Below are 144,179 nucleotides of genomic sequence, written 5' to 3' on the forward strand. Positions count from 1 at the left end.
ATTTTCAATGAAGGTGGAGAGGATGAAAAATTTCTACGGACGTACCCTAGCATGCGGTTAGCCTTTGAAATAATGAACCTGATATGAGCATTCCAAGAAAGCTATAACAAACATTAACGCCAAGGTACTTGTAAGACGGGACTGGATTCAGCTGAGTGTCGTTAATAAAATTATCTGGGCTTGTTTGCTGGTTACGGGTTACGCGCATGCATTTGCATTTAGCTATGCTTAATTCCATTTTCCACGATTGGCACCATTCATAAGTTTTATTTAAATCTGTCTGTAGCTGAAAATTATCATCAGTGTTATTAATTACTCTGTAAATTAAGCAGTCGCCAGAAAATAGCACATGTTAGATGAAATCTTTAAACGTAAGTCATTTATGTATATTAGAAATAATAACGGGCCAAGGACCGACCCATGGGGCACACCTGAATGTACTGGCGCTGGTGATGAGTCGTGGTTATTGGCGAAGACGAACTGGGTACGGTTACTAACAAAGGCACGAATCCAATTCAGTAGATTAGGGTCAATGTTAAGTTGGCTCAGCTTTAAAAGTAAAAGAGAATGACTGATTTTATCGAATGCTTTTGAAAAACCTAACAATAAGCATGAGCGAAGCCAACAGCCACAGAAACCAAGGGACACGAGGGATTTTTTTTAAATTAATTTATTTATTTTGCGCTGTTGTTCGATTTAGAATATTACTGAATATGTTATCGCTTAAAGGTAATTGATTAGAAAAGCAGATGAAGAAACAACCACATGCCGCCGGTGGGATCCGAACCCACGACGTCCGAATTACGCGTCCGGTGCTCTACCGCTGAGCTACGGCGACGGTTGTCAATTCTTCTGCTTTCGGGGGTATTTATGTTTACAAATCACCTAACCTTTTTAGAGTGTTCAAAAGCGCAAAATAAATAATTTAATTAAAAAAAAATCCCTCGTGTCCCTTGGTTTCTGTGGCTGTTGGCTTCTCTCATATTTATAACGAGCCCCTCATACCCCCTCTCTTGTTTGCCTAGGAATAAGCAATCAGTAATGAGTCCAGAGTCTAAAGAAACATGCAAATGATTAGTGAAAATCATTAACTGCGTTTCACACGGGAAGAATTTGCGAAAAACATGCTGTTTTGAGAGTAAAGAAGTGGTTTGATTCTATGAAAGTAGCAAGATGACTAAACATGATGTGCTCTAGAACTTTACATGGGACAAAAGTAAGTGAGAGGGGACGGTAATTACGTGTATTTTGCGTTTCCCCTGATTTGTGCACTGGGAGTACTTTCAAATTGAGCCAGTCATTAGGATGGGTGTGATAGTTTAAAGACTGCGAAAAGATGCACTGTAGCATAAAGGAATAATATTCTACGGTATTTTTCAAGAATTCAGTACTGAGGCCATCGATACCACAAGAGGATGACATTTTAAGATGTTTAATAATGCCACGAATTCCTTCTGTGGAGATGACGATGGGATCCATTGGTAAAAAGTGATATTCTGAAGCGAAGGTAGGACGGAAGTGTCGGTGGGGCTAGAGAAGGCTTTGATAAAAGTGCTATTGAGAAGCGATGTGCACAGTTGGTCAGGAACTCTACCCCATTCCAGGGTAAATAGTTGTATGGTAATATTTCGTTTGCCTTTCACTGTGTTCCAGAACTGTTTCGTGTCTTTGCTTAGCATAGCTGGAATATTCTGAGTAAAGAAGGTGATTTTGGTTGATTTTAATGCATTTGAATAAGCGACTGCAGCGGCTTTATACGCGGACCATCTGACAGCAGAGTGGGTGAAGCGAGCTGTCCTGAAAAGACTTTTTTTTTCTTCTCATTGGAAAACCTATTAAGATACCTGTTGTACCAAGGGGCAGCACTGTTGCTATATACCTTTTTCATGGGTATGTATTCATTTACGAGGTCAGAAACTCTAGATTTGAAGGTCTCCGATTTACGATGGACACTACGGTCGAGATAAGCACTCAAAAATTCATCTAAAAACAAATACAGATTGTTATTAATAGCCTGGAAGTAAGCCTTGCTCTAATCTCTGATGTATTTGAGCTGCTTACGTGAGCGTGTTAGGGGTAGAGAGAGGTTGAAGTTGATTATCATGTGATCGCTTAACCCAGGCAAATGAATGATAGAAGACACGATTTCTGGAGATGATGTGAGGATGTGATGAGATCAAGAAGGGATAAGGCAGTGGGAGTGACAGGTGTGGGGAGCTCAATAAGTTGCGATAATCCGAAATAGGAACATATGTAAAGGAAGTGGTTAGAATTGGAATACGCAGGAAAGACTGTACTATCACTATCATGATTCCACTCAATGTCTGGGAAGTTAAAATCCCCTAAAATAGAACTGCTGAGACCCAGAAAGCGAACAGAAATTGTATTGAGGCAGTCGTGCAAATCTTCACAGAAACTTATTGGGCTTGACGGTGGTTGACTGCACACACCAATAACAATGTTCTTAAAACGGAGAGTTATACAGCACCACACAATTTCTAAACTAGTTACTACGGCAACATGAAAGCATTCAATTCGGTCGTTGAAAGCAAGTAAAACACCGCCACCTTGCCTTTCATATCTGTCACATCGATATATGTTGTAATTTTTTTCACAAAGAAATAGTTCACTGTTCGACACGTTATCAGACAGCAATGTCCCTGTTAAGGCGATAATATAAGCACTAAAGTCATTTATCAATGCACTCATGTCATCTCTTTTGGGCAAAAGACTTCGTATGTTAGCAAAAACCACACTCAGACCAATGTTCTCAGTGGCAGTACCACCACCCCTGGCGGGCCCCTACGTTCCAGTACCGGATAGAGTACGACCAGATCGAAGGGAGCGCGGAGACTCAATGGGTTCGTTGTTTAGAGCAGGTCCAATTTCAAACACTAGGTAAGTTTTCGCATTATATCCATAGCATTTGCCATAGGCAAATAGTTTGTTCGGCCCTAAATTGACTTTCAAACCAAACTCTTTCGCATAGTCAATTAGCCGCTTTCTCGCCTTACGTGTCGCCGCAGAAAAATCTTATCCCATAGATACTTCCTTTTCCTTCAGCAGCGATCGCTTTGAGTGCACTTGCACCTTGGTTTTATGCGCGGCGAATTTCACTATCACGGGCCTGGTTTTGTTCTCGTCGAATATACCGATTCTGTGCACACGAGCAATGCAGTCACTGGTTAAAGAGAGTTCTAATGTTTCGGCGATAAGGCTAAGAACTTTTTCTTCACCTTGCTCGTTAGTCTCGGTAGAGCTATCATCAAATCCATAAAAGATAAGGTTGGCACACCGTGAGCGGTCCTCGCTATCATCTAAACGAGCACGCAAAGCATGTGTTTCCGTTTGCGCAAGTTCAAGTGCTTTACGTGTATCGCAAAGCTCCCGTTGCAAGTTTTCAGAACCAGTCGCTACGTTTTCTACAGCCTCGAGATGCTTTCTAATATCGGCAATATCGCGTGTTGCTGCCGGTTGGTCTCGCTTCAACTCGGATTTGTCATTGTCGGTGTCGGCGTTGTGACCGAAAAATCACGGGCATGGCTCTGGCAGGTGGTCCCCAGAGAGCAACCTAGGTGGAAGGTGGGCCACTTAGGACCCGTGACCATGCTGCGCCATCACAACCTGCTCAGTGGATAGTGAGCAAACTGCCCACCGTGGCAGGTAAATAAAGGATTGGTCGCTCAGGAAGAGTAACCTGGGTCCAACAAGGCCCACCGCTGGGAGCACCTGCCATCCATTGCAGGGGCCCATAGCTTAACCGCTGCAACACTGTGACAGGAGGGGTACGAGGACTCGCAAGGGTCTGTCAATGTAAAGTAGAGAATGGTCTTCTGCATATATGGGAATTGACGTATCATGATATCGCGTCGTACTCCTAAGGCGCAGTTTAAGTGCACCCCTCTATTTTTTTTTAACGCGACAGTATAAAGGTACCGTCCGGCCGGAAGCCCAGCGTCAGCGTCATATTGACTGGAAAATCCTGATTGGTCGAGAGGGTACTGGAGTAGGAAAGCAATTTTGCTGGTATGAAAAAGAAGGTGGTCAGTCGGGACCGAAACCACCACTCAGGAACGTGCGTTGAATGGGATATGCAGCGTCCTTGTATGAGTACCTCACACCGCACAGTAGGCGATTACATTACAGGACCACTTAATTAATTATGCTCAGTAATTAGCGTCACTAAATAATATGAACGATTATGCGTAATAAAACAATTTTGATTGCAACAAGTGTGTCGGTGTCTGCGAGACGGTGCGCCAGGGGTCCCCCTAGCAACCGTGGGGACCCTTTAACACTATCGTTAGATACTCTTAACATGGACTTAAGTTTGCCACAGTTTTTTTCTTGTCAAGTAAGAATCCTTATTCACGTCGAAATTGCCGTCCTGCATTAAAACTAACGAAGCAGTTACCACCAGTAACGGGAATTGCAGCGGCAAAATGGCTTTCCCGCAGAGCTGAGGACTCGCGTCTACCTCATTCTTCCCAGATATTGGGGTCACAAGCATTTTGGACCTCGGGATGTGAACGATCTTGTCGCGTAGCGCGTTTGATGTCACCTTTCCTAGCGCGTTGATCTCCTTTTCCAACGGCCGCATGTTCGCGGGTTGGCCTCCTCCTGATGTCAAGCGTCCCAAGCGCTTACCTGCCTCCTGGCTGCATCCACGGCTGTCTAATGGTGATGTTCGCATTTCCTTCTGACCTCAGCTGCCCCTCTATGCAGGTTTTCGCAGACTCTGCGCTTGCCTTCGCAATCTTATGGGCACCGCAAATCTTGTGTTGCGCAGGGCCTACAGTTCCGTGGCTTATGAAGCAATCACACAAGGCGTTTGCAGTCACTAGGTTAATTATTCGTAGCCCTTCACACCACCACATCGAACGATACACTAGGCTGTAGCGAAGAAAAATATCGGTGTCACACGTGCCTGCACCACCCAGTGCGTAGCGCCCTCCTGCTCTCCTCGCCTCCCTCTTTCCCTGCGCAACCCTTCTACATGCTTTCCCTCTCTCTTCTCCGCGTAAGCCCAGGAACAGTTGCTATATTGTTATAACACCAGATGGGGAGTTATAAGCTGCCACACTAAAACTAAGAGAAGCTCGGAAGAATAAAAAAAACAACGCCTACCAGATCTGTTCTTTCCCAGTGCTTTCCCGATACCAGTAAGAAAAAAACTAACGCCCGGATTCATCTCTGAGAAGGCTGGTCATCACTGCACGATGGGGACTGTGCGGCTGAACCGGGTTCCAGAAGCCGTCACAAAAACGGCTGTCACCACCAAAGGGAAGGTCTACTCGTTCGGCCTGCTCTCCAGCTACCACGATGACAGCGATGAAATCTTAGGCAGCCGCTTAGGCGTATACATTTTCCACCCCGTATCGTGAAGATGGGGTGTGCTGCTGACGGAGTTGCACTCCGAAATCTGGCTCATTAAATTTATCGACCAGCGTTGTCGCCTACGGCCCCTGCGTTTACATGTGGGGGAGCTCCTCGGACATAAGGTCACGGATTGGCGGCACATACCGGTTGTATACCCTCGCTATGACATGGAGCCGCCCGGAAATGTGCGGCCAAGTGGCGACACTGCGTATCTTTTTTTCTGCTTGCTTGCTGGGTCAAGGGATGTACATCTTTGATGGCTTCGACCGTGAATACTGGAACCGTGTATATTTTATCGACTTGGAGAGCCTAACGTGGCTTCGCGTTCCTACCAGTGGAGAGCCCCCCGCTATGCGCTACTACCTACCCGGTGTCAGCAGTCGGAACCCGCATGTATGTTTGGGGTAGCCAGGTGTTCGACGGAGAAGGCAACGAAGAGTACGATTCTTCCTTGCATTATTTCGAAACAATCACCTTGATGTGGGTGCGCCCAAGAATGGAAGGTGTGCACCTCACCTGCCGCAAACATCACTGTGCCTTCTTGTATGACGAAGAGCTATGCATCTTTGGTGGCTGCAACAGACAGCTGGGCGCCTGCTTTGCAGACATGCATAAGTATGATGTAGAAGTCGTGTTGGATCGAAGTAACACCACCTAGGCTACACCGATCTGCTAGGCGATCGGCCGGCTGCAGCGTGATGGGAGAAAGGGTGTTAAATTTCGGTGCCTTCGGCTCTGCACCACACCATCATACATACATCTTTATTAACTCTCACAAGGTTACATCAGTAACAGAGGAGAGAGGGCGCAAGGCAAAAAGCTGCGTTGGTGCAGCTTGAGGGCCACCCAGCGCCCTCGGCGGGCGGTATCGCCTGGCAGCTAATCACAACAGCAGTGGAAGAGCGCACTCACAAGCACAAAAGAAAATACAGCCACAAAATATATACATTGTAGTGTAGCAGCCGTGCTCGCTCACTGTGGTGAACTGTAGTAGTGAAAGAAGACGACGATATCGTCCAGATAGCACAGACACGTGTGCCACTTGAGTCCCCTGAGAACTGTGTCCATCATGCGCTCGAATGTGGCCGGCGCATTGCACAAGCCGAACGGCATGACATTGAATTCGTAGAGGCCGTCGGGCGTAACAAAGGCCGTCTTTGGCCGATCAGCAGCAGCCATGGGCACCTGCCAATAGCCGGAGCGGAGGTCCAATGAGGAAAAGAATTCTGCGCCTTGCAGGCAGTCGAGGGCATCGTCAATACGGGGAAGTGGATACACATCCTTGCGCGTAATCTTGTTGAGGCGACGGTAATCAACGCAAATGCGGATGGATCCGTCCTTCTTCCGCACGAGAACAACGGGAGAGGCCCAGGGGCTGTGAGAAGGCTGGATTACGCCGCGCTGAAGCATGTCGTCCACTTCCTTGGTAATGACGGTGCGTTCAGGGGCCGACACGCGATAAGGACGCTGGCGCAAAGGGGCATGCGTTCCGGTGTCAATGCTGTGTGTGACGACGGATGTGCGGCCAAGAGAGCTGTGCGGGAAGTCGAAGGACGTACGGAAACGTTGAAGTAATGCGACGAGCTGATCACGTTGGTGCGGCGAAAGGCTGGCATCGATAGATCGGGAAAAAACAGAAACGGTGTCTTGGTTTGGCGTAGCAGGAGGCGAACCAATGGCATCTATCTGGAGAGGGGCAGGTTCGCAAGAGACGGAGTATGGAAGAGCGTGATCAACTGATTCTACATGGCCCAGGCATTCGCCGCGGAGAAGCGTTGATGGACAAGAAAAAGGGTTCGTGACATAGATTGCGCTGTGGCCATCGCAGACAGTCAGAAGAGCGAACGGAAGGAGGAAACAGTGGCGACGGGCAGCGGCATCGGTCGGAGTAAAGAGAACAGTTGAATCAAGATCGCAGGCGCAAGTGAGGGGAACCAGGGCAGCAGAGAAGGCAGGGATGTCAGTATCTGCAGCGACCAGCATTTTACCGAGGCGGAGAGAGGTGTCGGACGGCAGAGTAGCGCAGAGCGGAGACAGTTCAATGCTGGCACGGGCACAGTCGATGACCGCATGATGAAGGGTTAGAAAGTCGCAGCCCAGAATGACGTCATGAGAACAGGAGGACAGCACGAAAAACTCGGCGATATACACAACATCCCGGATAACAAGGCGAGCTGTACATAATGCTAGAGGTTGAATGCGGTGCGAGCTTGCAGTGCGGAGGCAAAAGTTCGAAACAGGCGTCGTCACTTTACGGAGTCTACGGCAAAGGGCTGCGCTAATAACGGATACAGCAGCGCCCGTGTCTACAAGGGCGAGAACGGCGACGCCATCAACAAATACTTCGATAACATTCGCAGGTGAAGACGGAGGACTTGGGCATTCGATGGAATCGCAGTTCTTGCCTCCGGAACTGCGGCTGTTAGTTTTCCTCCGGACGAGAGGGTGATCGCCGGCGCATGGGAGAGATAGATCGGCGACGGGGAGAAGGCGACCGGCGTGAAGAATATGAAGAGCGGTCAAGGTGGAAGGAGTCCGCAGTGGTACCGGAGGGAACTGGTTGCGAGGGAGGCGCAGGGTCGTAGTGGAATGGGCTTGCCTCGTCCCGGAAACTCGGCGGGTGTTGGCGACAAAGCCGGGCGACGTGGCCCGGCAAGCCACAGGAGTAACATATGGGGCGGTTGTCGTAGGTACGCCATGGGTTCATGACGGCACGGCGAGGCGGCAGGCGACGACGGACAGGTGCTGGCGGAGGTGGTAGCGGTGCGACAGATGGGTGGTTAACGTAGACTTCGGGGCGTCGGGGTCTGGCGGCAACCTCAGCGTAGGTGAGGGGGCAGCCACAGGCGGAGGCCGAGGGCTAGAGGGCAAAGCGTCGGCGACCTGCTCTTGGATGGCGCGTCGAAGGGTGGGATCTATGGGTGACGCAGGGTCGCCAGACACAGGCAGTAGGGACAGTTGGCGGGCCACTTCTTCCCGTATGAAGGCCTTGATCTGGGGAAGCAGGGAGGCCGAGTCAGAGACCAGACTGCAGACCGCCGGCGCAGGAAGGGACTCGTCGAGGACTCCGGAACGGCGAGTAGAATTCCTCTGCTTCCTGAGGACGTCATAGCTCTGACAAAGCTGAATGACGTCCACCACCGTTTGCGGATTCCTGGCGAGCAACATTTGGAACGCGTCGTCGGAGATGCCCTTCAGGATGTTGCTAATTTTCTCGGCCTCCGGCATGGATGGATTAATGCGCTTGCACAGGTCTAGAACATCTTCTATGTAACTGGTGAAGGTTTCAGTGGCGTGCTGAGCGCGAGCGCGGAGGCGTTGTTCGGCGCGCAGTTTGCGCACAGCTGGGCGGCCGAATACCTCCGAGAAGCTGGTCTTAAGGGACGACCAGGTAGGCAAGTCGGCCTCGTGGTTGCGGAACCACAAGTTGGCAACGTCGCTGAGATAGAATAGTACGTTACCAAGCTTGGTGGCATCGTCCCACTTGTTGTGGGCGCTGACGCGCTCGTAAGTCGCCAACCAGTCGTCAACATCGTGGTCGTCGGCACCGCTGAAGACGCTGGGATCGCGCTGCCGGAGCCCGCCAGAACACAGGATGGTAGGCGACGGGATGGGGGCTGTCTGGCTGGTGACTTCAGGCATAACTGGCGGCGAAGGTAAGGTGCGGCTACGGAGCTCCAGGATGAGGACGAGAGGGGTAACTTACAGCAGCCTCCACCAAATGTAGGATGGGGTTGTGGCTGAGCAGAACCTAGGTCGCTTTGCAACGTTCAGCAAAGGTGCAGGCCAAGCGTTCGGGCTGCGAGCGAGCGTCACACCTCAGGATCGTCGTCTTCTTTCACTACTACAGTTCACCACAGTGAGCGAGCACGGCTGCGCCGCTACGTCGAAACGTCATCTTTGCCATCCGCGTCTGCGCCCGACGTTGCGTCTTTCATCCTGCATCATCTCGTTCTACGCCATGGTTCTCCTAAAGAGCTTCTGAGTGACCGCGGCCGTGTCTTCCTCTCAGACACCGTCGAAGCCCTACTTCGCCAATGCCGCATTGTTCACCGCTCTACTACGGCCTACCACCCTCAAACGAACGGCGTTACTGAACGTTTCAATCGCACATTGACCGACATGATCGCCAAGTATGTTGCCTCGGACCACTCAAACTGGGACCGCATTCTCCCATTTGTGACATATGCGTACAACACTGCCACACAGAGCACAACTGGCTTCTCTCCGTTCTTTCTTCTTTACGGCCGCGAGGCTTCCTGTACCATGGATACCGTGCTTCCGTATCGCCCTGATATCTCCGAGTCTCTTACCCTTTCTCAAGCAGCGACCTATGCTGAAGAATGCCGCCAGCTTGCCCGCTCTTTTACAACGCAAGATCAGAATCGCCAGAAGCACCTTCGCGCCCCTACCAGTCCGCTTCCGTCCTATAGCCCAGACTCGCTCGTGTGGCTTTGGGTTCCCTCCACCAGTCCCGGTCTCTCCACAAAACTCATTTCAAAGTACCACGGCCCGTACCGTGTCGTCTGCCAGACCTCTCCAGTCAACTACATCATTGAACCGCTTTCGCCGCCGCAAGATGCGCGCCGTCGTGGCCGTGAAACAGTGCACGTTGACCGTCTCAAGCCGTACTACGATCCGCCTACCATCTGTGCGCCCTAAGTCGGCAGGATGCCTCCTTTTTCGCCGGGGGGTAATTGTAGTGTAGCAGCCGTGCTCGCTCACTGTGGGGAACTGTAGTAGTGAAAGAAGACGACGATCCTGAGGTGTGACGCTCGCTCGCAGCCCGAACGCTTGGCCTGCACCTTTGCTGAACGTTGCAAAGCGACCTAGGTTCTGCTCAGCCACAACCCCATCCTACAACATTAACATTTGCATGACGTTATGCCTCTGTTATCACTCGACATTATTGGACAAAAGAAACTGCTCAAAATTTTTATGTACAGGAAACGCATTTATAATCAAACGAGATAAAAATCAAGTAGAAAGAAGATACACAAAGCTATATATATATATGTTCTAAGCATGATGTCAAAATGATGCACATTCAAACAAAGGAACACATTCAAACAAAGGAATAAGTGTTATTAATTTATGTCGTGAAGTCTTTTCAAGTATGATGTTGTTCTTGTGCAGAATATTGAGGTAGTGTGGTAAACTATATGTCACTGACTGCTTACCGGTATGTAGTGCGGCAGAAAGGTACGGACCATGACATTTTGTTCCGTGTGTTATAAGATGGAATCGAACGAATGAGGTTGAAACTTGATAAGAGGAGATCATTCTTAGTTGAAACAGCATTTTTATACATAGAGATTAACTTGAATGGGAATAACTCTGAGATTTTCATGATACTGAACCTTGCAAAGTAGGAACCCGTATGAGTACACCATGGCACATTAGCTATAAATCTAATTGCTTGTTTTTGCGCCATTAGAATTTTCATTTGGTTTTGCTTGGTTGTTGTCCCCCAGACCATGAGACAATAAGTTATATGTGGCAATATAAATGCATTGTAAATTAATAATTTAACTCTAGGCGGAAGTGTGTGCCTCTGGCGGCATAGGATGCCGTTAATCTTGTTTATTTTAGCGCAGATATACTCAGTATGTTTATCCCAATTAAGTGATTCGGTCCAAACAACACCAAGACATTTCACAGCTGGCATGACATCAATTTTTTTGTTTGCTAACCAAAGGTCAAAATTTTCACGCACCATTCTGTTTTTAGCTCGGAATATTATTGCTTTGGTCTTCGTGATGTTTACCCTTAGGTAGTTCTTAAAGGACCATTGACGCAGGAATTGTAAGAACTTATTGCCGTGTTCTAGCAGGTCTCTTTCTGTGTTACCTGAGGAAAGCATTGTGAGGTCGTCTGCATACGCTATTATGTTGACAGGAAGGGGAGCAGAAAATATATCATTAATGTAAATATTAAATAATAGGGGGCCCAGAATGCTGCCTTGTGGTACACCAGAGAGGATAGCTTGCGAGGTTGATATAGTGTTATTAAGGGAGACCATTTGTTTACCATATTTCAGATATGATTCAATTAAAGATAAGCTGTTACCTCTAATTCCATAGTTATTGAGTTTATGTACCAGTAAAGCATGATTAAGCAGGTCAAATGCTTTGGAAAAATCAACAAATATTCCTAGTACAAGGAGCTTTTCCTCAAACGCATTTATTATTATTTCTTTTTGCTTAATTAGTGCCGTTTCCGTGGACCTTCGTTTTCTGAAACCAAACTGACTCTCTGATAAAACTGAATGTTTGACTAGAAAAGTATTTATTCTCACATAAATAATCTTTTCCAGACCTTTGGATAATATCGGAAGAATGGAAATAGGGCTGTAGTTAGCCATATCTGAGGTAGCACCACCTTTGTGAATGACAGCCACTTTTCCTACCAGCATTTCTTTTGGAAACACGCCAGATTCTATGGCTAGATTATAGATATGCATTAGTATTGGAGCTAGTATGTCAACTGCAAATTTGAAGGGTTTGATCTGAAAGCCATCTTTATCTTCAGCTCTGCTATTTCTTAGATTCCTAAACACTGTCACTACTTCGCCTTCATCAGTGGGGTACATGAACAGGGATTCCGGAATGCATGGTGTATTATACGCGTAACCCACAGGTGTGTCGGAGGGACAGCATAACCTTTTGGTTATGTTAACAAAGTAATTATTAAATTCATTACACAGTTCCTTCCCACCTATTGGTATACCATCTTTCATTATTGTCGTAATAGTTGTTTTTGAGGTGCGATTTAGTAATTTGTTCAGTTGGTCCCACTGGTTGTGAACACTTCTATTGGAGCCCACCGAAAACGCATTACTAAAATAGCTTAGCTTAGCAGTTCGCAATTCTCTATTCAGTCGGTTTCGGTATTTCTTATATTTCTCAAGCTTGGAAGGCTCCCGTGATTTCATGAATTGCGCAAACATTTTTTCTTTGGTCCTTATTTTGCGCAGCAGTTCTTGCGTAACCCACGGCTTCTTTGGATTGCGTTTGCGCGGACGGACTAGTGGAAAACATTTATCATAGACAGTTTTAACTTTGAACAAAAATGCATCATATGCCTCATTCACGTCTTTTAAAGACAGCACATCGTCCCAGCTAGTTTCATATAACAACGAACGAAAACGGTCAAGTGTGGTGATATCAACGCGTCGAAAATGTGGAGAGGGTGCTGCGGGAACTTGATAAGGGCGTTCGGCTGGGACGAAGGCAAAAACAGGGAGTGGTCACTTAAGTCGGATAGTACTGTGCCAGCTTTTGTTTCGCATTTTTCGGTGTTCGTGATTACAATATCGATACAGGAAGATGTGGAGCACGTGATGCGTGTAGGTACTTCGATAAGATTTAAAAAGTCATATGCATCTAGTAGGCTTATGAATTCTTGTTGTGCTGCTGAATGACATCGCGTATCAACATTCAAATCACCCGATAAAAATATTACTTGCTGGTTTGTTTTTACGTAATCAAACAGGCTTAGCACAGAGGATAGCACAGAGGCAACGATTCTGAAGAGGAAAAGGTGCTGACTGACCTGCACGTGTTGCACTTAGCACCGACACTGCAGAACTTGTGTCTCCTCGCTATCATCGATGCAGGTCTTGATGTAGGCGGATTACGGATAGCTATTAGAAACCAGATCAACGCTATCTCCTCTGGCTCATCATAGACAGCGTACTCGTGCTGCACCTCTACAAATTTCGCGCCTTCAACAGAGCCACAGATGGCAGTGAGCCGACGACAGTAGTGACTTCAGTGCCCCTACTTAGGTAGGTAAGAATATCGCTGTTTTTTTTTTCCTTTTCTCTGAAACACCTTAAAAACAGAGCTTCCGCGGCGGGTAGGCATTCGCCCGCTATCGCCTAGGAGCGCGCTGCCCAGAGATTTGCTCTCCACCCTCGGCAGCCAGCAGAACCGGGACCAGCAGGATTTGTGCTAACCACGCGGAATCGTCGGTCGTCCGTCAGATGGCGCTCCCGGATCTCGCGGAATTTGTCAGGGCGAAGGCACTTCACGCGCTGCCGCGACGCGGCTGATTATCTACGGTCACGACAGTAAGCATGTAAGTGCCAAAAAAAACCTTGGAAGATTAGGGAAAAATTTGCTTTCTCGCTTTTTTTTTTTCATCGCTCAGAAGGAAAAACCCGCCAATATTTCCAATCGTAGTTACCTGCAGAGTCCCGCATCATTACGCACTGCAAAAATTCTTCTAAATGAGTTGTTTGGAAGTGTGCTCAGCAGCTGGAGTGGTCCACATGGTGGCAAGGTCTTCGCAATATATAAACGCCGACGTCGGTCATATGTCCGCAACTCCGAATTGACTTATCTTCTGTTTCGACAACAGATGCCGACGACGGCGCAGGTTTTTCTTAGACACGAGCTCCTTAAAGCTCTCCTTTAAGGAGATGAACTCAGTTTTTACGCTATCGTGTTAAATCTGAGTTCGTTCACAGCAACTACAATTGATGTTCTTTGCTACTCTGCTGCAGTGGAATAAATCTCCCACTGCTTTTTGAGACTTTCTTCATATGTTGGTTAAGCGGCACTTCCTTTCTTCCGTTCCGGATGACTGGCTAAATCCTCCTCCTATGGCGCTTCAGAGCGACTTTTTGGGCGCATTTTTTTGGCTCCAAGTGTCCGTGTGCTCTTGGGTTTCTACTGACTCGCCGGACGTATGGAAGTTGTCGAAGACGACGATATGCAGAGCACAGCGCGGAATATCGGGGTAAAAAGCTGCGACGATGGCCGAATGGCCTTTTTTCGGGTGCATGTTTTCTTCTTTCTAATGATGCATAGGTAATTATTATACATAGATGACCACACGGTATTTTCCTACGACGTCTAAATAATTTATAATCGAATTTCTTTCTCGTGCTGTTTCGGCTTCAACAGACCATCGATTGATTTGTGACGTCAAAAAGCGATTTTTGGTCGCGTGAGGCATGAAAAAAACTGCAATATAATCTCTGATTCTACTCTCATTTTCATTACGGCTCTTGAGGAAACCTGGTTTAAGCACTGTAAAGAATTAAATAACGAAGCAATGATTATATCGACGTTTATCTTTGCCTTGCATGACATAAAACCACTCTCCGACCTCGCAGCCATCATTCGGCTGTTGAAACCGAAACAGCAAGACAGAAAAATTTGGTTATAAATTATTCAGCGGTCGTAGGGGAATATACCACATGCGGATTCGTGCATAGTAGCGTCTTCCGTATGACTGTAGAGAAGAAAACATGCCACCAAAATTAGGTGTCTATACTCGTTTAACCAGTGGAAAATGAAGCTGATATGTTCGCACTGTGCGGATTCGAATCCCGCTGTAGACTCTAAGTAGAGACCGGATTTTAGGCAAATGCCTATTTTTTTCAACGCTTCGTAGGTGCACCATTTTTACATATGAGCACGAATTAGGTGTTGACAATATGTTTAATACTCTTTTTATAGTGCCTATACATGCCTATTTCGGGTGTCAGTGCCTGTAAATGCCTATTTCCTACGTCAGTGCCTAAAAATGCCCTTTTTTACAGAAAAGGGGCCTGAAATACGCTGTGGTTTTGCTTTCAGATTCTGTTTGCTTTCCAATCCATTTCGGCTTTGAGTAGAACGCACACGTGGCAACATTAGATGACCTCGTCAGTTATCTGTGGTGAACACTGCACCTACGCCGACTGTGTACACAATACCAACCACGTCCGCCGAAAATATCAAATCCACGTTTTTCCTATTTTGTGCCATTTTATCGTGGCAGCTTGTTGATGACTTTGGCTGTTAAAGTGGTAGTTGACCAGACAGCACCACATTTCGGAAAGTATACGGAGTAAGTTGTAGGTTCGTCTAAATAATTCCAGTTGGTTCCATTTGAAACCAACTGTCAAATGTTCCAGAAACCTGCTGAACAGTTTCACTGATTAAAATTTCCACCTGAGTAATCTGTCTTATTTTCGTTCCTTGTGCCCCAGATAGTGCTTCTCTGCTACTGCTTCCATAGCTTTAACAGTGATTTCTAGATGGATGATGTTTATTTTACCATGGATCCTCGTGGATGTGCCGCCGCGGTGGCTCAGTGGCTATGGTGCTCGGCTGCTGGCCCGAAAGACGCGGGTTCGATCCCGATCGCGGCGGCTGAATTTCTTTGGAGGAGAAATTCGAGGCCCGTGTACTGTGCGATGTCAGTGGACGTTAAAGAACCCCAGGTGGTCGAAATTTCCGGAGCCCTCCACTACGGCGTCTCTCATAGCCTTAGTCGCTTTGGGACGTTAAACCCCATAAACCAACCAACCTCGTGGATGTCCCGTGCAGGACTATGATTCTTTTCGGCATATTCCGCATCAAGCAGCACTGTGTGTAACATTTTCTAGCATCTCGTATTTATGGTTTCCAGACCCTTCTAATGGCAAGCACCGTTTGATAGTCGCGTGGCTCCAGACACGTGAAGCCACAAACTAGAAAACACTGTTTTTACAAATGACAACATATTTATTAATGTTGAAACATCATGTATGCCTTCAATAATAAGTTCAATTCCTGTGTGAGAGAAGACTGAACTCATTTGTCAGAGGCTTTGAATTGACAATGTTTCTATCAATTTCTAAATACATGGCCTCTTGTTAATGTGTTCATTGTTTCTACTTTTCTACACGACAAGCGAATTGTTTATTTCGAGGTATACCAAAGTGTTTTAAAAGGGTTGGTAACCGTCCCTTTTGCTCTGCTGAAGCATGTGTATTGTATGAAAAGTTGCGCGACAGCCTTAAAAAAAACGGCTTCTAATGTTCGCACCTTGCTTAAGGTCCCAAATCATTCCTACAGTGGTTTTGTTTTATTTTACGGCAGATATTGCGCGCTGAAGTTCGGAACTATCTGCACTTTTGATAAAGTTTACAGTGCCTATTTTTCTGCGTTAGGTGCCTAATACGCAATTTTAGCCGCCTATTTATGGCGCCTAAAACGTGCTTTTTAGTGCCTAAAACTCCCGCCTCTAACTCTAAGCATGGTGAGTTTTCCAATGCCACTACCAGCTTATGAGGCTTCACATGGACTACGGTGGACGGATTTTACGCAAATGGGCGTTATAATTCCAACGCAAGAAAACAATTTTTCTGACGCAAAAGCGCTTTGACGGATACGCGCTTCGATCCGGCACCGAAATTTTCAAGATATTTTCAAGAATCGAAACCCATAACCCATGAGGACGGGTAGTTTCGGAATGCTCGACAAGAATTTCGACGTCAATTTGGCGTCATGTTCGCCATCACGTTCGCCGTGGTTCCCAGGTGATGTTCACCTGAACCTGCACAGAATGAGATCTAAAACTCTGGCAGCGGCTTCGCTCAGCTAGGCCAGGATACACGTAGCGAAAGCAGTTTCGTCTACTGACATTTCGGTAGTGACACGTCGTCGTTGTCGTTCAGCCGCTTGGTGGCGTCTCTTCGCGAGACGTTCCTCACGTTCTTCGGGCGTCTGTGCCAGCCGCTTAGCCTTTCTCGCCTCGTTTTCACGCTGTCGGCCGGCCTTGTACCATGCGATGACTTCTGTATCGGAAGGCTCAATTTCACGCAGCCTGTACCGCTACCGTGGCGTGGAAAGAGAAGTTTAATTTTTTCGAAAGGAACAAAAATACGAAGCAAAACAGTTGAACTGAAGTCTTATCTTTCAAGCACATGCGCAGTGACGCAGCACTGAGCACGTGAGTAAGACAGTAAGAAAGCCGCCACTCGACCGCCGCGCAGGACGATAAAGTATGTCGACCATTTGCGCAAGAACTCAGCCTCGCTCATTGACAGTGCGTCCACGCATGCTTGCTCAAAGAGGCGCGTGCGGAGGCGCTGCAACATTGGAAACATTGCTCTTTGCGGACGCCCATTTACGGAAGCCGCTCCACGCTGCCGCCACAAAACGAACATGCCGACACACAAGAGCATATTTGTAAACAGTTCGCGTGAACTAGTGCGCGCTTCGAGGCGGGTTAAAAACATCCGTGACACTAGTACCCAAAAGGTGCGCGCAACTACACACTCAAACATTGCGTGCCGCAATGTTTCCACGAGATCGCTACCGCTACCGTGGCGTAGAAAGAGAAGTTTATTTTCAACTAATGTCAACAAAAATACAAAGCAAAACTGCTGAACTCAATGCTCTGATCAGTCAAGCACATGCGCAGTGACGCAGCACTGAGCACGTCAGTAAGGCAGTAAGAAAGCCGACACTCGACCGCCGCGCAGGACCGTGGCGAGCACGGCGCTCTCTTTCTTCCATGGCGCGCGTCTGAGGAGCCAGCGCATCGCTTCCGGCTTATATCCGAGCTGCGCGGCGCGACTCAGCGCATGCGCACTGCGGCGCAGCGGCAGCGGCGCCATCGTTGCCGTGGTGCTGGGTGCCTTGGTAACGCCGCATGGGCAGTAGTGGCTTTTGGCAAGCACCGCGAAATGCGCTCCAGCTAGACTAGTGTAGCTTTCGCTCCAAAAGTGTTTCGTGCCTAAAAGCAGCTTCGAATCACAAGACTTCATATAACTTTTTTTTCTCGAATGCGTGCATTTAATTCGAAGATTTGATGAGACGGAAAGTTTAGGAACAAATCAGAGTTCATTAGCAGCGCGCACTAAAGCAAATGGCGACGACCTCGGCTGGGCCATGAAAGATACAGTGCGCTGCGACCACAGGAAAATGAAGAGGGCGATGCTGGCCAGGCAGCTCCCGCTTCTTAATTTTTGTGTGCAGCAACGACGGTGGCTGAGGCAGGTAGTTACCTCTAGCACGAATACTTTCAGTAGCGGCCGGCTTCACATAGTACCACGACCCGTTTAAGAAAGCTACTTACGTGTGTGCGAATGGGCAAGCGTTCCCCGCAAGAAAAATTATCCTGTCCATTCATGTTATTGACTAAACGCTCAGCATGGTGCGCTCTCCATTTCTGCAGCGCAGCCTACCTACTGAGGTTTTATTCCATCAAAGAGTCCATACGAACAGTGCAGATATGGCACTAATTAAATTCCACATGCAGCTCCTATCCCGAACTCTTGTTAGCTTACTAAGATTTTTTATGTCTACCAAGAAAAGCTTAGTAAGTTCGGATTCGGACGCTAGATAGTTGACCTTCCGAAAAATATCATCTTTATTATGAGGCCATTCATGAATTTCAAGGTTTTACGCCAGCAATACTCTCCGAGGCTATTACGCGTTAGCGTTGAAATTCCCTTTCTGCAGAAAGTTCAGCCTCGGTGTTGAGCGATGAAGCAGGTATCCCACATGTAACCTAGGTCACGTGACCTGTAATAATAATGTTTATTTTGCCACCATGCAGTACATGATGGAAGGGTGCCCATGGTAAAACTTGTCTTCCGACAGCCTGACTACGCCACGGGCATTCGGACTTAACAGTTGAGGGCATACAGTGGTGGCTAACAACATGAGATAATACAATGCGTACGTACAATAGACAATTATACGCCGCTTAGGCACAGTTATACAACAACATATAAAACAAAACAAACGCCAAAAAAAAGCAATACTGGTTGTTACACAGTTCGCAGTGAAGATAAAACAAAAATAAAGCTAGAGCCAACGTCATGGGACATCATGACAACCTGCCCGCCGTGGCAGGTGGGAGCAAAATTATTGACTGGTTGCGCGAGGCTGCTCGGGGAGAGCAATCTGGACAGGAGTGGGAAACTTCCATACACACAATTGTCCAGCAAATGCAGACGCCAGCGCCACTTCCATCCACAGCGTCTGCAGGGACGCCAACTGTAGCGTCGTATCGTCGTCACGAAAGCGGTATCGAGCAGAGAAAGCTTCATCCCCGAGCGGGATTAAAACCACTTCCCGCGAAAAAGAGCAGCTTCGTATCACGGTTCCTCAGACAATTCGGCTACAGCCGCAGTCTTATAACGCAGAAATCATTCACTCTTAAAGCAAGGGCGCATCCCCGCAAGCTATGAATGTAAAGTAGAGAATTACCATGTTTGCTACGTGATACGCAGGGGACCCCAACCGGCTGAAGCCACCAATTAACGCTATAGCGTCATACTATTAAGGCGGTGCTCGTAAGTCTGCCCTCGTGTCTTACCCACCGTCTTATTTTCTCAACTTCAACACTGGCGCGGTCTGCTTCAACCTTCTCGGCCCTCTCCTTGAAGGCTGCAGTCCCAGTTGACCCTTCTTTTACCTCCAATAAATATATATCAGATTGATCGAGCCGGTGTTGAGCAGGTTATTGTACCTTGACGACCATGTCCATGAAAGAATAACTATCTCGTTAATTTCGGCTATCCCGATAAGCTTGCTCCTACTTCTGTCAGAACACTTTTAAGCTGGTCTTCTTTTTTTTGTGCGAGCTAGGAAAATTATTTCTCCCCTCGTAGCTTATAACATGAGATGTTTGGAGCTTCCAATTTTTGAAGCGAAAAGCTTGACTACGAGGGTCGGAGCCGACGTTCGCGTATGCCGTATGCCGCGACCGAGTGGAGTCTCGCGCAGCGTTCGACGCAACCGCGCACCACTGCGCATGTGCGCCGCCTTCTCACCGCCGCTACTACTGCGCGCGCTCCTCTCCTCCCTCCCGTTCGACGTTTCGTTGCAGCCGCGTGTTGCCCGCGTCGCAGCCGGCAACACTCCTCTCCGCATTCCTGCGGGCAGTTTTAACTGCGCCGATTTCCGTCTCCTCCTCCGCCTCCGTGCAGGCAGTGTGTGGACGGCCGTCAAACCAAGCACAACTGAAGCATCCCGCTTGTGTATGCAGGCTTAACCAGAGCTAAGCCACTGCCTATTTTTTTCCTCTTCCCATCTAAACCGTTAAAAAGTGACTTAGTCATGGCAATTCCGGAGCTAAGATAAGATCAATAATCACTTAATCACATTCGCAGCTTCTGAAAAACAGTTACTCTCCAGAAGCCCCTCGTTACAAAGTAAAAACACATTGGAATATTACCAAGAAGAAATGAATTCACATACACAGCAACTCAGGAAGAAAAGCGGTTAGAAATATGCTGCAGAAGCAAGCACAGGAACGACGATGTGCACAAAATTTTAAAGAAAAAAGCTTACTCGGAAATCGTGCCAACCTGCCAGCCTTGGCGCCGGGATTAAACGCGTTGCCGCTCGTATCACCACCACCGTTGAGCTAATGTCACATATGTACACATTCTTACATACTGCACACTCAAGAAGTGCTGTGTCATGTGTTGCCTCTTAACACTACGCGCTAACAGCGCGGCTGGTTTCCTTCTATAGGAGAGCACATGCAGAGCGTCTTGACACGGCGCGGCTACCGAGCGACGATAAAACAGAATATCAAGCCTGTCTTCTCGATGCATGCAAAGGCTCACTGTTGTTCCACCCCTGGAGGGCGCACTGCTACACACCGAAAGAAATGCCGTAGGGTAGTACGGGATAAGTTCAAGCCGCCTGTATGCCAGCACGATCTCGCGACGCTCTGTCCAAGGCGCTCTATCAAGCTGACGACAACTCGGACGCGGCGATTAAGATTATCCTGATTTGATGGTGTTGATCTCATTTATAATCAATTCTGGTAATTCGCTCATATCCAGACCTGCATCGATGACAGCAAGCATACACAAGTTCTGCAGCGTCGGTGCTAAGTGCAACACGTGCAGGTCCGTCAGCTCCTCTTCTTCCTCAGAAAACACTTCGAGATGATCTTCCTCCACAAGGCTGGGTGGAGGCCCGAAGCCGCCGAAGACCAACACCCTCTCTCCAAGCACACAGCATCCGGGCGAGTACCTCGCAGGCGGGCGTGATCCGCTGGGCGTCAATTTACTCCAGCACGACTTTTCAACGTTATACTTGTGCATATCTGTAAAGTAGGTGTTCAGCACTCCGTTGTAGCCGCCGAAGATATACAGCTGTCTCTCGTACACGAAGGCAGAGTGAAAGTCGCGCCCCTCCGGGGCCAAGCCTTGCACTTGTGAGCGCACCCACGTCGCAGTGGTCGTTTCCAGATAATATAAGCAATTGTCGTAACGATCGTGCGGTCGTGAGAATTCTAGGTTGCCACACCAAACGTACATGCGGGTTCCGATGGCTGTCGCCGTGTGGCCGTAGCGCCCGAGGGGGGCCTCTCCGCTGGTCGGGACACGATGCCACTCTAGGGTCTCCGGGTCAAGAAAACATACAAAATTCGATGAACCTCTGTGCAATCCACCAAAAATGTACATCCGGTGACCAAGCACGCACGCCGAGTGGTTAACATCAGCACTCGGTACTTCGCCTCTTACCGCCGGAGGGCTCCACATCATGGCATCGCTATCGAAGCGGTAGAGGCCGGTAACCTCTGGGCTGATGTGCTGTCCGCCCCATATGTAGACGCAGTGGCCGTAGGCTACAACGCTGCGGCCCATGATGTAAAAAATCGGCTCAACTTCGGGAAATGGTCGAGTGTGTATTCTATCCCACCGGTACGAGATAGGGTCGAAGGTGTACACGTCGACGATGTAGCCCGAGATTTCATCACTGTCCGGCCAGCAGATGTCGAAACCGCCGAACAAGTAAACCTTCCCTTCGATGGTGACCGATGTTTCGTTGAAGAGTTCTGGAATGCGGTTCAGCCGCGCCGTCCACATCGTTCGATGGCAACCAGTTCTTGCGAAAAGGATATCGGGCCGCTTTGTTCCTTTCCAGTCAACGGCCACGCAATGAAATCAAACCTGGTGGTCGGCGTTATTCGCTTTTCTTCGTCCTTTGTTTCACAGTGCGAGCTGCTGGTGCGCCGCCTGCCGGAATCACTGCGTGGTCGGTTATGTTCATAGCTGCACGCAAAGAAGAGAGGAAGAAGACGCGCTGCACAGTGGGCGGCGCATGCGCATGCGAGCGCGAGACTTTTCTTCTTTACCTTTACCTTTTTAAAGGAAGGTAAACAGCGCAAAACACAGGACGAAGGAAGAAAACGACACACAAGGCGCTGACTAGCAGCTCAAGTATAATCCGCCCGGAGCGAAATATTTTTGCTTGGAAAGTTGTATCAACCTGCCCGAGCTTCAGCCTGTACCTTTGTTGATGGCACCATTCGATGTGATGACGTCACGCATCAGAAGTAGTTGGCCGATTCACTAATAAGCATCTCGTCTGATTGCATCGCATGCCACATATATTGCAGGCCATGTACACGCTGAAGGCGTGTAGGAGGACGAAAATTTTAGACCTGAGGTGGAGAGTCCCCGAAGATCTAGCTCGACGCGCGTAACAGGCCAGAAGAAAATACGAACATCGGAGCTTGGCTTTGTGTGTATATCCTGAGTGTGTATTGAGTGTATATCCTGGTGATTTCGTATTTACTAATTGAATGATCGCTGCGCGGAGCCTATCCCATCTGTCCTCAAGAAGTCAGGCGAGCGCACAGTTCGAGCCTCGAATTCTACTTGCCCTCTGCTCTCGACGTTTGCAGAAACACAAGGAGCAGACGTGTCTGGGCAGATGACACGCCGTCTGCGAAAACACCGCCTTTAAAAAAAAGGCATCAACGATTGCTGTCCACGAGAAAAAAAGGAAACAGCCGGGAAACTGAGCGCTACTGTTTCAGTTTTCGGTCAAGAACAAGTAGAAGCATTAAGCAACCAGGCAGCGGAGAAACGCATGAGAAATCGGTGTCGATACCGATTGCAGCGGGGTGGAATCTGGAAAGGTGTAGCTGCGTTTGTCGCTAAACGTCGATGTTTTGTTTGTGTTTACTACACATGGAAAAATTATTTGTGAAAAGTAATTGATTTACACTACTAATTACTAGCCTGAAATCGCGCGAATGCAAGTAACTGCTGCTTCCAAAAAATAACGTAAATACAATAAATACTTCTTATAAATAATTAATTACTTCAAGATTACTTGTGAAGCTTAATGTAACGTAGAATGTCGGAAAGTTGGGCTAGTCGGATTGAACTATACATCATAGCGGTGAAGAATGAAGACAAGGGAGAAGAGGGCAACACAGGCACTATCTTTCAACTGAAGGTTTACTACCGCGAAAAAGGAAATATATACAAACAGGAATAAAGGAAAAAGAATCAAAGGTATTCTCACACAAGACTATCTAATATTGCAAAATCGCTCTCTTGTAGTGCGATATATGAAATGTGCGCTGCCTCATCCAGGCGAGCTGTAGTGGAGACGCAAAAATGGGTCTGCAAAAAGCTTTGCTAACTTGTAATTCTTCGAACGTATTTCAGGATTTAAACAATCAAATGTGCGTAGCTATGTGTAAATCACATGCTGCTACCAACTTTGTTGCGCACAATAGTAACATTTATTGACCGCATCTTCTGGGCTTATCAGCGTAGCGGTCCCAGTCGTAGGAACAAGGCGTAAAATAGCGATGACGGTGGCCGCGACCTTGCAGCTCCAAACGGTGCCGCCTGGCAAGGCACCTGGTGCGGTACCGTGCCGGAAGCCCGGCATCTATATCCGCGGGGCTCCCCACTTGGCTCCGGGGGCGGCCGGACTTCGGTGATTCTTGTAGGAGGGGAGGCCGTTCGCGGACAGCCACTGTGCGATGAAGATCAGCCGCGACACGACGATGTAGCACGTGGCGGCGATCACCGCCAGGATGGCGAAGATGAGGCACGCCCGCGGCATGCTTGCCGCGTCCCGCCGGACGGAAGGGAATACGCCGTCCGGGGTGGAAGGCCGCGGCGAACGGCGGGGCTCATCTCCACTGCGCTGCGGCTCTCGTCGCAGCTCCGTTTCGTCCGCGGACTCGTCCGGCACCCCGTGGTTCGCGGCGTCGGGGATGTTCCGGCCTTCCGCCGAACCACTCCTGTCATTCGCCGTCGGTGATGGCATTCGCACCGGGGTCCCCACTGATAGCATACGGGACATGTGCGTCTTTCCAGGACCACTGAGGGCTTGTTCTCTGGGCGGGGCTGGCGCGGATTGCTCGCGGCATGAGCTGGCGCCGTCCTAATTATGTTGTTGTTGTTGTAGCCTTGACAGATCATTCACTTCCTCCGTCTAATATGAAAGCCGCGTTCTTTCTGTCGCAAGACGTGCACATTGCCAGAACAGATGTTCCGGTGGGAATCCTGCGATGTTTGCACTATTTCTTACTAAGCCAGTGTAGCATAACGCATTATAAAAGGAAGAACACATTTCGCACAATAGTTGACCTTATATTCGGCGTCAGAGAAAACGACAAAGACGAGATGAGTACAGCGAGTATTTTCATATGGGGAAGAAGAAGAAGAAGAGTAGAAGTGAGAAAGAGAAAGTAATTTAATGAAAGTAGAGTAGAAGCGAGGAACACATCACAGCGCGTCTAGGGCATGAAAGAACAAAGGAGATTAAGATGCCTCTATGGGCTTTATTATACGGATTTAGAATTTTGCATCTGCCGCATAGAGAAAAATTTTTTATATTGCAGTAGACTATATCCCTGGAAATTAGGCTTTTTATTTCGAAAGTGCAGCGCTGACTACATTTGCGCGCTATCGGCGGGCAAGCGGAAGTTGGTGGCTGGGCAGGGGGAGGGGCAGCCAGTGGTCCCACGAGGCTCAGTGGATGGGTGGTTAGTTAGGGGGTGCTCACACATTCCCAGACCATGTCGCAGGGAGTCTGGGAGCCCGGGCATAAGCTACAATTTGAAGTTGTGTCGGCGGAGAGGCTGGCCGTCGGTTTTGTGGCGTCGGAAAATTGTCTGTCTGTAGCTGCCGATATAGGAAAGCTTCCTTTCCCGAGAGTGCACGCTGAGGGGAGCAGGGAGGTGAGATACACTGTAGTCGAACGCTTGTATTTCAAAACAATTTTTTTCGCCATCTCATGGTTGTTTTCAATAGCCTGACTCTACCGAAAGCCTTTTCGGTGCCGCGGGTCCCTTCACAATCTTTCTGTGCATGAAAACAATTGTTCAGCACCCCTCTCAGATCAAGCTGAAAATTTCTAAAGCGGGCCAAGCAAAAAGTTGTGTCTCCTGCTCTTGTCGATCCTCCATTTGAGGTGAACTCACCTTCACCTTCGTTGTCACCTCCGCTGCGTCGAAGAAGTCATCAGATACTACAACTCCGAGAGCTGCGTGATCGCTGTCCTCCCAACCTTTCGACCTACTCAGATTGACTAGCGATCAACGTCTACAGTAGCAATCAACGTCTACAGGACCATCGTAGTCGAAGCCGATGAACCGCCGTTTGTCTTCCCGCCAGGCGACCGTTTTTAGGCGTTCGTCGTTTGCTCGCCAGACTGAGAATGCATTTGACTTTTGATGTCGGAGATGTATTTCGGAACTGAAAGCACAGGCGTTCCCCTGGTGGCTAGCAAGGATTTTACTCATCATCATGTTTTATACCATTATGGATCAACTCTCAAATGCGACGGGGCACTGTTTGCGTTAACTTATCGCTCCTCCTCTGATAACACCAAGAAATTCATTAAATACATGAGTGGTGTTCTTCAATATATTTCTCCTTTCAAACCTGCCGTTGTATTGGCCAAAATTTTAATATTGACGTATTGGCGTATTGACAAAGGCAAAATGGTCCTATTTCAGGAAATATCTAATTACAAAGCAAACACAGATCGAAATCTTGCATTGCAGGAAGCAAAGCACAAATGTAGCGCATCTCTGAGGTAAGCAGTAAGCAAGTTTAAGCAGCAGCAAACACGGCGGCGGCGACGAGTGCAGAATTTTCGAGAAAAAAAAGATTACTGTGAACTCACATTAAACCTGCAAGATTTGCCTGCACGAATTAAATGGGTTAAAACTTGTATTCTCACCACTTCCGAGAGAATGCGACCCGAAGACTTCCGTTTCATCAGCGCATGAAGTTGGGCTAGTTGGTTTTACATGACTACAATATTACCGCAAAAATGCGTTGTCTCATCTTTTCTTCGCGTCAGCGTTGTGAAAACATTGCTTAACGAGGTATAACTAGCTCACCGAGTATGTGTTAAGCTTGGCCTTGAAAGTGACCTTAGAAAAACCTAGCATAGCTCAGCCCCTGCAGAAATAAAAAAAATATTACCGCGACCGGGTTTCGAATCCGCGGTGGCGCGAACAGATCAGCTTCTCTGGCCACTGCACGAGGGCACTATATGCCATCGTCGTAGGCGATCACGCCTCGTGTTAAATTGCAACACAATCTCGCGCTGTGCATTGCGCAATGTCATCTTGTATTTTCACCTGCGGCGCGAGCAGATACATGAGATTCACCTCGATAATCACTTAACCTAGGTTTATTGTAACAAGGTGTGCCGACCACCCAGCAAAACAAAAGCACGAGTCAACCAGGCTAAGCAAATGATTTCGCACGACTACTCGGTTGGGACAAGTTAGAACTCTACCACATTTTTTCCCTGCATTTTATAGTCATGGGTGTTCATAATGTATATAGAAGGCGCGTGCGCCGTGTCTTCTCACGGGGTGTCGCACACGAGGCACACTCTCCACCAATAGACTGGGGGTCGGGGGCTCGGCTGCCCCCCTCCATACATAGCACAAGCTGAGCGTCCTAATGCTGCGAGGCTACCTGGAGAAGCACAAACGGGACGTCAGGCGTGTCCGCTCGATACACAGAGCACAGAGTCCGCTCGATGCACAGATGCTCACAATTGTTCAATCGCGGGCGTGCACGCAGCCTCACAGCCACACAAGCGTCGTCAGTATTTCCGCCATGAGTTACCACGCGCTCTATAGGTCTCCAGCACCCAGCGACGCGGCTGCACAAAAGCGGTACAGCGAAGGAACAAGGGCGTCATTCCCAGAACCTAACCCTAATCGAGGCCCGCGTAGCTCGTAGAAAGTCCGTGGGGCAGCTGCTTTTCCACGGGTCACACTCGAAAGATGCGGGCTCCAACTCTAAATGCGTGCGCTGGCGATGAAACCGCGCTCTCAATGTGCGAAGCGAGGATCTGGCAGTTAAGAGTTTATCGCGAATCACCGCACGTTGGTCCCCAAGCTCGTACAGGGTGTCGTTATGAGACAGCTGGTGAGCGTGGTGGCGAGTTTGTCATACAGTTGGTTTTCCTCGGCGCCGCGCTGACCCGCCAACAACTGCACGCGAATGACACATCCGTGTTCTGCAAAGCTTTCGATGGTCTCACTGTATACGCACAAAAGCTGCGGACCACGGTTTCGGTTATACAGGCTGCCGAGGGCGGAGCGCTAATCGCACAGCGCGGCGCTCCTAGGTGATAGGGGGCCAATAACTGTCCGCCGCAGAAGCTCAGTTTCTAAGGTGTTTTTCAGAATAAAAAGGCATTATTACCTACCTAAGTAAAGACACTGATAACACTATTGTGGCCACCATCTGGTGGCCACAATAGTGAACACCATCTGGTGGTGGCCACTATTGTGGCCACCACCTCACCACCATCTGTGGCTCCGCTGAAGGCGCACCATTCGTTTGAAGTGCAGGACGAGTCCGCTATCTGTGATGAGCCATAAGAGGTAGCTTTGATCTCGTTTCTAATAGCTACCGGTAATCCGCCTACGTCAAAACCTGCTATCGATGACAGCAAGAAGACGCAAGTTCTGCAGTGTAGGTGCTGAGTGCAACACTTGCAGGTCAGTTATCGCCTTTTCCTCTTCAGAAACATCGATGGGCTCTCTTTTCTCATGGTCTGGGGCGTACCCCAAGCCACCAAAAACAAACACCCTTTTCTACCATCACGCTGCAACCGGCCGAGCGCTTAGCAGACGGGCGTAATCCATGTGTTGTCACTTCGATCCAACACGACTTCTCGATATCATACTTATGCGTGTCTGAAAATTAACCGCCCAGCTCTCTTGTGCGGCCACCGAAGATGTACAGCTGTTCGTTGTACACGAAGGTAGTGTGAAGTTTGCGGCCTTTGGGGAGCGCACCTTCCACTCTTCGGCGCACCCACATCAATGTGGTTGTTTCCAGATAATACAAGGAATTATCTTACCGGTCGTTGACCTCTATGTTCAACGCCTGGCCACCACAAGCATACAGGCGGGTTCCGACTGGGGACGCCGTGTGGAAGCAGCGGCTAGTCGGTTCGACTCCACTCTCATGGTCAAGATAATATATACGGTGTGAGGACTCCGGGTCCAAAAAACCAAAGTTGTACATCTGTTGACCCAGCACACAAGCAGAGATGCTCAGTATCGCAACTTGGCCGCACATTTCCGAGCGGCTCCATGTCATAGCGCGGGTACCGAACCAGTATAAGCCGCCCATCTGCGACCTTATGTCCGAAAAGCTACCCCCCATGTAGACGCAGTAGCCGTAGGCGTCAACGTAGTGGACTAAAAAGTTAAGGGGTTCGTCGTCGAGGTGCAACTCTGTCAGTGGCACACGCCCTGTCGCCTTAGTTTTTCTAAGGGACACGGGTTTAGTGGACATACTTCGATAATCATTGTGTGTGTGAGAGTGCGTGAGTGTTGAGTATGTTTGATGTCACCTTTTTTTTTCTCTTTCTCTCTCTTTCTCTCTCCATTTCACCCTCTAATTCATCCTCATCTGGAGTAGCATGCCGGGCCTATAACCAGGCAGACCTCTCCATTATCCATTAAAGTCTCTCTCCTCCTCTTCCCTGTCGATTCTGATGAATTTTTATGGCTCTTGTGCCATGGCGGCTAAAGAGCGCCATGGCACAAAGTTGCTTTGTCAATTCAAGTTGGTGTCACAGACACATTTTCCAAACATTTCACACCAGCCATTGTGGAAGGCTTGTCGATAATGTATAAGGCGTGCGCAGTGCACCAGAGCGCTCTCGCATCAGTGTAAATAAGCTGTCGGGAAGCTTCAAATACAGTCCAGCATGCTGTAGATTTCCTTTGATATGATCTTAACCTGATTCAGTCACTTATACAAGCTTTAACGAATTCTCTCGGCTCACGTTCACGACATAGATGCCGATCGGATGCTTCCAGATTGAAACTAGAATGTATATAGCGAAAACAGGACCATAACTAGCAGGCTATAAAATCAGTGAACATTTAAAGCAGCGTCAAAGTGAGGGCAGACATGCGGAAATAAGTGATAACTGTTTGGCTTTCTGAAGTCATCGCAAAAGACTCAAGTTGTTTCCGGATAAGAGGTGAAATCGACGCCTACCACCACATATCTCTATCTACCACCTGCTCTTAAATGTATCACCAGCAGGGGCTGGGCGGAAAACTAAAATTGGTCACAAAGCTTCATGCCGAAGTGACGTAAATGCGACTCGCTTGAACAAACCACCAGACTGGAGTTGAATCGATTTCAGTGAATAATTCTTCGATCAGAAAATTTGTTCCCTTTGTTATTTAAGAAAAAGTGGCGGCCCCGGGCGACATGAATATAAAAAAAATACTAGCGACTTTTTTGCTTGCGCCAAAATCGAGCACAGAAGGAAGGAGTTCTTTGCGTATAAAAGAAGAGTTTATTACTGCGTCCAGTAGTGGCGCCGAAGTTGCATCATCACCGCACCACAGGACTGGCTTCGCCGAAGGCACTCAGTTTGCTTGAGATGCAGCATCTACGAAGAAGTGATAGCGCAGACCATTTGTTTAATGAAGCTTGGCAAGGGGCGTAGATCCAGCCGTGCATCAATTACTGCAAGTAAGCACAGGTTCTGCAGTGTCGGTGCCAAGTGCACCACGTGGAGATCGGTCAGCCCCCTTCGCTCCTCAGCAACTTGCCCCTCATCCTGGTTGGGTGCCGGCCCAAAGCCGCCGAAGATAAACACTCTTTCACCCATCACTGAGCAGCCATGCCAGTGCCTGGGAGATGGTGGTGAGCCATAGGGCTTCACTTCGGTCCAACGCGACGTCACGGGGTCGTACTTGTGTATATCTGCCAAGTAGGTCTGCAGCGAATCGCTGTACCCTCCGCAAATGTACAGTTCTTCGTTATACACGAAGGTTGAATGACTTCACTGGCACACAGGTGGAACTCCTTGTACCTATGGGCATACCCATGAAGAGTTGGTCGTTTCAAAATAGTATAGGATGAGGGAAACGTCTGCTGGGCTGCCGCCGAAAACATACCTGCGGGTCCCGATGGCAGACGCAGTGTGGCAGGCAGGTAGAACCGGAGCCTCTCCGCTAGTGGGGACACGATGCCACTCTAGGGTATCCAAGTCAAGGACCCGCATATACGGCGAAACATCCCAGTCTCTTAAGATATACTTACGGTGCCTAACAACACAAGCTGTGCTGCCGTAAATCGATGACGGCACCTCACCGGCCACCTCAGGGCGGCTGCATGTCATGGTGCTTGTGTCGAAGCTGTAAAGGACAGTCGGCGATAGCCAGCTGGGCGGGCCGCCCCACAGATACGCGCAGTGGCTGTACGCTACAACTGTATGGCGGGAAATGTTAATCAGCCCGCCGTAGGGAAGCTGCGTCAGCACCATATCCCACCGGCGCGACGCGGGGTCGAAGATGAAGACACGGAGCAAGTTCCATGCCCCGTGGTAACTGTCGAACGAGTAGACCTTGCCGTTGATGTGTACAGCCCTGTGGGTGACATAGAAAGAGAAGTTTATCCCCGTTTAACGCCGTTTAGCCGCACCGTCCACATCCTGCAGAGACACCTGCTTCTGTAAGAAACAAGGGCCGGTCATTCCTGCAAGGGTGGCGGCGTCATACGGCTAATTTTTGAAAGAGCGATATGGTGATCTGTATTCGCGGCGTAGAAAGAGAAGTTTAATTTTTTCTAATGTCAAGAAAAATGCAATGCAAAACTGCTGAACTCAATGCTCTGATCAGTCAAGCACATGCGCAGTGACGCAGCACTGAGCACGTCAGTAAGGCAGTAAGCCGACACTCGACCGCCGCGCAGGACGATGAAATATGTCGACCATTTGCGCAAGAACTCATCCTCATTCATTGACAGTGCGTCCACGCATGCTTGCTCAAAGAGGCGCGTGCGGAGGCGCTGCAACTGTGGAAACATTGCTCTTTCCGGACGCCCATTTAAGGAAGCCGCTCCACTCTGCCGCCACAAAACGAACATGCCGACACACAAGAGCATAATGTAAACAGTTCGCGTGAACTAGTGCGCGCTTCGAGGCGGGTTAAAAACATCCGTGACACTAGTACCCAAAAGGTGCACGCCACTACACAGTCGAACATAGCGTGCCGCAACGTTTCTAAAAGACCGCATTGCGGGCATCGGACGGTGGGCGCCACGCCCCACGCCGCAAGGCGGTCTCTTGTGGGCAGGACCCGCCAGCCTCGCAGCCAGCCGAGGTCCCTGACATCTGCAGGAAGCGCAGCTGAGGTCAGTTGGCGCCAGCGTGCCCGTCTCGTTTTCTGGAATTGTTCGCGGGTCAGCTCAGCGACCGTTAGTGCTTCACACATCCTGGAGGGCGGGGTTTCATCAACATCTAGATCGGGCACGCTGGCAGTCAACGACGCCATAGTGCGTCGACGGTGACTATTTCCGTTAGATTTTGGAATACTTTTGTCATTTTATGACACTCACACGAATGAATGTTCGAAAACAAACATGTACTGTTGCTGTCACCAAGATTAAAAGCGCTAAGGGTCGTTATAAAGTGCGCGTAAGTGGTCAAGAGGCTGTTCTGCCATTACGGGCTTGTTTCAGAGCGAATTATCTTCTTGACGCCGCGAGATACGTGGTTAACGCTTTCCAATCGAGAATTTCGTTTAGTTGATCGGTCATGCCAGTCGCATTGATAGGGACTGAATATCTGGTGGCCCTAAAAAGAAACGTGAAATATATATTGCTTAAATCCTGCGGAGCTTTTTTTTCTTTCCTTTAGCACGTGTTTGGTTGCCGCCTTATCGTCTAGCAGGTGTATAGTATCGGTGTCATTCATTCATGTCGGGAGCAACAACCCTTCTGCTGAACCCGCGTCTTTCGGATCAGCAGCCCGGAAGGCGCGGCCGGGATCGAACCCGCGTCTTTCGGGCTGCTGACCCGAAAGACGCGGGTTCGATCCCGGCCCGCGGTGGCCGAATTTCGATGGAGGCGAAATTCTAGAGGCCCGTGTACTGTGCGATGTCAACGCACGTTAAAGACCTCAGGTGGTCGAAATTTCTCGACAGCTTCTCTACGGCGTCCCTCATAGTCTGAGTTGATTTGGGACGTTAAACCTCATAAACCAACCAACCAACCCAATAAACCAACAAACCACCAACGTGGCCGCGATGAGGAAAATGTGGCGTGGATGGTCGGGATTTCACCATTGCATTTCATCTTCTAGCAAGAATTGCCTAAAGTCGGTCAATTCTTACAGCGGTTGCTGATGAACTGGAAACATGCGATTTTAGTCACTGTGCCTTCCATATATAACTCTAAATAAGTGGTTTTGGAGGAAAGGAAATTTTGCACTGTTGCCTCACTTCAAGGTGGACTACTCAACTGCGCCGTGAGGGAAGGAAGGAAGGTGGGAGTGAAAGATTTGGATTGTGGGGGTTAGACGCTCCAAAGCGGCTCAGACTATGAGGGACGCCGTAGAGAAGGGCTCGGGAAATTTCGACCACCTGGGGTTCTTTAACGTGCACTGTGCACTTGTGTGTGTCCCAGGAGTGATCGCCGTTTTCCGAAGTTTTTTTCAACGCAAACATACAGCTCAATGGAATCGCTTTTTGAATGCAATCCAGCGTTTGCTCAAAAGTACTTTCTTATCGGACTCCTTCAGCAATGCGAAAGTTTTTCTCGAGTCATTCTTTTCGGTACACAAGCCCCACAAGTTTGAGTGGACGCGCACGACTCTGTACCTTCTGGAACTGTGAAGCGCTTTCCTACGCGGCTATCGAACGTAGCCCAAGAAGTGAGAAAAACACTGCGCTGTTCGGTGCAGTTCACTTCCGTGCTTTTTCTCCCGCTTTTTTTTTTCGTTTCTAAGCAACTTCCTAATGGGCCCAGTTCAGTATAAGCACCGCACTCGAGTTCACAACTTCACACAGCTCACCTGAAGTTACTGCGGTTGATGTTTCTGAGTCTTTCACGTTGTTCGTTACAAAAATGAAATTTCTTGTTCTGTGAACATACTGCACCGAAATTGGTGATAGAAGACGATAGACGGTGCCTTATTGGAAAGCGTTACCGCGAAATGTGGCTTTAAAGTAGTGTTTTAAAGTGTGAACAATTGTTGACGCAAAGAGCGGCAACGTGCAAATGGGAAGCCTCTGAAAGTTGATATTGGCGATTAGAGGACCATCGTCTCGCTATACGTGATGCGTACTAAGCTATCTTCGAGGGCGACTTTCTTGCTGATTTGCTGTCTCCTTTCCGTCATTGATACCAGCGCTCTGTCGGCTGGACTAAATTCAACAATGCTTAGCATTATGGAAGCCTCGAATTCATCCCCCGAGAGATCTGTCCTCCTCCACTCACCCCAGAAGTTACCAGAGTTAGAGGAACACTTTAACGACCTGCCGATAGCACTGAAATTCGTGAAGGACTCGCTCGAAGACGTATTGTGCGAATTTGTGCCTTATGCCGCTGAAGGAGGAAGCTGTTCTGTGCCGCGGAAAAATTCTCTCTCGTTCTCCGTACAGAAGCGGCTTGTATTTGCGCCCTGGTTCTGGAACCAAAGCCGCGAATTGCAGAACGTAACCGTAGTTTGCATTCAACAGCTGACGTATACGCGTTGGTTTATTCCTACAGATTCACACGAGGAGGTTCTCACGCAGTTTCGCAGCGGCCTCTGCCAGGTTACGAGTGTCACTACCGCTACCATCAATGCTCCCACAAGCCGATTCAGAAGATGCAATCAGCGAAAGATTGTCGAAGCTCCTGAAATTTTTTTATTGAAGATGGACCGGACAACTCCTTTCCAAAAGGGAAGCAGTTCCTGATATGAACGGATTTCATTGAAATCGCTCTGATGATGCCAGAAGCTGCAGCCCTTCTGGACGCATACAGAACACTGAATAACAGTGTGCACCTCATCAGAGCCAGGAATGACGTACAATTTTATTCAGAGGTAGAGTTTATAATATTAGCTTACACCGGCTCCTACTTTCAATTTCCACACATGTTTAAAGACACCCAATTTTCTCCAGCAGTGCTCTGTTTCTTTACTCAACGTGGTACTGTCATGCAAATAACGTTTATTTACTTATGGATTTCGTTCACCTGGTTGATAGTCACTTCAGCGGCTCTCGGCGCTTTCCTCTGCCTGGGCCTGTGGATGACCGTTAAGCTTATTCCGAGGCAACACTCCTTCTCCCTGTCTGACGTTTGCCTATTCCTAGTTGGTGGCCTGTTAAATCAGAGCTCACCATGTATGCTGGCGGAATGCAGGCTAATTCTTGCTTCATGGTCCTTCGGCATGTTTTTCTTAGGTAACTATATTCAAACAACGATCACTGCGATACAAAGCGTCCCAAGAATTTCAAAAGGAATCGGTACTATAGCAGAATTGAAGCTTCTGATCGAGAACGGTTTAGTACTGCCCTGCGCAACGAACCATTGGTTAGGAGTGAGGGACGTGGTCAGTTATGGAGGAGAAATGTCGCCCGATATAGAAGCGATCATGAAAATATTCCAGAACTGTTACCCACACTGCATTCAAGGAAATCGAGCGATTGACCATTGTTTCCGCTTGGACAGCGAAGGCGCTCACGCTGTTCTGTCCGTGTGTAGCGATGACATGGTCGCAGAAGCGTCGTGGTAGAATCTTGTCCCTGGAGAGCGCTTCTTAATGGAGCATCGGGGTATCGCCCTTCACGACACCAACCCGCATAGGTAAGCGTATGGTTTACACCTTCCTCGGGGCTGTATGTGCAAACATGTCGGATCGGACATGCAATCCCGCTAGTTTTATGCGGTGTCCGTTAGGCTGAGTCCGCGAAGGAAAGCAGTTAGTTAACTGCCAAACGTATCATGGCGCCATTTTATAACATTTTGTTTATCCACCTTCATCGGACTTCACGACTGGTGCGAATCACAGCGACTTTTATAAAGCCGCACTTAAATCTTGGAAATAAATCGACTAAAAACATTATCAACAGCTTTGACCACGTCCGGCAACTTTGCTTCTTTTTGCGGCCGCCGTATCCCCGCGAACTTCATAATCTCATCCGCCCACCTAACTTTCTGCCACCCCCTGCTACATTTGCCTTCTCTTGGAATCCACTCCGTTACTCTTAAGGACCAGCGGTTATCATTATATGCCCTGCCCAAGCCCATTTATTATTCTTGATTTCGACTAGGATGTGATTAACCCGCGTTTGTTCCATCCCCCGCTAAAATGACACTACCTGCAGTGCAAAGAGATCCCTAGCGCTAGGGCGTACGACATTCTTCCCTTGTGCGCTTTTTTGGTAAGCCATGGTGTTATTTAACGTCCACGATCTCTCTCGCAGGTACCTGCACCGCCGCACACTGCGGGCGGTTATTGAAGCCGCACTGGCCACTCGCCATCAGAAGCCGAAGGCTGTGGACCCCAGGGACCCCAGCGCTGCGCCGCAGCCTTTCCACGTGTACCTCTTCGTCTACGCGCTGGGCTGCGCGGCGTCGGCCGCGGCATTGCTGTGCGAGCTCCTGTGGTATCGGCTTCACTGTGAAGGTGGCGGATCTGAAAGGCTTTTTTGCAGCGGTGCTCGCCGCCCGAGAATACAGACTCACCCTTAGAAACGATGCCACGGATCTTGTCCAATAAGTGACGAAGAAACTGACGACTCATCCTGCAACCCCCCCCCCCAAAAAAAAGAAAAAAATAAATAAAAATAAAGGGTCGCATAGTTTACACCATCCAGCTTCTCACTTTCCTAACCTGGCACTGCAAGTCATCCCCGCCGTTACTGCAGCTCTATCTGGAAATCCTGGTATGACCAAGTTGATGTCTTCACGCATTGTCGAAAGGTACTTAAGACCCTGAAGAAAGCACCCGGTACTCTTTAATTTGCCTGCTCCATCAATGCTACTTTTCGCTATTGCTGGAAACTCGAACCCTATTACTGAGTCCAGGCCTACAGATATCTGCTCAACATGCCAGCTGGTGGTGTTGCACTGATACAGATTTTCGTTAATCCCCCAGAGTATCTGCTGGTGTATGTGGCCCATACAGGAGTTATTCCCATGGCGCTACTGGATGTATAATGATGCCATCCTGACATTTTCCGACGTCCCACGCACTTCCTGATCGTGAATTGAAACTGCTTGTAACGCCGCCTTTAGCTTCATGTAACGGCAGCGAATACCATTCGGCTTTAGAGAAAACAGATGAAGTTCAGCGCTGCCTAGTCCCGTACTGAGTCCTCATACGGTGGGTCGGTGGTAGTGCATGGGATTACACGAATTGAGGTGGGTCATAGTTATCTCGCAATTCAGGAAACTGTGATTCGTTAGTTAAGCTTACCAACAGGAGCCAGAGATTTGGTTGACAAACGCTCAGCTAGGAAAACTGGCAGGCACTCAAAACGTTAATTTTACATGCAGTGGGACCTAATACACTTTTTCATATTACCTAGGCACAAATCGTTGAATTAAAACACGCTTATCGAGTGCGCCAGACTATTTCTTATAGAACTATGTTGTGAGCATTTCTCTTTAAACTTACCTCATTTCTATGGCAATCAAAGTATTGTGTATTATGGTGTCCACGCATCTATCCAATCCGTTTCTTCCCATCCCATCGCCCCTTAAGTGAGACGGTCGGCACGTATTGTGGACTTGCCTTGGGATGCCCGCTGTGCGAGCCCGGGTTCGCGCATTGCACTCGCATTTGTATTGAGAGCCTAAGCATTGTTCTGACTAGGTTCTATGCTTTGCTGGAAAACAGTCTTAGCGCGTGTGCGGGAGACGTGTAATGTGCGTCGGCTATCAGTGCTTGGTAGTCGTTTCTCCTGCTGCTTGCAACAGGATTGCGCTGTTGGCGCAAAATGATTTGTAGAAGTTATAGCTGTTCAGGCTGATGCAATAGCTGTGATGAGTGTAAACTTGGCAGCGCCTGAAATGTCAAGATTTTATTAACTGATTTTGAAGTAGCATTTTGGTGACGTGAATTTGCAATTTTTTTTTATTTGATACCTCGCAGGCCCCTGATATGGGGCTTTACATGACACACAGGCATGGCAATTAAACGACAATGGTCTTGATAGCGTTTTTAAAATGGATGGCGTTGATGTGATGCACGGCGTTCTGTAGATCATTCCAGTCCCGGGATGACGTGACGAAAAAACATCGAGAATGAGCGGTAGTTCTTGCGGTGGGGGCGTAGACGGCCTTATGGTGTTTAATAGGGCTTGAGAGGCGATAAGCAGGTGATGTGACCGATTCTCCAAAAGATGAATGATAAAACATATGAAAGAGACACAATCGAGAAATTTTTCGTCGCGTTTCAAGGCTGGGTAAGTTAGTTCTAGATTTTAAAGCAGACACACTAGTGTAGCACGAATAATCACAATAAATGAAGCGGATAGCCCGATTTTGTATTTTTTCTAAGGTTAAAGAGAGGCTAGTCTGGTGAGGATCCCATATTGCTGAAGCATATTCTAGTTTAAGACGGACAAAAGTTATGTATGCTAATGATTTGATGGAAGGGGTGGCAAATCGTAGATTACGCCGTATGAAACCAAGGGTACGATTAGCCTCGTTAGCGATGTTCATGATATGGTATGACCATGTTAGGTTTTGCGTTACAGTAATACCCAAGTACAACTTACATAAAGAAACGGACGACACTTCTGAACCGAAAAGAGTGTATTTAGAAGGAGTATGCACCTGCCGACGGTGGAACGAAATCAAACATGTTTTGGAAATATTGAGAGACATTAACCAACGTTCGCACCAAGTTTGGATTCGGTTAAGATCTTGTTGAAGAATGCCAGCGTCAGTACTGTTAGTGATTGGGCGGTAAATTACACAATCGTCAGAAAATAAGCGGATGATAGAGGAAATTCTGGAAGGAAGATCGTTAATATATATGAGGAAAAGCAAAGGACCTAGGACTGTACCTTGGGAAACACCTGAAATGACCGGCTACGTGAAGAAGAATGATTGTTAGCATAGATAAATTGCTCTCTGTTAGTCAAAAAGTTACAAAGCCGTTCCAATAATAACGAATTAAGATTTAGACACGATATCTTCAGTAGCAGTCTTTTAGGCGGTACTTTATCGAAAGCTTTTTTGAAATCAAGGAAGAGAGTGTCAGTAGGAACGTTTAGGTCACGGTTGGAGCTTAGGTCATTAATAAAAAGAGAGCCAATTGGGAGTCACATGAACGGCCTTTCAAAAAGCCATGCTGGTTAGTATGGAAAAATTTTACGGAAAGAAGGAATTTGACTATGTGCGAATAAATAATATGTTCCAATAGTTTCGAACAGACGCTTGTGAGGGAAATGGGGCGGTAATTTTTGCATGAAACAGGTGAGCCCTTTTTGGAGACTGGAATGATCTTACCAACTTTCCAATCTTGTGGAAGGACACCTGTTGATATGGACTGCTGAAAGAGTTGCACAATATTACACTTACAGTGTTTTTAGTATTTTTTAGGATTTTAGAATTTATGCCGTCAACACCAGATGAAGATGTAAGTTTCAATAATTCAATGAGTTTCATGATTCCATTAGCATCAAATGTAATCTGTGGCATAGATGGGAGGGTCGACAGCTGAGAAATCTGGTAAGTCACCATCAGGTTCCTTTGTAAAAACTGACGAGAAAAAGTTATTAAGAGCGTGGCTACATTCGAGTTCCGGAATAAAGTTGTTGTCGTCGTCATGTATTTTTAGAGGCTGTGCTTTATAACTCTTTGAACACTTGAATGTAGGAACACACTAAGATCAAAGTTTCAGATGAACAAGGAGTGAATGTTTAACACTGCGGAAAGGACAGGAACGGAGACACAAACGGGACGCAAACAGCGCTGTGTCCCGACCATGCGCATTTGTCCATGCCGTTAGCGTTGTTTCATGAAAAAGCAACTAGCCTGCACTTTTACCCTTGAAAGTGGAAACTGTAACGTACTACTTGAACACAAAAACAGTTTACGCAGTTGGCACTATTTCCCGGTTTGCATTTAATAACAAAAACAGGATTATGAATTTTAACTCTTTGGAACATGCTAATAACTTCCCGCGGCCGTCAAAATTAGCGGGTAGAAGCGCAGCAGTCCTTTTATCAACCCGCGTTTGCAGTACGTACGAGGAGTCGCCAATCACAGGAAACTTGTTGGCGCGCCGTACCACCGCACTGTGCCGTCTTATGGCAAATAAAAGCTGAAATAGCAGAAGGAAATTATGCGGTTGTGGCTACTTCCGCCTAATACTTGCTGCTAATGCAGAAAAACCGCACTTACTTACGCTGCAAAGAGCAAGATAAAACTTTTTCATTCCCATCGAGTTTTGCAATAGATGGATTGATGTCAGTGAGGATCCTCTAGAAACCGTTCCTTATAATACTATACCAGAGATATTGTGTATGTCATGGGTCATGTTCAGATGCCTTTGAAGATATCTCGGCCTTGAGAAGCACACTTCTATCCGCGCACTTGGTAGGCACCCGTGTTAAGTGAGAGGATTTATTTCACCTCAAACCTAATATATAGTGTTGCAGCAAACAGCATCTTGAGTGTATTCTGCTCATTACATGCTGACTATTCGTGTTTTCTCACTGTGGCACATTTCTTGTTTATCGCGCGGTATGTCATTGATCGGTTGGGTGTTACATATACCCAACGTATCATAGAAAAAGAATCAATGCCCCACCTTCATATGTGTCAGAAGGTTTCCCTTGTCGCAGTACGAAGAACCTGAGCTGTTTCAAGCACTCTCGCACTCTTGATGCACAAAATGCGACAGCTTGTACTCTGCCCATGGACACGTCCATACGTTTCCTCTTGTCTGCTGCAGCAAGCCCGCATCGTTTAAATAATTACAGCGTGACTTGTTAACTTGGTGGTAAGCGCTTGAGTTGTGTGTGTTGCCTCGTTTGTCGTGCGTTCTTTCCTCGCTCTTTTTTTTTACTCTTAATCGTTACACATCGCATATCACTGTTTTTCTTCTACGCTTTCTGTTATGCGGTTTCCAAGTAATAAATGAACGTTTCATCAAGTTAATTATTTCTTCTTTTTATACGCGGAAAATCCTGTTACTACAGAGATTACAGGCAAAGGGCTCAGAATTTGCCACACTTACATATTAAATATCAGCTCAGCTCGACACGCGGGCGACAGAAGACACAAAGAGATCTGGCTACCTGAGAACCGTTTTGATAGCGCTCTCTGTTTGCTCTTCACTTCTCCTCGAGTTCAGTGTCACGTTGAACGTCGAAACTAGCCAGAATTTAGTAATACTTGCTGGGGAACTAGTCAGTGCATATTTTCTTAAAAGGATTTAGCGCCAAAACAGACAACACACAGTGTTGGGCTTGTCCCGTCTATCTTACTGTGTGCGGTCGGTTTTGGCGCCAAAATTCTTTTACGAAAATATCAACTATTTCTTTTTCCCCACCGAGAAAAAGCAAGCTATGAGCGCACCCTTTTTTTTTCTCTAATGATATCTCTCGCTGTTTCAGTAACAAATGTTCATGATCGGGGCATGAATTGTGAAAGAGTGGACTGGATTCCAAGAGAAGGCATGCAGGCGTAGCTGAGGATAGCAGAGAGTAAGGATTCGAATGACACTAGGAAGTTGGAGGGGTTAAGTTGGTTGCAGCGACTTAGGACAGGGTTTATTGGAGTTATATGAGAGAGGCTCTTTCCTGCAGTGGGCCTAGTCAAGACACTGCTGCTGCTGCTGTTGTTGATTATGATGATAATGATAATGATAAAGGGAAAGACCTACGAGGACTCAGCAGACGGGACGCCAGGTTGAGCGCTTGGGGAAAACTGTGCCACGGAGGTGCGAGTGAGTGACGTGGGACAACGGGAGTTGTCGCTTAGCGAGCGGTCTACCAAGGCCTGACACGTCGACCGTGGAAAATCCCCGGCCCCGCATAGCCACGTACGGGGCTCCGCATCCATAGCCATCGCAAAAATCCGTGCACTGCGATAAGAGCGAATAGAAATGTCCGCAAGCCAGTGTAGCAAGCGTTGTGGACTTGCTCGCTGTTAACGAAACCACTCAAGTTTCCGAAGGATGTAGCGAGGCCTATCTTGCTCTACTGCACCGAAGCTTGGCAGATTTGAGTACTTTATAGAGCTCTCGTTTAAGGTTATGAAGACATCTGGTGATCAGATATTGTTGCAGAGCAGAGGAGTGTGAAGCGGGAAGTGGCCCGGGACGGAGTACTCTCGCTAGACCTGCAACAATTAATTATATATAATCATGTAATCATGCCTCCCCCCCCCCCCCCCAATTACTACATCTTTGTGGGTGCGCTGTTGTTCATCCTCATCTGAGCCGGGCAGCATCGACGCTTTCAATGTCGTCCGAGGCTCCTGGATCCCGCCGCTAAGCACTGGCCCAGCCCGATCCGACCTGTCGCTCTAGCTCACCCCGTCCCGAGTACTGACGGAGTAACGACACGAAGACGCGGCCCCAATGTCTTCGATGGCCCTCGCGTTGAACAATCACTGCAGCTAGGACGTCAGGACGACACGAAACAAGACGGCATCCCCCGCCCATGCCGTCCGGCGCATTTTTAGCCTATGGCGTGTGGTTCTTGACAAGTGATGGTCATCAATCTGCCAGGACCATAATTCATCAGGCAAGTTCATTAATCGCCGTAGGAAGTCTGTACTCTGCTGCATGCCTTTCCTGCCGAAATCCGCCCTCACCTCGTACCTCAGTATTTCAGCCATTGTTCGGGACTTTCGCTCGATGGCGCCGGGTAATGTTATGAACCAGAAAACGACGGAAGGTTGCAGTCGCGCTAAACCCAGCACTCGCAAACTGAATCACATAAATTCAACCGGTGGTAGCACCTGCTATCCCATCCCAGGGAAGTGGTGAATGTTAATGAATTTTAAGTAGAGAAAGGCCGATTCTGCAAATATGGACATTACGGCGGCGACTGCCATCAGGAAGTTAGCGCGCATACCAGAAAGGGTGAGGCGGCTACGTATCATGCCGAGGTAGAATTACTAGCTGCGTAAAATCCGGTTGCATCACGCTGCAGTGCGCGGCGACTGCTTTCCCAACGTGAGCGGGCAAGAGGTAAGCAGTGTTAAGTGTCTCTGCAGACTACCACTGATTACCTATGACCGTCAGGACTAGTCCATGTGAACGCAGGAAGCATTTGATAAGTGAGATTCTGCAGCGCGAAGGAAGAGTGGGCCATGAGTTTGAACATCTTGGCGAATCAGCTGATACCAATATTTAGTCTCCTATCGAAGACAAATGAAAGTATTTCCAATGAGAAGCGCAGTGTCTGCTACTGGCGGCCGACAGATGGCACTATAGTCGGATGCAACTCAAGAACAAGGCAGTTTTTCCAGTCAAAGAACCGCTTTCTAGCCAATAGAGTCGGCCGATTGTCATGAGCCTTCTAGCTTGAATGCAAGGAGGGGACTATCCCCGACCATGGAAGCAGGGGGGGGGGGGGGACTATTCCCTTTTATCTGCCACTTCTTACCACTTATTATCAGTTAAGAGGTCCACTGCTCAATAAGCTTCCTTCCGAGACAGCGACAGAAGCACGTGTGCACTTCTGCTATCCGTGATTAGAGTGATCAAGGGTGGTCATGCGTTAGGAGAAGAAGGAAATGGGAGCAAGAAAGGCAAGGGATTAATAACAAGTTAAGACAGAAGTGATCATTCACAATGCATTGGGTTACGTATTGCTTGAAGCGAGCGCGCAACCGGATTCATTCGAGGTCGACTACAGCGAAAAACAGATGTGGCGAAATCGCCCTAAACAATCACCCTAGCGAGAGCGTGCCACGTCCGGGGGTGTAGCTCGGATGGTAGAGCGCTCGCTTAGCATGCGAAAGGTACGGGGATCGATACTCAGCACCTCCACGACCATTTTTTTTCGTTGTGCCAGCTTCGTTTCGGGGCGGTGTTAAGAAAGGTGTATATAAAGAGTGTGGGGTTCGAAGCCCCAAAGGTAGTGGGTGGGCTATCGAGAGGCCGCAGTGAAGGGCTCCCGATTAGTTTCTATAACTTAGGGTTCTTTAACATTCACTTACCTGACACAACACACAGGCGTTTTCTCATTTCACCTCCATCGAAACTCAGCTTGGACAATTTGGCTTTGGACTCATCGGTCAAATTCAACAGCCACTGAGCTACCACGGTGGCAGAAGAATGTCATGCTGAAGGGTAGATATTAAAGGTATCAAGGAATATCTAATCGGAATTTCAGATGTCGCCATTTCAACCGTTTTTACCAAACATAAGTCTTTTTACATCTTTTGAACGATGAACGCTCTCATCAGTTCCTGTATTTAAGACCATGTACAGCGCCCGTCAAAAGTATACAGCCCAAGGAGTTTGCTTCGAAGCTGTTTAGCGGGGCACCCTAGCGCATCTAGCAGTGCAAAGCTTGGGAGGATTGAGAACATGAAGCAATTCCTCTTTCGGGATAATGCGGTCGCTGAGGATGCATAACGAGACATGCTGCAGGTCTCACAAGCAAACCCGTTGGGCCGTATACTTTTGACGGGAGGAGGTACCAAGGACATAGCTGGTGGGTTAAGCTCTAAGGACAGTCAGGGGCCGCTACGGCCGACCGTTTCTGCTCCCTGTGTTTTCGTAGCATCGCAAACCCGAATAACGTCTACAGAAGCGCCACACAGCAAATACAGTAAACTGGTGCCTCGCCGACCCTCTTTATACACTTTTATAGCGCGTTTACTGTTGATCATGAGAGGCTGTACACGCGGACACAACCAGTGGTCAAATAAAACTGACCATCTACAGGCTCAGTCATGCGTCCTGTTTAAGTCTGTCTCTGCCACTTTAATGAACAACCAGCTGCAGTCGGCCGTGTGCAACCATAGGGGTGCGCAAGTTTTTATCCTATTCATGCGCCCGGCGGAGATACAATCATGAGCTAAATACCCCACAAGAGGCCTCTTCGGTTTTATATCGCTGCCAGAGCGACGCCAGTGAAACACTCCGCTCTCTGGTCTACCTCGTAATGGTTTGTAGGCCGGTGGACCACTCACACGACCGCTTGGAGTCAAAGGTGTTACAGATGGAGGCTAGATGTCAAATTCTGTCTGCTCCTGTCACTCAGGTGTGTAGCGGCATGTATGCCCGAGCCAGTGACGCATACAACACCCGTCCTTCGGAGTCGCACCGGCCGGCCAAGCCAGGTGGCTCGCGGCCAACTTTTCCGAAACGGTGTCGACGAAGAAAGGGCGTGGCCACTCTCTCCCGTTCGATCTCATTTTCCGGTTTAAATGTCGTTCGACTTCACTGTGGCTCCTGTCCGGGGGTGTAGCTCAGATGGTAGAGCGCTCGCTTAGCATGCGAGAGGTACTGGGATCGATACCCAGCACCTCCACTGTGACGACACCATTTTTTTTCTTTTTTGCATGGCTACTGTGCTCAGTCTTCAGAACGGACTTCGGAGTCGGCTGCTTTTATCCTTACTGCTGCTTCTGAAGGTCTGAAGGACGTCAAGAACAGCGTGAGAACAGGTGTTTCTTCGCAGTTAACATGGCGTCTCTATGCGTTTTATTCAAAGCGACTGTGAATGACTGTAAGTCTCTAGATTTTTAAAGCCAACAAACTTTCTTCACCATTTTTCTGTAATTTAACTACCTCGATAAACTGCAGAAGTACAAAGCAGGCGTCCTCAAATTGTAACCACGATATGCACTGAGAAGAAAATTTTGTGTCGGTTGGTTCATCTATCGCATTCTCCCCAATACTTTCTGCTGTATATAGATGATGACATTAGGCCTGACCATGGCACGCACACATCTCATACCGGTCTGTTGTACTTCTAAGGGGGTACACGTGAAATGGCTTTGTGTTCTTTACCATTACGCTTGTCAGTGTGCAGGCGAACAGCGTCTTGCTCTTGTCTTCGTAAATACAGTCTACAGACACCGTTATTCTCCTCGCCTGTTAGTGCCACCGCGATGGCTTAGTGGTTATGGCGCTTTGCTGCTGATCCGAAAGACGCGGGTTTCAACCCGTTCATGGCGGTCGAATTTTGATGGAGGCAAAATTCTAGAGGCTCGTGTACTGTGCGATGTCAATGCACGTTAAAGAACCCCAGATGGTCGAAATTTCCGGAGCCCTTCGCTACGGCGTCCCCCACAGCCTGAGTCACTTTGGGACGTTACACCCCCATAAACCAAACTAAACCAATCGCCTTGCTGTTCGAGTTCCTTTACTGCTTTAAATGTTGCCCGAGTTCGAACTTCGCAGTGTTCCTCGGTCGGTCGTCCGGGGGTGTAGCTCAGATGGAAGAGCGCTCGATTAGCATGTGAGAGGTACTGGGATCGATACCCAGCACCTCCACGATTGTTTCATTTTTTACAGTAGCATTCTTTCATTTTAAACATAAATCACCAGTTAAATAAAAACTTGTACAGGCTTTGCGACAGAACTGATTGGCGCTTCTGGCATTCCTCGTTTGCAGTGCAGCTACTGCTGGCGCCGTGGCATCCGCTGTGACAAGTGCAGGACGATTCTTTTAACGCATTCTTCCTTATACGAATTCCTGGCGTCACTTGAATGCGGCGCGTTAGCTCAGGGGCGTGCAGGGGTTAACCATCCCCTCTGCTCTCAGTGTTTTTGTTGTTGCGCAAGGCAAATAGGATCAAGAGGCAATCACAACACGCCGCTACAGGTTAAATGGCGTCCCGTTATCCCTGTGCCATAGTTATGTCGTGTTTCTTCTCGACATTGATAGTTTGTACAGACGTATACGATTCATGGCGAACTATACATGTTCAATCCTGCGTCGTCTTTCCGACTGTTCCGCTAACACATATGGAGAAGCAATTGCATCCAGTCAGGCCAGTGCACCATCTTTCTACTGCATGCGTCGGTTCGACCACGTGGGACTGCGACCTGTTTCAACTGGGAAAACAACAAACAACGCAGAAGAAGGGCTTCCACTGCAGTTCGTTGCCGCATAGATGCCTGTGGAACGCTACACTGTCCACCGCGCTTTTCAGTGGGGGTAACCATGATTAGCAAAGCAGATCACGTCAACTTCGCTCAACCTCTGCCTCTCATTAACCAGCCAATACTCTGGGCATAGAGGAGTCGGCCCCCATCCCTCAAGATAGGCTTTGCGGTGTTGCGCTGCCGGAAGTTTTGAGGAATTGTATCAACAGAGGAAGGTCCTCGCGACATTTCCCCCATGATCTCAATCACCGCTTTAAATTTAGCTTGTATTCACACCTTATCCTGTCCGGGGGTGTAGCTCAGGTGGTAGAGTGTTCGCTTAGAATGCGGAAGGTACTAGGGTCGATACCAAGCACCTCCATGAAGGCCACTTTTTTTTGCCTCTTTTAAAGCGCCGCAACGTCAAAAAGGAAACAATATTTGAGACTAGGTGATTTATAAAGCGCAAGAACAACGCAATGGGCAATGAGATATATCGCAGTGCAGAGGTCCTGTTTAGTCTTTGCCGCCTGGAGTTGTTTCAAATGAATCAGAATCTCAGTCCACTGAAGTTTTTGCCTTTCGTTTCCATCGCAGGCTGGCCTCCGCGACGGGAATCGATTCCACGACCTTGAATTGTGCAGCCAAACAATGCGAACACCTAGCCATCCCGGAGCTTTATCTCCAAACAAAGTATGCAAATTTAAAACAGGTTCTGTTTTTCCACTTCTGACACGTTCCCTGGTGATCTCTAAAATGCTATATGCTCTGTGTGCTTGTTCACCCCTTTCTGCATACACGAGGCGACGGTAAATAATGACGGAGTCGCAGAACTTTAAATCGACAGCGTTAATGCCCCTGTTCTTCAGAAAAATCTGGCGTTGTCGTCGTTTTGAGCGAAAAATCCCGGGATAAGCAACCTAGGTGGGCTACCTAAGTCACGTGACCTTGTGACGTCATCACAATCTGCCTACCGAATTGTGAGCAAACTGACCAGCGTGGCAGGTGGCAGATGAATTAATTATTGCTCGCGATAGGTTGCTCGGAATGAGCAACCTGGTGTTGCGTGGCAAGACACTGCTGGCCTGTGGACCCGCGAGCTCCGGAAACTGTTTGTGCAGCGAGCGTTCCGACCTATACTCGGCGTCACAGGGTGCCGGCCTCGTCGCGGACGCGGGGCTCATGTTCGGCGTTCGAAAACGCGACCGTCGATGCCCAAGGACGCTTCCTTCCGAGGACGCACGGCTTGGTGGCGTGGACACGGCGTTCGAGAGCGCGACCTTCAGCGCCCAGGGAAGCTTTTTTCAGAGAGCGCGCATCTTGGTTACGTGGGCACGGCGTTCAAGGGAGCGGAGGCAGTCAACGAAGGGCGTCTCCCTCCAGCAGCGGAAGAGAGCAGCTGCTCGGGGAGCCAGTCTGTAACTTCCAAGGGCCTGGGACCCTCTTTTCTTTTGGGTCAAAATCTCTGAATAAAGACCCATTTCCTAACCTTCACCGAGTCCACAGCCCGAACATCGCAACACTGCATGGGTCGATGCATCGTCATCTCTGGGAAACTTAAAAAAAATGTGAACTCCCACTAATGATCGATTCAGATATGATTGCGTGCCTTGAAATAGCGATATGCTTTCAATGTTTCTGTTATGTATTGCATGTACTTTTCATTTAAGCGTACGTATATACATTACGTAATTTGCTTACCGTTTGTTGCTACAGTGTTTTGTGTATTCGGAAAGTGGACTGACACTTAGCCAGGCATTCGTTGCCTATTTGTCAGCCTCCTCGACAGTTTTTTCGTATTTCTGCCAAATAAACGTTAATTCATACAAGACCCACCAGTGGCAGCATCGCTTAACCGCTGCACTACTGCGCCAGGAGAGGTACGAGGACTCCCATGGACCTATGACTCTAAAGTCGAGAATGACCACTCCGGCACCGCAGTCGTGGCCTAGTGGTCTGGGCGTCCGCCTCGGCTGGGGGAGGTGGTTGGTTCGAAACCCACCGCCGGACACCCACCGGTAAAAATGGGTACAAGCCACCCCCGGCCCGGCGCCCGGCTTCTTCAGGGGTGTGCGCTTGGAGGAAGCTCCGTAAACCCCGCTGCGCCCTTTCGGGGGCAACCTAGTTTCGAGCACTCAGCCTGCAAAGGTGGTTCGTGTTTCACTGCAAAGTGAGGAGTTCCGACTCAAAACTCGTACGCTCTAACCAGCGTGTCTCAAGACAAACACTGTAAGCGATCCTTCGTTCCGAAGAGAAAACTTCAGAGTATCACAGCTGACTAGACATGCCGGTTTTTCCGGCTGTCTGACTTGCGAGAAAAGAGTGCACCGAGGCACCGAAGCGTGGCCTGATTCGACTTCCGGCCACCGAGCGTGACGGACGTGTGTATCATGGGCTCCCAAGGAGCGGATTTAGCGGCCCAGCCGGGCCGCGGTATCAGGAGTACGATCAAACCGAACGAGGACTACCAGCTGATTTTGCCGCATTTGCCAACAGGTTCCAGCGTTTTGCATATTGTTTTTTTGCATGGCGACGTCCAAGCCAGGCCATACCGTGTTGAAAACTTTCGTGACGCTCTTGAGCGTCTGTCATTGCTGCCGGAAGTGGTTGCCCTCGGGGCATATCAGATGAATCATGTTTGGGCCGTGACATTCTGCAATGAAGAAGGAAAAAACAAAATGCTACAGGCGGAGGCGTTCAACGTCAAGGACCACCGCTGTGTGGTCATTGACCCATGCAACCAGGGCGTCAGGCTGAAGCTGTTCTGGCTGCTACACGGCGTGAAAGATGATGACGTGAAGGCAGCTCTGGCGGCTTTTGGAAAAGTAACCGACATAACTCAGGACAAGTGGAGAGTCAAAGGCTGCGTCGACAAGTCGTCTACTACGCGCTCAGTGACATTGAAGCTGAAGGTGGGCGTTACCATCGAGGACTTACCGCACCAGCTGCGTGTTGGAGAGGACGTCGCACTCGTCCACGTTCCTGGCAGAGCTCCGCTCTGCCTCCGGTGCCGCGGCACCGGACACATACGTCGGGAGTGCCGTGTGCCACGTTGCGGGCTCTGTCGTCGCTTCGGCCACGACGACGCCCAGTGCGTGCGAACATATGCTACCGTAGCTGGTCCTAGTCGTAGGGATACTACTGAGGAGCATATTATGGACGAAGTCGACGCAGTAGAGGCGACCCGTGAGAGTCGGGAAGACGCAGTACCGAAAAGCATAGCGTCAGAAAAAGCAACGCTTCCCACGGAACATGAGGCTGCCAACTCAGAAGAACCGCCTGTGCCTGACACCAGAACTGAGGCGGACGCGGGAAAAGCAGATGATGCTGCGGTAGGTGCAGCTGAGACGGTTTTGGAATCGACCGACGAGAAGGACGTTGACACGGAGATGCCCGCGGCGTCAACTTTGCCAGCGAAGAGGACGCACGACGAAGCTGATGACAAGGCGACGAGCTACGACGGGACGGACCATGAGGAACCTCTTCCCAAAGCGCCTCCTGTTCGACGTGCGGCCTACAAGCCCAAGCCGAACATCCCTCCTGATCGTAGGACTTCGTCGGGTGTCCCTCCGGCTTAGCGGAGGTGCCTTGCAGGGTCTTCGTGTTGGTAACCCGGTCTTCGATCGGGTTCAGTGCTGACACCGCCGTACTTTGCAAGCTGGAAGGATTTTTGATGAGGTGAGCTGCAAACCGATGTCACTTTGAGAGCGGCGAATCCCAACCATTTAGATGGCGCCTCAACTAACATCTAGCTTGCGTATTGCCACACTGAACGTGAGAGGTCTTTCTGCGCGAAGAAGGCAAAATCAGCTTAAACGTCTCTTGTTCGAAAACGAAATCGATCTGTTGGCTGTTCAAGAGACAAAAATTGAAAGCGAAGAGTTGACAGATGCGATGGCAGAAATTTACCGTGCACAGTTCAGTGTTTGCGTGTGCCATGCAAAAGGAAAGTCGGAAGGGTGTCTGATTTTAACTCGAAATGGCAAAGTCGCTGTGGAAACTGTATTTTCCTGTGAAAGTGGCCGGATTGTAGCATGCGATTTTTACTTTTCTGGTGTAGAGTGGAGAGCTGTGTGTGTATATGCACCTAATAGAATTCCCGAACGAGATGCCTTTTTTCGCCGTGTTCAACCTTTCCTGCTGACAGAAAAGCGTGTACTATTGCTTGGAGATTTCAACTGCGTGTGTAGACCTGAAGATAGAACAAGCAACAAAACCCTGCAGGACACGAGTGCCGAGCTACTGTCTGAGATGATTAATGAAGCAGAATTGGAAGATATTGGCATTATAATGCAAGGTTCAGAACAAGCACAGTACACGCATTTCCAAGGCGTTAGTCACGCAAGGCTGGACAGAATTTATGTTCCTTCTGAAGTTGTGCCCTTGTGTTCCCAGTACCAGACTGTGCACGTCAGCTTCAGTGATCATTCTTTAGTCGTGATCACACTTGGGGAGAGGAAAAGGACTGTCAAGTTTAGTTGGGAATTATGGAAATTTAATGACTCATTGTTGGAGGATGACGAGTTTAGCAAGAAACTAAAAGACTCAATCAAAAGCTTGTTAGAAAAAGAGACAGACTTTATAAAAAACATGGGAACAATTTAAATGCGACGTGAAAGTGGCCGCTATAGAAAGAGCATGTGTTTTAAAGAGTAAAGAAAAACAGCAAGAAAAGGAACTTCGTACCGAGCTTGATTACATGCTCAGCATGGAAGGCGTCATGCCGGGGTTGTACAGACAAGAAATAAAAGAGACAAAAACTAAGCTTGAACTAATAGATGAAACGAAATATCGAGGTGCTGTGATAAGGGCACGCAGCGAAAGATTTTGGCTTGGGGAGACGCCCACAAAAAGGGCGCTCAGCGACGAAAAACAGTATGCAGTTTCGAAAGAGATAAAGGAAATTTGTTATCGCAATGACGTAACTTCCGAATCTGAGGTGATTGAAAGGGCGTTTCTGGAATATTACCAAAACTTGTTCAGTCTTAAAACGCCTGATGTTGAACATTACAAAACTGCATTCCTGTCGCTAATGCCAAGAGTCGAGGAGGACCTGGCGCAGGTACTTGAGGAGCCCATAACGGCAGCAGAAATCGAAGCTGCAATACAGCAGCTGAGCTTGAACAAGTCGCCTGGGCCGGACGGCCTCGGTGCCGCACTTTACAAGGCTTTGAAAACAGAAATGGCAATAGCATTACAGCGCGTAATAAGCGAGTGTTACGAAAGAAAGTTAACTCCGCCGTCTTTTCGAACTTCCCACGTGGTGTTGATCCCAAAATCGGACGACCCGAGTAGGTTGCAGTCAGTAGAGTGTTACCGCCCAATAAGCTTAACTAACGTAGACTACAAAATTTATATGAAAGTGCTAGCCGGACGACTCCAAACAGTAATTAAAACCCTTGTTGGCCCACACCAGACCTGCGGCATAAAAGAAAGATCCATTTTTACTAACATACACGTAGCTAGAAGTGTCCTTGAATGCTGTGATGCAACGGAGGGTCGTGTCGCCATGATGCAACTGGACCTGCATAAGGCGTTTCATAAAGTTGTGCATGAAATTTTGTTCGTGCTTTTGGAACATGTGAATGTAGGATGTATCATCACTGATGGCGTGAAAATGGTTTATGATGGCTGTACATCAAGGTTCATAATTAATAACCGCCTGAGTAATAGTATTCCTGTTTTGTCGTCAGTGAGGCAGGGTTGCCCTCTTTCTCCACTGCTTTTTGCACTTTACCTGGAGCCCTTTTGTTTAAAGCTGTTAACTACGCAAAACATTCGAGGTTACGCCTTTTGTCATAATGAAGTGAAGGTATTGGCATATGCAGATGATATAGCAGTGTTCTGCAGAGACCAGGAAAGCGTGCAAGAAGTGGTGAGAGAAGCCGTAAATTTTTGTGATGCAAGTGGCTGCGCGATAAGCTGGCAGAAATGTTTTGGTTTTTGGCATGGAAAGTGGCAGGCCACGCCAGAAGTATTCTGTCGAATGAAGTGGGTAGACACGCCAGGAAAGTACCTCGGCGTGCCGCTAACCAACTACAGAGAAAGCAAAGAATATTGGGCCCATGAAACCGAACGAGTCAAAGCTCAGACAAGCAAATGGGGCGGTCACAACTTTTCCATGTTCGCAAGAGCTACGGTGTGCAACATGTTTTTAGTAGCGAGGATTTTTTACGTTCTGCAAGCGTTAACTTTGCCAAGGACTTCAGTGCAAAGGTTGCACAGTGTTTGCAACATTTATTTGGGCGTCAACATGGGAACGTACCAGCCGATGCAATCTGTTCCACAAGGTGCGGAACGGAGGGCTAGGGTTGTCAAATTTATTTCTGAGACAGATAGTCACTAGATTCTTTTTCTTGCGTCAAGATAATGATTTTCTGCGAACTGTTATACAAGTGCGATTGTCAGAATCACTGCCTGATTATGTTGTGTCATCTATGTCTGCAGGGCGGAGTGGGTTAAGTGCTTTCTTGCAAGAAGTTGTTGCAGCAGTCCGTATTCTTCGGTCAAAATTTTCCGATGAGTATCTAACCATTGTAACAAAGAAAAAGATGTACAAGGACCTGCTTGATGTGTTTCTGCCAGTGCCTGTTTATCGCAGTGCTTATCTTCTGGGTCCCGAAAGGGATGTGCTAAAAAGAGTCAAAAGAATGCCGGTGAAGCCTTCAGTGCGTTCTTTCTTTTTTCAATTGCATACTGGAACCCTCCCAGTGAAGCCATGGTTACAAAGCAAAGGCCTTTTTGTACCTTGGTCAGTAGAGTGTCTTATTTGCAAGAAAGTGGAAACTATAGAACATATCTTTCTCGACTGCCATGACGCTGTTTTTCTTTGGGATGTGTTGAAGCGCACACTGAAAAAAGATTTCCCCCTGACTCCTTTTGGAATACGCTTCCTACCATGTGCAGAGCCAGGTGAAGTGCCTTGCGACCTGCTAATGTTGCTCTGCCTGCACAGCCTATGGCGTACGCGAATGGATGTCAGGTATGAACATGTTGTTGTGAATCCGGCTCATCAGTATTTCATTGAGAGCATCATGTATACTCAGGAAGTTTTCGGACAGCAAGCTCCTCAGCCTGAGTGGCTGCCTGTCCTCGACCAACTAAAATCATTTAACCCTTTTTATCATCGTGCACTAGCTAGAAACTGACCTGTGCTTTTATTGTCATGTCATTGTATTTTTGTTTTGTTTGCCTGGCCAAGTCGGTAATAAAGAAAAAAAAAGAAGCGTGGCCTTGTGGTAGAGCATCCGCCTCCCATTCGGGAGGTGCTGGGTTCGATCCCCAGTGCCGCCGGGTACCCACCGGTTTCTTTAATGGGTACAAGATTTCCCCTGGCCTGGTGCTCGGCTCTTCTAGGGTGAAATGCTTGGGAAAAGGGTCTTAGACCAAACAGTTGCCTTGGCGGATGAGTGATAAGTTCCCCTGCCAAGCAACCATAAGTCAGCCTCGTGCGGCATAAGCCCAATTTGTGGCCCTTTTTTTAGCACCGAAGCGTGGCCTTGTCCCTAAATGCCCTTGCACTGGAAGCACTGAAGTACTCTCAGAAATTATAGACACGTGCAACCTCGATGATGTGGCCGAATGTTTAGAAGGCGAGCGTTGTGTGAGACTCACCCATTTTCAACGGTCAAGTCATGCACGGCTAGATCGCATTTATGTGTCACCGAACGTTATTTCAAAATGCAGTAGCTACAATGTAGTACCGGTATCATTTTCGGATCATTGTTTAGTGAAGTGTGGGATAGGGACAAAGAAACGAGGAAATCAGTTTTCTTGGGAGATGTGGAAATTAAATAATAAGCTCATTACAGACGACATCTTTAGCAGGAAAGTAAACGAAGAAATCAGTAAATTAAAGCCGAGCGGGGAACTGAAAGTATGGCAGCAGTGGGAACTTTGCAAACAACAAATAAAAATAGCAGCAATCGAAAGGTCAAGTTGCATACGACAAGAGGAGAAGCGTGAGGAGGACAATTTAAGATCTTTACTAGCTAGACTTCTCGAAAGAGAAAGCGAAGAGCCTGGCAAATGGATGGATGACATTAGGAAAATAAAAAATAAGATTGAACTCTTTGACGAAGAACGCTATCGTGGCGCATTGGTGCGGGCTAGGGCGCAAGATATAGCTGATGGGGAGACACCTTCAAAACGAGCGCTAGGAATGGAAAAAACGCATGCTCAACGAAACCACATTGAACAGATTGAATGGGGCGGGGCGTTATCTGGAGAAAGCGGGCATATCCAGCAGGCATTTCTTGAATATTATCAGGCGCTGTTTGCAAAGCAAGAAGTGGATGTGAGCGCATTCAAGGAAAAGTTTCTTGGCGCTTTGCCGCGATTAGATGACGAACAGAAAGAAAGGCTGCAGCTGTCGATAACTGCGTCGGAGGTCGAGCAAGCGATAGAAAATTTGAACCTGGGAAAATCTCCTGGACCTGATGGGTTAAGCGCCGCTTTTTACAAAGCATATAAACGCGAAATAGTGCCAGTACTGACAGCAGTTTTTAACGAAGCCTACAAAGAAAATGAATTGCCCCCGTCTTATGGTAAATCCCATACAGTGCTGATCCCTAAATCCGATGACGCAGAAAAGTTAAAGCAGGTCACAGCATATCGTCCTATCGCCCTCACAAACGTGGATTATAAAGTTTTCATGAAGATTTTAGCCTGTAGACTACAGTCAGTAATTCAGGATATAGTCGGTCCCCACCAGACGTGTGGGATCAAGGGACGCTCTATTGTTTCCAATATTCATAAAGCGAGGTGTGTGCTGGAATGTTGTGATTACACAAATAGCTGTGTAGCCCTCCTTCAGCTAGATCTTGAGAAGGCATTCGATTGTGTTTCGCATGATATCCTGTTCTGCATACTCGACCATGTGAATTTAGGGTCCATTATTTGTGAGGGAGTGGCCTTGGCGTACCGGAGCTGCACGACAAGATTAATTGTAAATAAGAGTTTGGGGGCCCCCATTAGCCTGCAGCGCTCGGTGCGCCAGGGTTGTCCCCTCAGCCCTCTTCTATTCTGCATTTACATTGAAGCGTTGTGTTTGAATATCATGGAAAGTGAAAAAATTCGAGGATTCCAGCTACAGGCAGCAGAAGTTAAGCTGCTGGCTTATGCGGATGATGTCGCGGTGTTCACAGTGAACCGGGAAGGTATAACCGAGGCCGTGGCATGCGTAAAAGAATTCACCAAGATCACCGGTAGTAAAGTGAATTGGTCAAAGTCCCTGGGGCTTTGGCACGGAGATTGGCCAACGAAGCCCGGCAATTTTGCAAACGTGTCCTGGGTGACGACCCCAGTAAAGTACTTAGGCGTTCCACTGGATGGTTATCGCGATAGCGATTCGTACTGGAAAGCACAGACGCAAGCCACGCGTGAAAAGGTGGAAAGGTGGAAAGGGCGACACCTTTCAATTTTCGCAAGGGCCACAGTGTGCAATCTGTTTTTTATGTCTAGGCTGTGGTACGTGATGCAAGTGTTGCATTGTGCAAGGATGCACGTACAGAGACTGCACCGGATCTTTGCCGTTTTTGTGTGGGCTGCGGACTGGGAACGCTGTAGCCGGACCAATTTGTTTAGGCGGGTGAAGGATGGCGGCCTGAGTCTGGGACACTTATTTCTGCGGCAGATTGCAAGCAGATTTTGTTTTGTGCGCGATGTAAGCGATCCGTTTTTGCGCACTGTGTGCCAATTAAGGCTAGGAAATGCACTGCCGGACTTTGTTGTCACAACCGAAAGTTTCTCGGGACGTATTTTTGGTTACTTTAGAGAGGTTGTCGTGAGTGTTCGATTCCTGTCTGTTCGATTTTCGTATGAATATTTATCTTCTGTTAGCAGGAAGAAGTTGTATAAAGATTTGTGCGATGTAGTTCTTCCACAACCTATGTACAGGGCCTTATACAATGGAGGCCAGGGACGCGACGTACTTAAGCGTGTGAAGGCGATGCAGGTGCCGCCAAGTGCAAAAACTTTTTTCTTTAAATTACATACCGGAACACTACCAGTAAAGGAATTCTTGGAAAGGAAGCAGTTATTTCTACCTTGGGGATCACATTGTTTAATTTGTAAACAACCAGAAACAATAGACCACGTTTTTTTGCACTGTTGGGAAGGGGTATACTTTTGGGACATTTTGCAACGGACTTTAAAAAAGGAATTTCCGCTCGACGCTCATGGTATTCGGTACTTGCCTGTAGTGAGTGAGGATGGGACACCATTCGACCTCATTATGCTAATGGGCCTCCATTGTATTTGGCGCTCCAGAATGGCAGGATATCATTGCGATCCTGATGCACGGCCAGCACGGATCTATTTTCGGGAGTGCATGCATAAGTATATTGAAGTTCAGAAACTTGCTCCTGAAGCTCCCGAGTGGCTCGAAAGAGTCGAGCCTTTGGTGACGCTTAAGGAGTTTTAATATGATGAAGCCACGCACCCCCGGGCGGATAGTGTTGTAAATTATTGCTCATTGCGCTCTGTAAGTGTATATATGTACTGTGGTTCTTGCCGAAGTCAGGCAATAAATAAATAAAAAAAAAAAACCGAAGCGTGGCCTTGTGGTAGAGCATCCGCCTCGCATTCGGGAGGTGCTGGGTTCGATCCCCAGTGCCGCCGGGATCCCACCGGTTTCTTTAATTGGTACAAGATTTCCCCTGGCCTGGTGCTCGGCTCTTCTAGGGTGAAATGCTTGGGTAAAGGGTCTTAGACCAAACAGTTGCCTTGGCGGATGAGTGATAAGTTCCCCTGCCAAGCAAGCATAAGTCCGCCTCATGCGGCATAAGCCCAATTTGTGGCCCTTTTTTTAGCACCGAAGCGTGGCCTTGTGGTAGAGCATCCGCCTCGCATTCGGGAGGTGCTGGGTTCGATCCCCAGTGCCGCCGGGTACCCACCGGTTTCTTTAATGGGTACAAGATTTCCCCTGGCCTGGTGCTCGGCTCTTCTAGGGTGAAATGCTTGGGTAAAGGGTCTTAGACCAAACAGTTGCCTTGGCGGATGAGTGATAAGTTCCCCTGCCAAGCAAGCATAAGTCCGCCTCATGCGGCATAAGCCCAATTTGTGGCCCTTTTTTTAGCACCGAAGCGTGGCCTTGTGGTAGAGCATCCGCCTCGCATTCGGGAGGTGCTGGGTTCGATCCCCAGTGCCGCCGGGTACCCACCGGTTTCTTTAATGGGTACAAGATTTCCCCTGGCCTGGTGATCGGCTCTTCTAGGGTGAAATGCTTGGGAAAAGGGTCTTAGACCAAACAGTTGCCTTGGCGGATGAGTGATAAGTTCCCCTGCCAAGCAACCATAAGTCCGCCTCGTGCGGCATAAGCCCAATTTGTGGCCCTTTTTTTAGCATCGAAGCGTGGCCTTGTGATAGAGCATCCGCCTCGCATTCGGGAGGTGCTGGGTTCGATCCCCAGTGCCGCCGGGTACCCACCGGTTTCTTTAATGGGTACAAGATTTCCCCTGGCCTGGTGCTCGGCTCTTCTAGGGTGAAATGCTTAGGTAAAGGGTCTTAGACCAAACAGTTGCCTTGGCGGATGAGTGATAAGTTCCCCTGCCAAGCAACCATAAGTCCGCCTCATGCGGCATAAGCCCAATTTGTGGTCCTTTTTTTTTTCTCGCAAGTCAGACAGCCGGAAAAACCGGCATGTCTAGTCAGCTGTGATACTCTGAAGTTTTCTCTTCGGAACGAAGGATCGCTTACAGTGTTTGTCTTGAGACACGCTGGTTAGAGCGTACGAGTTTTGAGTCGGAACTCTTCACTTTGCAGTGAAACACCAACCACCTTTGCAGGCTGAGTGCTCGAAACTAGGTTGCCCCCGAAAGGGCGCAGCGGGGTTTACGGAGCTTCCTCCAAGCGCACACCCCTGAAGAAGCCGGGCGCCGGGCCGGGGGTGGCTTGTACCCATTTTTACCGGTGGGTGTCCGGCGGTGGGTTTCGAACCAACCACCTCCCGCAGCCGAAGCGGACGCCCAGACCACTAGGCCACGACTGCGCAATTAGCCCATTAACGTTATAACATCATATCCCTTAGGCGGAGCTTGGGTGTCCCTTCCAATTTTGCCAGTTTCGACCTGGTCCTTGCAGTCGAAACTGTGATGGTCGAAAGCTTGCAATCTATTCATGTTTGTGCAAAATTAAAACTTAGGGACATGACGCTAACGTACCTTGCTATTACAGCGCAGTGTATTCGGCGAAGTTGTAACAACGCTGTCCTGTCTCTAACTGGAGTGGAAGGTATGTAGCTGTGCCTCTGGCGCAGCACTAGTTAAATGCAGTGCGGAAATGTCCTGTAATGTCACACGTGCATCATTTATAGTGTTATGTGCTCATGATATGTCTTCACACTGCCCTTCGTGTTATTGTTTTGCGTAGCTTACGCCGATATTTACTTCTGCACTGTCAATTAGAAGGTGGCTGCAAGTGGATGATGTTCCGTATTTTTCACACAAGAGCCTTAATACCTCTATGTCGAAAAAAATGTCCGGCGTTGGCGAGCGTTTGAAGCCTTTCAACCGGAGCGGCTGGAATACGCAGATGGAATGTGGCGCCTTGGGAAAGAGACTAAAACGCCACTAAAATTACTGACAACCTCCGGGTTCACTAGATGACCTAGCACATGACATTATGCAAGGGCTCCATGATAGTGGACCACACGAAGCTTCCACCGGGCATTTACAGCGCTTAGGGCTATAAGATGATTTGATAAAGGTGCACATCTCCACACTTCCTACAGCTCGGCAATATGAAGGCCACTATGACGCTGCTACAAGCCGCGTGTGTAACAGAGAAATGCAGAATCTTAGCGAAGCATCTGACCGGTACAGCGTAACCTCGTTGCTTCGAATTTCCGGTTATTTCGGGTTATTCGGATTGGCGCTTTGGTTCCGTTGACGTCACGTGTACGAAGGGCAGCCCGATCAGAATTTCCAAAGTTCTAACTCGAAATTAATCGAAAAAATTTTCGCATTCCTTTCGAGTTCCAGTTACCTAATTCAACTGCATAGCACTTTGAGTTAAAAATGAGTCAGGGCTGACGAAAGTAAAATTCCGCTTCAAAAACAAATATTAAAATGTGGTAGGGCCGGTTTCTCTTTGGAGGACGCCCGACGCCTGATGCCGCGCAGACCAGGTGGCGGCTGGCCAAGTATTGTGGAACGTGGTCGACGCAGTAAGGAAGTCAGGCCTCTTGCGCGTTCGATCCCAATTACAGAATGATGTTTTGTTCGATCCGCTTACGCTACTCGTCCGGAGATGGTAGAGCGCTCGCTTATCATACGACAGGTACTGGGATCGATACCCAGCACCTCCACGGTGACGCTGTTTCTTTTTTTACTGTCGGCAGCGGAGCTATTACTCCGCTTTGTTGTCCTTGCAGTCGTGCTCTGCCGCCAGTAACACGCTTATCTTTTTTTTTTAGGGAAAGCTACATTGGCCATGAACTTGCGGTTTCGCTGTGACGGTGCTCCGAGGAGGCACAGAGACCGACCTGAGCTGTTGCCTAGCAACCACGGGAGCTGGCGCTCGACGCGCCATCTGGCATGACGTCACTCTGCGCGGCTCGCCGCGGAGCCGCCGCCGTTTGGTATGACGTCACATCGCTTGCCTGTAACCGTAATCTTAGAAGGAGGGTCGCTAGACATAACAAGGAAATTGAAAATTATGCGATCAAATTATGCGTACAAAACTGGTGCAACAGATGTGACGAGATGGAAGGGGGCATGGGCCTTTCCAAAACGTGAGGTCTGCTGAGACACCTATTAGATCTGACCAATTCAAAAACCCAATCGCTAATTAGATTATCAAAAGCCAGGCGCACATTTGAGGGACAGATGCAGAATTCATGGACAAACTAATCAACGTGTACATTGGCGATGCCCATAGTACCACCCTCCCAGAATACGACGGAGCTCCCAACGAGGAGCTCGACGCACCCATCATGGAGGCAAAGGTCAGGGCAGAAATATTGAGACTAAACACGAAATCGGCCCCGGGCCCTGACGGGATAACTAACAAAATTTTAAGAAACCTGGACGACGACTCCATCAGCGCTCTGACAGAGTACATGCAAGAAATTTTGACTAAAGGCCACCTGCCTCGACAGTGAAAGTCGGCAAATGTAATTCTTATCCCAAAGCCGGGTAAACCCCGAAACTAGAAAAATTAATACCTATTTCCCTAGCCTTCATGCATGGGGAAATTGATGGAGCGCGTAGTCCAGACCAGACTGAAGCGCTTTATGGAGCAAAACGATCTGTGGCCGCAGGAGATGGCCGGCTTCCGACCGGGCTTGTGCACGCAGGACGTTATGCTCCGATTGAAACATGACATAATCGACTTGCGTTCTAGAGACACCAAACTAATTCTCGGCCTAGGCTTGACAAAGGCTTTTGATAATGTCAAACACGAAGCAATCCTCCGTGGCCTCCATGACATCGGGGTAGGCGCGCGAACATACGATTACATCAAGGACTTTCTGTCAGGCAGAACTGCCTGCATCAAGTTTCAAGACATCGAGTCTCGCACACTGAAGTTAGGGAGCAGGGGCATGCCGCAGGGCTCGGTTGTCTCCCCCGTTCCTCTTCAACGTGGCAATGAGGGCCCTCCCCGAAGCTCTGCGGAGCATAGAGGGGCTAAATTTCAGTTTGTATGCGGATTACATCAACCTCTGAATTAAACAGGGTAGCGATGCGAGTATCGAGGAACGCCTGCAGGATGCGGCGGACACTGTCATGGACTGTGCTGCCAGCAGGGGTCTCTCATGCTGTCCGCAAAAATCAGAATTATTCTTCTACAACCCGAAGTCACTCCGATCCAAGCACAACTGCAAATTTGACATTAAAGTAGAGGGGAAAACAGTTCCTAAGGTAGATCAAATCAGCATCTTGGAGCTATTTATTCAGGGTAAGGGATATAACGATCGGGCAATCAAAAGGCTCGAGTGATTTGCCACGCAAGCCCTTGGCATATTTAGAAGGGTCGCGCTGAAAGTACGAGGCCTGAAGGAACGAAGCTTGCTTAAACTAACCCAAGCATACGTAATCAGCCGCGTGAGTTATGCCACACCTTTCTTAACCATTAGGGCTGAAGAGAGGAAGAAATTAGAATCGCTCATTCGACGGTGCACAAAGAGGGCCCTGGGCTTACGGATTAGCACCTCCACAGAGAAGCCGCTCTCTGTGGGAGTACAAAACCTGAGACGAAATAGCGGAGGCTGTCAGAATTTCACAGCTCGAAAGATTAAGCCGAACAACCACGGGCAGAGCCATCCTTGAAATGGCAGGCCTGCAAACAGATAGGGCACTAGGAGCCAAATCGAGCATTCCGCAGGACTGCCGAGAAAATCTAATCATTCCCCCACTCCCTCGTAACATGCATCCCATATTCAACAGTGAAAGGAGGGAGAAGAGAGCAGAAGCACTAATCAGACGCTTCGATCCGATGGGCAGCAAGTCAGTTGCGTACGTGGACGCGGCAAGTGGCAGGTCGGGTGCGGCGGTCGCCTCAGTGGTCGACGGCCGCCGCGCCCCCGTATCGGCAGCCACCATTAGAAGCCGCAACTCGGAAACAGCTGAAGAAGTTGCGATAGCGCTGGCTTGCGTTTGAACGGAAGCCAATTTTAAAATTAGCGAAATCAAAACAGCCATCTATAATTTTGGGAAGGGTAGGATCTCGCCGGAAGCGGCAAGGATTCTGGCCAGTAGACGGCTAAACAGAAAAATTAGCCTAATTTGGACTCCCGCACACGCGTCCATTCCTGGCAACGACGCGGCCCACGAGTTAGCCCGAGCTCTCTACTTCCGGGTAGCTATGGAGCCGCCCGACTTCCGGAACATGGACGAGCGTCTGCAAAATTATACGGAAACTGTCGAAAATTATAGGTTACACAGGAGGCTGGTGCCGCCACCGGATAAAAGTGTAAACAATAGGGAGGCAATCGCACAGCGGCATCTCCAAGCTGGGAACTTCGTAAACCCGGTCTGGGCATATCATGTTGAGAGAGATGAGAAAGAAAACGATAAGTGCAAGCACTGTGGGGCGAGAGGGACCCTCGACCACATAATCTGGGAATTCGCTAGCTCCCCAGGGGCTAAAGCAAATGTAAATTGCAGAGAAACCTGGGAAGCCCTGCTGCGGAGCGAGGCCCCTGCTCCACAGCAACAAGCCATCCGCCTGGCGGAAGAAGCCGCGAGGAGTCAAGACCTCTTTCCCAGCTTCTAATCGCGGAGGTCCCGGCCCTCGTCACCAAGGCCTGCGTGCCGGGGACAGGGAGTAGGGGGCCTCCTTATCTGGCGGAAAATAAAGTAGATATCATCACCATCATCATCATCATCGTCGTCGTTGCGCTCGCCTCCGCTCGCTTCGCCAGCTGTGTCGCGTGCCTGATAACATGTCCTGACATATATCCTGACATAGCCGAGGTAAGCCACTGCCAATTTTTGTGCTTCCACATATTTAATGTGTTGTTTCTTGACTTAAGACAGAATTTTTTTATTGTCCGATGCCTAGCTGTGGTTTGTTCGTATAGATGCCTAATGTGGTGTGGTCTATTGATAGTACTGGCCAGTAAATTCTCTACACACACCCTAGGGCCGGGGTGTAAACGCACACCCTTGGTTTTTTGCAGGCGTTTCCTTAATTGGAAACATTGTCTTTTTACAAACGACAGGAAATTTCTGTCATCTCTGTAATGACTCTTGGAAGTCCTAAACGTTAATACCTTTACACAAGACATGAACGACTCAAATAAAACATTAAAAATGACGACAGCTTCTCTTCTACTTTCAACACCGCTGCTGCAACCCTCCCCTTAGAAATCTGGACCCCCCCCCCCCCCTAATTCCAATTCCTGGGGAAATCTCTATACTGGCTGGATCTTTTCACTACACTTCAGTGGTGCACTCGCCGCAGAGGCTCAGTAGCTTCGGTGTTCGGTTGCTGGTACCAAGGTCGCGTTATGGAACCCCGGCCACGACGGCCGCATTCAGATTCAGATGAAATGCAGTCTCCCATATGCTGTGTGATATCAGCGCACGTTAAAGAACCCCGAGTGATCCAAATTAATTCGGAAATCCTGCATGATGTGTTGATTCGGGACGTTAAACCCCTCACTTTACATATGGTGGCCGCACCTGGCAAAGGACAGGGTCAATTGGAGAGACATGGAAGAGGCCTTTGCCCTGCAGTGGGCGTAGTCATGTAGATGATGATGATGTGGTATTGGACGATGGCGTGAATTGCAGAACACCACCAAGATTCGCAGTTCGGGTTTTTTGTTAGATGGAACGGAGGTGTCGTTCAAACAGTGGTTACTTGAAATTGCATGTAACAAAAACTGCAGCGCAAAAAGTTTGGCCTTCCGTGCAAGCATGACATATCGGCCTGGTTACACGAAACTAAAGACAATTAAGTCTAACCGCAGCCACGGAGAAAAAAGGAAAGTATTTCAGGGACGGCAAGCGCAGAAGCTGGGCGGAGGAGATTAAGAGTTTTGCTTAGATAAGGTACCCGCTGCTAACACAGGATAGGGTTAATTACAGGGATATATGGCACAGGCCAACGCCTGGCAGTGGATGCAGTTAGGCTCATGATGATGATATTTTTAACATGCAGACCCTTGTGGGTGGCCGATTTTTTTTTATGAAATAAAGATAGAATGTGCTCGCCAAACATATTGAGGCAACGTCGATGGTCAATATTTTGTCACCTGTAGATGCGTTGCGCGGTGATGTCGTGGTCGCCATGATGGTGACCCACGTCGTTCCCACTCCAATGTTCCCGTCGGTGCGCATTGAAACAGCTTCGGATCAGCGAAGTGTTAACACGCAGATTTCCGCTGTGCTCGTTCTCATAGTCGCCAGTATGACGGGCGCTATGCTGTCAATGAGAGCAATTTATATACTGCAATATTTCTTTAATGGATGCACGCCGCATCGTTACGACAAAAAATGGACCAGCCAACTATGACAATAGTGTCTTGCCAGGCTGCACTGAATACACGAACACATGCTATCAGTGACCAAACAGGTCAACTTGTGTCATTCAGCAGACGTTGTAGATTACAAAATAACTGCAAATAATGTCCACCTGTGCACACACCTACAGGCGCAGAAAAAAGCAATGAAGGTTTTTCACAGCCTGCTGAATTAAGAGCTAATTAGCTCTTAATTCCGCAGGCTGTGCATCCCAGTCTCGCTGCAGTCACAGCGACGGTTTTGGATTTTGATCTTCGGACCAGCACAAACTTGATGATCACGACAAATTGTGTCGACTTTTTGTCAGACCCCGGAAAACACATTCTTTAGTTGCTGTCCGCTTGCCACGTCGTACACGTAAGGTCACGCAGGCAGGGCAGCGGACAGCAGCCGAGTTTACAGAAATGGTGTCGAAGAGGCGAGCGTTTCACTTCCCTCTCCGTTTGATCCCATTTACCGCTCTAAACTTCCTTATAATCAGCCGTGTTCCTCGTCCGGGGGTGTAGCTCAGATGGTAGAGCGCTTGCTTAGCATGCGAGAGGTACTGGGATCGATACCCAGCACCTCCACTGATTACTTTTTTTTAACTATTTTTAGAAGTCGTCAGGAGAGACATCAATACCAGCTCTCCTTTTTTATTATCGCAGCTTCAGAAGGACGCCAACCTCCAAACCTGCATTTTCGCCCTTCTGTAATCTGTCCTAGCGGTTTCTTCATATCTACTTGGAATCACTGAAACAACCTGCATTTTCTAAATATAAGCTCAAAAACTTCATCTCCCTTCGCCGTGCATCTTTTGAATCACTATCCCTGAGAAGCTGGAGAAGCTAAATGAAGACGCCCCTGATTCTCACCACACTGTACACGTGGAAATAATTTTAATAACACTCTTCCGTCTATTGAATAAAGGAAAATACCTCGTGCCTCATGTCAGTGCTGACTGCTGGACGCGTAACCAGGAGTCCAGTAACGAATTCACGCCACAAATGCAAGACAATCTACTTTACTTCCAATTACATACACGTGAAATGCTTTTACGTTACTTGCACGTGTACTCGTTATTGTGCGGGAGAACAGTGGCTTGCCAATATCGAACAGAACGAATTAGAGCATGGTTTTTCTCTCCTGTTACATCCCTTATACCCTTCAAATTTCCCTCTAGTTCATTGCGTTCCTCGTACGGTGGTGTTTGGGATAGTAGAGGGCTCGCTTAGCATGGGAGAGGTACTGAGATCGATACCCAGCACGTCCACTGTAACAATGTTTTCTTCTTCCTCTGCTACGGAACGAGGCTTTTTGTCCTTGTAATAAAGGAGAATGTTAAATGAATGACCTGTACCCTATAGTCCGTATGAAAGGAAGATCTAATGGGCGTTAGAATTTCTGTTTGCGACACAGCCTTCGTTAATACTGCAACAACCACTGTGCTGAAAGCAACCATGTGCTTTTTCAGAAATAAACGCCAGTCACGGTTCGCGTGTTTGGAACCTGCTTAGTGCTTTGTGTTAACGATCTGAGGGCCTGTACTACAACGTGTACTGTACTACATCAACCTGTACTACAACGTGACCCTGGGCTACGCGTTGCTCTACCTCGTCTACTCGTTCCGGGAGACGCTGCCGTAGACCAGCTGCGACTACGCCACATGGGCCGACCACAACTGCTAGAACCCGGCGCCAGGGGTCGTAAGTGGGCTTCCACGCCGCGCATATGGACGCGGTTTCGCGCACCGAGGCGATCGATATCTGGAGTCGGAGTGAGTAATTGAAGAAGCGATGGACGCTGAACTGGCCAAGTCGTGCCTAAATGACCCGGCGTTTATTAAGGCGGAAGCCTTTAATGCCTCATCGTTGTAAGCAGGAGCTGTCGACAAAAATGTCACGCTTTTCAACTCGTCGAAACGGTCGTGACGTCACACTGCGCGAATTTCAAACGGGGCCAATTGTACTTTGGCTACTAACCATGCAACCAATTAAAGGGATCGTATAGTGATGCTCCAAGTAAGTTTGACTGAGTTTAGTTAATTGCTTACTTAACCAATTGGTCTAATTAACCTTTCTAGTCAGACCAAATAAACAAATAAAACCGAGTAAGAAATTGGCCGAGCTAGGGAATCGAACCCCGGTCTGCGGAGTGCGAGTCGAGCACGCTACCACTCCGCCATACCAGCTCAATGGTTTGGAATGAACAAAGGTGCGTCTAGAGAATACGATGTTTTCGTTCACTCCCATCTTCCTCCCTTCCCGTTACGGCGAGGTTTAGGTGTCCACCGAGATATGAGAGACAGAGACATTTCCTTTCCTCAAAAACCAATTTACCGGCGAGCAAGGCGTATTTGTCCGCCTTTCAGATTGGTCCAAATTGTCGTGACGTCACCGCGAGCGAATTTTGACGGGTGTACACCGAAATATGTGAGAGAGTCACTGTGCAACTTCCTTTCCTCAAATACAATTTTCGACTAGTGTCTACTGAGATATGTGAGACAGTTAATGCGTAATTTCCTTTCCTCAAATACAATTTTCATTTCCCTCATTACGGCCCCTCTTTCTTCTTTCACTCACTCTTCCTCCCATCCTGTACGGTGCGGCTCAGGTGTCCACCGAGATGACAGGGAATTACAGCCCCATTTCCTTTCCTCAAAAAGCGTTGCTTTCAAAGGGCAACGGATCGCGCCGACCGGGTGGTGGCGTTCCTTGGACTCCGTGGCAGCGCTACAACACGCTGTCGCGTTCCACTCCTAAAGGCGAAGCTTAAGCGTCATTAATTGGTCATTAATTGGTCATTGGTCATTGGTCATTAATGCACCAACAAAATGTGCAGTGAACAATCGCGTAGCAGAATGCAGCACTCAGCCTTTCGCCTTTCACAACTTTAGCCGCCAAAGTTCCTCGTAATTTTTTTTTATAAGAAAATAAAACTGTGCTGTAAATTCCAGTGATGTTATTTCACTTGATACCCAGAGCAGCTTCTCGGTGGCCTAACTTCGATGGCCTGGTCGTTTGAGCATCCGCCTCGCATGCGGGATGAGAGTGGGTACAAGCTTTCCACTGCCTGGTGCTCGGCTTCTTTAGGGTTCTTTACGGTGCTCGGCTTCTTTAGGGCTTCTTTAGAGTGAAATGAATGGGCCTTTGATCCCACCTTGTGCAATGAAAACTACCTTGTGCCATGGAGCTGTTTGGCCAAAGCTGCCCTTGTGCCGTAAAAATCCATCATCTGTTCATCTCATTGGCGCGTTGGTGTCTCGTGTCGTAAGCAAACGGTCGACTCGTCTTCAACGCTCGCGTTTGCACAGATCGCCCCCAACACTCGTTCAGGTGGACCACGGAGCTTCTCGAAGTTTGCTTGGACATGACTTGCTGCGCTTCTATGGTAAATTTTTGTAAGCTGTCTCAGAATGGATCATCCAGATCTATTTTGAGACATATCTGGATGGTATTACCATACAGTCACTTCATTGGCATGTAGAGCCGACAGTAAGATTCGGGATCTACAACCTGAAATAATGTGGCGAATTTAGGGGCAACACCGCAATGGAATACAAAATACTGCTTTAGCGATCAGGTTGGTGACACATTGGAGTCATTCTGATGGCGGCATCAATTCCATATCCGGGATGGTAGTTGAGCACCTGGACCCCGCGGGACAGTATCTTACACACTGGTTTGTCCCAGTCAAGGACGATGTTGGGAAGCTCACTTGCCATGGCTGCATCCTGGGCGCCTGTTTCCCTTTGGGGCTTTGCCAGCGGACAACCTCCAGGGGAGGCCCGACAAGAGAACGCCCAACTAATCTTACTAAATCGGTGACATACCTGGGGCATGCCCAAACACTGTCTGCTGTCTCACTAATAAAGTTAAAGTACATAATCATTACGCTATGTAATACAGCAAGAGCTGTATATTGTACGTTCGGGGAAATCATGTTGCCATCGGCGCCGTCCACGCTCCCCCTAAACCTCTCTCTCCCAATTCTCCGTCTCGACCATTTCTCTCGCTGCGCGTGTCACGTCGGACGCCGGCCTTATATGGATATATGAGCGATCACGCATAAAACCGTTCATGTCCAATGGTAGCACGCGTGATGCAAACTTTCTATGGATACAACTCAAGAACGAAGCGGCTTTTCCCCGTCAAAGGACCCCCTTCCAGCCAATGGCATCGGCTGATTCTCATAAGCCTGCTAGCGTGACAATGCAGGGAGTGTCAGAAGAAAGGGGACATTCCTCTCCCTCTATGGTCGGTGATAGTCAGTTCCCTGCTTTGTCACGCCGTTCCCTCTATTGTCACACTAGCAGGCTAATCGACGACGCCATTGGCTGGAAGGGGGGTCCTCTGACGGGGAAAAGCCGCTTCGTTCTTGAGTTGTATCCGGCTATATAGACACCACTACCACCACAACACATGGCTTGATACTACACCAGAATTCTCCAATATTCTCAGCAGGAGACATTAACTAGAGCTTACCCGTCGTACTAAAGCGAGTGAAGCGACCTAAACCAAAACCACCCATACAGTATAAATGGCGTTGACAAAACGCGATATCGGCATTTCGCAGCACCCTAAAGCTGTCGCTGAAATAACGCATTACCACTAGAGTAAACATCCGGCCATTGTTCGGGATCGGTTTGTTTGCCTCCATCATATAACCTAAAGTATAATTTAATATACCGCCTTCTGAATTTTCAAAAAAGGCCATGTGCGGTCACTCACACTAAATGTTTATGGTTTATGCGTTTATGGGGATTTAACGTCCCAAAGTGTCTCAGGCTACGAGGGACGCCGTAGTGAAGGACTCCGGAAATTTCGACCGCCTGGGGTTTTTTAACGTGCACTGACATCGCACAGTACAAAGGCCTCTAGAATTTCGCCTTCATCGAAATTAAGCCGCCTCAGCCGGAATCGACCCCACATCTTTCGGGTCATCAGCCGAGTTCCATAACCACTGAGCCACAGCGGCGGCTCACAGCAAAGAAGTTCAGCACATAAGGTCGCAGCACTGCTCTATACAAGAGCCCGGACGGGGTTCAGCACATAAGAGCCCAGACGGGGGGATACTGTGATGCTCGAGTGACTTTGACAGCTAACGCTCTGGACGAGCCAGTGTTGTGCCTTTGGCGATCCCTGTCGCTGCAAGGGTTGTAAACGACGGCCTGGGAAGAGGTTCCTCTGTGAACTTCTTCGCTCTTCCCGATCGAGTACCATCAGCGTCGTGAAAAGAAAATACCGGTGTAAGCAGTTGTCGATGGGCGTTCACGAGCAGTTAACCCTGTAACTTTCCGACGGTCGTTCGCAAAAGTCGGCCGTACAGTACGAAACGTGTAAGCAGCGCAGGTTCCGTGCTGGACGGTTGAGCGGCGCCTGCTGAACCGCTACGCGGGCGACAACTACTCGGGACCCGACGCGCACGTCATCACGCGTGGATCCGACGTGGTGCTCGTGCCCCTCGAGGTGTACGAACACCTGGCCAACGCCTGCACGCCGGCCACCCAGACGGCGCCCGAGCAGTTCTTCTAGTGGGTGGACACTCTTCTCTGCCGCTATGTTTCTCTCCACCCTATGCATGCGTTTTATGGTCTCTTTTAAGCTGCATCCCTAGTAAAACGTGGCATATGAGCCGCGCATATGGAACCAAATACGGAATTCATTTGACACGCAAAAGATTATGGAAATCCAGATGCTTTCCATGTGTTCTGTACGGTTCCTGTTATATTTATTTATTTACCTTCAGCGCCCAAGTGCATTACAGAGGGGAGTGAGTTTATTAAACGCAAAGAAAACAGCGACAAGATAGTACAAAATTAATGATAATTTAGACGAGAGCGATATTCACGGCTGCGCGACGACATAATCACCAACAGAAAGCCAGCACCGACAATATGCTTTTAAAACAAACCATATTATCTAAATAGTTTCGACAAGATTTCCATATGAGATGCATGGCGTCACACGGAGTCCGCATGAATTTAGACTCTTTCGTGCGCGTTTTTCATTTGACTCCGTATGTTTCATATGGGTTCTATTGTGCCATGGTGAAAATATACGAAAATTATCGCAGTCGTTTGTGAAACCTTTCACTGTGATCGTAATGTACACAGAGGAACACTGTAATGCCGATCTGTGTTCTGGTTTGCGGATCACTGAATGAATTTTCGTGTAGAGCCGTCATTGGAAGTGGTAGCGATAAACTTCATGCTACATGCGGGATGCAACGCTATACATTTTTTTCTTCTGGTGTCTCTGTAGGGTGCAGTGAACCCTGTTTTTCACCGGCCTTGCAAATAGGGGCAACCACGGTCTCCCGGGAAAGCGTATGCTACTGCTGGCTGACTACATCTCCTTTTTCGCACTCTTTGTTACACACTACGAACCACAATCATCATCATCGACTCCAACATCCGCGGCTGCTGGTTTTCTCGGGAGAACGCTTTCTAAACGCCCCTGAAGTCGGGCCTACTTCCTTGGCTCGGGAACCGCTAATGACGTAGACTTATTTCTCGGTTTCTTTTCCTCTTTTTAACCCCTAACCCCCAAACCGATTTCATCTTTTATATTTATAAATTTTGTCCTTGCGGCATTAGGCCGATTTACTTTACAACCCGCTGGTTTTCTTTTTCGTCTGCCCACGATACACTAATGACCGGGGTGATACTCTTTCTTCATTACGATCAGTCTACACTCGGAGCCCACTGTGAGGAATAAACCAAAGTTTGACAGTACCATACGAATATTTCCTTAACAACACGTGGCACAATGTGTCCCCACTCTCCCTGGAGGATGTATAAGCAGCGCTGGATTTTGCAATGATGCACACTTTGAACTATACTTGTGGCGACACATTGGTTTTAGTTTGTCTTGGGAATTTGTCCTCCAGAAATTTAGCCGCTCCTCAGGGTAAGAGGCGAACACCACGGCTGCATCGCATGACGCAGAAAAGCGCCCGCTCATTGTTTCACATGGGGCTGTCCCACCTTCGATCCAATTACCACAAAAGGCGCACATTCAAGAACGTCAAGAACAACCCCACCCAGGCCCACATGGTTCTTATGGCTCAGCTAAGGTGAAAGTGGCTCCGACGGCGAAAGTTTCATGTACACCTACCATAAAAAATTAGCTGGAGCTCTCAGCTAAATGAACGGGACACGGGAGAACACAAAAGACTGCACTGTGGGCAGCGTTAACTCCCTGCCTTTGCACCTCCCGCCGCCGATAGAAGAAGCGAAGCGACAACTGTACCGCGTCCCTGTTGTAGCGTTCAGGTGGAGGCGGCCGTAATATCTCAGTATAACAGAAAAACTGACCCTGTCGCCACTACAGAATCACACGATCCCCACCTGAGTTTGCAATTCGACCTGCTGGTTTATAAAAATCCCATTTCTGGCTAAGTGGTTAGGTGTCCCGGGCCCACCTGGGTCTTTAAGTATGTTCTTTGAAAAACAGGGTGACAATAAAACAATCTCCCTCCTGTCCCACACCGATACATTGAAGAGATGACGTCACAGGACTAGCGGTGGTGACACATTCCGTTGAGAACGGACAGCTATGTCAAAAACACAGCAGAACCTTCTTGGTAGCGCTAACGTGAAAAGACAAAAAGCATTTGATTACCTTCTTGTGAATTCAAAAAATTGAGTTCTCGCGCTGACACTGCTCCCGCACCCTCTCAGCCGTCACGTTCCGGGCCTGAGCAGCCGAATCGAGGACCTGGGCTCGCTGCAGCCTCCGCTGGTCGCATCCCTGGTGGTGTCCTGGACATGCGTCTTCCTTTGCGTCTTCAAGGGCGTCAAGACTTCGGGAAAGGTGCGCGATTGAGGTGGTCCGCGGCAGATTGCCGAAACAAGGACAGAAGCGATAACCATCAGCGTGTCGCACATTGGCTTCCGCTGAAAAACGCGTAGATGAAAGGCGTACAAGGAAGATCGACTCTTTCGGAGAAGTGCACGTAAGCAAGTACAAGACAGTTGACCGCGACTTCATAACGATAGGTCTACGCAAATTGTTGGAGGGGCCTCCTTTTCATACCAATTTTGCACGCATCGGCTAATTCTAGGAGCAAAAATATTAAGAACGGAATGATATCCTGGGACGAGAGCAGCAACCGAAGTCGCATTTTTTTGGAATGTCTTGTGCGCAACAAGTTGGAATATTATGGATGTCGTAGCCACAGTTCCTGTAATACGTAACGAGGAAAGGCACACTAAAATGTAGCAAACCAGGAAACGGTAGCTACGGCTTAGTGTCGCGTAGTGGCCGTTACTCTGCAGTGCGCACCACGACTAACCTCTTATTCATATCAGGTGGTCTACGTGACGTCATTGGCTCCACTCTTCATACAGATCATGATGTTCCTGCGTGGCATCACGCTGCCAGGCGCTGCGAATGGCATTCGCTTCTACCTGGTCCCCGACTGGTCCAGCATCTTCCGCGCAAAGGTGCGTCTCCGTCTGCTCCCTTATGGGGGAACATTCTACAGGGAACTGCCGCCTGTCATGGCGGAAGTCATATGGAATGCAACGGGGATTGAAGTATGTGGTTCAGAAGCAGAACAGGGATTTATATAGCTTCACAGCTGTCGGCCATTGCTGATATTTGGTGTCGTAGTGATTGTCCTAGCTGCTAGATTTCGTTACCCGATGATACGTTGCGACGCAGAGATTAGTCGTTGGTCAGAATACGTACAGCTGGCCGAATCTTTAGCCGCAATGTCCGCGGGACGGTATCCATCCAGGTGCTCCTCGTTGCTGTTAGTCTTTACTTCATGAAACACTTGGCGGAGTGGCGCGGACTTCTCGACCAACTCTAATTTAACACCGGACATGATAGCTACCCTTTGCAAAACGCAGCTCCAGAAAGTGCTTGAATAGTGATCATAGAATGTCCTTTGAGTTTGTCGGGAACACATATGTTGCGTTCACATGATTCCGTGCGTCCATCTAGTATTGAGCGCTTATTTAAGCAGCGAAAATTCTGGGTGATCATTACCGTTATCATAGGCGAACATGTGTATGTTTCTGCTTTCATTAAAATCACAAAGAGCTTGCAACGCTGACTGGTGCGTTCCAGCCCTTAGCAAAAACTAATACGTTTGGAATATACGGTGGGCTATTTAAATTGTATTTTAAACATATTTTGTATTCATGAATGCACTAAAAATATGTAGGAAATACGTTCCTGAAATTTCGTGCTTGGTATTCGAAATATATTTTTAAAATGTGCCAAAAATACCTCACTTAAAGCATACTTCGAGCATTTTCAAATACGTGAAAAAATATGTATGCAGTTTTAGCATCTTGTCAGTGTATTAAAAGTGTATTTTCGGAAATATGAAATTAATTCATCGAAAGTATACTTCAATTCTAGAAAACGGGCAGCCCTTGTAAACGTATATGTATGCAGTTTTAGCATCTTGTCAATGTATTAAAAGTAAACTTTCGTAAATATGAAATTAATTCATCGGAAATATACTTCAATTCTAACAAACGGGCAGTCCTTTTGAACACTTCTAGCTGCCGTTGAACAGTCGAGTGCTCGAAATCGCGTTTCGGGAAATGGCATTTGCGTGTCGTCAATGTATTTGAAGTGTACTTCTGTAAATACGCAATTAATTCGTCCAAAGAACACTGAAATTCTAGCAAATTGGCAGTCCGCATTAGCATGTTTGCAGCGCACTACAAGCTGTCGTTGAACAATCTAATGCTCAAAATCGAGTTTCGGGACATCGCATTTTGGTGCTGGCCGTCTATTTAAAGTGTACTTTCGTAAATACGCAATTAATCCGTCTGAAGTATATTTATTCTAACAAATGGGTTGTCCGCGTAAACATATTTGCATTACACTTCAAGCTACCGTGGAACAATCTAGGGCTCGAAATGACGTTTCAGCGAAGAGTGAAAACTTTCCCTTTCTTGTCATTCTTTCGTTTATGGTAACTTCTAGCAGGAAGGTAGTAAAGTTTCGCTCTTTCTTCTTTCTTCTACCAAAAAGCGAATAGGTTCTTTTCTTCTTCTTTCCCTTGCACCAGGGGTGCCCCGTCGGAGACGGCTTGTTATTACTTGAAGGCTGAAGGTCTATAGGAGATTATACTTGCAAACAACAGAGAACTTGCAGGGGATATAAATTGAAGCTTTATATACAATAGTTTACATATATATATACAAGTTGAGCAGTGAGCACAACAACAACATGGAACTGGCTAACATTTAGGGGAGGCCCCTACCCGGCATAGCCGAAGATGCGTTACATCTGTCTCCGTAGCCCAGAACCTCTTTTCCGGGCTCCGGGACCCAGTTTTAAAGACACATGGGCCCGACCCACATTCATCAGCATCCAATCGTGTCAAACTCTTAACACGATTGGTTATTAGCCGTGTGGCCCGCCCTCCAACTTCCTTAAGGCACATAACTCTCTCCCAAATGTACATACTGTAAAAAGGGCATCTTTTTCACTTAAAACATAGTACATTCCGAGAATTCACACACATACGGATTGGCCCCCTGGGTTACGTGACCCGCCCCTCACTTCCACCGTATTAAACAAACTCTCTCCCCTATGGAAAGAACAGCAAAATACTTACAAACCACATAGCAAAACACTCCCACTATATCAGACCAACTCTCTCCCCTAAGGAGGAAGAAGCAAAACACACAAACCAACATAGCAAGACACTCCCACGTGTACATTTGTCTCCCCAGTCCCCGTGACCTTGACGCTTCCCGGCACTAGGGCAATTGTCGGCCCCAACCCAGCTGCGACTGTCGTAAACATCGCCCGGGAGCGCAGATCTACTTTCCGATAAGAGTCGGATCACAATGGACTGCCGAAGCCACCAGTTGTCCTCCGGGGTCGGGGCGGCGACATCAGTCAAGCGGCCGCCACTGTCCCCAATTAAGCTTGTCCCGTGCGGCGGCGTCTTCTGCGCGCGGCCCGTTTCTTTAGCCCGCGTTGCCGTCGAGCCTCGGGGCTATCCCGGACGTCAGCCCGCTGCACCGCCGCCCACAGCTCCCATTCATCCGGACGCACCGGACCCCGCTTCGTTCGGCAGTGTTCTCTTCTCAAAAGAAAAGCGGTCGAACCTCCGACCGAGGCGTTCGAAACTTAATTGGGCCGAAAGTGGCGTTTGTGAAGTCGCGGTGAGCTGTCGGCGTAAGATGAAACGGCGGCTTGCCCTTTTTACGCTCTTGGTTCTTTGTGCACTGGTACAAAGCGGCCCCGGCGAAAAACACGCGTCCTTCCCCAAAAAGGGGACAATGGGAGGCTTGGGTGAGCCCGCTTTGCTGCCGGCTGCTGCCCGCTATGCGCTCTCCTCGCCGCCCCCCTCCGCCGGGGGCTCTCCGGGTTCTGCAGCGGCGACACCAAAGGCGACAGAAAGATGGGCGCTCCTAATGAGACCGCGCGCATCCACATATCTCCCTGGGGCCCGCTCAACGACGAAGCCCCCCTTCCTTAGCCGCGAAGGAAGGAGGGGGGAAGGGGGAATAAACACATGGCGCATGCTAGCCCTCTACACGCCCCCCTCAAAATTCATCTAAGGGTTGCAGCACGCTTAGATGAATAAAACACACAAACAAAAGGGCTAGTGGCTTACCTACAACGAACCCAAAAACGAAACTAAGCACGCACTTCAAAAGTAAAAACGTTTCATGCATGCTGTGGTCGTAGTACGGGTGTCCCGGTCCATTGGCTGTGCTTACAGTCAGTGCCACACACGTGCGTACGCGTTTCACACATTCACATGCAGCGCCTTGACAGAAGTCCACGCTGTCGCGCCGCGTCCAGTTACACCTGCATGCACAGCCCCGTCCTGCTCGCGAATGAGCACACATACACACAGACACTTGCAACTGAAGCACTCGTATGAGGTCCGCGAGTGGCCGCGTGAGCCTCCTTGGTCGCACCGAGTGTCCCTGTGTGCATTCGAGCCGTGATGTGTTATCAACGAACACGGTTAACGGCTAACGGTCACTCAGCTCATGCGCCTGGTGCCGCCACGGGGCGAGAATTCAAAAGCTGCTGCCCTCCAGGATCGAAAACATCCTGGTCCGCGATGGGTCCGAATCCCCGCGCACGTGATGCCCCTGAGGGTACGCTTTCTCCGGCGTGCCAGTACAAACCGCGCGAAGCGTAAGGAGCGTAGCCCCTGGTCGGCCTAGTAACCATACCACTGCGGCCGGTTTTGCTGCGCTTGCTTTGGCGTACTGCCGCACGGAACGTATTGCTCCACGCGCCGACTTTCGACGTGAAAGCCACGCACCTGCCTCCTGGCACTATGCCTCGCTTGGAGCCATCTGCACCTTTAATGCACGGGCTAACCTTAAAATTGCCGCTCCCTGATTGATCTACTCCTGCCGGTTTCGTGGCTTCGTCTGAGACGGCATGAGGTTCCTCGCAGTCACCTGACCCGAATTTGCCCTTCGGCCAGTCCCTACGCATCTCCCTGTCCTCACCTGACCTGATCAGACACCCATTGGGTGCGTTCGACAACTGCGCGGTACTTCCCCTGGTCGGCCCAGCAGGCCCACCTTCATTCTCTGCCTCCGAAGAAAGGCTCTTGCCATCAGTAACGCTCCTGGGCACTTCCTGCCCTATGCCCGGCACAGTGTGCCGTTGCCGCAGCGGTAGCTCTCCTCCTGGCGTTAGCTCGCCAATCTTCCGTCTTTCGTTGCTGGCCGTTTCATGCCGAACGGACTCCTCTTTTTCGCAGCTTGCTAGAGACTGGGTTTTTCTTCCCGAACTCGTGCCCTCGTCCCTGGCCTCATCTGGGGTAGAGCTGATCTGAGCGGATTCCTCGTCGGAGTGCGCGATCACTGCCTCTAATACCGCGGCGCTCTGTTCCATCAGGGTGCTTCCTTCACTTGAAATTTCAGTTTCCCGATAAGCTGACTCCCTTCTTGCTTCTGCCTGGCCGTTTTCGTCTCGTTCTTTTGACATGTCGGAGGTCACAACCTCCGCCATCAAGCCTGCAACAATTTGACCGCTGTCCTGTTTGTTATCGGTCAATTTGGTCTCGCTTACCCCCAGATCATCAGAATTTGGCTCCTCCCCTTCGTTACGAGCCGCCCGCAGTGGCGGAAAATCTGTGATACTCTCGCGCCCCTCAGGAACCTCGTCCTCACTTCCTGCGCTTTTTGCGGTCTTTTCGGAAAAAGAGGTGTTTCTGCATACCGGCCGACTGCTTACAGCGTCCTGCCTGCTTCTTTCTTGGCCTGCACTGGACAAGCATATCAATTTGCCCTCCACCGCAGACGGCCTCACCTCTCGGGACTCAGAGCAGTTCTGTATGGCTAGTTGACTAGCACTTCTAGACTCCCTGAGCTTAGCCACTTCGAGCCCTAGCTGCTCAAGCTTCGCTGTTACCACCTCCCAATCCTGAGGCAGCGCCTTTCCAGCATTTTGCTCTGCAATTTGCGCCTGCAGGTCCGCTAAGCGCGCCTTAAATAATTCCAATTGGTCCCTCACATTGAGTGTGGGTCGGCATAGATGGCCCTCCATACCGCTTCCGTACCCCTCGACTGTCCTAACGGCTCGAAACACACGAACAGGGGCGTGAACAATGCGACCAAGGAAACTCACAGTTTCGATGCGTCGTTCCGCATGGCCAGCTCCCTGGGGTCGCGTCCACAGCCACTTTCCGCACGCTGCGATGAGCTGTCGCACGCCGCTTTACCGGTGCCCGTCGCCGTCACCTTGCTTTGAACCGCAGGTGATCGTCGAGTCTCCGCCTCGACGCGCTGCTTTCCTGACCGGAAGCCCTTACGCGCCGCTGGACTATCGCTGAGGTCCTTGCCGCTCACTTGCTCGCTCTTGCTCCTGAAGCTGTCCGCCGCGATCAGCTGCCACTTGCCGTCGGTGTCCTCGACTGTCGCCGCTCCACTGGAGACGATGGCAGTTGACTTCCGATGACGGGACCTGGCTTCCTCGACCGCTGCAGCTTCTCTCCGCCTGCACCTTGTCCTCCCGAACCGCCGATGTTCGACTTGTTGATGCCTGGACGTCTCCCCTTCTTTGCCTTCCCCGTTTCCTGTGCTTCCTTCTGATAGCAACAGGATCCTGTCGACTGCGCCAGTAAAGTTTCGCTCTTTCTTCTTTCTTCTACCAAAAAGCGAATAGGTTCTTTTCTTCTTTCCCTTGCACCAGGGGTGCCCCGTCGGAGACGGCTTGTTATTACTTGAAGGCTGAAGGTCTATAGGAGATTATACTTGCAAACAACAGAGAACTTGCAGGGGATATAAATTGAAGCTTTATATACAATAGTTTACATATATATATACAAGTTGAGCAGTGAGCACAACAACAACATGGAACTGGCTAACATTTAGGGGAGGCCCCTACCCGGCATAGCCGAAGATGCGTTACATCTGTCTCCGTAGCCCAGAACCTCTTTTCCGGGCTCCGGGACCCAGTTTTAAAGACACATGGGCCCGACCCACATTCATCAGCATCCAATCGTGTCAAACTCTTAACACGATTGGTTATTAGCCGTGTGGCCCGCCCTCCAACTTCCTTAAGGCACATAACTCTCTCCCAAATGTACATACTGTAAAAAGGGCATCTTTTTCACTTAAAACATAGTACATTCCGAGAATTCACACACATACGGATTGGCCCCCTGGGTTACGTGACCCGCCCCTCACTTCCACCGTATTAAACAAACTCTCTCCCCTATGGAAAGAACAGCAAAATACTTACAAACCACATAGCAAAACACTCCCACTATATCAGACCAACTCTCTCCCCTAAGGAGGAAGAAGCAAAACACACAAACCAACATAGCAAGACACTCCCACGTGTACATTTGTCTCCCCAGTCCCCGTGACCTTGACGCTTCCCGGCACTAGGGCAATTGTCGGCCCCAACCCAGCTGCGACTGTCGTAAACATCGCCCGGGAGCGCAGATCTACTTTCCGATAAGAGTCGGATCACAATGGACTGCCGAAGCCACCAGTTGTCCTCCGGGGTCGGGGCGGCGACATCAGTCAAGCGGCCGCCACTGTCCCCAATTAAGCTTGTCCCGTGCGGCGGCGTCTTCTGCGCGCGGCCCGTTTCTTTAGCCCGCGTTGCCGTCGAGCCTCGGGGCTATCCCGGACGTCAGCCCGCTGCACCGCCGCCCACAGCTCCCATTCATCCGGACGCACCGGACCCCGCTTCGTTCGGCAGTGTTCTCTTCTCAAAAGAAAAGCGGTCGAACCTCCGACCGAGGCGTTCGAAACTTAATTGGGCCGAAAGTGGCGTTTGTGAAGTCGCGGTGAGCTGTCGGCGTAAGATGAAACGGCGGCTTGCCCTTTTTACGCTCTTGGTTCTTTGTGCACTGGTACAAAGCGGCCCCGGCGAAAAACACGCGTCCTTCCCCAAAAAGGGGACAATGGGAGGCTTGGGTGAGCCCGCTTTGCTGCCGGCTGCTGCCCGCTATGCGCTCTCCTCGCCGCCCCCCTCCGCCGGGGGCTCTCCGGGTTCTGCAGCGGCGACACCAAAGGCGACAGAAAGATGGGCGCTCCTAATGAGACCGCGCGCATCCACATATCTCCCTGGGGCCCGCTCAACGACGAAGCCCCCCTTCCTTAGCCGCGAAGGAAGGAGGGGGGAAGGGGGAATAAACACATGGCGCATGCTAGCCCTCTACAAAGGTGATCACCACTTATACCGCTGCTACACGGCCGCTTCGAATGCCTTCCAACCGAATGTCATCTAACGATGCTACACGAGTTCTGTCTAAGGGAGTGCTTGAAGATAATATTACGCCAATGCATATTAACCGCGTCAGCATGAAATTTCCCCGGGAGTGCGCCGATGAGGACGACTGCACTCACACTGTTGTTTACATCGCTTGTTTACATAACATAAAACGCAATCTGCGCTTTCGTTCTATTAAACAATCTGTTTTCTTTTTTACTGGTTGTACTCGTGCTTGTTTACGCAGTGCGACAATGTGTGGGAAGCGATGATGCGATCGCACGCCTGAGAAAGCCGGGTTGTTGGCATCGCGCAGGACTGGCGCTTCTCGCTTCTTGTCCCGGCTTTCACCGACGTGACCAGTACTTTTTTTTTAAACTACTTTATCCAGAAGTATGTCTGGCGACTGTTCGCTTTAACTGAAACGGCCTAACTTGTTATCCACAAGCTAGCGACGGCGACGACTGCTGCTGGCCGTAAAGCACGGCTCGGCAGTCCGGATCACACCGGCGATTCCCGTTCATCGTACGCGTGCCCTGCGATGTAAGCAATAGTTGATTTCAGGTCACTGTGGCCAAAACTACACCTGGTAACCATTTGCATACGCTTAAGCTTGTGATTCGCTCTTCACAACCGCCGAAATCACAGATCCAACCCTGCGGACTCACTGGGCCTAGTCGTCGCGGAAGGGAACAGAGCCGTCGTCGACTGAAATTGATTTGGCAAGCGCTTATCGCTGGTGAGTGTTCAGGTGTGCACACGTGAAATATAGCCGTTCGTTTCGCTCATTTAGAAGCGCGAACATATACATACCGCCGCCTCATCACCGTGCTCTCGCTCAGCCGCCGACAAGGCTGACCGTCTGCCGACCGGATTCGACGGTGTCGTTGGCCTGAAAAACGTGTCCTTCTAAAATCATATTATAGCAAACTAGATAGTTCACTATAATCACATGATGTTGTTGAGCGTGATATATACTGTCGTTGTCGGACTAGTGTGACCGCCGTCGTCGTCGTCGCTGTACACTGAAAACGAGCTGAGGCTTTCGAATGCGTTTCGAAAGTGTCGTGCAGCACCGCGGCAGTCCGTCGAGTCCGAATGTCATTGCTATTCTCGAATGTCATTCCACTCAATGTCATTCGAACATTTCCGTGTGAGAACGTGATAGCATTATACCAGCAAAAGCGCCTTGGGTACTTCTGGGTCCGAATAAGCCTGCGGAAAGGACCCCGTCTGGCAGGGCAGACCGGCTCCCTTACACGCCCATGTATCTGTTGGTTGACAGTTCGACTCCTGACCTGTGCCTGACGCAAGTTTCAACTAGCAATTCCGTTCTCAATTAACCCCAGATTCGAACGCGACCAGTAGGGTACTTCTGCGATAATTTGGCAGCCCACAGTATTTGCGCAAAAAAAGGCCTCATCGTGCAAAATAGTGCGTCGCTTTCGCTGGGTATATATATCCTTCAAGCCAAATATAGCGCTTGTCGAAGGATTTGTTGTTTGCTGTGTCACTGTCGTCTTGGTATGCTGTGTGTAGGTATCTGCCGTTCCCATTCAATCACGTGACCTTGTAATATCAGACTCCTGTTGATAAATAACCGTGTACGATTTGTTCTCCAGTTGAAGAATTCACCCGTGTCATTCCATGGAGCCGCCCAGTAGACTTTTTATAAGCCCGAGTAAACACATTTTTAATGTATTAAATGTATATTTTTAGTATATTTCTAATGTATATTTTTATTATATTTTTAATGCATTATAAATATGCTAAGCGGGCAAAAATGTACTTTTCACGTATTTTTAAGAACGTTTAAAATATTATTCCTAGTATACTTAGAAAGCATTCGTATTGCAGTTTAAGCATAGGGACAAAAAAATGCGAAATAAATATGAAATTAATACAATACGTTTGAAATGCATTTTTAGCACATCCTCTTTTTCGCTAAGGGAGGGTCTGTTGAGGTCAGTTAGCCGCTTGATGCCAGCTGGTGCAGTGCGAAGATGGCACTATGAAATCTAAAAATCGTTGCTCAACAGGAAGTCTGCTCAGGAAACCACAGACACAGAAAATGTGTACTGAAGCCAGGAGAAGCGTGGCCCCCTCTTGCACCGTTAATATATCGCATGCTGGCAACGACGCAAGCTTCGAAACAAGCGGGAACAGAATGAGCATCTGGACTGATCAGTCGTTTTTCTGCCATCACACAGGTGTGGAAAAGCGCTGCTGAGCAGATCTTCTACTCGCTAAGCCTCGCCGAGGGCATGATCATCTGCTTCGGTGGCTTCAACGAATTCAGGAACCAGCTTCAAGGGTAGGCAGTTGCAGCTCTCACGCCTCACTGAATTAACGGCAAAAAAAAAATGAAAGGAGATTGACATGGGCTTTTTTGCCGCTCGTTTCACGTCTTTTAACGAGGTATTATAATGTAGAGTAATAGCATGGCGTATAGACACTGTCCTCGACTGTATATTACAAAGTAACGCATGGTGTACAGGCTTGGCGAAACGTGCAAATTCGCCGCCTTGTGCGCTCGCAACTTGGGACAAAGTCAACGAATAAACCGGTGGACACAAGTCAGGATAAAGGGTGCGGCGTACACCAACAAGCTGCGGAGGTTGCCCGTTACAACTTGTTCTCTGCGCTGCGAAGAGGAACTGGTTCTATAGTTTGTGACTTGGCAATACAGATGTAAGCTGCGCTTGTGGACGATGTGCATAACGAAGGAGGAGAAAGTGTTACTTCGCAGACTTAGCCACTGAATTCTCGTCTCCTGTGATCCACTCAGGGACGTGCTCGTGGTTGCGGCGGCTGACTTCGTCGTCAGCGTCCTCGGGGGCCTGGTTGTGTTCTCGGTGCTCGGAAACATGGCGTACAGCCTGGAATTGCCCGTCGACGACGTCGTCTCGTCGGGTGAGTGAGACATCGGGTTTGGCATTTTTACACTCTGGTGCACGTTGAGAGGGCTGTCGGTAGATGTCGTCACTACGACGCCGCTATCAAGGGCTGCCCTTAGGAACTTGTATGCTCATTTTATACACTGCTTTGTTTTACCATGATGCATTACACTGTTACTTGTAATTAGCGCTGATCACTCGTAATTAGTAATTATCGTTTATCACTGCTACTGCGCATTTGAATTACTAACACGTTACGCCTTAAATATCGTCCTTTATCGTAGGCCTTTCTTTATGAGAGGGTGCTTCTGTCGTCGCTATCGTTAACGATCAAAGCTCTAGAAAGGGAGTGGTACTCAAGAGTCTACGTCACGCGCTTTATGGCTTCTTCTCTGACAATTACCCATCTGTCTGCGTGCAGGTATTGGGCTGGCGTTCATCGCGTAGCCTCAGGCGCTGAGCATGATCGCCTACCCACATCTCTGGTCGGGCGCCTTCTACGCGATGCTCTTTTTTCTCGCCATAGACACCGAGGTGGGTTCTTATTAAGAACGGTGAGCGCGAACAATAGGCGCAAACATTATGAAAAGAATATCATGTACCAACTAGCCCCAACCGAAGTTTTACTGAGGTGGGTGATGCTGATATATTACTGCAGCCAGGAATGGCTTCGTGCAGTTTATTTCGGCTGGCCCATAATGGCTGACAGGCTAACGCCTCACCATCCCTGCACCAGGCTGGCTCACCACCGTCCTATCAGCGATGCATCGTGGTCTCTTTTCGGTCGGTTAAAGAATTCGGGGCTGCGTACCGTTTTTTTTCTCGCCTTTCCCACGAACACTCAATACACACATATAGTGCGCTGATGTAACGGACGTGGCATATGTGTAGCTAACATTACTTTTAGAATGTATGTGAGCCTGTAGTACACAGAACGGCCGTCGCAAAAACAATGCACCTGGGAGAAAAAGTAAGGCACTTCAAGTGTGGCTGCAGTGCTTTGAATGCAGACGACTGCACTTAGCGCACCCTGCACACCCCTCTTCCTGTCATGTGTCTCGTTATACGTCATCTGAGTTTAAGCCCTTCTTTGCGCCATAATCTTCTTCCTGAACATGTGTCCAAGAACAGGTCCTCTTTCCTGTCCTCGCGCTGCCAGTTCTCGTCGGTCGAGTGCCTGCTGACCCCGTTCAAGGACCAGTATCCTGCGCTGCGCAAGTACGGGCCCCTGCTGCCTTTCGCGGTGTGCGCGCTCATGTGCGTGTGCGGCATGCCCATGGCCAGCCGCGGGGGCCTCTACATCCTCACCGTGATGGACACCTATCTGGGCGGCTACCTGCTGCCATGGATAGGCCTCGCCGAGCTCGTGGTTGTCGTCCTCGGTTACGGTGGGGCTCCCTATTATTGGATAAGCAGTAGAGTCTTCAGCTTTGTTGCCATTACAGGGAGTTGACAGCATGCTGTAGACGGATACAACTCAAGAACAAACCGGCTTTTTCTTGTCAAAGGACCCCTTTCCAGCCAATGGCGTCGGCCGATTCGCATGAGCCTCCCAGTGTTACAATGAAGGGAGGGCACTACCCCCACCATTGAAGGAGGTGACTATCCCCTTTCGTCGACCAATCCTTGCATTGTCGCGCTAGCAGGTTCATGAGAATCGGCCTGCGCCATTTGTTGGAAGGGGGTCTTTTGACAAGAAAAAGCCACTTGGTTCTCGAGTTTTGTCCGACTGCAGAGACAGGGACCTCAAAAGTGAACATGACAAGCACTATCTCGTCCTAATCGTTGTCGTTTTTGTCAGCACTGGTTGCGACAATCCCTGTGCATCACTCTATGTCGATTTCCCGCAGGGCTGAAGCGGTTCTGCGCCGACATTGAGTTCATGTCCGGTCACCCTCCCAGCCTGGCGCTGAAGATCTGCTGGGCCGTATGCTGCCCCGTCTGTCTCACGGCGAGTCGGCGTCTTGTAACCTCTCCGCTGTCGCCAACTCTGAGCTTCAAGCATGTTAGGGCACAAGCTCATCGGGCTTGCAAAACAAGATGAGCGCATCCTTGCTTCTTATGGAGCTATTTGGAACAGCTGAAAGAAAACGGGGGGGGGGGGGGGGGCGGATATGGGAGAAGAAGGCCTCCTTTATCACAAGCTAGCCTTATTGGCAGCCCCAAAGAGATCTTGGTCCCTCTCGGGAGGATGCCCGTAAAGTTGCTGTGTCTGCAATCACAGCCAACGTGCTTTGGTTAGTCACGAGGGCCAGTGAGGTGTGGAAACCTCAGTGATGCTACAGGGAGGGGACGCACAAACGAAGAAGGTAGTGACAGACATCAAGCGTCTGCTGATATATACAGAACGTTTGAACCACGAATTTAACCCGAATTTACAGGCAGCGAATCCAGCTTGTGACTTTCTTGCTCTCTTTCTCTTTTTTCTTCTTTATTTCTGCTTCTTTCCTTTTTCTTCCTTTTCCCTTCTTTTCCTTTTTGCGTTCCCTTTCTCTCGTTCTTTTCGTTCTTTTCCTTCGCTACCTTTCCTTCTTTCCTGTCTACCTTGCTTCTTTCCTTCCTTCGTTCTCACGCTTGACAAAAATGGTCTCAAAAACTGCGATCCTCGCAGTGGATTGTGGTGGCGGACGTGTGCATGTACGGCGAGCCACTCACGCTGGGGGACTACACGTTTCCCACGTGGGTGAACGTGGTCGGCATCTGCTCGGTGCTCATCGCCATGAAGATCATCGCAGTGTTCGCCCTCTACCACTGGCACACCTGCGGACGCGTGAGTGGTTAAGGACGCGCTCCTTTCGTTGTACCGATGCTGCAGTTTGCATGATCCACTGCTTGAGTATCCCATGGATGTAAGGAGGAAGCACAGCTCACAGGGATGACGGCGTAGTGACGAGACAGATAGCGGCAGAAAAGAGTTGCGATGTTACGACTGTACCCTGATCAGTACCTCTCCACACGACGCCCTGGCTAGGCGTACATTCTGCCCTAAACGCAGCCGCCTGCCCAGTGGTGAGCGAGGAAGAACGAGCTATTACGTCTGGGTGGGGCGGCATTGTGTGTAGATGTCTTACGGTTATAAACACTTTTTATTTGCGAATATATTGCTTCTTTTGCGTACATTTGTCACAAATTTCGGCAGCACCAAACCTAAAGGCCAACAATGCTTCTTCCTGCGCTAGTTTTGCTTTATGATAATTGTGAATTCATATTGTCAGAGAGGACACGAAAAAAAATGAATCAGTCAGGAGGATGCCGTTTTGTTCTTACTGCTTTTCGTCTTCTTTCCTTTTTAATGTATTACTTATCGGTGAAAGTTTGTGGCTGGCATGCTCAAAACAACTCAAATGGAAGGTTCGTTCATACTGCAGTTTACAGGGAACACGCGACGGAGAACGGAGCGTTCAGACTCTCGCCATAATAACGATTTTCACCTTAAGACGTACTTGCTAGTTCAATACATGAAGGACGCTGCAGTTAATTTCAGGTGAGAGAGGGATAGGTTCTTTACGATCGATGTCGGTGATAAAGTTTCCTGATGGTTCGGTGATCCGGCGACATGTCGCAGGAAAGAACTAAACAACTTCGGACACTATGTACACTTGATTACATTATCACGGGTCGAACAGTTACTCTAGGCCACAGTGGCACTTACATCTCTTTATGTCACAAGCGCTGGCTCTCCCGTTAAGTTTTATCATGTATTCTTCGCGAAGCAAGCTCCGTTTGCAATACGCGTCAAGAATGGTCGCAAAGAAACAACCTGTTAATCAACGAAGCAAAAACAAAATGCGTTCTTTTGAGAGCTCGAGGGACTTTCGGCAAAATGACAGATGCTATAAGATTAGGACCATTTAGTACATCTTGCGATAAAAGTGTGAAAACACATGGGTGACCTTCTCAGATGACATGACTTGGAACAAACATGTCAAGATTCTTTGCGCAAAAGTGCAAAAAGCTGTTGGTATTTCAAATAGGTGCCGTCACTTGTTTCCAACTGGTGTTAAAAAAAAAACTTCTTTGCAATTTTTTAATTCATTCGCAGCTTAATTATTGCTCACTGATTTGGGGGAACACTACATTAAATAATATACAGAGCTTAATTCTATTGCAGGAGAAAGCAATATGAGCAATTGAGAATATTTCTTACTAACACACTCAACCACTTTTCCTCAAAAACAATATATTAAAAGCTACTGATGTATATAGCTACAAGTTAAATAGGTGCTACAAGCGAGCAATTATGGGGAAACTTGACACATTTCTAATACAGGCAAACTTAGAGAACATACACAGCGTCTACCCCTTTTGTCATCGGGTACCCTAGAACATTTTTTTTTTTCGCGTACATACTATTTCCAACAAAGAATAGCGCACACGTTACCAGGAATCCTTAGCCGCTTCCACTGGGAAAGCATGAATGTGGAAAGGCTTGAAAACAACCGCATTTTTCAGATATGCTTATGTCACAGTGAACATTTGTGATGCCAATAGAAATAATCATTGTGGATGTTTTCGCTTCATTGTAATTATTAGTGTTTTCGCTTTAGACTAGTGCGCTGCGTCTGTATGACTCTCTTCCACGTATATTTGTCCGATCTTCATGTTTTTATATTACTTTTTTTTCTGTAAACAATTACTGTCCTTTACCTTGTACCTTTGTTAGTTCGCAACTTTGAAGCTTGTAGTCTTTCATGCAGCGTTTAACTCTTTATAGGTTTTTGTGTAATCTTGAAACGTGAAATATGCAAGCTGTGTTCAAACATCTTTTTCTCCACCCTCCCTTTTCACTTTTTGTGCGAAATCAAGATTTTTTTTTCTGTTCAAGTTCACCTAAGCGAAGTTTCTCGCTCCGATGTCCCCCATGTAGATTTTCTCCGAGCTTCCTCGAGTATATCCCGTCTCGCGCTTGGCGCCGTAAATGCCGCCCCTTAAAGGGACCATGAAAAGAATTAAAAGACGCTTGTAAATGTTAGAAATTATGCTCAGAAGCACTGACACCAAGTATGAGTCTTCGGAACTGAGCCGGCAATTTATTATGGCTTTTTAAAAATCGCGTTCTTTAAAATTCGCGGGCCGATTGGTGTCTTCGTAGGGAGCGATTTTGAAACCAAAACCGGGAAAACAGACGTCACTAGTCCCATGACGTCGGTAGGCCACCACACGCTGTCATTCGCTCGAGCCGCGGCAGCTACGACGTCACGGGCACACTTCCGGTAGCGGTGAAAATCGTCTGCTCGAGGCGCCGCGCGACCCCCTCGGGCAAGCGCGGGCCAGGGCATTGCCTTCACGCATATGTTTCCAATTTACCTCTGCCGCCTCTTTCTGCCGGGAGTTCGGGAGCAAAGAAAGCGCCGAGACCGGAGAGACGCTGCCGACGCACGCTGCTCCTCGGGAGTGCGACAACCGGAAGCCGTAAACCGAACGTCAGCGAATGACGTATTCATGGGCGGAGCCCAGTCCCGGAGCTGTTTTCTTTATTTTTTCTTGGTGCTCCGCGCGTATGAGTTGAGGGGGGAGAGGAGGAGCATGATTTTTAATCGTCTATAACTTCGTTGTTATTCATGCTAGCTAGAAAATTCTTTCGCTGGGGTGACGAGTGATGGATTGATTATCTTTACGTAATCTCAATTAATTTGTTTCATAGTCCCTTTAAATCACTTATCGCAGCATTCTGTCTACAATTTGTTTCGTAAATCGGAGACGAGCTTGCAACACCCAGTTGGACGTGTTTCTTCAAAAACGAAATAACCAATGGCACTGGGGCGCCCGCGAGGCCGTTAGCCGCAAGTATCGCGCGATTTCTGCGCGTAGTCGAAGCCTACGAAGTTTGCGCTGTTGCAGCTGTGGCACACAGACACAAAAGCAAAAAAAAAAACAGCGAAAACAGCAGAAAAGCGAACACGTGCACTGCTCTAGCCCCTCTCCCATCATTCGCCGCCCCTCTCTGGGACGGCTGCTTCTCCTCACTGGGCTTCCTGTCGAACCCTACATTTCACTCCCTTCTCCGAACCCCAGGGGTCCGCGTGTAGGCCTCGCTTTCCGGCATGAACGCCTGCTTTTGCTCCTCGCAGTAGGCCAACAGTCGTTCCTGCAGTTTACCGCGTGTGTTTCAACACAAATCCTCACGAACGGCGCCTGGTTAGGGGCTGTTCGAGGGGCCCTGACAAAACAATGAAATCAAAACCAAGGATAACCGACGTAACGCCTTCTGGTTGTGTGCTGCCCGACAGACCCCGGCGCAACAGCCCGGCAACTTAACTGATGGCGTCTAAAATTCTTTGCTTACACCTTCGCCTACACAGGTGCTGCAGAAGGCGCTCTTGCCTTCGCACGATTGGGGCCCCAAGGACCCCGACGAGCGCTACGTGTACCTGCGCTTCCTACGGCTGCGAGGCATGAACAACCTCTCGGAGCCAGACCAGCCGTTGCCGCAGCCGCCGACAGGTGATAAAGCCACATCGGCGGCTGCCGGAGGTAGCGGTGGGGCGCCACCGTCTCTCACGGCGCCCTCCGACCCTACAACCCTCGCCCGCATGGTCCACCCGCCCGTTGAACCTGCATCGGCGACACCTGGCGAAAATGCGGCCCATGTCGCCTCAACCACCGCAGGGATTCAGGCCGAACTGATATGAGGTCTTCTGGAGCAAGACCCTTTGTTCCTATATAAAACCCCTTACAAGATTTCGTTCAATATCTTGAATAAGACGTATACAGGATACTATGAGAAATTTTGAGTAATAAGTAATACAAGATTCTAGTTCCGCGGAGCTTGCTGTATGCGATGGCTTCAACCTGCGCAGAAGACTATGGTGGTCGCGACGGCACCTCATGCTTTCCATGCGCGATAAACTTTCTCACCTCATTTCTGTGACGTCATATCACTGTGCTTCGTGGCTTGACATAGTGTTTTCTCGAATTTTGTGTGTGATTAGCCTGAATGCGGACAGCGAGTGCAACTAAAGTTTTTACGCGCTTTTTATTTCTGATTGTATTTCGCGCAGTCGTTTCAGTGTGCGCCCTTCGTGTAATCGTCACTCGACGGTCTTGAATTCTGGTTCATATCTTGGGCTCCTCTAGACACATTATCTTTCTCAGACGGTAACGCGTTGAAGGAAGTGAGTTAAGCCGATGGATAAGATGGAAGCGCATAGGATTTTTCCTGATGTGCGGTTACTGCGACACTGAATCCGTTGCTGATGCTTCAAGTGTCGCATAAACTTAGGACTGCCAATGACAAGTCGTTCCTGTTTCTGCACATCTGGATGATTCAGTCTGTACGTCGCGAGCTGAGCGCATGCGTTGACGTGATACACGAGTGTGAGAGCTAGTGTACTGTAGTGCGTAGTAGTGTCGCGTAGTGCGTACGTGTTGTGCATTCTTCGCCAAGGAGACAAGTATCCACAGAATTAGTGTTCTGTGGAGCTGCTGAACTGCATAAAGACCGAAAATTTTGGTGATCACTTTGAGGAGCGCTTAATCTAGTACTGCCTTTGTCAAAAGTTTAGAGCCCACGGGCTTTGCTTCTAAGCACCACTGTGGCGCTCGTGTAGCACTCGTGGAAGTCCTACGCATTGGAGGGAGCAGGACCAAAAATCTTCTTACCTTCAGGAGATTTGGGAAGCTGAGGTCGCATTACGAGCAAAGCAATGCAGCCCAGAAGCAATCCCCATGGGCTCTAAACTTCTGACAAAGGCTGTACGTTTTCAGAGTGCTTGTATATCTATTGCGCAGCTATATGGTTCTAAATCTGAAGAATTGGTGAGATGTGCATCTTACCTCCTCATTACACACTAAAGGGCCTGGAGTCACAGCTGAACTAGAGGAAGGCTGACAGCTATAGGCATTAGGATGAGACCGCGATGAGCATTCGTCCCTGAAATAATACGAAGGGTGACGGAGAAGACGGCTTCTCAGCTTCCTGGGAGAAAAAGTATTTCATTGGTCATGGTTGATTAACAACCTGTGATATAACGGCCACAGACTGCAGCGCCGCCAGCGGGCAGCACGACAACATGTTCATGTTGATGAACGCGGTGAGTCAGTACGAGCGCAACGAGATGAAAGCTATAACGACGAGCAGACACGTCTCTAGTCTGTCTCAGAGCGCTGGTATACACTGTTTATCTCGTTCGAAGGCACTGTTTGACACGGCTGTTTGGGCCGTGTACCTCACGTCGAGCTCGTCATCACGAGCGATTACTCTGCTCTGCTTATGGCACTGGGGAATGGCACCCGCTTTGCATGGCATGTTTTAGTGCTTCATTTCGATTCCCATCCTCTTTTGTAGCGAGAGCTGCACTACGCCAGCTCTTCCGAGCCTTCAGCGTGGCACCCCTTGAGCTCCGTGGCCTTGAGCCGGTTGGTCACATGGTGCGGAGCAGCTGCTGCCGCCGGCGGAACCAAGCTGCAACAGCTGTGCGCATGCGCCGTGTCGAGGGGGGGGGGGGGGGGGTGAGTGGAGAAGGGGAGAAGTGTCGCAGCTGTATAAGTGGACGGCTCGGCGAAGCTCCCGCGTCACCCCAGGTTTAACCACAGCTAAACCACAGCCAATTTTTTATCCTATGTGGTTCTCGTCTGTTGGTGGAGAAGAGCATGTGCGGACTGAAGCGTAACGTCGCTTCAGCAAAGTAAAATCGGAACACAATGTTTCCTTCTGCCATCTTTTATACAAATATTTCTGACCTCTCTCGGTATAACCAGCCTGCCAACAACCAAAACCAGCTAATGCTTCTGTTATGTACCGACGTATATGCAGGCTGAACATTGTAGGCACAAAAGCAGCCTATTGTGTAGCGGAGAAAGCATCCTGCTCCCTCCTGTGTGCCTCGGCCTCTGTTACCTAGAAGCACATCAAGGAGCACGTTTTGCTTGAAGTGTACTCTCCGAGAATCAAAGCAGGCTATTTTTGTTTTCCTTAATTTTTTTTCGGTAAAGCAGCAATAAAGATGTAATGCGTAAAGTTGCCTTCTCCTTTGTAATGGTACATTTTGAAGCAGAACACACTTTACGGGAGTCATTTAACCTGGTTAAAGGGATACTGAGGACATAAACCGGGTGCTTCAGCGAACACTAAAAAATTCCTGAAAATATTGGGTTCAATATAGCAAATAAATAGTTGTAGGATCACTCTCTTTGCCGCGACGGACACAATATGCTACAAAACTTCTCTAACTTTCCAAGTAATGAACAAAAACCCACTAATTAACTTTTTAATTATCGTAGCTGGGTGGTTAGTCTCAATAAGGAGTTTGATGCCGTGAACAAGGCGACGTCATATAAGTTTTTTGAAACGAAGGAAAACTCAATTTCTGTAGCCCTGCAGCGCGAAGAATTCCGACTCTTTCTCTCGCACGTGACCGAAACTGAGCTCACGAAGAGCGCCGGAAGTATGGTGTAAGCGAAGCGTCCGCTGGTGACGTGTCGTAATGAATGCAGCGCCCAGTTCGAAACCCGTGTGCTAACTTTCCTTGCTAGAGAACCTCGGCGCTCAGCTCAGACCGCGGCCGACGTTATCGACTGCTTCGTCGCTCGGAATAAGGAAAATTATAGGCATCGTCTGCTACGCGACCGTCGCTTTTGGGAACACTCATAAGCACACCTGGCGCACTGCATGTCTGGTTAACACCGGAAAGAGTTTAATCTTTTTGTCAGTAGCTTCGTGAAAGGTATAAAGGTACTCTTCTCTGACAATGTGCAGATTACTGTTTAACGTTAAATAGTGACGGCATATCGACATGCATTGTATTATTTCTGTCAAGCGTCTATTTCTGTTATGCGGTGTCGGCTTGACTGCTATGATAAACGAGAATGGCTTCGTAGATGAAAAGATTCTAACTGAAAACATTGCAATTTTAGCAAAAAGGCGCAGCGTACCGGTTAACTCAATACGGTTGCCGTGTGCTGGATGAGACACGTCCCGTGCTGTAAGAAGTGATAGTACTTAATTGGGAAACCTTGTCTGCAGATGTTTAGCGCTTTCTAGTCGTATAACAAACACGAATGAATGAAATTTGTACCTTTTGTGGATTTAGTTGGTTGCAGCCCCACTTGGACACTAGAGGAAAGAACTAGTATATGGGATGAAAAGAAGCCATTTTCACATCACGTGTTCAAAATGTTAGCCGTCCATTGCGATGCACAGTAGAATGCGGTCTTTGATGGAATTCACGGCAGAAATTAGCATCTCTCGGGGAATCTTTTCAATTGGTATCTTGATACGCTCCTTCAGGTCTTCGAGGTTTGCTGGCTCCGTATTGAAAACTTCGTTCTTAACGTATCCCGAGAGGAAGGTATCCAGTGGTGACAAATCGGGCGATCTTGGAGGCCACGCTGTTGTGGAGTATTGGGGTTGCGCTGGCGCGGCCATTCCCAGGATTCATACAACGCGGCGCGACGTTTTAATCCAAGGCGGCACTTCCACACATTCAAGTGATTTGAAACACTGGCACTGCAATGGTCTTGTCACACGCGCACCTCCAAGACAAGCACCTGAAATGCAAACGACTGTGCTCTATTGGGAAACTGAAGCTAACACACGCTACCACAACCGCAAGAACAACTGCCCGATAGCACACATCCATTGTCGCGCAAGCTCTCCTTGCCACGCTGACAAAGTTTTTCTTTTATTGCGAAAGCAATACTACTCGCACTTTCAAGCCTTCGCGTGACCCGGCCGCAGTTACGTTTGACCTTTAGCAGAGTGAATATGGGCGACCAACTCGCTCCTTCAGAGAGCCCGGCTGCAGTTACGCCGCGCCGCGCACCTGTGGCGCTACTGCCGCTGTGACGTCATACCAGCTGTAGATTATGGGCGACCAACTCGCTCCTTCAGAGAGCTCGGCTGTAGTAACAGTGTGTGTTTGCCGCGCTGCGCACCTGCGGCACTACTGCTGCTGTGACGTCATACCAGCTGTAGATTGTTTTCTTTCTCAGTCGCAACAACATCAAAAACAAAATATAAAAAAATTACCGAAGACGCTTTGAGTCGTCGCGCACTGCGCTTTTGCTTTCGCAACCTGTTACCAGGCTTAACCAAAGCTAAGCCCCCGCCAATTTTTTTTCGGACGTGGTTCCTGATGCGCAGCGATCATAAGGAAACAGATGATCAACCTAGTGAGTAAATGAATTCATGATTACGCACAAAAACGAGCCCGTCGGGCAGCCATACCAGAAGTGGCGCACGCACGCACGCATGCACACACAAACACACACAAAAAAAAACGGCTGCAGACACGACCATCAGGGCTCTCAAAATCGACGTCCTCGTAACTGACAATGACTAATTTTCCTTATTCGGAGCGACGAAGCAGTCGATAACGCCGGCCGCAGTCTAAGCTGAGCGCTGAGGTTCTCCAGCGAGGAAAGTTAGCACACGCGTTTCGAACTGGGCGCTGTGTTCATTACGACACGTCACCAGCGGAGGCTTGGTGCGCGCATCCTTTCAGTTGCAATAACAGCAACGCTCAGTTTCGGTCGCGTGCGGGAAAAAGCGTCGGATTTGTTCGCGCTGCAGGGCTCTAGAAATTGAGTTTTTCTTCGTTTCAAAAAACTGATATGACGTCGCCTTGTTCACGGCATCAAACTCCTAATTGAGACAAACCACCCAGCTACGATAATTTAAAAAAGTTAATTAGTGGTTTTTGTTAATTACTTGGAAAATTAGATGAGTTTTGCAGCATATTGTGTCCGCCGGGGCAAAGAATGGGATCCTAGACCTATTTTGTTGCTATATTGAACCCAATATTTTCAGGAATCTTCGAAAGTGTTCGCTGAAACGCCCGGTACGAATTGGCCTGTATCTCTGGATTACCCATTCCTAATCAGAAAGAGATCAATCAATCAACCAATCAATCAAAGAAGGGCGGCTGAGAAATTGTGTCTTGGACGTCGGCCCCCTTGAGCAGGGCTATTTGTCCCCCTTGCCCGGCATATAAATGTAGAGCACTGCGTTATAATCATTGCAGCGTACGTTCGCGGATAGCTGCTTGAAAGTATCCTTTACTGTCTTGCGAAGAGAGATAGACGCTTCAAGTTGGATTCAGTTCCTTTCGGTCATCGACTCCCGTAATCAGGGTGCGGCAGCATAACGGTGCGAAGCTGGAGCGAGATGTCCGGCTCCAGCGGCGCCCGGCAGCCGAACAGTGGCGGTTGCTGTGAACGTGCCGCTCTTGTGCGGAACCGGGGCAGTGGTGCTGTTGTCACCGATGTGGCCGCCGGTGTCTGCGGATGGAAATCAATTTGGTTCCTGGCAAAGGACGGTTCGAGCAACTCTGCAACCACGTCGTTTTGCAACAAAAATTCAGGGGCACTTTGACTGCCTAAAGTGCGTAGAGGCGAAAGCGTTTTCCGCACCACTTTGACTGCCTCTGTGGCACTGGTGACGTCACCACTGGATGACGTAACACCTAATTAAGTACTGATTACAATTCCTGATTAATGACTAATTACTGATTAACGACCAAATACTCATTAACTGCTAATTAATGACGCTTAAGCTTCGCCTTTAGGAGTGGAACGCGACAGTGTGTTGCAGCGCTGCCAGGTATAGAGTTACTGTATATGCTACCAAAGGTAGCATACATGGTAACATATACAGTAACTCTATCCAGGTAGTCCACTGAACACCACAATCCGTTCGGTGCAAAGCCTTGCCCTTTCAACGCAACGCTTTTTGGGGAAAGGAAATGGCGCAGTAATTCTCTGTCATCTCGATGGACACCTGTACCGCACCGTACAGGAAGGGAGGAAGTGGGAGTGAAAGAGGAAAGAGAAATAGGGGCCGTAATGAAAAAAATGCAAACTTGTATTTGAGGAAAGGAAATTACGCAGTAACTGCCTCACATATCTCGGTGGACACCCGTCAAAATCGTGACACCTCTGCTGACAAGCGTCTGCTGACAGCCTTCTGTCGACAACGATGAGGCATTAAAGGCTTTCGCCTTAAAAGTGGGAGCCTGCGGACTGTTACGTATGACATACATGCGTAGACAGATTAGCTGTATGATGTATGTGCTATACAGTCAAAAATGAAGAAGGTTGGGAAAGGGGTCCAGAAATGTATGTCCCGCGAGACATCTGTATTTTGACCGTAGTAAGAGCCGTCTCACGAAATGAGTGGATTCCAGATTGGTCGCAGGAGATTGCACAATTGTCGGAAGAAAGCGTTGTCTATAGCAGCTTCGTAACAGGGTAGTGCGCGCTAAAAAGAGTATGCTCCAATGGGATCAAAACATCACACGGCACAAATAGGTTCAGTTTAAGACTATCGCGTGATAAGGGACACGCAGAAAGACGCACGAAGGACTTTTTTTTTAATCGTGCCACTTACCCTTTTTCCCTTTCTCACGTGGGCCGCCGTGGAGCAGTCCGTATTCGTGTACGCTCTGGGTTCGCACGTCTGTGTTAAACGGAGCATAAGAAGAGTGAGAGTGAAATGAACGATTTTCTGAAACGTTTGAATCGTGATTGAAGCTTTTAGATGTTCCTCTAGTTTCGACAGTTAAAGGTCCCCGATGATTAAAAGTTAAACTGACTGATATCATACCCTCTTCGCCCTCTTCCCCAGCACTATCCTTATCGCGTCTCAAGGGGGTGGCTTCGAAATGCGTAATTCTTGATATCGCTGGCCTCAAGACGTCGGGGCGGCAAAATTTCTTAATACCACAAGCATGGGCGTTCTGAGGGAGGGGGAAGTTCTGGAATTTCAGATATTTTTATGTACTAACAGAAAACAACTACACTGCTTCATTAGCACGCTTAGGTGATAGTAACTTTTCGGATGTTGCTTATTAAGTTCAATTCTTTGTTAATTAATAAAATAAAATGTATCTTCTCCAAGCAAGCACTAACTTGCTGCTTCTAATTTTTGTTTCATGTGCGTAGCTTAGACTACGAATAGTGCCTTTTTGGTGCTAACCTAACTTTCTTGCTACGCGAGACGCAACCAGAAGGCTCTGAATTTGCCGTCATCCCACGCATATGATTCTCTAGATGGTTGTCAGTATTTAAAGAGCCTCGACCAGAAAGCTTGCAGCCTTCTTTAAATTGATTGCAGCCGACGGCGATGGCCATCCTGTTCTCGACCCCCGGCACTGGCTGGTAGCCCCTCTTCTGAGTTGTTTCTCTGTGCAGTAAGTAGATCGCCTACTACAGTTTTCATCAGAACCGTTCGACCTTCCCGACTGCCGTAAATAGCACACTGCAATGCTCTCGAAACGTAAGAAGCGCGTAGCAATGATCGGGTACAACTCAAGAACGCAGCTGAACATGCTCCTCAAAAAAGGCCCGTCTTGTCAATGGCGTCCATAGATAGTCATGACGTTGCGGTTAATCACGTTAATCCACGGTTAATCCTTTTGAACCCGCCAGGCTCCCACAATATACCTTAGCGGGAGCCTATGGTTGGCCGCGTGCCCTGTCGTCGTGGCTCAGTGGTTATGGAGCTCGGCTGCTGACCCGAAAGACGCGGGTTCGATCCCGGCCGTGGCGGCTGAATTTCGATGGAGGAGAAATTCTAGAGGCCCGTGTACTGTGCGATGTCAGTGCATGTTAACGAACCCCAGGTGGTCGAAATTTCCGGAGCCCTCCACTACGGCGTCCCTCATAGCCTGAGTCGCTTTGGGACGTTAAACCCCAATAAACCAAACTATAGTCGACCACGGCATCATGACAATCGATCGAAGGAATTGGCTGGTGGATCTCCTTTCAGGGGCATTTGCTGCTGCGTTATTAAGTTATTAGGTTGTACCTGACGATAGAAGGCCCACGACGCGTCCCAAAACTACTCCAGTGACTCGCAAAGTGACTTGCTGATCTCTGGCACCCACTTGGTAAAAATTCGTAAATTGGTTTTTGAGGAAAGGAAATGGCGCAGTATCTGTCCCACATATATCGGCGGACACCTTAACCGCGCCGTAAGGGAAGGTGGGAGTGAAAGAAGAAAGAGAGAAAGAGGTGCCGTAGTGGAGGGCTCCGGAAATTTCGACCACCTGGGGTTCTTTAGCGTGTACTGGCATCGCACAGCGCACGGGCGCCTTTTGCGTTTCGCCTGCATCGAAACGCGGCCGCCGCGGTCGGGTTCGAACCCGGGTACTCCGGCTCAGTAGACGGGCGCCTTACCACTGAGCCACCGCGGCGGGTAACACCCACTTGGGCATACAGCAGAATTGTGCAAGGCTACCGCCTGTCTGGAGCATGAGGTAGGCGATGATGAGCAGGTAGAGGACAGCAGTCATCAACGCGAAGAACACCGCCTGCTGCATGCTGCGTGGTCGAAACCGCCATTGATTGAGTCATCATCACAAGCAGACAGGTGTATGCAACGACAGGCGCTGGACCCTTATAAAAATTGCATATAGACTGTCTATAGACTTCTTATAGGCAGTATTGCATTCCTATAGATGTAAATTTTCCCTCCGTCTAATCGTGGTCTACAGACTGTTTATAGAAAAATATCTGCTAAAAGGGTACAGTCATAAATATACAGACTGCCTACAGACTGTCGATGGGGCTTCTATAGAATTTGTCTATACAAAGTCTATAGATCTATAGACTTTATAAACAAGTCTATGGACAGTCTATAAACTGTTTAAAGAAATTTTTGTAAGGGAGGGTAATGTGCTTGCTCTCTCACATTAGCTTAAAGGTGAGAAAAAGTGTCAGACATTTCTCGTTCACCCTCCACTTCCGTTTCCTTTGGAGGACTATAGACAACAAATTTTTGCTTGCGTGTTTTCTTCTTTCAAGAGATGCGTTAGATATTGGTATACATTTAGCACCTTGTGGTATTAGTCTGGGACCGATAAATATTTATAAATGAATTTCTTCTTGAAGCTGTTTCGGTTTCAACTACCGATCGATGGCTGTGACGTATAGTTGATGTTTAGGTCACGTGAAGAATAAAAAAATGTGCTATATAACTGCTGATAGGTCGTATTTTGTCATTCGAGGTGTTGAAAAAGGCTGGACGAAGTGTTGTAGTATATTAAAACTACATATCAGTTATTATATTGCCGTTTTTCTAGTGAATTACGTGATCTAAACACCAACTGCACGTCACAGCCATCGTTCGGTTGATTAAACCGAAACAGCACGAGAGAAGAAATTGAATTGTAAATGTCTTAGAGGTCGTAAGCGAATACCGCGAGGTAATTCATATATTCTGATGTCTAACGCATCATTCAAAAGAAGAAAACACGCAATAAAATTAGGTGTCTATAGTTCTTTAAGGCAGCCCAAAATATATCAGGCATGCTGAGATACCTCACTCAGCGGGCACACTGCCCTGCTGTGAAGAATAGAACTGTGTAATTAGTTGGACGGTGAAGTGTACTGCTCACAAGCAGAGCACAGAAGCAACATCATCTTCTCCTCTCGCATATCTATAGCATCATCGTAGCACAATACATTAGCCGGTCCTAGGGAAAAACGACGACAGCCTTCCTCCACTCTGGCAGTGGGCAATTCTGCAGGTTGCGACCTTGGTAATGGGGAAAGGGTGATCCTTTTGGTAAGCAGGGTGGTGGTCACAGAGCCGCATGTTAAGAGAAAACGATGTGGACTATTCGAGTTCAGGGAAACGACAGAAGCTAAATATAGTACATCTGGTTTATCCTCTGCTCTCGCACAAAAATCTTCCGGAACGACTTCTATCGTCTGTGGCAGTACAGTCTGCAAGGAGTTTCTAGTCACCTGCAAAAGCGGTGGTTCATATCTGCTTTCATGGGCAGACCTGACCCTGCTTACGTGCACGAGACTCAGTGCAAATATCACCGTGAAAATTTCTAACAAGGCGCTTAAAATATGAAAAATACGGAGAGTTCAAGAAGGCGCCGTTATAAGACTTTGTAACAAAGACCTTATAAGATGCGTTATAGGAAATTTTCTGCAGGCGGTTCACGCTACCATCGATACTGACTGTATGTCTAATTGATTGGTCTTTGATTGATCTTGATTGGTCTTTGAGCGGTGATTAGTCTTTGAGCGCGTCTGAGAGGCGTTCTAATGCGACAACATTAAAGGCCTGATCCGGAAAAAAGAAATGTGCCGTCGTTCATAAAATTCGCCAGTTGGTTGGAGGAAAGTGACCTCACCAGATCGTATTAGAATCTCTTCATTATTTCACCGGAAGTGACGTCACTTCCGGCGAAGTCATCAACAGCTTTTAATGCTATCGCAATGCCAGCATGTTGGGTAGTTGGGCGTCCCTGTGAATTTTTTTACCTGCCTATTTTGTTTCGGTGGTATTGCTGAGGTGAATAGTTGAATTCTTTGATTCTTTCTTGCTCTGAGTCTCTAATTAGCTCTGGCGCTATGGGAAGACTGTCATGAACAAAGGTCTAGTTAACAGCTTAACTGTATTGCCCAATAAACCTGTGCAGTTAGAAAATTTCATAGTACTAGACATATGCAGATGCTCTTTTGCGGAGCGAGACTGTACCGTGCAGCTGGTAAACGCGCCCCACTCACAGGTGGCCAGCATTGCTCTCCTCCAGGGTCTTCGACATGAACCGGAACTGTAGAGAAAGCACAAGTTGGACGGTCATACATTTCTACGCGAAGACTATGAAAACATACCTCAGCGTAATAAATAGAAGAATAACTAATAAATAACTAGAAAAATAAGAATGGGGTGGAGCGCATATGGCAGGCTTTCTGGGATCATGAACGGCAGTTTACCAATATCCTTCAAGCGAAAAGTATACAACAGCCGTATCTTGCCGGTACTCGCCTATGGGGCAGAAAGGGGGAGGCTAACGAAGAGGGTTCAGCTTAAATTAAGGACAACGCAGCGAGCTATGGAAAGAAAAATGATAGATGTAACGTTGAGTTGGCGTTGAGTGGGCACCGGAGTAGCAACACCAACATGTTCTACATTCCACCTTTCTGCACTTCGCAGGCGTTCCTGGCGTCTTTTCTGCTTTGGTCAGCGCTTGCTACCGTTCCCTCACCAAGCCATTCAGATTGTGTGGCATCACCCAACCACCACGCCGGTCCCGATATCTACGTCCCGCTGCACCCACCCGGACAGATGCGCCCATCGTACGGCGCATATACGTCACCCACGATGACGTCAATTCCCAGCGCCTATTTAAACTCCTGGCCGTGCGACACCGTCTTCAGTGGTCACTGGAGTAGCAACACCAACATGTTCTACATTTCACCTTTCTGCACTTCGCAGGTGTGTAAGCCTTTTTCCTTGTACGCTAAGAGAAGCGATGATATCTGCTTATTGCTGCTCCCGTGCCCACAAGTGCTTTCTGAAATTATTTGCGAGTGCTTTCATATGTCTGTGCTCTTACTTTGCTGCGGCGACATAGAATCCAATCTTGGCCCTAACACACGCTCTGAATCCAATCTAGAAACACTGACTTTGCCTGACGAACCCTCGGAACAGATGGCCGCTATCTTCAAACTGCTCAAGGATATTCAGCTGCGATCTGTCCAATCCTCTAAGTGTCAGACAGAATTGGTGGCCGATGTGAAATCAATCAAAGCTAGCCAAAAAAATATTGAATCTAAGATTGGCTGCATCCAAGAAAGACTTGATGCCCTTGAAGAAAAAACAAAGTGCTTTGATTACTTTGAATAGCAGGTTACGGATTTCCAAAAATTTTTGGAAGCCCACAACGCTGAGCTTGATTCTATGAAATCTCGCTTTGCCGACCTAGAGGACAGATCACGAAGAAATAACGTTATTTTTCACGGTTTCCCTGATTCTCGGGAATCATGGGAGGAATCTGAAGCCCTTGTCGTCAACATATTAACAAGCCTTCACGTCAGTTTACCCGACATGGCAATTGAACGCGCTCATCGTCTCGGTTCATACTCGCCTAACAAACGCCGTCCCATCGTTGCAAAATTCAGCCACTACAAAATAAAAGAAAAAGTGTTTTCCGTACGCAGTGAACTAAAAGAAAAAAACATAGCAATATCTGATGACTACTCATCCGCCACCCGTCATGCACGAAGTAAACTGATAGCCTTTGGTAAAAGTTTGCCAGGAACACTCCTCTTTCATCTGCGCTACAACAAATTATCAGTAAACAAGAAACTCTACATGTACGACCATGCAAGCGGCAGCGTGACAGAATGCGCCTCACAAACACTACATGTTGATACGCAACAGGGCCTTTCATCCCCTGGCAGTGCGTAGCAAGGCGCGAGGGGCAGTGGTAGTCGTTTATCCCCTGTATCAGTCCTGTTCACTAACATTCAAAGCATTAAAAACAAACACGACTCGTTCACTTCTGCAGTAGACACCTGTAACCCAGATATCATTGTACTTACTGAAACTTGGCTGCATGCGCATGTTCGTGACCACGAAATTTTCTTAACCGCTCATAACTTCTCTGTTTATCGCAGCGACCGCACGAAAAAAGAAGGGGGCGGTGTTCTTCTGGCTGTTAACAAAAACTTACCCTCTAAGCATATTAGTATTACTACGAACTTGGAGATGGTATGGGCAATTATTGAAATAAACTTCCAAAGATTATAATTGGCGCATGCTATCGTTCTCCTACTCACTCTGCCTCCTTTGTTGACGAATTACAAGATGCCATCAACATCGTCATAACACGCCATCCTTTCTTGCCCCTGTTTTTGCTTGGCGATTTCAATATTTCAAACATTGCATGGAATAACGAACCCATTATCATACGCCCTTTTTCCGCGTTAGCAAAAGATTTTCTTGACTTGTGTGCATTATTCACTTTCAGTCAAGTAATACCACAGCCTACCAGAACGTCACCACACGTTGCTAGTACTCTTGAGCTACTGCTAACTACTCGGCCCGAATTTATTTCGAACATTTGTTATTTACCTCCCCTGAGCGACCATTCACTGATTAATTTCAACATCAACATTTCACGGCCAAAAATCAGAAAGAAAACAAAGATCATTCGCGACTACAAGAAAGCAAATTTTGATTCCATTAACAAAGAGCTCTGCACTTTTCTTGATACCTTCCTCACAGATTTCGACGACCGCAGCGTGCAAGCGAACTGGGACATGTTTATGGATAAAACCACTGAATTAACAGAACATTTTATCCCTACGTACACTGTCTCCTCCGACGGTCACGCTCCTTGGTACAGCACTCACATCAAGCGCTTATCTAACAAAAAAACACTTATATAGATCAGCTAAAACGTCTGCTAACACTGCAAAATGGGCAGCTTACAAGCGTGCATCTAACGACTACATCATAGCCCTTAGGGCTGCAAGAGACAACTTTTTAAAAATCACATTGCCATCTATATTATCTACTGACACGAAAAAGTTTTGGCGCACCATTAACCCAAAGAATGATGACATAATAACCCTTATTGATGACGCTGAAAACGCCATCTCACCTACCGATTCTGCATCCATCTTTAATGAGGTTTTTACACGCAACTTTTCGAAACCCACCCATGCCACTCATCCAACTACACACTCTTACGACTTTGCTGTAATGTACCCTTCAACCATTGAACCAGTCGGCGTAGAAAAAGTAATCACATCACTGAAACTTTCATCTGCTCCTGGCTGTGACCTAACTAATCCGAAGTTTCTGAAAAAACACTAACTCATATTGTTCCGTTACACTTTCAAAGATTTTTCAGCAATCACTTGACAAAGGCTCACTGCCTGCTAAATGGAAAGTTGGGAAGGTTATTCCACTCCACAAATCAGGTACGAAACATTGCCCACTTAACTATCCGCCCATTTCCTTAACCAGTATACCATGCAAAATTTTTGAACATATCCTCTTTTCTCAGATTGCCGACTTTTTAGAAGCGAACTCATTTTTTTCACAATTTCAGCACGGCTTTCGCAAAACATATTCATGTGAAACCCAACTAGTCTCGTTCACGCATAAACTGCACCTAATACTTGATCACTCTTCAGCAGCTGACTTAATATTTTTAGATTTTTCCAAAGCATTTGATAAGGTGTGTCATAGTTTATTAATCTATAAATTGCATCAACTAAACCTTGATACCAAAATTCTGTACTGGCTTGAGGTTTTTCTGACTAACCGCTCACAGTTTGTCTCAGTTAATGGCGTAACCTCGGAGCACTGTCCAGTTCACTCGGGTGTACCTCAAGGCTCTGTGCTTGGGCCCCTTTTATTTCTCATTTATATTAACGACTTACCTTCCTGCGTCTCCTCCCACATCCACCTTTTTGCTGATGACTGCAATTTTCACCGAAATAACTAGTGATGACGATGTAACCAGACTACAATCAGACCGTAACGCTGTTTCTGCATGGTGTAAGTTATGGTTAATGGAATTAAATGTTAACAAGTGTAAATTTATGCGTGTGTCAAGAAATGCTAATGAACTTCCTGTATATTCTCTTAATAACGCACCTTTAGATCCGGTAACTACTTACAAGTATCTTGGCCTTCACATCACCTCTGATCTAACATGGGCCGTTCACATCGCGCATATAATATCCAATGCTAATCGAATGCTTGGCTACTTACGACGCAATTTTTCTAAAGCACCATCCTCTTTAAAATTACTCCTTTACAAAACTCTAATACGGCCCAAACTCGAATACGCTGCGTCAATTTGGGATCCCGGCCTAACAAACCTAACACAAGCTTTGGAAATGGTTCAGAATAACTCTACTCGCTTCATTCTTTCTAACTATACCAGAACAGCAAGCACCAGTGCCATGAAATCTAGCCTTAACTTACCATCCTTATCATCACGTTCCAAAATTTTTCGCCTTTCCCTTTTTCACAAGTTATTCTATCACCCGCAGTTTCATACCGAACTTATCTCACCCCCTCAGTACGTATCATCAAGACTAGATCACATTCATAAGGTTGGCATTCCTTTCTGCAGAACAAAAACTTTTTTTCAGTCATTCGTACCACGCACATCGAATGAGTGGAATCACCTTCCTTCTTCGACGGTCACCATCACCGATCATCATTTATTCAAGAATGTCATAGCTAACATTGTTTAACTAGGATGTATTTTATATTGTGTTATTGTTTTTTTTTTCCTGAAAGCCTTAGCTAACAATGTATGTGTAGTAGTCATGTTTGTACTTTGCCTGTTTAATTAACTCCTGTTTGTTAAATTTCATTTTTTGTAACCACTCCCCTCTGTAATGCCGTAATGGCCCTGAGGGTATAATAAATAAATAAATAAATAAATAAATAAATAAATAAGAGACCGGAAGCGGGCAGAGTGGGTGAGGGAACAAACGCAGGTTGATGACATCCTAGTCGAAATCAAGAGGAAGAAGTGGGCTTGGGCAGGGCATGTAATGCGAAGGCAAGATAACCACTGGTCCTTAAGGGTAACGGAGTGAATTCCAAGAGAAGGCAAGCGTAGCAAGGGGCGGCAGAAAGTTGGGTGCGCGGATGAGACTAAGAAGTTTGCGGGCATACGGTGGCCGCAACTGGCGAAGGAGAGGGTTAATTAGAGAGACACGGGAGAGGCCTTTGCTCTCCAGAGGGCGTAGTGAGGCTGATGATGATGATGATGATGACCTCAGCGTCAGGCATATTAATCCCCTCGAAACCACTGGCAGCTGCAAACACTACACCCCGTATACTCGAGCTGCGGCCTGTTCGAGCGCGTGTGGGAGACTCAGCAGTCTATATACGTGAATGGAGTTTCATCCATATTTTGTTTCTATTCGCAGAACACTGCCGAGATTTTTGTAATCAGAAAACATTGCATGGTTGGATTGGATTCGTTCGATTGCGCGATATGACGAATCAAAATAACTGAATATAATTGAATCAAGCTGCAGCCCATGTCGATGCAGCACAGATACTCTGAAGTAAGAGAGGCTGTATATGTGGAGGCTTCAGAAGCATATAAGTGTCGGCGAAGCAGAACATTGTTTCGAAAAAAAGGGTGTCTGTGGTGGGCGCAGGCAGACGTAACATGACGTTAGGAGCTACAGAGTGAACTAAACCTCAGTAGAGACCACGAAGGAACCTGCTCGGTCAGAGGCGGTAGCACTCACCATGTTGAAGCGGAGGACGACCTCTTCTGTTTCTTCGTTCCTTCTTCTTGTACACTGCAACACTGTATATCAAACGGAAATGTAGTTCAGTAAATAGAGCACTGTTGTTGTTGTTGTTGTTGTGACTGAGAGAAGGATGAAAAGGAAATTTCACGGGCCTGCCTACTGGCTCGATGATTAACTGTCTTTTATATAAACGTGAACCATTGCTACGCGACCTTAAGAGGTGGAATGTGCCTCTGAATAGCGAAGCTAATGATGATGATGATGTCCTCAGGCTTAATGGCACATACCCACGGCGGGGGATTGGCCAGGGTGCATAGCGGATGCAAATGCACTCATGTACAAGGAGTGGAGTATTTTGATAATTTTGAGACTTAAAGCTAAAGTACTTTGAAGCTTTTAGAGGTTGAAGATCTTCATTTTCATCTTGACTGTTATGTGGAGTATTTTGGTAATTTTGGGACGTAGAGCTAGAGTATATTTATGAAGGTTTTAGAGGTTGAAGATCTTCATCTTGACTGCTACATTCAACGTAATCCTATGTCATTGCACACACCCCTTTCGACTGCTTTTACGTGATAAAGTAATTTTGCTAAATAGGTGGCGCTGTGGCTAAAGCGTATCCAAGGAAAAGTCGAGAACAGGTCGTCAAAGCAAGTTTTCAAAAGTTGTCGCCTGATCACCTCGTTAACAATAAATATAAACCACTAAATTTGCAGCTGCACTGCAGGCTCTCAACCACAAAACAGCTGTCAAATGGAGTTGGTTGGACAAGGCCCATCCACAAGAAAGCCGACACATGGATTAGTTCTTCGTGTGTTTCACGGCACATGATAGAAGGAGATATCATTTTGCACCGATCTATCTTTAATGAAACCTACACCTTATTAAAGTTGTTTTGTGAGCCCAGTGTGTAAGTGTTGTATGCAATAAGCACTCTTTGGATAATCAGGATGTCCGATTTTCGTGCTGTTGAATACAAATCTAGACGCATGTACCAGTCAGCTGTCAGAAGAACTATTCCCTATATGCCTTCTCTACTCTTTCCTGCACAGCATAGGTTTAACGTTCATTCCCAGCCGCACTTACTGCTTCAGCCTACTAAGCACTGAATAAGCCACATAGGCTCTGCAGTGAACTAGCTGAGAAGGTCGTCGTGAATTCCTTTAAGTTGATTTGCACGCTCTCGTAACAAGACACTGATGCTTCAGTGTCCCCATGATAGGGACATACTGTAGCAATACGACTACATTCGACATTGTTCTTCTGATACGGCTTCTTGCACTGCTGTCACTTTTTTAGTTTGCGCCTCCTTAAGGCTCAGTATGCAACAGCAGAAAGTGGCAATGTTCGAGTTGTGCCGGAAAAAGCCCAAAAGCACGAAAGAAGCACAAGATATGGCAGCTGTGCGGCGTTCTACACTGGAGCGTATATTAAATAAAAAACTTAACCACACTCACAGATAAGGTGATCAACATAGCTATTGGCTGTCATGTGGCCACAGTCTTTAGACCGTCACCGGAGCTGCTCCCCATGCCTTATGCCATCACTTCGAGTGGACTTACACATTAACATTATATTTGAATTTTCAATTCTTACAGCAGTCTTCGCTTGCCACAACCACAGCATTATAATGAGCTTTCACTCAGAAGGAATTTTTATAGGCATACTCACATAGACACTATGCATGGAATATCTTTATTATGAACCACAGAAAAATGACACCAGTTTTCAATTCAAACACCTGTGCCGAACGCATCATCGCCCTCTGCAAGTTTTCAGCAGGAAGGGGACACAGTACCATTCAGTGTCAAAGATGTCATGTAAATAAATGGCACCACCCTACTGAAACGTTCCATACGAGTATCTCGTATGGAATTATGGGAATACGGAGTCCATATATATGAATAGTGTATAGACATCCATACGATTTCTGTATGGAGTCCATAAGCTTTCTATAAAATATCTATACAACGTCTATAAAGAATACATGACGTCGTAAGAAGTCCATAAGATACCATACGCGTTTTCTATAATGTCCATACGGACTCCACATGCTCCATCCTCACTCCATATAATTCATATGGAAATATGAAATTATCGGACTCGCGTTATGGAAACTTTCAGTTGGGCAGCGTTCACGCCAAGTGCGAAGTGGCCTTTGTTGAAAAATGACACTGAAAAAGCAAAAGTGGCCTCTTGTATAAGGTATTGAGTTCAGCTGCGTCAAATGCCTGCCATTCATGTGCTTCATAACTTGCAGCATCGTTGGGCAAATTGTTTATGAAGCATCTCTCATCCGCCCCAGGACTTACACGAGAAACTAGCAATGCCTCTAGAAGAGCACCCAGTGGGAGAGAACTGGTGTGAAGTGATACCTGCCTTGCACGTCCCAAGCACTTGGCTTTATTTCTTGCCATTTTGATCTTTGTCCAAAGATGTTGCTACCAGCGGCGAGGCTCCTTTTACGGGGCTCGACTGCAGCAGAGCCCCATTTCACGTGTCTCGTTCGCTGGTTCCACTTTGTTTTGCGTTCCCTGTATTCTTGGGTTCGTTGCCAGTTTGTTGTCTTGCACTGCGCCACTAACCCGAATCGTGTGTAAAAAGAAAGGTAGAGGCAGCACCAACTTTTTCACGTCTTTTATATCCAAGAAAACGTGGAAGGGGGAGCGATGACCGCTTTCTCGGCGGCGTCTTACTTTCGCGAGTGGCGATTGGCACTTGCGATTGCAGCGCCCGATGCGGGGCAGCAGCCATTGCCATCTGCCGCAATGGTGCCTAGGCATTCTTTACAAACTGTGCACCTGGCTCTAGTACTGGGTCGAAACGATGTAGGCCCACGTATTCAGTGGTACGTGCTGCTGAATTCGTCGCTGAAATGCACATTAAAAATGAAAGTGCGCATGAAAAAGTGCATACGAAAAAGTGCATATGAAAAAGTTAAAATCAAGAAGTGCACATGACAAAGTGCATATGAAAAAGTTAAAATCGAAAAGTGCACGTGACAAAGTGCATATGAAAAAGTTAAAATCGAAAAGTGCACTTGACAAAGTGCACATGGAAAGTTAAAATTGAAAAGTGAAAGTGAAAATGAATTAAAAGTAAAAAGTAAAAGTGAAACGTTTTCAGCAGTCATAGCAGCACTTGCAAGGTCTAGTAGGCAATGGAATGTGTGCAGGCTATAGACGCTGAGATGGGGAAAGCGCGAGAAATTGTGCGCGTGGGGAGAGGAATGGGCGCATGCCAACGGGAGCATTATCGTCTTTGTCTTCGCCACTGAGTGGAAACCATTGAAGGATTTCTCCAGACGAAACGGTGACACCAGGCCTTGTGGACGCCCATGCTCAGCGGCGGGTCCAAGATCGCGAGCGGCAGGGCAGAATCCACGAAGACCCAGCTCATGGCGCCTCCGAAGCCAGGAAGAAGAGAGTGAGAATGAATGCCAAGGATGGAGCCAAGGATGCTTGGCCAAGAATGGAGCCAGGAAAGAGCCATGCTCGTAATGCTCCACGTCAGCTGCGGGCCGAACCTACAGCCGGGCTGCGGGTGAAAAAGAATATCAACCCGCGCTTAGAACGATGTATGAGCACATGGTACAGCCCTTATAAAAAATGGTCTATAGACAGTCTACAGAGTACTTACAGACTATTGCTTTGCTATAGATATTTTTGTGTATTCACTGTGTACAGACTTCCTATGGACAAAAGTCTACTAAAAGGGTATCTATAGATAAATCTATATACCTATAGACTGTATCTCTATTGCGTTTGTATTACCTATAGACTGTTCTCTAGGATTTGTCTATAGAGTGTCTATAGAAGTTAGAAGTCTAGTGACAGTGTATGGATTGTCTAAAAAATTTTGTAAAGGTGACGCAATATCGAAAATCCTAAGATTCAAACGTATCTGTCAATCGACATCAAGGCAAAATGATTTAGTCGTGAACATTCGGCACTCTGTGCCGCCAGAGCTGTCACTGAAATTCGTGTGGTAGATGGTAGCAGTCCAACTTATTTAATTTGTTAGCGTTAGAAGGGTCTGCGTGAGCGGAATTGGCGGCCGCCGTCTGTCAGTATCCATTGGAAAGGCTACGAACGAAGTTAGCATATTACGTACCCGAACTTCGTTATATCCCAGGAAGTGAACTAACCTTTACAATGCTACCCTGGATATAACGAAATTTATAGTCAGATACAACTTAAGTGTGCAGTGAAGCTCCGCCCACATTCAGCCTCCGCGCACAGAATTCTTCCTCGAGGAAAAAGTAGCCCGCTGCTGAAACGTTTGTTATCTAAACAAGAAGCATGTGACAAGAATAAGATTATGAGCTCTAGAATTTTGCTACAGGAATTGTTTTATACAGTAAACATTAAAAAGATGATTTCGGTTACAGTTGCGATTGGCCAGCGGAGTAATACAGGACGCCGCGGACCGCGGCCCAGTGTTAGCAACTGCTGTTTTTTTTTTTAAGTTGTATCCTACTATAGTGTTTTAACCTCGGATATACCCAACCTAAGATTTCCACCTCGGATATAATGAACTTTTGTGCGTTAACCTCGAGTATAACAAAATTTCGGGTTTAAACTTGGGATATACCGATAATTCGCGTGTTACCTCTGATAATAACGAAGTTTCGCGAGTGAATCTCGGATATAACGAGGCCTAACACGGGCCTCTAGCACTTCGCCTCCATAGAAATGCGAGCACCGCAACCGGGATCGGACCCGCGTCTTTCGGGTCAGTAGCCGAACGCCGGAACCACTGAGTCACCACGGCGGCCTCGAAATAGATGAGGTGGAGGGCTAGCTAAGAAGGACAGGTCAAGAAGGCAGCGGCGAATGTCCTTCAAAGGAGGCCCTCCAGCCAATGTCGTCGACCGGTTCTGAGGACGTCGCGGCTGAAATGGAGCAGATGCTAGGCAGGTTAGGCAGGAAAGGGATGATGTTCATTTTTTCCCGCGCCAGGGGATGTGGGTTGTTCGGGTTCACCAACACCACACGGGACTCGTCACGACACGGAGACAAGGGGCCGTCTCCTTCCACTTCCTGCCCAGCCTCCGCTGCATTACCACACAAAGTTGCCCGCAAGTACAACTTGAAATCGCAGGTGAACGACAAGTGCCTCCGTGAAAGGGGATTAATAGCGGCGTTATGACAACCCCCAGTGTTTTCAGAGAATGGAAGGAAGGCAGAACTTGCACGTCAGGAGATTCCGGTCGTCAGGTGGAGAAGCTTCGCTGCCTTCGTGCGCGAGAAGGCGCTTCCACCCTTGAAGCTAAGCGACCTGTACTTCAGGTAGGGAACCTGCAAGAGAAAATATCACATTTTTACCATAAGCTGCAACAAGTGACGAACACGAAATAGCTGCGCGAATTTCACACCAAGAAGTACCATGATAGTCATTTTCGTGTCAAAAAAACAAGTTGCGGGGAATGGTCTTATCGTAACGAGCTGCTCCTTCCCCTACCTTATGGAATCGACATCAGTTCTTGCTAGTTAGCAGCATGCGTATACGAGGTCTGTTAGAAAAGTATCCGACCTTTGGCTGTAGGAAAAAAACTGGCATAACTGGAGCGTTGGAAACCTAATCACCTTCAAAGTAGTCTCCTTCTGACTCCACACACTTCTCCCGGCGGTGCTGCCATTGTTGGAAGTATTCCGAAAAGGCCCCTTTCGGAATGGAGTTTAGCACAGCTGTCGTTGCAGCCATAATGTCCTCTTATCTGGAATCCCGCTCCTTTCAATGGCCTCTTGATTTTGGGAAACAGACAGAAGTCGCAGGAGGCCATATCAGGAGAGTAAGGAGTCCGTTGAACTACAGGAGTCTGGTTTTCCGCTAGAAAAGGCCGAATAAAGTGCGAGGAATGTGCAGGAGCATTGTCGTGATGGATGCGCCAATTTCCTGTTGACCTCAACTCTGGTCTCTTGCGCCGCACAGCACCACGTAGGCGACGGAGGTAATCCCTGCAGTACTCTTATCATTGTTTGACCCTGTGTGGCGCGTACTCGTGGTGTACCACACAGAGGGAGTCAAAGAAAGCAGTCAGCATCACTTTGACATTGCTGGGGACTTGGCGGGCCTTCTTTGGTCTTGGTGACGTGGAATGCCTCCATTGTGACGACTGGGATTTGGTTTCCGGGTCGTACCCCTACACCCAAGACTCGTCACCAGTGATTATGGTGTTGATAAAGACGGGGTCACTGTTTGTGGAATCCAGCATGTCCTGTGAGACTTGAACACGAAGCTGCTTTTGCTCCACCGTGAGCAGCTTCGGCACGAATTTCGCCGCAACTCTCTCCATGGCCACATCTTCGGTGATAATGGAATGTGCAAAATATTGCTGATGTCCACCTCTTCCGCAATTTCTCGGATAGTCACACGGCGGTCCCGCGTCACCACAGTGTTCACTTCGGCAATGACCTGGTCATTTCGGCATGTTGATGGCCGACTGGAGCGTGGCTCTCTCTTCACCAATGTGCGGCCGTCTTTAAACCAATTGTACCACTGCTTAATCTGTGTGCTGCTCATATCATCGTCACCGAAAGCCGTCTGAATATTCTGTATGGTTTCCACTTGGCTGTCGCCCAGTTTCTGGCAAAATTTGATGCAGTAGCGCAGCTTCTGACGCTCCGCCATCTTCCTTGCAATAAAAAACCGACGAGAGCACTGCGCACTGCCGCACTGAAACGCTTCGTCCCAGCGACTAATGCTATCGGCAGGCGGGAAAAAAATCGTGCATACGCACGAAGGTTCAAGGTCGGCTGATGCAAGCGCGCTTGTTTCATATCCATCAGGTGTTCGCAAAAAAAAAAATAAAGTCGGATACTTTTCTAACAGACCTCGTACTGCCGCACTCTAGAGGCGTCGGTTTTTAACATTAGGCCAAATTAATATACAGAGAAAAGATAAATAATTATTATAGAATGATTATTAAAATTTATGGTTTATGGGGCTTAACGTCCCAAAGCGACTCAGGCTATGAGAGACGCCTTAGTGAAGGGTTCCGGAAATTTCGACCACCTGCGATTCTTTAACGTGCATTGACATCGCAGAGTACATGGGCCTCTAGAATTTCGCCTCCATCGATATCCGGCCGCCGCGGCCGGTATCGAACCCGCGTCTTTCGGGCCAGCAGCCGAGCGCCGTAACCACTGAGCCACCACGGCGGCTTGAAATGGAAAGGGGACTTGTACTCTTGCCAATGAACAATGCATTGTTACGTTTGTGCGCTCAAGAAACTTAAAAACCATACAAACCGGGCAATCGTCGCTTGCCTGAAGGGCGAGCTTGGCCATCCGTATCATTAGTGGCCGGAAGATCATTAGTGAATAACCACTGTGGTATTCCATCTGGCGGTTCCAGCTGCAAATATAAAACAATGTACCCGGTGCTGACATCAGCTGCTAAACAGCAATTTACGAGCTCTGAAAAGCAATTTCAGCGAGAGTGCCAATAATGACGTTTCGGAAAATTTCAAATCTGGACCTCGGCAGGAGGTTTTATGTACTACTTTATTGATAATGCATATCCAAATATTGATGCCCTACCCTGATAATGATCGCCACTCTAGTGTGGAACATCTGATAGAAATAAGTTTTAGTCACATACAACAGAGGCACTTCTGGGAATACATATCTGGGTTAGCAATGCTGGTTGTGTTCGTATTCGTGGCAGATAAGCAACCTTCGTTGCTTATCTGCCACAAACTGGGCATTGACACCGAGTCAATACGAGCCTTCATTTGAATTGAAGGCGCTGAATGCGAACATATTTGGGGTTTCTTATTAGACCACATTGATGCCCTGATTAAAACCCCACTGAGACCACACTGATAACAAAACGCAATCTCGCCGATACAAATACCGTGCAAAAAATAAAAATGTCGACAACACTTAAAAATTAGCTGTGGTTTAGCTCTGGTTAAACCGGACAAGTTGCATAAGCAAGCCGCAGCTGTTTTACCCGAGGCGAACGCGCGTATTTATTCCCTGTTTCCCTCCCGCTTCCTATCTCCTCTCTCCACATTCCGACACATGCGTCGAGAGCGCGCGACTAGGCGCGCGGCAGGGCGCAGCGACGGTCCTGCCGCCCGGTGGAGCGCGGCTGAAACGGTTGCTATGGCAACGGCGCTCCGCTCTGTTTGACCTCGGCCAACGCCCGGAGCTACGCTACGGCTCGAAACCTGGCGCCGTATTGCTTACGCAATAAAAATCTTAGAAAAACGAACTCTGCGTGCTGAAGCGGGGAAAAATGCATTAATGGGAATATTTCCGGCCGAACGGCTAACTTGTCTTCGAGACGCGTGCCGCGCCAAGCTGCACAGGTAATCGGCCCAGTATGGCAAATGGATAGCTTCACTCTGGCACTCTGCAGGACCTGCCTTTCACAATATGTTCCCAATATTGGGCCAACTGCCTGTGCTGTTTGGGAAATGGGCACTGCGCTGCTGGTGCATGCCACATACTCTTGGGTTCATATTAGCCCTATGGTCACGGAGGAATATTCGGAACAAACCAAATGTTTCACATCTTGCGCGATGAATTTCGACCCAGAAATTTAACGAATTCGTATCATACCGAAATATGTACCGGTCCTGAATGAAAGCTCGAGAATTGGTCCAAGTTAGTTGGTAATGATTGCATCAACGCGCCAACGTTCGTAATGTGCCTTCGTTTTATTTTGTTCGTAAAAAGTTTAGCGCGTTAATTGCTACCAATCACCTTTATTTTTATAAAGGAACTCCACTGTTTTCCGCGGTTCAGTTTGAAATGTATAACGAGGCTTACAAGCCTATCTCTTTACGAACACATGTATTGTCACTCCACCCTAACATCAGCATAACGTTTATTCATACTCAACCCTCATTACCAGGCCTGCTATGCACACTAGTGGACAACTGCCTCTCTCAGATCCCTGGAATCAAACCTTTTTGCGCATCAGCTGCGGTCACTCCCGCGAAGTTTTTCTCAATCACCCACCTGTCTCTCTGCCGCCCGCTGCTATGCTCTCGCTCACACTTAACACACTTGTCATGACACAAATACGGCATGCCATGTCGTTACAGCGATGTCTTCCTTTGTCTTTTCTTTACAGAGAAAATGTCGAGATCTGTCCTATTGGATTCTCAATAACGGCGATGCACAGTCTTTGTATTCCATGTGAAGTGCAGTTAGAGGCAACGAATTAGAGATAAGGGGGATCCTATATGGTAAGAGGGTAGGGGAAAAGCAAGGCGCAAGTCCAAAAGCACGGAACAATAACACCCCTCGAGTTATTTTTATGCATGTGCACTGGAGCCTATCGGTCTATCCGATATGGTCCCCGTATTTCGAAAACTCCCTAATATCGAGTGAAACGCGCAAGCAAGTGGCAATGCGGGCCGATCGCATCTGTGTGGCTGTTCTAAATGATGGAGGCCCGCGTTTGGCACATGCAAGGCTATTAGTTATATCGATTACAAAGGATGTACAGCAGCCACGAAGAACAGCGACAAGCATTTGTTACATTACCTTGGGCTTATTTTACCTCAAATATATGCAAGCATATCACCTTTGCATTGCTTCTGGAAGCGTCATTGAGCACTACTTATTTCCGACGAGCACACGGGCAGCTTCCAGAAACAATGCTACATCAACTAGCAACTGAACGTGTTTTATTAGGCACTTTACCACTGACTGCCTCTTTTTTCTCTCTGGTCTTTAAAATGGAAAATAAACAGAGTCAGGCATTCCAACTTTGTGAAGGAACTCAGATTCATACCAGTTGTATGGCCTTCCAAGAAGCCGGAACGCGCAGTAGAGAGCGGCGGCAGCCTGCTTAGAGGGTTTAACCCATGCCATGCAGTAATCGAGGAGACAAACTTCCAGTAAGTACATGGCCGTGATCTCTTCCTCCGGGCTTGCCTGTGCGCAACAAGAAAAGAAATGGCAGCCAAGGAATTATTAATCCAAAGATCTGTAGCAGTTAAAGTGGTAACCATTGTTCTAGCCTTGTCTCTAAGGAGCCAACATCTAATTCTAAATGCGCGCCATCAAAAAAAAAGGTCACAGTTCGTCACAGTCTTTGCCAAAGCTCATTTGTGAAATGGAAACAAACTGACTTAACGCTCGTCAATAAGGACGAATATTTTTGCGATTGGTGTCAAGCAACAGTTTACAGAAAAGTTAGAAAAGATTATTTCATCCAAAACATCCCAGACGTGGCAGTCGACCACGTTCGATTTTTTAAGGAAAAAGTTCTGCTCTTTTGGTGAACACGGGAAACCGCATTTACTCGCATACCGATTACATCTCCTATTTTAGCTGTAAAAAAAGTAGTTTCTTTTCAATCACACGTAATTCGATCACACCTTTCTTTTGGCGTACATTATGCCGATAGCGATATTGATGCCAGCAGGCGCCCCCACTTTATCTTTAAATGCCGGAACAACATCCAATAACTGATTTTTTTTGCCGCGCGTAATGTTTGGAAACAAATCCAAGAACCAATAGCACTGACGTCTGGTCCCAATTGATTTCTCTGTTCGACCTGCTATTTCAGTCATTGCAGCAACTTGTTGCGGCTGAGGCGTCGCACGCAATGCTTTGTGCTATAGTCTAATACAGCTCAACAACGAAGCGGCTTTTCCCCGTCAAAAGACCCCCTTTCCAGCCAATGGCGTCGGCCGATTCTCGTGATCCTGCTATATAGTGTGACAATGAAGGGAGCGAAATGGGTCCTTCGACGGGCAAAAGCCGCTTCGTTCTTGAGTTGTACGCGACTATAACGCGCCATAGGTTGCTCAGAGACGCTCGTTAGCGTTCCTCGAACCGGTCGAGAAACCGGCGCAACGACTGAAGGAGGTCGCTGGTTGGGTTCCTCTCGAGTCCAGATGCAAAGCTTGGATAGTGATCCGTGGCAGCAGCGCTTCCCTGAGACCGGAGAGCCGCATGTGGTTCAGATTCCTTCACAGCGAAGAAAGAGATCGGTGGCCCTCCTTCAAACGCTGCGGCGCGTCTGCGATGCTCATTACGTAACTGAGAGCTGCGTATCTGCGCATAATCGTTCATTTCCGAGCTGTGCGGCTTATGCGAAGTACACAAACTGCTTCAGATTTTAATTTTACGGCGAGTTGCGAACTTTATTGGACGCGGCTCACTCCGAATAGGTGCACGGCAGCCAACGAAGTTCTCTTAAAAGCTGAATTGAAGGATGTGACCGTGCCTGGTCTTGGGATCTAGAAACGAGTTCTTTGGGCATGCTCTTCGTTATTGAGTTCCTTCCCCTCTGGACTGCGCGCAGTGTTCACGAAAGACGACGCTTACAAGGATTATGTGCATCATTCCCCACTGGCCCTGCCATGGACAAACCTGACCAGCCTTGCAGTTTCGGCGCAGGAAGCTCAGGGACAAGGGCCACGACAGGGACCAGTTCAGCGTCCGGAGAATGTCCTCCTCCATGTCCAATAGTTCCGCAGGCTTGATCCCTCGCAGGCCGTTAATATTGCCGATGTAGTCAGGACACCATTCAGAAGGCTTACGGTATTCTTCAAACTTGGCCGCCACGTAGAGCGAAGCTTTCCACAGAGGCTCCATCTTGTGCTTGAATACGACGGTTTCCTGCACAGGGAAATGCAGGACGGGCGGGTACCCAGAACACCCACGAGACAGCCCTCAATAGTAGTAGCTTCCTGCATAGCTTGCAGGCGCAAATGTCTTCTACCGTCACAGTTAATGAACGGCGCAAAACTCTAGCGCAGCCCAAGTAAGAGTTTTTGACATCATTAAACCTTCAGTGCCTGAAAAACTTGCTGATGCGCTCGCTGACATTTGCTCTAGGACACAGTTCTATGGCAAGAAAATTGGGGCGCTAACGAGATTAACCTTGCGTTTGGTGCATAATGGCCTCAGTTGTCTATGCGCCATGATACCCAACTCAACATGCTCACAAAAGCTCGGCGATTGGAAAGGATGAAGGTTGAGATGTAAGCGAGAGTTTGCGCTTGAATAGAATGTTCAATTTTCATCTAAATAATATAAGTACGCATTTGGGACAACAAGCTACTTCGCAGGCAATCTCGAAATCAATAGGAAAGTGCAGTGCATCAACCGCAAGAGAAATATTGCTGTCACAGCAATCGCAGCACAGAGCCGACGCTGACATTACGAGCCACTGGCAAAAGCTGCAGCTTGGATAGTGAAGACAGTCCGCTGACTGTTGCTGTGCTCCCTACAGCATTGAAGAAGTAATATGGCATACGCCAAAGCGGTAAGGAAGCAGTATAGTTGTGATGAATTATAATAATTCACTCGGTAGTTTGCGCCTGGAAAGCAAGAAGTGCTGAAATATGCAGTTGGGGCTTGTCCCAGCAGTCATATTTTGAGATAGCAATGACTGATAGACAAAAATGTGGTCGATCATGCTTTATCGCAGTAAGCGCTCCACCACAGCAAAGCTAAAGGCCGAACAAGCTGCCGCAACGAAGTAAAAGCAAAATTCATATATTGGCGACAGCTTCTCTTCGTTTTGAAAGTGTTATGTTTTCCAAGCATTTGAATTATTAAACATGCGAGTGAAACTGAAGCTTGTTTCAACAGTAAAAACTCACCACAACCGAACCTCGTTACAACGAAACGGTTTATAAAGAAATACTGGCTATAACGAAGGAATGATGATTCTCCTTGTAAACTCAACATGCATGGGCTATAAGGAAGCTACAGTTATAACGAAGTAATCACGGGGCACGTTCATTTCGTTGTAAAGAGGTTCAACTGAACTGCCAAACACGCTCGTCGAGAACACGCGAAGAAACGGCCTCGAGTTCTATATTACATATATATCACCGTCTCTAATAAAATGAACTGCTCACGTATTTAATGAGGGATGGCTCATTAGTACCTCGAAACATGACGGCAAATTTACCCATGTCAACGCACCTGTCGCATGATTTTAATTGGAAGCTCGTTCACGTTGATCCCAGCGTTCTATTTTATAACAGGTTCAGTTTCGCTTTGGGCGCTGCTTTGTGACAACAAGGTTCACGTGTAAGGGTAGTAGCTTGGTTTGGTTTCGTTTATGGGGTTTAACGTCCCAAAGCGACTAAGGCTCTGAGAGACGCCGTAGTGGAGGGCTCCGGAAATTTCGACCACCTGGGGTTCGTTAACGTGCACTGACATCGCACAGTACACGGGCCTCTAGAATTTCTCCATCGAAATTTAGCCGCCACGGCCGGGATCGAACCCGCGTCTTTCGGGTCAGCAGCCGAGCTCCATAACCACTGAGCCACGACGGCAGGGCACGCGGCCAACCATAGGCTCCCGTTAAGGTATATTGCGGGAGCCTGGCGGGTTCAAAAGGATTAACCGTGGATTAACGTGATTAACCGCAACGTCATGACTATCTATCGACGCCATTGACAAGACGGGCCTTTTTTGAGGAGCATGTTCAGCTGCGTTCTTGAGTTAATAAAAAAACAAGGGGCACTTTGGCTGTCTAAAGTGCATAGAGGCGGAAGCGTTTTCCGCACCACCTTCGCTGTTTCTGTGGCACTGGTGGCGTCACATATATTTGAGTACTAATTACTAAGTGATGGCAAATCACTAATTAATTTTTAATTACTGATTAATGCCTGAATACTAATTAACTGCTAATTAATGACGCTTCAGCTTCGCCTTTAGGAGTGGAACGCGACAGCGCGTTGTAGCGCTGCCAGGGAGTCCACGGAACGCCACCACCCGTTCGGCGCGATGCCTTGCCCTTTGAACGCAACACTTTTTGAGGAAAGGAAATGGCGCAGTAATTCTCTGTCATCTCGGTGGACACCTGAACCGCACCGTAGAGGAATGGAGGTGGGAGTGAAAGAAGATAGATAAAGAGGAGCCGTAATGAAGAAAATGAAAATTGTATTTGAGGAAAGGAAATTACGCAGTAACTGTCTCACATATCTCGGTGGACACCCGTCAAAATTCAGGGAGGCACTTTTTTGACCTAAAGTGTGGTCATTGATGTGTGGTTAAGATGTTAAGCTTCGCCCCTAAGAGTGGAACGCGACAGCGTCTTGCAACGCTGCCAAGGAGTCCACAGAACGCCATCGCCCATTCGGTTCTACGCCTCGCTCGTCGGTAAATTGGGTTTTTTTTTTTTCATCGAGCTGGCATGGCGGAGTTTGCAGTTGTCGCCCACGCTGTAGGAACGTCTGCGGGTTGTGTCATCTTTGTAAAGAATGTACCGGGACTTGAGGTTCAGGCATATACGGCGTGTCCTTCGGGTCGATTTGTTTTGGTTGACCTCCTGTACGACAAAACATATTGGCGCATCATTTGTGTGTACGCCCCAAATGCGGTGGATGAGAGGACAGCGTTTTTTCAACGCGTACAAAAGCACTTCAGTTGTGAGAAATGCCTGATCGTAATGGGTGACTTCAATTGCGTCCTGAGGGGCTGTGACAAAACCAGTGCAAGGGCATTTAGGGACAGAAGCACTGAAGTACTCTCAGAAATTATAGACACGTGCAACCTCGATGATGTGGCCGAATGTTTAGAAGGCGAGCGTTGTGTGAGACTCACCCATTTTCAACGGTCAAGCCATGCACGGCTAGATCGCATTTATGTGTCACCGAACGTTATTTCAAAATGCAGTAGCTACAATGTAGTACCGGTATCATTTTCGGATCATTGTTTAGTGAAGTGTGGGATAGGGACAAAGAAACGAGGAAATCAGTTTTTTTGGGAGATGTGGAAATTAAATAATAAGCTCATTACAGACGACATCTTTAGCAGGAAAGTAAACGAAGAAATCAGTAAATTAAAGCCGAGCGGGGAACTGAAAGTATGGCAGCAGTGGGAACTTTGCAAACAACAAATAAAAATAGCAGCAATCGAAAGGTCAAGTTGCATACGACAAGAGGAGAAGCGTGAGGAGGACAATTTAAGATCTTTACTAGCTAGACTTCTCGAAAGAGAAAGCGAAGAGCCTGGCAAATGGATGGATGACATTAGGAAAATAAAAAATAAGATTGAACTCTTTGACGAAGAACGCTATCGTGGCGCATTGGTGCGGGCTAGGGCGCAAGATATAGCTGATGGGGAGACACCTTCAAAACGAGCGCTAGGAATGGAAAAAACTCATGCTCAACGAAACCACATTGAACAGATTGAATGGGGCGGGGCGTTATCTGGAGAAAGCGGGCATATCCAGCAGGCATTTCTTGAATATTATCAGGCGCTGTTAGCAAAGCAAGAAGTGGATGTGAGCGCATTCAAGGAAAAGTTTCTTGGCGCTTTGCCGCGATTAGATGACGAACAGAAAGAAAGGCTGCAGCTGTCGATAACTGCGTCGGAGGTCGAGCAAGCGATAGAAAATTTGAACCTGGGAAAATCTCCTGGACCTGATGGGTTAAGCGCCGCTTTTTACAAAGCATATAAACGCGAAATAGTGCCAGTACTGACAGCAGTTTTTAACGAAGCCTAAAAGAAAATGAATTGCCCCCGTGTTATGGTAAATCCCATACAGTGCTAATCCCTAAATCCGATGACGCAGAAAAGTTAAAGCAGGTCACAGCATATCGTCCTATCGCCCTCACAAACGTGGATTATAAAGTTTTCATGAAGATTTTAGCCTGTAGACTACAGTCAGTAATTCAGGATATAGTCGGTCCCCACCAGACGTGTGGGATCAAGGGACGCTCTATTGTTTCCAATATTCATAAAGCGAGGTGTGTGCTGGAATGTTGTGATTACACAAATAGCTGTGTAGCCATCCTTCAGCTAGATCTTGAGAAGGCATTCGATTGTGTTTCGCACGATATCCTGTTCTGCATACTCGACCATGTGAATTTAGGGTCCATTATTTGTGAGGGAGTGGCCTTGGCGTACCGGAGCTGCACGACAAGATTAATTGTAAATAAGAGTTTGGGGGCCCCCATTAGCCTGCAGCGTTCGGTGCGCCAGGGTTGTCCCCTCAGCCCTCTTCTATTCTGCATTTACATTGAAGCGTTGTGTTTGAATATCATGGAAAGTGAAAAAATTCGAGGATTCCAGCTACAGGCAGCAGAAGTTAAGCTGCTGGCTTATGCGGATGATGTCGCGGTGTTCACAGTGAACCGGGAAGGTATAACCGAGGCCGTGGCATGCGTAAAAGAATTCACCAAGATCACCGGTAGTAAAGTGAATTGGTCAAAGTCCCTGGGGCTTTGGCACGGAGATTGGCCAACGAAGCCCGGCAATTTTGCAAACGCGTCCTGGGTGACGACCCCAGTAGAGTACTTCGGCGTTCCACTGGACGGTTATCGCGATAGCGATTCGTACTGGAAAGCACAGACGCAAGCCACGCGTGAAAAGGTGGAAAGGTGGAAAGGGCGACACCTTTCAATTTTCGCAAGGGCCACAGTGTGCAGTCTGTTTTTTATGTCTAGGCTGTGGTACGTGATGCAAGTGTTGCATTGTGCAAGGATGAACGTACAGAGACTGCACCGGATCTTTGCCGTTTTTGTGTGGGCTGCGGACTGGGAACGCTGTAGCCGGACCAATTTGTTTAGGCGGGTGAAGGATGGCGGCCTGAGTCTGGGACACTTATTTCTGCGGCAGATTGTAAGCAGATTTTGTTTTGTGCGCGATGTAAGCGATCCGTTTTTGCGCACTGTGTGCCAATTAAGGCTCGGAAATGCACTGCCGGACTTTGTTGTCACAAGCGAAAGTTTCTCGGGACGTATTTTTGGTTACTTTAGAGAGGTTGTCGGGAGTGTTCGATTCCTGTCTGTTCGATTTTCGTATGAATATTTATCTTCTGTTAGCAGGAAGAAGTTGTATAAAGATTTGTGCGATGTAGTTCTTCCACAACCTATGTACAGGGCCTTATACAATGGAGGCCAGGGACGCGACGTACTTAAGCGTGTGAAGGCGATGCAGGTGCCGCCAAGTGCAAAAACTTTTTTCTTTAAATTACATACCGGAACACTACCAGTAAAGGAATTCTTGGAAAGGAAGCAGTTATTTCTGCCTTGGGGATCACATTGTTTAATTTGTAAACAACCAGAAACAATAGACCACGTTTTTTTGCACTGTTGGGAGGGGGTATACTTTTGGGACATTTTGCAACGGACTTTAAAAAAGGACTTTCCGCTCGACGCTCATGGTATTCGGTACTTGCCTGTAGAGAGTGAGGATGGGACACCATTCGACCTCATTATGCTAATGGGCCTCCATTGTATTTGGCGCTCCAGAATGGCAGGATATCATTGCGATCCTGATGCACGGCCAGCACGGATCTATTTTCGGGAGTGCATGCATAAGTATATTGAAGTTCAGAAACTTGCTCCTGAAGCTCCCGAGTGGCTCGAAAGAGTCGAGCCTTTGGTGACGCTTAAGGAGTTTTAATATGATGAAGCCACGCACCCCCGGGCGGATAGTGTTGTTAATTATTGCTCATTGCGCTCTGTAAGTGTATTTGTGTACTGTGGTTCTTGCCGAAGTCAGGCAATAAATAAAAAAAAAAAAAGCTGGCATGGCGGAGTGGATAGCGTGCTCGTCTCGCACGCCGAAGACCGGGGTTCGATTCCTGATCTCGACCAATTTCTTAATCGCTTTTATTTATTTATATGGCCTGACTAGTAAAGCTAATTAGGCTAATTGGGTAATTAAGCAGTTAACTAAGCTCAGTCCCACTTACTTGGAGCATCACTATACGATCCCTTCAATTGGTTGTATGGTTACTAGCCAAAGTGCAATTGGCCCACGTTTGAAATTCGCGCACTGTGACGTCAAGACCGTTTCCATCAATTGAAAAGCGTGACATTTTCTGTCGACAACTGCTGCTTACAACGATGAGACATTAAAGGCTTCCGCCTTAATAAAAGGAACTGCTCACGTATTTAGTGAGGGATGGCTAATTAGTACCTCGAAACATGACGGCAAATTACCCATGTCAAGGCACCTGTCGCATGATTTTAATTGGAAGCTCGTTCACGTTGATCCCAGCGTTCTATTTTATAACAGGTTCAGTTTCCCTTTGGGCGCTGCTTTGTGCCAACAAGGTTCACGTGTAAGGGTAGTAGCTTGGCTTGGTTTGGTTTATGGGTTTAACGTCCCAAAGCGACTAAGGCTCTGAGAGACGCCGTAGTGGAGGGCTCCGGAAATTTCGACCACCTGGGGTTCTTTAACGTGCACTGACATCGCACAGTACACGGACCTCTAGAATTTCTCCTCCAAAGAAATTCTAGCCGCTGCGGCCGGGATCGAACCCGCGTCTTTTGGGTCAGCAGCCGAGCACCATAACCGCTGAGCCACCGCGGCGGCGTAAGGGTAGTAGCCTCACTAACCTGCATGTAGTGGTCCATGATCGAAACAGCCCGAAAGAGCGTCTGGGGCATGAAGTTCATCGCGCCGTGGAGCTTTATAAGCTCTTCAACACATCGGGAACGTAACCCGGGTTTCACCGCATCTTGCAGGGCCATGAAAAAAGGTTGGACGCGCCGTTTCTCCTGGAGTGAAGCGGCATGATAAAGAATGGATTCAAGCACAAACTGATAGCATCGATTTTTCAGTTCACAATGGCAGAACTTGAGAGCACAAGTAATCCTTAAGTTGGTTCCAGTTTTATAGGGGTTCAGGGTTAAAGGGGATTTAACAAAGCTTTAAAGCTAAAAAAGTTCTTGCGCAGGTGCAAACGGCGCGTGGCGCGCAGTGCTGATGCAGATGACGTGTGTAAGGCTGGTTTTGATAAGACAGCGCAGTGTTTGATAAGGAGGCATTGCAGGCGGCCCAAAAGCTTTCGATGCTTATCTTCAAACACGAAGTGCTCTGGGGCTAAATCATAGTGTTGCCAGAACAAAAAAAAAGCATGACGAAACCGTGCATAAAGGCGTTATTTTCGGTAAACATGACATTCGTTATCAAGTAAGCCTGCCCTATGAGTCTAGCCGGCCTTAGTATTTCAGTTTAGTCTTCTTTTAAGATAACCTATCAGCTAACTTTTTCCGGTGCACCACCATCATGAAACAAGGGCATTCAGACAAGAAAGGGTTGACTTTACACTGGAGTGCAGAGCACTAATGCCGATAGCATTAATATGACGCAGTTATACAAATCGCACTAAGGCGGTACCACAGGAGAATTTTTCTCCCTGTGTTTTTTACAGTGCGTGGCTCTTGTGCTCACAACGCCGCGTTAAGAAGCGCCTGTTTGAAAGCAAGGCATGGTGCTTACCTCTTTTGCGAACACGTAGTCGTAGTAATCCCTTCTATATTCCGAGCAGTAATCAATCTCGCCGCGATCGTCAGCACCACTGTAAGAATCAATGTTCGGCACCCTAAGTGGCGGTGGGGCGGTCCAGTACGTCCATTTCCGAGGCGGAGAATTCTGATTAGAGGCTGCGTTCGGAAACAGCGCTCGCACACCGGCTCCCAAATGTGCTGAAGACGACTGCCAGACGAGATAAGAACAGAAACGGCAATGCATTGGGAATTAGTAACCTGACCGGCGTTACAATCTCCTCACTGCTGTCGAATGAAGGCGCATTCAGCTAACCTGATTACTTTTACTGATGCTCATTCAAACGTGCTGAATTCCTACTCATATTTGAATCGCAAGATTCCTTCAGCTAAAACATTTGTATGAGGAGTAGAACAGTAAAAATTGCCGCATAAGCACAAACTTAATAAAATCTTTATTTCCACCATGTGCTATAGATGGAGGGCTACGGGGGGAAAAAAACGTCTAGACAGTACCAAAGAATTAACACGCGATAAACAAATCAAGAAACTTGATCAAAGCAGAACAAAAGAAAAAGACTTTAGTCAGACAAAACAAACACCAGAATAAATGAAATGAGTGTAGCCAATCGGCAAACATGTGTCTACGTTTAGCAGTGTGACAACTAAATAAAGAGAAATTTAGTGACTGATAATAGTTTAAAAGCGATGGCAGAGAATACCACAAACTCTCCATACCAGAATTCAAGCGTGCTACAGCAACCTTCCAGTTTTCTTCACGTTTAGTAGCATAACATTTCTCATTACTTGCTAAATGTGCCAAGGCATCTAGACCATGAAAATTTTTTCTTTCCAAATTTAAACCGAGCACTGAAACGGCAGCGGTATAGCTTGTGAGCTGTAATAACATGAGCACTGAAAACAATCTGCAGTGGTTGCATTATAACCAGCATTGTACACGTGGCGTAGATATTGTTTTTGCATATGGAATATTTTGTGCGTGTTAGAGAATGCAGTTGTGCTCCAGACAAGTTGGGAGAAGTCGACTTGTGAATAGACGCCCAGATTCTGTGAACCACAAACCAGGCATGGAGCCAGGAATTTTTTCGGGAGGGACCCAGCAGTGAAGGAGTGCCGACAGCTGGCTGAGCGCTGCCAAAACAACAGGGGGGGAGGGGGGTGTTGAACCTGATTTGAGGGTGGGGGCGGGCCCATTCTAACCTCCCTTCCTGGATACGTGCCAGCCATAGGGGAGAGTGGTTATAATCGACGCCGGCAATGAAAACTGACCGCTGAGTTTTTTTTTTCTGCGGTGAAATCGCGAAAAGATTAAGAATGATTCAAATCACGTGGTGCTACAATAAGCTCGTTATCGCTCGAACACATTGGAAGATTGTGCTACTGCAGAGTTCTGCGAGAGTGAGACGATGTTGAAGTGCAAAACATAAGCCGGTTTCGAAGTTCGACTTCGGCATATCCTCAAAAACTTGCATAAGAGGGACACCAAAAGAGACTGGTAACGTTATTCGAAGCAATCATTCAGGCCCTGACCAAACAGACGGCAAGGTTTGATATAAATTGAAGAAGTGTAGCTTGTTAGGCCAGTTGGTTCATGGTAACTAGAAAACCAGATATGAAGGGCGAAAACAGTGAAAGAAATTATCAGTAAGACAGACAGTAACTGCCTCAGTCCATTGTTTGTTTTATTTATTTTATACTGCAGATCATGTTACAGATCATGTTTCTTTTGCTTTGTAATTAATGTGCTTATGTTATGTTGTTTCCGCCGCAGCCAAGGGGGGCGCGGCCCCGTCAGGCATGTCTATTGCCTTTTGTCGCGTCTCCCAAGGCATTTCTGTAACGGAATGTCTTGAGTAAAGAAAGAAAGAAAGAAAAGATTCAAGGAGAATAAATACATATGTAGATATTACAGATCCAAGACAACAAGTAAAAAGAACAACTAAAAAGCATGCAGAATGACAGTGCGGTGACAGTTATCGTGTCGGTGAATTCCACTCGCTTATGGTACGCGGGAAAAACGAAAAGTTAAATGTGTCAGTTCTAGCAAAGTACGGGGTACGTGAACCGGGATGATGGTGGCGTGTGGTGAGCGTAGCTAAAAATGATAAGTACAGGGTGCATGATCAAGCGTGGGAAGGAAAGAAAGGGGAAAGAAGTATTCGTTGTAGTGGAGAGCTCTGAACATTTCCGGTCCCCTCGGGTTCGTTAACGCGCGCTGATGTCACATTGCTTTTAGCTCACTCAAAATACTCCCGCATGCAAACTGTTCTACAGTTCTCCGTAGGGCTAGCGGTGTCAAATAGCGAGAGCAAATGAAATAATGAAAACCAGACCAAGAAAGAAGTAACCGAGTGGCGCAGATGAAGTTGGAATACTGATATAGTGCGCGCAGGCGGGAAAATTTATCGTTGCGAGACCAGACCTGTGCTTTGAGGGAAGATGAAAGGAAAGCCTGAGTCGTAGTGGCGAGCTACACCACAGCACATGTTGGAGTTGCGGTGACGCTTGGGGAAATTCATCACCGGGAACGCCACACTAAGGCGAGAGATAGGATCTTTTTGACGGTGAACGCACGAGAGAAGGCGCTAGGCGTAAATGCCTTCATTTTGCATCACTGCGACGGACATTAGTAATTGCAAAAATAGTGCTAATTAGCTAGCGAATTATTTGAATTGCCTTGTAATTAACGAAGTTTGGCCACGGAGGAGACAACGATGCATCAGTTTTTAAAGCGAAAAAAACTTCTGAAGCCGTACAGCGCGGAAAAATCTCGTGCTTTTTCCGCACTAAACCGAAACTGAGCGCTCGAAGAGCGCCAAAAGTCTAGTGCAAATGTCACATCCGCTGGTGACGTGTTGCAGTGACTGCTGCGGACAGTTCGGAGTCGGCGTGCTATTTTCCCTGGCTAGCAAGCCTCGACGCTAATCTTAGACCGGTGTTATCTTTGGCTTCTTCGCTCGGCTTTAGAAGAAGGCTACTCGTCGCTAATCACGCGGCCGTCGATTTCGAGAACCCTGATATGCACTGGCCTTGCTCTCTGCTTGTGCAGTTATAACCGCGAGCTCTTTTTTTCTTCCTTTCACATCACGCTAGCTTCGTTAAAGGAATAAAGTCACACCTCTATGAGTGTGCAGATTTATGTTTAGCGGTTCTCAACATGCATTGCGTAATTTCAGTTCAGCGTATCTCTTAACTGAATCAGCAGGACAGCTAAAGTAAACGAAAATGACTGTGACTGAAAACTTTGTTGTGGCCCGACGTTCCTTGCTACCTGATGACCCATGATTTGGAAATTTTGACTACAGGTGTTTAGCAGTTCCGAGTGCTAGAACAAACATGACTGAACAAAATTTGTATATTTAAATGTTTCAGTTGGTTGCAGCCAGATTCAGGCGTTCCCCCACGAAACGGATATCATTTGGGACTAGCAATTTTTACATGACGTGCTCGAACTACTTTCCCTCTACTGAGATGCAGAAAAGGCGGCGATCTTTCATAGCGTTCACAGCAGATATATATAAAAATAACATGTCTGACACTGCGACGTTAAAGGTTTGGTTGGTTGGTTTATGGGGTTTAACGTCCCAAAGCAACTAAGGCTATGAGAGACGCTGTAGTGAAGGGCTCCGGAAATTTCGACCACCTGGGGTTCTTTAACGTGCACTGACATCGCACAGTACACGGGCCTCTAGAATTTCTCCTCCAAAGAAATTCTGCCGCCGCAGCCGGGATCGAACCCGCGCCTTTTGGGTCAGCAGCCGAGCACCATAACCACTGAGCCACCGCGGCGGCCGTTAAAGATTTGGTTTTACTTTGGTGAAACTTCCGCACATTTAAGTAATCCGAGACCCTGACACCACTAAGGCCATGTTTCCCGGGCACCACCAAAACGAGCACCTCAAAGGCAAACATCAACGCTTTTTTTTATTTCATCTATTACAAGTACCTACAGCACCCGATGGGGATTATTAGGCCTCATTCTCACAGTCGACCTCCTGTACGGCACGGCGACGACGGAAACCGCGGCCACAACGGAGTTATGTTCGAATCGAAATAGGCGCCGGACACCGGCAAACCAGTTTGGGTAGGCACTCACTGCTCCCACGTGACTACGTCAGTGCCTTTTTTTCTCTCCCGCATGAAAAAAATAAAAAAACAGCGGCGCGGACGGCAGCGGGCTCCGAAGAGCGATCTGGTGAAAGTCGTCTGTCGACTCCTTGGCTTTGGTTTGTTTGCCTCTTATCGTGGAAAAAACGACGTGATCTCGCGAGCGAAAACATCGCGCGTACGGCGCGTACTAGTGGATACGAATATAGCAAGGTAGTGTTAAAACGGTACAGAAATGCGCAATGCACTCAAATTATTCTGGCGAGTCAGCGAAATTGAAGATATCTAGGGAGATAATGAAGTTTTGTCAATAGAGGAATGGTTCCCCGGAACTTGTGAAATTGGTCTTCATAATAAGTGGTCTGCTTGGCCGATTGGTTGCGCCTTTCTTGTAATGTGCAAACACAAAACTCAGTCAGAGACTCGTTTGGCTGGAACACCGCGTGCTTTGCCAACTGAAATAAAACCGTGATCCGCTCTCTGTTCCTTGGCAGCGGGCGCTTTTCGGGGTGCAAGACGTGTGGATCTCACGACGGAGAAAAAAAAAAGCTTTCTTCGTGCCCGCGCACCCGCGCAACGCCGCCGAAGCCGCGACGCAAAACCTTTCGGCCGTCGTCTAGGCGGGTAGCGCTCTGGCTACCCTCTTTCTGTTGGACCATGGCCGGGCAAGAGGGGTGACGCGCGTGCTCTTCCTTACGGCCTGCGCGCCCGGCGAGGGAACAATAGGGTGGATTCTTGACGGCTCGTTGCTCCTCTCGCCGCGTGGGGCGCTGCGACCCAACCCTACCTAGGGTGCCTCGATGCGCGCGCGCCCTCTCTAGGGATTGTCTCGAGAACCTCTTTTCGGTGGTTCGACTGAGAAAACCTGTGCCCAGTGCGTATGACGTGAAATGCGCTCTGAGGCTTGTGAGCGTGGCACAGTTTTTATTTACCCCACGGGCGACGAGCTACGATCTCGATGACCGCGAATATCTGGTAGACCTTCTCTCCCAGGCAAAGAAAGAAAGGGCAGAAGTGGAAGCTGATGAGATAAATGACTCAGAAATTCTGTTCATTGAAGAACTGTCCACAAGAGAGTGCAGCATTCTGCACTACATAGGCGGCTTCATTTCGAAAGGAATCTTGCCGTCTGTCAGCTGCCAGCAATGCAAGGATGCCCTACTGGGATGTGCTAGTGATAAACATGCGCCTCTGACTGCTCTGAAGGAATATGTTTCAGAAGGTGACAACCTAATTTATCCCAGTAATGACGTGCTGCACACGCTCAAAATCTACGAGGAGCGCTTTGTTTGAATAAACTCAGTGCACAGGCAAACTAGTGACAATGAAGTCACCTCTCCACTCACTTACAGCATACCTAGGAAAGGTCTGCTGCATGCAAGCATAACCGACCGCGCTTGAAGCTCTGCGCAAGCCATGACGGAGAAATCCGGAAAACGCTGACCGACGGGTACGCAAGACTGAGACTGCGCATCTTCCTCCGACACCTTCAGAAAGCTCGTCTCAACGGTCACGCAAGCAAGACGTGTGCAGGAGTTAATTTACCCTAAGCTGCTATCCACACTGATGTACACCCATGCTGCTAGCATTAGCAGAGTTACTATTTTTACAACTAATAAGTGTCCTAAATTGCATTGTTTGTTTTGCATTGACTCCAGGTTTTGAAGACAAGAATGATTGTGCATACATGCCTTCAAAGCACCCTGAAATATTGTTTTTCATGGCAAATAAACATTGTTCATGGTTATAAACGCTATTAATGATTGTTTGGTTTCAACTAACAAAACAAAATATATTGTGTTTCGACCAAAAAATAAATGTATGTCAGACATTCTTCTGCGCTTCGGCAATGAGCAAATTGAACGCGTTGCATCACATAAATTTCTAGGTGTAATCTTTCAGGAACACCTAAACTGGTCTGCACATGTCGTAAAAGTTCGAACAGATATATGAAGAACGATTGGGCTCACCTATAAACTAAAGGATTTGCTACCGCCATGGTTAAAAAAGCAATTGTATTATGCTCTAACACACTCCCGTCTGCACTACTGTCTTCTTGTATGGGGTACGACCACAAAAACAAATTTAGAGAACCTACATGTACTACAAAAACATTTTCTGCGCCAAACAGAAAATGTCCCACGCCGAACTCATTCAGCACCGTTATTCCAAAAGCACCGAATCCTGACTATCACAAACATCCTATGTAAAAAACCAGCACTAGCTATATACACTCAAATCAAACAGAATGCATCATCGTTCACTGAGAAATATCTTCATAAAGAACACATGTACAATCTCCGGCATACCATTTATAACAGAGACAGGATTCGCACAAACTACGGAACACAAAAGTTAACATATCAGATTCCTGACTTCTTGAATAAGCACGCCATTGTTATGAATATCATTACTGACAGTTCTTCAGCTCTAGCCTTTAAAAGACACATTAACACATTTTTTTAGCATACAATTTTGACTATTTCCTTTTTTTTCTGGGTTCCAAGTAGACACCAGATGGTTTTTGTTGTGAATGTTTTATTGTTCCCGCTTGTTTATTTTCTGTGCCTATTACTACATGCGATTTATTTTGGCTGTTTATTTCCTCGCAGTATGACTTAGCCCTGTATGCTATGCTGTATTAATGTGTTCCTTTTATGCTGATCGAAACTTTGTTTAACGATCTGACTGTACCTGCTGTTGAGTGATGTGTTTGGGAAGGGGGCCGACACTGAGTCAGCCATTAATTTGCCTTTATGTCTGCCTCCTAGGCACCTATTACTGCTGCCTGAATAAAATGACTTTGACTTTGTCTTTAAAACACTGTCTTCAGTGTGCGTTGAATTATACTAATGCAGTCGACTCTAATTTGTTTGACCTATCAATGAAACCAAAATTTCATTTCCATTCGAGTATAAGCGGATGTATTTTCACTGCGACTAATAACCTTCCTCATAATTTGACCAAAATACAGTGGTCCCGCCAAATTCAAATGGCCGACTACACGCGTATAAAGATACCTGGAGATATCTGGGGTTTTCAGTGCACAATGCATGCATGCGCGGCCCAGGTACTGCGATATTTGGTTCATGTACGTGTGGCGAAGCGCTGGCTTTTATTTCTTAGGACAAGGTACGTAAAGCACATTAATCTTTTTTCTTCTACAAAAAAAACTCTCATTCTAGTATTGAGGTTGACAATAAATGTGAATCAGGCAATAGACGATATGCGAAATGCGCAGCGCCATCTCTCGGCGCTCCGAGAACGAAGTCCTCCATGTTGGTACGGTACAGAAAACGAAACCGCTGCCCAGCGTTGGGTTAAAACGGCTGCGCTTCGTTTGAAAAGTGAAATGCCGATGCAGTGTTGCGCTACCCTCTCCACTGTGAAAAGGCACTACAATGCGTGCCAGAACTAGGTGCGTTCCAGCTTTTCGCTTTTCTATTTTTTTACTCCGTCCCAACGTTTTAGTAACACAAAACGCCATGCGAGGTATCATGTGTCAGGACGCGGATCAGTGCGCAGCTTTCGCTTTCTGCGCTGATTTTTGACAAATCTCTCGAGGTGATTTGCGTTTAAATTAAGATAAGGACCACAGCCTTTGTTGTCTCTGATCAAAATTAGAAGCCGATTTCGTGCATTTATCAACTCTGCGGTCGGGCGTGAATACATATAGACGCATACTTGAACAACGTAATAGAGAAGATAATTTTTTTGAGCGGGCCAATCGCTTGTGCCGTGGCGAAATAAGTTCACTCGAAGAACCATATGCGGATTACTGCTTAGTTTGCTACGTGCTCAGTTAAGTTTTTCCCGTGTTGAATTAGTTTTAGAAGGGCGAGCAAACTCTCTGGACCATACGCATACGTTATGCGCGTTAAGGATTCTTTGTGAAGCAATACACCCTACGTATAAAAACTGAGGTGCGAATGCCTTATTTCTTGAGGATTCCTATACCTTCGATATCTGCGGCGACGAAAATCTAAAAAAAAGAAGCTAATAATGTGACTACTTTATTATGAAGGAGGGACGCATGTCTAAGCTAGAAAGTACGTGCAACAGTGGTCTGAAAACGCTTCAGGCCATCAGATTTTATTATCGTTGTGGCAAGCTCCAACAGCTTGCTTCGCAACAAAGCCATTTGTCCAAGTTTGGGACTAAGCTAATTAAGTTTCGGAAGCAACCGAACATGCTAATTGCGGCTCTGCACACACAGCTTGACCAGCGTATCGAGTCCGTGCATGCACCTACAGCTGTAGCATCTTTCTCTAATCAAGCCGCCGCGGTGGCTCAGTGCTTATCTGAAAAAAAATCTGCGTCTTTGCTTACAATATTTTGAATTATATGTGCATGCCTACTTCCCTCTTGTTAATGTCGACTGACTGAGTCTTAAGCAGGACGCGGTTGCAACGAATTGTGGTGAAAATCAACCGACGCCGGGCTCTGAAACGGTGACGTTAAAAACCGCGGATGCGCATTGCACATTACAGTAAAGGAATCGAATTACGCAGCTGGTCGAGGGTCTTCTGTGATTATACTTCAATGCACGAAGCTCCTGGCGTCGGCGCGTACGAAAGTTCCCACTGTCACATAAGTTTGTCAACACACGTGCGCACTCACCGCAAAATAACCGCTCGCTACCCTACCAGATGAATTCGCGTCCACCTGGGAATAAAATAGCCATGATAATGCGTGATGATGAAACTGGTGCTTTAATGCGAGCATTAAAACGACAACAGCACACGGTCACGGTTCGACTTTCCAACCCACTTTCGAGTGCCGATTTTTGCGATCATCAGCGCCAGACTTCAAGCGAGGCTGAGGACGCGGTAGGAGTAAGCTGGCGCTTATCGAAAGCACCTACATTTGGTCGAAGATCAGCTGTGAAAACAACGCAGCAGCTGAAGCTTGCCTGTTGAAATTTCACTCGCAAGAAGAAAGTACGCATAGCGAATGATCCACCAGCTCGACGAGCTCGACCGAGCCAAGATGGAAACCGGAAGTTGTGGGCGCGGTGTTGCCAGACCGCCAAGCAATTTCGCATATCGTCTATTGGAGCGTTCTTAATCAGTTACATAATTGAGTGATTGAATGCAATGTACCTGCTTATGATATTGCTGTTATTATTAATTTATTTCAATCCTGCAGTAAAGTTCCTAGTGCGATCAATGAACTCTTTCCAATCTAGCACCCGAGTCGTCGTGTGCGAGGAGAAACAACCGTCCAAATCTTAAAATATTTGGACAGTTGTCCCTTACAAGCCTATTCTATTGACACTTCGTTAGAAAAGGCGTGAAACGCAGTTGTGTTTTCTTTTGGTCGCGAAGACAAGCGCGCTTTTGCAGCGGCAGGTGCACAAAGCCTGTTGGCGCATGTCCCGCGCCTTTGGAGTGGGCATGGCAATGGCGGCCGCCGTAGCAGACGACGCCGTTGTCTTCACCCTCAGCGGAGCGCGTCGCATCGAGGCACCCTAACCCTACCTCTTCTCAGTAGACTCCTTGCCTCCGGCCCGAAAGAACGGACGGACAGGGTTCATCGCACGTGTTTTGTAAATACCGCAAACATTCACCGGACACCAATGCACGTATTCGCTGCTGCCACGTTCTACCAATTCAGTATAGTGGTTTTGGGACTTAATTTGTTTGATTTTCTCGACCCATTGCTGCAAAAAAGATGATCCTCTGTATGCACTGTTGCAAGGCCAAGACAGGAGCGGGCTATGCTACCCAAAGCCAGAGTTTCTTGCACTTTTAAACAATGTAGTGAATTTTTTTCAGCGCGCGGCAAAGGACATGCCAAGAACGAATACGCTTGAAGTTCTTGAACTACTCGTCGAGCCTCGGCTCGAACGCGCGTCAGTACTAAGCTGCCCAGAGTGTGTTGACGACAGCCACGCAAAGCGATCAGCGACTTTAATTGCCGAAAAATTCATGCGAATACTGCTCATCAACAACGCTAACAAAATCGCCGACGCACAAGATAAGCCCTCCAAATATGTGCACAAGCCGTCCAGGAAGCTCATCAGACTATGACCTTGACACATATGAACTCGGGATCTCTGACAAAAAATATCCCACTACGAACAGCTTGTTTACGCAGTAATGTCTCTTCTGAGTGATTATATTTAGTCGAAGTTTGTGCCAGACTTTGCTGAAATCAATGTTTGAAATACAGCAGACATTGCTCAATAAAAAGGATACCGAAGAGTAATTCGCATCATTTGCGTTAAAGTGTTTCTTCAAAATTTTCATCATTCGAAGCTTCTGAAAGATAATTTACTGCTTTTCGGCCGTATGAATTCCGGGACAAGGGAATCACCCATTTTTCAGGAGGTCCATGATAAAGGGAATGTAAGCTAGCGCAAAGAGATATCACCTGTTTTGCGGTCCCCACAAACGCGGGAGCTGGCTGGTTCAGTCAGCCGAACTGGACAGGGCAGGGTTACAGTTACTGTATATGCTACCAAAGGTAGTTGGTAGCATATGCAGTAACTCTAGGCAGGGCTGGCTAACAGCGCCACGAACTGGCAGTGGTGAAAGGTGAGAACTAGCCCGGAAAGAAAGAGCGCGCGCGTCACCCCTCTAGCCCGGCCATGGTTGGACATTAAAAGTTTTCCTATCCTATCCTATCCGCGAGCATAGAGGCACCCTAATCCGCGACGCATGCCAGCGCCATCTCTTGGTCGCAGCAAGCAAGCAATGGGTCACGTGAAGCGAGCTCGCGCTGTGACTGGCGCGTTCTCCGTGGGGCGGGGCTCTGTCGCCGCCGCTCGGCGGAAACGTAGAGCAGGACCCGGCGGCACTGGCCGCCCGATTTGGGGGGGGGGGGGGGGGACGGTTCAAGAACCGGTCCCTCCGTCAGCTGCGGGCGCGACGGAGCAAGGGAAAAACCGGCTGTGAGAATGTGGCCTTATACGGGACCAGCTATGTACTTACAATATGACGTGAAAAGGATATTGACCGCTACAAAACAGAAGAAGAACTGCGCACTCAAGCCATAGTGGTCGCCATTTTGGCGTCGACGCAGCGCTACGAAAGGCTACAGTGCCTGTATAATCGAGATTATCCCCCCTCCTCCGGCATACATATGCTGAAGCTGGGCGCTGACCAACAAAATGGCGCCCGTGACGTCACTTGAATACTTCCTATAGCCGGCAACCACTGCCGCGCAAGCTCCGCCCCTTGCTTCGTGGAAGAAACTTTTTGATGCATTTCGTAACACGCAGCGATTATACACGAATATTTGCCAAACCTGGTGTCTATATGAACGGATGATCACTGATGACGAGAACAAAGAAAAACTGCAGGCTGCGCTAATCGCGGCTGTCAGAATCCACGGCCGCGTAGAGGACAATCACTAGCCTTTTTCTTGCTCCGAGCAACGAAGGAAAGATAACGCCGCCCGCACTCTAAGCTGATCATCGAGGCATCATATTCATGGAAATATTCGCAGGCGTTTCGAACTGGGCACCACACTCTTTGCAACACGCCTCATGCGCTAAGTTGAGATTTGATGCGAGAAAAAAAAAACATGCTTTTCACGCACTGCAGGACTCCAGAAAATGACTTTCTTCCCTTTAAAAACTGATGCTGCATCGTCTTCTCCGTGGCTAGAAACTCGCCTTTGGCAACAACTGCAAACTTAAAAGGTTAAGGTTTACAGGGGTTAAACGTCCAAAAGCGACTCAGGCGATGAGGGACGCCGTCGTGAAGGGCTCCGGAAATGTCGACCGCCTGGGGTTCTTACACGTGCACTGACATCGCCGAGCACACGGGCCTGTAGAATTCCGCCTCTATCGAAATTCGGCCGCAGCGTCCGGAATCGAACCCGCGTCCTCCCGGTAAGCAGCCAATCGCCTTAACCACTGAGGCACCGCGGTGGCGTTGGTGGTGTCCGTATTCCTACCGTAGTGATTTTGCGGTCCCCATTGTGTTGCACAGCGCGCTGCTACAGCGGCGCAGGCCGAGGCGTATGCTCAGAGCACTTGCATGATCGCTGCAAGATTAACAACAGTTTTTTTTCCCTTTGTTTTGCAGAAAGCATGTTTGCACAGCGGGGGGGGGGGGGGGGGGGGTGAATAGTAAGCCTTTGGCTAAGAATGTAATGCCTGTTTCACATGCGGGCGAAACCGCCAGTGAACCCTGACGCCTCGGCGCAAAAACCACTTCCGGGTCGTCGCAGCGGTGAGGTTCCAGGAAGTCGGAAATTTTCGCTGCCACGGCCGCTAGCAGTTGCATTGTAGAAGGTGGAAGGAAGTTAACCGCAACGTCATGACGACAGTTCGACAGAATTGGTTAAAGGATCCCTTTGAGGAGCTTTCGCCGCTGCTTTGTTGAGTTGCAGCCAACAATATGCTGGGCGTTTCGGCGAATTTGGGATAGCGTTCTCTGAAACGTCCTGCTTATGCTTGGTTACAACCGAAAGAGCAACAACGTCGAGGAAGAGAGTAGAGGACGAGTCACGCCTTCTCAAAACCTGTTCCTTCCCCCAAGAATGTGGCTGGAGTCGACTTCCGTCGCAGTCATGTAAACGCGGACAATGCTCGCTACTACAACCTTTTGAAGAACCCAGTAGAGACCACTTACAAGGAACTTGACGGTCGCGCGGATTGCGTTCTTGGTATCCGAGGTTCATGAAAAGTTGACTGCATTTTACAGCCAGGAATACTGACACCCACAGGGCCAGTTTCTATGGCCATAGAGTCGAGAGCCTCCAGATTCTTAATCGCTATCGCGAGGTAAAACTGGCGTTAATTTCTTACAAACGGCTCGTTGTGCGCGTCGGCTGCTTCAAAGGAGACTATATTACGGCCCTTGCCAAGCTTCCGCAAGCGGTCATACTTTAAGCTCCTCGCCCAGGCCTTACGTGCCAACAATTAAGCGGGTTTAGGAACAGAATATTCGTTTTCCGGTTTTATTTTTTTCTGAATTCACGGGATGAAAATTGGGTAATATTTGCTGCCTTAAAATTCGGGTTATTCAGCAAAAGATTTCATAATTCTGGCTTTATCGGGTCATGTTTTCCAGCAGAAGACAATCAGCTGTAAGCGCTCGTTTTTTCGCGAGACAAACTGCTCTGTTCTTCCGTATACACTGTTTTGTCAGCAATACAGAAATGGTTTGCAGTGCAACCGGCTATTAACATGTCCTACAAAATCACATTTATTTTAAATTGCACCGAACACCTATCTGCCTTTGCTTGTATACTGCGACAGTATTCCTTTATTGCAAATGCGATCAATTTAAAAGCAGAAGAGCTTTGGAGCAGGACGCTATTTAGCGGGTGTAGTTTTGATACAGCGATGGTAATGAGACAGTAATTACCCGCGCTTTTGCTTCACACGAAACGTACTCGAACTTGGCGTCAAATTATGCAGCAACATCAATAAAAAACTTTAAATGAAGTTTAAAATTACCACTTGACTGAAAACACCTCCCTGGATGTCTGTACAGCCGCCCTGATTTTTAATATAGCGCGAGCGTCGACCGAACTGCTGGTCAGCGCCTTATAACGGCGATAATCGTGCAACAAGGCGAGAGTTCGCGCACGCGCACGAAGGCAGAGCGTCGTCTGCTACGCCGTTCCGAGCAAGAGGACACACGCCCTGCCACAATTTCAGTTCGCAAGACCCCGCCAAGTCGTAGAGCGCATGCGTATGATTAATATGTGAGACTGCATGACAGGTGACTTCTTTCTCTCTCTTTTTTTGCCTATTACTGGAGGCCAGCCTGGCGATGGAAAGTTATAAGAAAAAATAAAAGGAAAGAAATATAGCAGCACATTGAAACCATTGCCTGAATGACGATATACGGGGTTCCAACCAGCTCTTTAATCAGCCTTGAAGTGTCTCGACGGTATAAAAAGGCGTCGGTTGGAACCCCGTTTATCGCGATCCAGGCAATGGTTTCAATGTGCTGCTATATTTCTTTACTTTTATTTTTTTCTTATAACTTTCCATCGCCAGGCTGGCCTCCCCTAATAGGCAAAGAAAAGAGAGAAGGAGATCACGTCTCATTCAGTGTCACATATTAATCATCCGCATGCGCTCTACGACTTGGCGCGATCTTGGGAACTGATATTTTGGCAGGGCGTGTGTCCTCGTGCTCGGAACATGTAGCAGACGACGCTCTGCCTTCGTGCGCGTGCGCCAACTTTCGCCTTGTTGTACGCTTATTGCCGTTATAAGGCGCTGACCAGCAGTGCGGTCGACGCTCGCGCTATATTATTAAAAATCAGGGTGGCTGTACATGATGTCAATTATTATGCGAAGCATATTACACTACAGCCCTTCGCCGTGGTTATGGGCCGTGCACACTACGTGACACATGACGTCACACCACGTGACATACCACGTGACACATGACGTCACACCACGTGACACATGACGTCACGACAGATCTCCGTCACGCGCTGGGAGAGGGAGAACGATGCCATCGCCCAGCCACCGGAATGTCCTCGAGCGGCATTCCCGCGCATTTCGAACGCGCGTTCACACTCGGTGTAGGTGAAACGCTCGCTCCACCGGGCAGGCGGACGCGGCTTCCGTGGCAATCCAGGCGCCCACCCAACGCGCGTCTCGGGGTTAATCGGCGTTCCGCTGTAGCCATGCCGTTGTCTTCCCCCACGACGAAGGCTTCTAGTGGTTGTATTTAAATGACCAAGTATTCAACCAAGGAAAGCCATGTATTACCGAGCCTAGCCATCAATATGCTTCGCATCTGACCAGGGTTAACCAAGTTAAGCCTCAGCCATTTTTATTCTTGCGACGATTTCGGCTTCGTCCACACGGAAACTAACTTTTACTAGGGCGCTTACTTTCGGGTAGAAATCGGGTTTAGCAAATTTTCTCGGGGCGCAACATTCGAGAAAGATCTGGTATTACCCGAAGGCGAAGGAACATAGATATAACTAATCGCGCTGAAAGCATACACGGCAACTCGTGTCAGTCGGCCTCCTCGCAATCAGATTCTCGAAAGTCGGGCAGTGCTTCGCGGACAATGGCTTCGCCAATGTATGACCGCGTCATGACTGGCATCACCAAATCTCTGGCGAATTAGGTCCGGCGATCTGCGCATGAAGAACGCTATGCTAGAAGTCCACATGTACACTCGCCGTCAAAAGTGAATTGAAGGAGACTTCGCCAAAAATTTATTTTCTTTAAGTCTAAAGCATAATGGTCCATGTTTGTTGGTGCACAGTGCAATTTGCACAATCACAATTAGGCTGCACATGTGTATTCAGGGATTCATGAATTGGGGGGGGGGGGGGAGGCAATGATTAAATTTTTTCGCTGACATTACCTTCCATTCACTTCTGACGGCACCTGTACGTAATCTTAACTGTTCCTTGCCCCATAAACCATGTTCTACGAAAGCAATCCCTGATTCGCGCCAGTCAGCCCCATCTACATGGCCTTAATCATATACACAGCAGCGAACAAGGCTATAATCCTAACCGGGTCTCGCAATCGTGTGTCAACTGCTATCAGCACGAGCTCGATGAAGCGCGGATGGTAAAGGACATCTTCAGCGCATGAATGACGTCCATGGCCGATGGCTATAGATCTTGCGCTTGTCACTTTCTGGCGAGAAAAACGTTGCTACCATACATCCAGAGAAAGCAATGCGTGGCACGCTGCAAAGGTGCGAAGAGCGAGTTAAAGTTCGTATTTATTTCGCAATTTCATGATCGAACTCAAGAAGCCCATCGGCGAGCAAATTATGCCATTGGAACTGGTTGCACGCTGGTCGCATAAAAACAGTGAATATTATCCAGGCCTTTGTGTTCGGCCTTTAGCGTACGAAAACGTAGCTCCGAAAGCATCACTGCGTGCGAGACTTCCCGATGACAAAGGACCCTCGCCGGTCACTGCCGTTCATCCTCGTGCCCAGCAGGATGTTGAGGCAAAAGCTTGCCGTATCTTTCACCGACGCAGGCGTCGCCATTCAAGACAGGCGTTTTCAACGGAAGCATTCCTAGAAACTGCGCTGTTCTGTCGGCAGTGAGTCGCCTTGTCATACAGCGTTCCCTGGTCCTCTCGTTCTTTCAAGGATAGCGCGTCACGGGGGCCCGGAGAACGTTCTTCCCGTTCCGTGTTTCCGGAACCGCCAGTTTCTAACCGAGTTACACCGCAGTGGTTGTTCTTTGCATGTGAAACGCAGTCCCTTTGCCATAATTCTTATTTCGGCGGTAGCATCACTCGCTTCCGCGGTACGCGACAGGTCGTTATAACTAGCTCTGCTAGAGTGTACTGAATAAAAAATACCCCGCCGTTCACACGTTTAGTTTTAAACGCTGGAAGACATACTTGCTCAATCTGTAACCCCTTCCCATATCCACCCTCCTTGGTACAAAGAATACGCGCTGAATTCTGTTAGAAAGCTGAACAAGCCTGCAATGCTCACCGTAGCACAGCAGCTCGTGAACGTTTAGAACAAGCAGTAGAGCTGCAAAGGCTTCGCTTAATGGATACGAGAAATGTAACGATGATTTCTAGGCCGATAATTGCAAGTAAGATAGTAACGCGAAGCGTAAAAAGAAGGCACTGGAAGGACAACAACTGGATCTACTCACCCAAAGGTTGTATTCCGCCATATTGTAGGCTTATAACCTCGGCGCTGCTTTCACGTCGACCGCCCCGACGCTGAGAGCCGGTTCTAGTCGAGTGGCCACCAGTATTTGTTTGAAAACTGCGGAGTTTAAGCAATGTGACCGCATATGATGCGCGCCCTGTCGGGTGAAGGGGTGGGCAAAAAGGGAAAGGGCGCCGGTTTTGCTCGTCAGTCCAAGTCGCTCTCTGTCTGCGACTGTACGTGATTAGATATCGGCCACTACCATTGCTGAGGGCAGCTAGCAGAAGGAAAGAGGGGGCGAAATGAAAAAAAAGAGAGGAGAGAACAAAGAGAGAGGGAAAAAAGGGCCAACTAGTGCTGTCAGGTCCGGCAAGTTCAATATCCTCCCTTCTTTTCCCTGTCCCTCATAGCCTGAGTTGCTTTGGGACGTTAAACCCCAATAACCTAACCTTCTTTTCCTAGAATAATTCCTTGGCAGTGCAGGCTTCGAGGTGGGCATGAGTCATGTGAAGGCACGCTTTCCAGGCCGGCGAAATAGGCCGTGTCTTCGGCTTGAGGCCTAGCCTACGCATAAAGGGCCACGTGGGTACCACTACCTGCGCGCCGCCAAAGAAATACCACGTGACCACTGAGTAGAGACCAAGCGTTCCTGTAGAGGTCGCACCCAGTGCGACTGACGCTTATTTTTTGTTCATGTAAATAAATCTGGAGTAGAAGTTAGCAAAAAGCGATTGGAGGATTGGCGGCTGAAAAGCAGAGATGTGGCATAAGGTTAGAAGTGTAAAGAACCGTAGGTAAAGAAGATGGCGAATCTTAATGAGAATTTACAACGTAGTTGAACAAACATAACGAAAGAAAAGCTGAGCATGGTGGCAATTGCTACCACCCCGTTTCAAAGGGGGCACTCCTATCCATCCATACTCCATGGAGGAAGGAAAGAACTCAGGAGAGGCAGTTACGTCACATTTTTCGCAGCCGGTTCCTCCCAGCGTCCCCCCAACTTGGCCGAGAGTGCTTGCGCATGCGCAGCAGGCAACGCAGCAGACGACGGAACCCAAGCTCAAGTTTGGGAGCGCGACGCCAGCGCCGCAGCGGCGAGCAGCGGAAACTTGGGGCGCCGCCGGAGCAGACGCCCTGCCAGCTTTGCGTGCGACGGGAGAGTCGCACGAGGCGCAATCTTCGCGCTGACGGACGCGGTCTCGGCGAAGCAAAAAGGAGGTAGTACGAAGGCCGTAATGTAAAAACTGTAGAGTATTCTAGTACAATATAGTAAAAACCAAAGCGTATGTACACGGTGGTCCACTCTTACCGCGAACACGCGATTATGCGGCCCCGCTCTTCGGAGAGCCAGTGAGTCGGTCCCTACCATGCACAAAAAAAGTGGCACACGACGTGCAGGCAAGTCGCTCGCTGCTCGATTTTCCAGCCTTGCGATTGCGAGTCGTAAGCCGCTGAACTAATCGGCGAGACAGTCGAGCTTTTGGCAATGACGCCGCCCGCGGACAGTCGAGCTTTCGGCAACGACGTCGCCCGCGGCCACGCCGGGCGGCGAACTGCGCTGCTCCCTCGCTGCCGTAGTCGTCGATAAGCCTAACCATTTCGCATTGATGCTGCAGCTGAGGGCACTTCGGAACTGGCCAGCGCTGTAATGAAGGTGCTACTCGCGTCACCGTTTTACTATGTTCCTCGTCACGTAATAAACAAAGACGTGATCGATTTCCGTGATGCCTTTAACAGCGGAGCCAGGTGACAACAGGCGAGCAGCACTTGGCATCAGCAAAGCGGCTTTGGAAAAGAAATATGCTTGTATCGCAGTTATCACTTCTACCAGCAGCTCGGTGTTGGCCAACGATAATCAAAAATGATTCATTTTTGACGTTGCTCTACTCCAGGGCTTGGAATGAACGCGAACAAACAATATTAGCGTATTTTTCTGACGGCGGCGGCAGGCAAACAGGCCGGCCCTGAGAGGCGCGCCGCTGCCGCTGTCATCATGACGCTTGTACGACTGCGGTGCACATCAATACCGTCACGACATCCTCCTGGTCGCCGTATTACATTGCAAATCGCACCGAGCGCGAGTGCAGGAGACGCGGTCAAAGCAGACGAAATTCTCGAAAGCGCGCAAGCAATGTTATTCCGGAGAGTTTTCGTTTCAAGCGAGAAGGCGACCCGCAGGTCGCACTTGCAAGTGTGAACAATGGTGGTCAAATGTTTAGGGGAATCTCCCAAGGTGGAGTAGAATGTTGACGAACTGTTGCCTGGTCGCATGTCCTTTCGACTCGCACGTAAGTGGATCGCCATGCGCATCGCATGCAACAACTGACAACTACGATCAACAAGTGTCTCGCTTTATTTCGCAGAGCTGATAGTACTTCGCATATTTCGAGCAAATAATTATACAGTGGACTTACCTCTAGTTACATGTCATACAGTACGACGTTATTACACACTCGAGAAACGCATTTTACAGTCAATTGGGCCTCCTCGTCGTCGATCGTCTGCTCCAGACGGTAGACGCGACTAATCAGTTTCCCCCCTTTAATTAAGTTTGCATTG

At 48.0% G+C, this 144,179-nt stretch overlaps 1 protein-coding gene, 2 non-coding genes and 1 pseudogene across 3 annotated transcripts; 3 read left to right on the plus strand and 1 right to left on the minus strand.

The window, feature by feature from the left end:
* Positions 1–20,940: 20,940 nt before the first annotated feature.
* On the minus strand, positions 20,941–21,982 carry LOC149357117 (uncharacterized). The gene is made up of 2 exons (XM_089576513.1): positions 21,638–21,982; positions 20,941–20,952 (listed from the first exon to the last, which is right to left on the minus strand). Exons 1-2 carry the CDS (start codon positions 21,980–21,982, stop codon positions 20,941–20,943), a joined length of 357 nt encoding a protein of 118 aa, XP_089432639.1.
* Positions 21,983–23,955: 1,973 nt separating this feature from the next.
* On the plus strand, positions 23,956–89,386 carry LOC149357118 (sodium- and chloride-dependent glycine transporter 1-like; annotated as a pseudogene).
* TRNAA-AGC (transfer RNA alanine (anticodon AGC)) lies at positions 44,592–44,664 on the plus strand. The gene has a single exon. It is a non-coding gene; the product is annotated as a tRNA-Ala (tRNA).
* On the plus strand, positions 64,692–64,764 carry TRNAA-AGC (transfer RNA alanine (anticodon AGC)). The gene has a single exon. It is a non-coding gene; the product is annotated as a tRNA-Ala (tRNA).
* Positions 89,387–144,179: the final 54,793 nt, after the last annotated feature.

Source organism: Amblyomma mixtum, chromosome 3 (genome assembly GCF_055824585.1).
Source record: "Amblyomma mixtum isolate Tamu chromosome 3, ASM5582458v1, whole genome shotgun sequence".
Classification (NCBI taxonomy): Eukaryota; Metazoa; Arthropoda; class Arachnida; order Ixodida; family Ixodidae; genus Amblyomma; species Amblyomma mixtum.

Bases quoted from the DNA above. Each gene is read 5' to 3' on its own strand.
- LOC149357117 (XM_089576513.1), bottom strand. From the start codon at position 21,982: ATGTGGACGGCGCGGCTGAACCGCATTCCAGAACTCTTCAACGAAACA.